General features: G+C 37.7%; 1 long non-coding RNA gene across 1 annotated transcript; it reads right to left on the bottom strand.

Moving 5' to 3' along the window:
* Nucleotides 1-43282: 43282 nt before the first annotated feature.
* Nucleotides 43283-135464, bottom strand: LOC109436854 (uncharacterized). Its single transcript, XR_012497409.1, has 6 exons — nucleotides 129309-135464; nucleotides 127185-127389; nucleotides 92772-92905; nucleotides 88380-92638; nucleotides 82436-82561; nucleotides 43283-44269 (listed from the first exon to the last, which is right to left on the bottom strand). It is a non-coding gene; the product is annotated as an uncharacterized LOC109436854 (long non-coding RNA).
* Between the last annotated feature and the right edge of the window lie 8715 nt (nucleotides 135465-144179).

Genomic DNA, 144179 nt, shown 5'->3' with positions numbered 1-144179 from the left:
CTCTGGATAACAAAATATCAAGCTGGAAAACATATTGCCAGGCCATTTCTTTAATTATAAATCAGTCATTTCACAAGAAACTCATATAAATCAATAATGGAAAGAATGGCCCAGTACAAAATTGATTAAATTCATAAACAGAGTCACAAAGATACAAATATAAAAACTTATCAGCATAAGAAAAAACACAATCCCACTCACAATTCAAGTAAATTAATTGCAAAAGACATTAAGAAATCATTTTCTATTTAGCAATTAGGCAAGAATTGTAAAATGTAATGATATCCAATATTCAGGACAGGTCAGGAAAACAGGCACTTTCATAAATTTGGACGGAGTGGTTTTAAGTTGGTGAAATCATTCTTGAATCATTATTTCCCGATCTCCTCCTCCCCTCTCTTATGCTATTTCTTATTCCTGCTATGCATAAACAAGGGTGAAAAGACTTCTAATTTTCCTTTTGTGTTGACCTTCAAATGTAATTTAGCCATCTAATCTATACGATCTGCCTCAAACTATAATTCTTCTTCTCAATTCCAGTTGCTACCCTTTACTACGCTTGGCTAAAAAATAATATCATGCAAACAATCCTCAAGAAAACATTCCTAATTTAGAGTGGAGCTTTCTCAAGGCAAAAATTCAGAAATGCAGTTAAATATGTTGCTCATTACCTTTTGAATTGTGATAACAATACCCTAAAGCTCCACCCATTTATCAAAGCTATTACACACACATGCACACAAATGTGGTCTGTGTGTGTGCACTCACACACTGAATGCCTACAAGAGTGTAATTCCTGAAACTCCAGGATGTCTGAACATCTCAAGGAGATAGGCATATTGCTTCACAAATTTTTGAGACAATAGTCTGAGTTGGATGAACCTCAATTCAAACCACACTCAAACAGTAACTATAGAATCATTTAGCCTTCTGCCCTCAGTTTCTAATCTTTCTAAATGAGGCCCGTGTTATCTAACTTGTGGAGTTTTGTGGGGATTAAGTGGAAATCAAATAGCAACTAGCACAGTATCTGGAATATAGTAAATGTTCAATAAATGTTAACCTCTTTCATACTTTATCTCCATACCCAAGTCTCCACAAGAGACCAGCAACATTTCCACAGGCCACATCAACCTAACCTGGTGCTTTGGGGGGTGGGGGTGGGAGAGGGCTATAAAGGAAGAGGAGCTGGAGGGGGAAAGGAGGAACCATCGTAAGGACTTTAATTTTCCCTGTGGAACTGCGTTGCTTTCTTTCTACCACTGCCTGCTTACCCTCCACGCTGACTCAGGAGATCCTTTTCTTAGTAGGTACAACTTCCAGGTGTCCTGACAAGCCAGATAAATGCAGGCACATTTTTACGTTTTAACTTGACGCTAAGGTATAAATTATACTTTCACTTTTTTAAATACGAAGTATTACATGTCAAAGAAACTCCTCCCTCATCCTGAGGAGGTCTGAGTGATTTCCCTGGGAATCTGGGGTGGGGTAAAAATCAAAGATGTTCTATCAACAGTGGTGTTTGGGTCAAAGGTGGGTTGAGGGTCTGGATGGAATGAGAGTGCCAGGGTCCATTGGTGCTGCCTGATGACACCACAAGCTAGAACCTGAAGGTATTTTTAAGGTCATGAAATCTCCATGCTATCAAATCAGACATATCCAAGGTCCTATTTCAGCAGCAACCATCAAGACAATAGATGCTGATCTTGCTGCAGCCCCCAAGCTCACCATCACCATTGCTAGAGACCTCTCCACCTAACTGCTTTGACCACAGATCTCAGACAGAAGAAGAGGAATTGTCCCTTGTACAAGGCTTCCAAAGGGTAGCCTGACCCTTTAATTTTACAGCACTTTAGATTAGGCTGAAGTCACTACCACTTACAGGACACAGCACCAAGTCTCATTCAAGTCGAGGGTTCCAAGAGGAAGTTGAGGAGCTACGACTCTCAAGTTTACCGGTTGGTATCAGCATTGACCTTTCTTCCCTCACAACACTTATTTTAGAAACCTCAGCCCCAGTGTTTTAGAGTTCCTCCATCAGTCATATTTGTATATCGACATGTAGATCAGACTCTCAACATCTCCCTTATTTTCCCAGCACTCTTGAGGCAGCAACGCAGACTAAGATTCACCTTATTACCCAAAATAATCAGCTTCAAACTAAAAATTCCACAAAGGATTTAATGCCCAACTTGGAAACCTGTCAAACGTATTTGCAACTCCTTCTAATTTTTTTGGTGCAAAATATGAATGTTATTAGTAACCAGTATTTGAAGTTTCTCTTTGTCTATGTAAAACTCTAGCTCAAAATATTTTAGTATCTGTTCTTTCCTTCAGCGATGTTAAATGAAGCATCACAAATTCAGCCTTACATACAACACTTCTTTAAAAATAAATCCTAGAAGGACATAATTATTTAAATTCAATTCCATAAAGATTGTAACTGCTTGGAAAAAAGGAAAATAATTTAAAAAACTGTCACTGATATTTTGGCTAATAAAATGCAACAAAATAGAACACATTAAATCCTGCATGCAAATAAATTATTTGCTATAAAGATTATGCATATCCAGGACCCCTCCTTAGTGACAATAAATTAGAAATAAAAAAGGTCAAATGAAGTGTAGGTAGTAGTTCATTTTATCTTAGAAATGGCAGAGCTGTGTCAGATCACATGAACAGATGGTAGTAGGTTGGTTTCCTTTCATTCTTGGCTACATTGATGCATTTTTCCAGTGCTTCATTGTATCTCTCTTGAAGTATACCCTTCCCTTCTCAGAGGCTTCTTGGGTGCCCTGTAAAACATGTAAGCTAAAATCTGCACACATCTTTGAAGTTATACATCTGAAACAATCACCTCCGTGTTCATCCTCCTCACCTGAAGTTTCAAACCAACACCTGAACACCTGAAGGAGGAATACTGAAGTGGAAAGAGTTCTGGCTTTGGAGCAAGGCAGAACTGAACTTTAATTCTCTCTACAGCTTTTTCTACCTATCATTCCTTGAACAACGTAGTTACATGTTTGAATTAATTTCCACATCTTTAAAATAATGACAATAATAGTTATTTCGCAATCGTTATTCCTGTGAAAATTTAATAAGCTAATATATAGAGCATCCCTCGTATGGGGCTACCATCTCTAAACTTGAGAGAGAGTTGCAGTCCCTAGTTTGCCTGCTGGGACCTTGGTCTTGGATAACACTTAGGGTAGTGTCAGTTAAATACTCTTTACTTTGGTCACTAGACCAAGATGCTGTAAGTTTAGTGATCATGATAGCTGTACTGAAATGTGAGGTGACAGTCACATTGACCAAGTGAATTACCTCTCTGTTGGGCGAGTTATCATCAAAGAGCAAGGCTCCTGAAGTTTTACTAACAGAAGACCACTTAGCATATACCTTTCTTCACCTCATGATGTGTAAAAAGGACTTGTGTTTTTGATAGTCTGTATTTTTGTCTATTGTTATGTAAAAACTAACCCCAAAATTTAGCAGCTTAAAATAGCAACCACAACAACAAAAGCCCTTTGAGTTAGGATTCCAGGAATAGTTTAGTTGGGGGCATCTGTCCCAAAGTCTCTCACGAGGTTGCATTCAAGCCATAAACTGGGGCCATGTCCCATCCAAAAACGTGATGGGAAGAGGATTGAGGGGGATCCACTTCCAATCCTATTCACATGGTTGTTGAGAAGACTTGTCCTCTCACCATTAGGGTCTTTCCACAGGACCAGCGATTTGACAGAGAAAGAAAAACAGTACCCAAGATAGAAGTGCAGTCCTTGTATAATCTAATCTCAGAGACATCCCATTACTTCTGCCATATTCTGTTCATTAGAAGTAAGTCACTCAGTCCAGCCCACACTGTGGGGAGCCATGGTTGCAGTTAACTTTAAAGCCTTAACAGAATGGCTCAGTTTATACTTAACCTATTTCCTCCCACTGAAGCAATTGTCTCTGCCTGCATCTGGAGAGTGCTTGCATGCTGCTCAGGAATGTGGTGGGAGTGGCCAGTTCCCAGAACAGAAGGCTGATGCCTATCAGGGCTATTGATAAGATAATTACATTTGGGAGTTTCAGTAAATTTTGTGTCTCCTGTGTTAAAGTTAAAGATTCACTGTTAACTAGGTAATGCATTTTTGTACTTGTTAAACTGCACGTCCACAGAAGGTATAAATTCTGGGGACAGAATAAACTCAGCGTCTCCAGGAACACTGGGGTCCGCGATCACCATCATCAAAGTGTGAGTGCCTTCTTTCATTCCCACTCCCCTTGTCAGGAACCGTTCGACTCGTGGCGGCTGGCCCGCTACACCACACTCCTTGGGAGGGATGGACACAAGGATATGAATACCAGCAGATGAGGGTCACTGGTGGGGGGGAGGGGGCACCCATTGGAGTCATTGACACAATTATTTCTGCCTGAAAGCAAGGCTAGATGACTGCTCTGTGATAGTGGCCACTTTGGTGAGTTCCTAGATTGACAGTATATGCTGCTCTCTCCTCCACTTTTTCTCCGAGTTGAGAGAAACTGGAAATCCATCACCTTTTAGTAGAGTTCATATGTAGTAAGCATATCACAGTGCTTCAGACCATGTTTATAAGCCAATCCATTCTTAGTGCAATTTCAGGATGTGCCTTCAGGAAAAAGGAAGTGGAGAGCATGATCGAAAAGATCCATTGTCACTGGTATATCTGTACAAATTCTACCCTCGTCTAAGCTACTGCAGGGCATTTAGAGCCCCAGGCACTCCCTGGATTGTCCTGATATTTACAAGTCTTCCAACCTAAGCAGGAATATTTCCATAAACATTAGTTTTCAGTCCTTTGGAAGCCTTTCAGGCCACAATAGAATAGACTAATGTTATTAAATATAGAGATGTTACCCTTGGAGATTGTTAAATGTTTCTCTTGTGACCGGAAGGAATTAGTGTGACATAGATGGCTTAATTTGTAATGAAGGTGGCATTTGAGCACTGAAGGTAATAAAGCTCTTTATATTGGCATCCTACTGAGATCTTAGTATGTTTTTGAAAACAATGCATAAGCATATAATGACTTTTATTTTGTGCCTGGAGAACTAGAAATAATATTTAAATACCACAACTCAAAGATTACCAACAAGAGAGGAACACTGCTAATTTGAAAGCTAAGTATCTATACTTCAAATGCCAGAAAAGATATGTAGCTATTACTCATGAAAGACCAACCAATTCTGGCCACAAAAGACAATCTAGAAAAATCATAATTTTCAAACTATGGTTAATAGAATCCTGGGACTCCTAAGAGATGCCACCAAGGACCCAGAGGGAAGGAAAAGGGAAAACCAACCAGACAGGGCTCGGTGCCCTCCCCAGCTGGGCTCTCATTTCATTCAAGGCAGTTCAGCCTTGATCTGTTTTATACCTTGAGCTTAGCTTAAAATGTCATCTAAAATTGATAAAATCGAGGATTGGCAAGTTTTTGAAACGCATTTTGTACAGTGTAGATAAGAACACAAATTACGTCTTAAGGCTGTGACCAGTGATTGAAGTTCTCCATAGGCTGCAATAGTTATTTAATACGGCTATGTTTTCCTGAGGAGATATAAGATCAATGAATGGTGACATGGGAGAGTAAATAAATGTCTCCCCAGTTTAGAAAAAAAGAAGAATGCAAAGTATTACAACAGTTTTGGAGGGCAATTTGACATCACCTATCCAAATTTAACTCAGAATATTTTTTATTCCAATATTCTATATCTGAGGAACCACAGTGGGCTCATAGTTGAGTCTGGTGCAGCATAAACTTGCACAAAGTGATACAATTACCAGGAGAGTGAACATACTTTGACTTCGGAATAATATAGCCCCTGATTGATTTTGTGAATTAAACTCTTATTTTCCTGTTTTGAAAAAGTATAACATCAAGCATTTACAAAATTTGGAGAAAAGACCACATGCAGAACACTGTTTATCATTCACTGGACAGTAATTTTTTTAAAGGACCATAGTTTGCATTTTTATATCCAGTAGCAAGACCATAGCTTGACACATAGTACCTAAAATATATTTGTTGAATAGATAAATTAATAAATGTTGAGTGATATGTAAATATTGGTAAAGTATCAACTATGTATACTTTCATAAAGAAAAAGTGATAATGACTGTCTATTTGATAATGTAGCTGGAAATACTTCTTTAGGAAAACCAAATAGCCAGTGGCCTGTTATATACTTTGTCACTCATTTTTGACTTAGATGAGAGAGAGAGAGAGAGAGAGAGAGAGAGAGAGAGAGAGAAAGGGGTCATGGATAACAATAAACTAAGCAGATTGCTCCAAGACCATGAAAAGAATTATAAGATATATACCTATGACAGTAGAAAGTTCAAAAGTATTTTCGCTGTCATGAGGGCAAGAACTATTTCTTTAATATATCCAGGAAATGAAAAATATGTACAGTTAGTTTTATATTGTCAGTGAGGTATCAAGTCACCAAAGTTATAATTATACGCAATATTTAAAGTGATAGCCCAAAGGGAAAGTTTATTTGACCTGAAACATAATTTTCCTTGACACACTCTATGTCACTCTGTAAATATATTCATACTTAGTGGATAAGATACAGAAATATGGCTTTCAATCACATGCCCAGAGAAACAAAATCTATACTACAATGCCATCTACATTGCACTTCTACCAAGAAGTGAAATATAGTTTTAATACCCCATGTATTATCTGAAGAAGTTCAGGCACTATATCTATTTATATTTTATAATCAGTAGCTAGTGTGGTATTTTACACATAGCAGATACCCACAAATAGTTGTTGTTGTATGATGCCCCCAACAATCACTACACACACTCTATTCAGTATCATTTGTCTTTTCTGCTCCACTCCCACCAAATAGCTTTATTCAGGTATAATTTACATACCATAAAATTCATTCAGGTGGTAGAATTTATATCCTAACTGGCCAATCTCTGACATACCTATTATTTGCAAAGCTCCATCTAATGGGCTCTGGCCTAGAATCTCCTTCTTCTTTTTTTTTTTTAAATTAAATTTATTGAGGTGACAATTGTTAGTAAAATTACATAGATTTCAGGTGTACAATTCTGTATTACATCATCTATAAATCCCATTGTGTGTTCATCACCCAGATTCAGTTCTCCTTCTATCACCATATAGTCGATCCCCCTTACCCTCATCTCCCACCCCCCACCCCCCACCCCCCTTTCTTAACTACTTTCACGTAAGTCACCATGTTACTGCCACATCACTCCTCAAACTAGCTATTGGCTGATTCAATAAGAAATGGACTCCAGATCCAAAGGCAGACAGTTCACAAATATCCCTTAGCCCATGATATGAGATAATAGGAAAGTTCTGTCCAGTAGGGATGATGGTGACCACCTGCATATATCTTTCTCTGAGAGAGTTTTAATTTGAGACATAGAAAATTGAAGATCTAGATGCTAAACTTTAATACCCAGAATATAGCAGAGACAAAGTGCAAAGCTATCATCACAATAAAGGGGATAATACAGAATCATTGCTGTGAGGGATGGATCAGAGTGTCTGCTTCGTAGAACTGAAAAACTATTCCAACCCAACTTCATGGAATAGTGAGGAAGCCCTAACTAGTAACTAAGGTACAAGGTTTACCAGGGTTCACTGTTCAGCTGGTGCTGCAACTAGTCTCCCAAACCACCTTAACTATAGATGATCTTGATTCTAAAGTTCGGCAAATTTGTACGTAGTCCTTGGCCACAAAACTCCTTTGACCACACCTTGCAAGGACCAGAGACTTGTCTTATTGCCTTGAGCTGCTAGCCAGACTAGGGGTTCAGGGATTTATTTTCCCCCAAGTCATTGTCAAAACAATTTTGCTTCTGATGAAAATGATAGTAGCAGTACCTTACATTTGCTGAGCATTTATTCTTTGCCCAGTCCATCTTTTCCAGATTAGAATTTTTTTAGAATCAAATGAAGTAAGACTGGCCATTATTCCTATTTTACAAGTGGACTAAGTCTTGGAAAATATTAAGTAATTTACCCAAAGGCACATAGCCAGTTAGGTAAAGTCAAGATTCAAGCCAAGGCTGCCAGATATTAGATCCAGAGCACTTAGCCACTAAGCATAGGGACTTGAATAATTCAAAGGGTATACATATGACCCCTGGACATCCCAAGGAAAGTTATATATTCAAAGGGTATGCTCATGACCCCTGGACCTTCTAAGGAGAGTTATATATTTAAAGGGTATGCTTATGACCCCTGGACCTCCAAAGGAGAGTTAGTATCAAGAGATAACCTAGAAAAATATGTATAGGAGTCCCTGGTGCTCTGCAGGAGTATGGAAAAGAGGATGTGACTTAACAGAAACTGAACTGCCTTGCAGTTCCCTTCAGATCTGGCTTTGTGCGGTATCAGCTAAATTAGCCTGGAAAGGCTAATTTTCTGATAGGAATTACCGTCTTCTTTATTTCTGTTTATGACCTCACAATAAACTCCTACTTACTTAAGGTAGCATGAGTATGTCTCAGCTCCTTGAAACCTAAAAACAAAACAAACAAACCAAAAAAAAATCTAACTAAAACATATGTTGTTGCTAGGGTAAGACATTCATCCTTGGTTTCCTTCAAATAAAGAATGGATAATAGCGTGAGGAAGACAGCAATATGGTGAGCATAGCGATTATATCAGTCAGGGTCCCAGCAAGAAACAGCTGCACACACAAACTGGAGAATTTGAGGAGAGTTTAACACAGGGGTTATTTACAAAGGTTTAAGTAGGCATCATGGAAATCACATGTAATAATGATTCCATTCACCCTTAGGCCTGAAACGTTGAGGAAATGGAGAGGTAACTAGAACATGGAGACAAAGAAAATTATGTGGAGAGGGCCATGTAGGGGTAACTTCTGCCTTTCATCCTTTTAGGAGGAAGCAACAAGCCCAAGGCGACCCCGAAGAGTGGAAACCAGGGAAATAAATACCCTGACTCACTCTCTTCCTCCCTCCGACTCCTGTGATTCACTCTGTTAGCCAAATTCAACTTAAAACCAGAGGAACAGGGAGTCTGTTGCTGTGGGTCAGCATCCTGGGACAAAGACAGGGCAGAGAGCGGGTATGGAAGGGAAAATTGAAAGATACCCACACAGAGTAGTAAAAAGAAAAGTTTCGTAAGGATCAGATTTAAGAAAAAAGAAGAGACATTGTGACAATATGGAGTAGGCAGTTACACAAATCTGCCAGATTAGTGACTAGATACTCACAACACCCCTTTGCACCATCCTCCTTTGGCTCTCTTCCTCCTTTCACCTTGGGACCAATACTCCCACATGGCCTCTACAAGGTCCAAGGACATTCAGTAGTACAGACCCCATTATAAGATTGATTCGAATGATTCAGTTATTCCAACTTTATTTTCATTGCTAAAAAATTTTGTTCCTAACATTGAAAAAATTAACACCAATTCTTCTCAAACTCTTTCAAAAAATTCAGCAGGAGGGAACACTCTCAAACTCATTTTATGAGGCCAGCATTACTCTGATACCGAAGGTATACCAAAGGTAGATAAGGACAGTACAGAAGAGAAAAACTACAGGCCAGTATTCCTGATGAATACAGATGTAAAAATTATCAACAAAATATTAGCAAACCAAATTCAATAACACATCAAAAAGATCATACACAACGATCAAGTGGGATTTATCCCTGGCAGGCCAGAATGGTTCAAACACATACAAATCAACATATGTGATTTATCATATTAATAGAAAGAAAGATAAAAAATCATATGATCATCTCAATAAACGCAGAAAAAGCAACTGACAAAACACAACACCCTTTCATGTTAAGAAAAAAAAAAGCTCAACAAATTGGGTATAGAAGAAACATACCTCAATACAAAAAAGTACATATGACAAACCCATAGCTAACATCATACTTGATGTGAAAGGTTGAAAGCTTTTCCCCTAAGATCAGGAAAAGTCCTGTATTTAGATTGCACAATATCATAAGTGTAACTATCACCACATAGTTTGCATTTTCAAGGATGTTATATAATGCAACGATATGGCAAAGCATAGACTATTTTGTTTGTTTGTTTTTGGTCTGCCTTCTTTCACTTAGCACAATTATTTTGAGATTCATCTGTTATTGCACACATGAATCATTTATCCATTTTATCACTGAGATATACCCTATTGTATGGAGCTCACTGCCATGAACACAGCTCAAAGCTCACTGCAGCCCCAGGAGAGGGGGATTCAGGCTGCAGATGCACTTTCTGTGGCCCCAAGCATTCTTGTCTGAGTGATCAGCATACAATACAGCTGAATCCAGTGATTGGGGCAGAGACCCAGAACAGAAGTGTGATGGCTGTGGTCTAGGAGCCCTCACTGCCAGGCAGAAAACAAAGCCACAGAGCCTGGTCACCTTCACCCACCCTCCCAGAGCTCACCTCGTCCGCACTCTCCCAGGGCTAGAAGTGGATCCCAGAAGAAATTGTAGCAGTGTCAGGTTAAAGAGCTAAATATCTACAGCCTTAAAAACTGGAGAGACAGTTCCTAAACAGTGGCGCTCACGGCAGTTAATCCCAGTGACAAGGGAGGATTCACCCACCTCCCCAGGGACTCTTCCACCCTGAGAAGCTAGAACAGGGTAAGAGAAGATAAAGAGTCCTGGTGCTACCTACTAGGAAAAAAAAAAAATGCCCTCTTTGTATCAACCTGCAGCAAAATTCATTGCCATAGATACTTAGGAAGAGAAGTAATCCATCAATTACCCTGAACAACCAAGGTAACAAGGCAAATCAGAAAGAAAATAAAAAATCTCCAGAAAATAAACTTAAAGACATGGAAATATGTAACTTAAATGACAAAGAATTCAAGAGTGCATTTCTGAAAAACTCAACAAGATGCAAGAAAACTCAGAAAGGCAGTTTAATGAACTCAGAAATAAAATCAATGAAAAAACTGAATACTTTACCAAAGTAATTGAAATTTTTAAAAAGAACCAAATAGAAATTCTAGAGATGAAGAACTCAGTAAAAGAAATGAGGAATGAAAGAGCAAGCTTAGGAAACAGCTGACTAGATGGAGGAAACTGTTAGTTATATCAAAGATAGAAGTCTGGAAATGATGCAGAGAGAAGAAGAGAGAAACGAGAGTAAAAAGAATGAAAGAACTCTACAAGAACTTTCTGACTCCATCAGGAAGCACAGTATAAGAATAATGGGTATACCAGAAGAAGAAGAGAGGTAGAAGGGCACATAGAGCCTATTCAAACAAATAGTTGACAAGAACATCCCAAACTTGTGGGAAGAACTGGATCCTCAAATCAAAGAAGCAAACAGAACACCTAATTATCTCAATCCAAAAAGGCTTTCTTTAAGGCACATTATATTGAAACTGTCAAAAATTAACAACAAAGAAAGAATCCTCAAGGCAACCAGAGAAATGAAAACGGTAACCTACAAAGGAAAGCTCATTAGATCATCATCGGATTTTTCAGCAGAAACTCTACAAGACAGAGGGTGTGGAATCAATTATTTAAACTATTGAAAGAGAAAAATTACCAGCTAAGAATAATATATCCAGCAAAGTTATCCTTTAGATATAAAGGAGGAATAAAGACCTTTCCAGATATACAGAAGTTGAGGGAATTTTCCACCACATGGCCTGCATTACCGGTAATACTGAAGTGGGTTATTATTCTACCTGAAGCAAAAAGACAGAAAGATACAGAGCCATGAGTAAGATGACTAACTGACAGAAGAAGGATGCGGCAATCCCCACTCAGAATAGGGCACTATACACTTAAATATGACATGAAAGGTAAAGGAGATAAAAACATAAAAAAGAAAAAGAGAAGACAATTTTCTATAGCAACTCAGAAATGAACTCACTGCATAAATAGGGATAATTTGTGACAGCAAAAACGTAAAATGGGAGGGAGTAAAGGTCTGAGTTTGCAAAGGGGAATGGAGATAAAATGCATGCTGAAGAAAAAGGACTACTTTATATATGGAACTTTCTTTTACATAATGGTAATTACTCAAAAAAATATCTAGGGGACTTCCGGAAAAATGGCGGCGTGAGGTGAGCCTCTGTAAAGCTCCCCTGGAATTTATAAATAATCGAACAACAAAAACTCCACAAAGGACTCCCTGCACAGCAGACAGGCAAGACGAAGAGGCCCACTACCGACTGAAATCACGTACAGGTGGGAGATTTGCGCGAGTGGAGGGAGGAGGAAAGGGAGAAGTGCGCGGAGACGGAGCCACGCGGGCGCAGGACGCAGACCTCGCTCAGTGCGCCGAGCTCGCTGCTTCCCGGAACTACCGCAGCTGCGGGAGAGGGAAGAACTTGGACTGCTAGGGCTCCGCCAGGGCTCCACAGGGCTGAGGGGACAGCATATAACACGGCTGAACCCAACGCTCACGGCAGAGACCTCGGAGAAAAGACTGAGGGAAAAAGGCTGAAAACGGTGGTTTAAGCCCGCACTGCCGAGCAGAGAACGGAGCCTTAGGCACTGAGACTAGCCGCCCCCTCCCTCCCCTCCCAGAGCTCGCCCCGCCCCCACCTGCCCGGTGCTAGAAGCAAAACAGTAGCAGTGTCGGATCAAAACAACAGAAAATTTGCTGTTTTGAGAACTGTGGACTGCAAACACAAATTCACAGCCCAACTAGTTCCAGCAAAGGGGAGAGAGCTGTGGAAGCAGGACCAGCTGTGGTGGTGGTCGCCGCCATTGCTCTGGGCCACCTCTCACAACTCACCCCGCCCCTGACCCCACCTATCTGGGCGGATCCCTGCAGGAGTAAACAGAACTGCTGAAATATACGGGCTCTGAATCAGGAGCTGGAAGAGCTTTGGAACATCAAAAGCTCTCCGCATACACACCGGGACACTGCGCCCTGTGACCTAGATGAACTATTAACAGAGGAGAAGCCCGTCTCCCAGGGAATCCCCCCAGTGTGTGAGAAGCTGGAATAGTGCAGAGAAAACATAGCACTACTGTGTGGGAGAAGGAAAATAAGATGCAGTTGGAGAAATAATAAAACATTCTACCAACAAGTACTGGCAAACAAAAGAAAGACCGCTTTCTATCAACCTGTTGCAGAAGTCACTCCTGTAGATGTCTAGGAAGAGAAATAGTAAACCAGTAATCGCCATGAATAACCAAGGCAACAAGATAGCTCAGAAAGAAAGTGAAAAATCTCCAGAGAAGGCACTTAAAGATACAGAAATATGTGACTTAAATGACAGAGAATTCAAGATTGCAGTTCTGAAAAAACTCAACGAGATACAAGAAAACACAGATAGGCAGTTAAAGGAACTCAGAAACTCAATCAAAGAACAGCATGAGCATTTTACGAAAGAGATTGAAATCTTAAAAAAGAACCAAATAGAATTTCTGGAGATTAAGAACTCAATAGAAGAAATTAAGAATGAAATAACCAGCTTAGGTAGTAGAGTTGACCAGATGGAGCAAAGAATCAGTGACATCGAAGATAGAAACCTGGAAATGACACAGATAGAAGAAGAAAGAGACTTGAGACTTAAAAGAAATGAAAGAACTCTACAAGAACTTTCTGACTCCATCAGAAAGAGCAATATAAGAATAATGGGCATACCAGAAGGAGAAGAAAGAGACAAGGGAACAGAGAATATATTCAAACAAATTGTCGATGAGAACTTCCCAAATTTGTGGACAGAACTGGACCCTCGAATCCAAGAAGCAAATAGAACACCTAGTTACCTCAATCCCAACAGACCTTCTCCAAGGCACATTGTATTGAAGCTGTCTAAAATCAACGACAAAGAAAGAATCCTCAAGGCAGCCAGGGAAAAGAAGATGGTAACTTACAAAGGAAAGCCCATTAGATTATCATCAGATTTTTCAGCAGAAACTCTACAAGCCAGGAAGGAGTGGAACCAAATATTCAAACTATTGAAAGAGAGAAATCATGAGCCAAGAATAATATATCCAGCAAAGATATCCTTTAGATATGAAGGAGGAATAAAGACCTTTCCAGACATACAGAAGCTGAGGAATTTTCTAATACACGACCTGCACTACAAGAAATACTAAAGGAGGCTATTCGACCACCATCAACAGGGACAATTTGTGGCAACCACAACTCAAAAAGGGGGAGAGTAAAGGCCTGAACCGGAATATGGGAATGGAGAAAGTAAGCGTGCTGAAGAAAATGGAATACTCTAAATATCAAACTTTCTTTTACATAAACTTAAGGGTAACCACTCAAAATAAATCCAGAACTGAAATATATACTGAAATAAAAGAAGAAACAGGGAAACATCATAGAATACCACCACACAGAAATAATAGACAACAACAAAAAGGCAAAGAAACAATGGAGACACAGCCTTACCAGAAAACTAAAGATAGAATGTCAGGAAATCCTCACATATCAATAATCACCCTAAATGTAAATGGACTGAACTCACCAATAAAAAGGCACAGAGTAGCAGATTGGATCAAAAACTAAACCCAACCTTATGCTGTCTCCAAGAGACACATCTCAGCTACAAGGACAAGCATAGACTCAAAGTGAAAGGGTGGAAATTGACACTCCAAGCAAATGGTACCCAGAGAAAATCAGGTGTAGCCATAATGATATCAGATGAAACAGATTTCAAGGTGAAAAAGATAACAAGAGACAAAGATGGACATTTCATAATGGTGAAGGGGACTGTACAACAAGAAGACATAACAGTCATCAATATTTATGCCCCCAATCAGGGAGCACCGAAATATACCAAGCAACTACTAACAGAACTAAAGGGAGAAATTGACCAAAACACAATTATACTAGGGGACCTAAATACATCATTGACAGCTATGGATAGATCATCCAAACAGAGAATAAATAACAAAATAGCAGCCCTAAATGACACATTAGATGAAATGGACATAATTGACATTTATAGAGCACTTCATCCTAAAACATCAGACTATAAATTTTTTTCTAGTGTACATGGAACATTCTCAAGGATAGACCATAAAACTAACCTCAGCAAATTTAAGAAGATTGAAATCATACCAAGCATATTCTCTGATCACAAGGCTTTGAAATTGGATATCAACTGCAAGAAGAAAGCAGGAAAAAACACAAATACATGGAGATTAAACAACATACTTTTAAAGAACGACCGGGTCAAAGAAGAAATTAGAGGAGAGATCAAAAAACACATAGAAACAAATGAGAATGAAAATACATCCTACCAAAATTTTTGGGATGCAGCAAAAGCAGTTTTAAGAGGGAAATTTATATCATTACAGGCCTCTCTCAAGAAACAAGAAAACTCCCAAATAAATAACCTCATGTTACACCTTAAAGAACTAGAAAAAGAAGAACAAATGAAACCCAAGGTCAGCAGAAGAAAGGAAATAATAAAAATCAATACAATACTAAATGAAACAGAGAACATAAAGACGATAGAAAAAATTAATGTGACAAAGAGCTGGTTCTTTGAAAAGATTAACAAAATTGACAAACCCTTGGCTAGACTCACTAAGATAAAAAGAGATAAGACACCAATAAAATCAGAAATGAAAAAGGGGAAGTTATCACTGATGCCACAGAAATTCAAAGGATCATCCAAGAATACTATGAAGGACTATATGCCACCAAATTCAACAACCTAGAAGAAATGGACAAGTTCTTAGAAACATATAGCCTTCCAAGGCTGAACCATGAAGAACTGGAAAATCTAAACAGACCGATCACCAGTAACGAAATTGAATCAGTCATCCAAAACCTTCCCAAAAGCAAAAGTCCGGGACCAGATGGCTTCACTAGTGAATTCTACCAAACCTTCAAAGAGGATCTAATACCAATCCTGCTCAAACTCTTCCAAAAAATTGAAGAAGAGACAGTACTCCCTAACTCATTTTATGAGGCCAACATTACCCTGATACCAAAACCTGGTAAGGACAGCACAAAAAAAGAAAACTACAGACCAATATCTCTGATGAATACAGATGCAAAAATCCTAAACAAAATTCTAGCAAATCGAATGCAACAATGCATTAAAAAGATTATTCATCACGACCAAGTGGGGTTCATCCCAGGGACACAAGGATGGTTCAATACACGCAAATCCATCAATGTGACACATAACATAAACAAAATAAAGGACAAAAATCATATGATTATATCAATTGATGGAGAAAAAGCATTTGACAAGATACAACACCCATTTATGATTAAAACCCTTAATAAAATAGGTATAGAAGGAAAATACCTTCACTTAGTAAAGGCCATATATGACAAGCCCTCTGCTAATCTCATAATTAATGGTGAAAAACTGAAGCCCTTTGCTCTACATTCAGGAACACGACAGGGCTGCCCCTATCGCCCCTGCTCTTCAACATAGTGTTGGAAGTCCTCGCCAGAGCAATCAGGCAAGACAAAGAAATAAAAGGCATCCAAATTGGGAATGAAGAAGTCAAATTGTCACTCTTTGCATCTGACCTGATGCTGTATATAGAAAACCCTAAAGACTCCACCAAAAAGCTATTCGAAACAATCAACAAATACAGTAATGTGGCCAGCTACAAAATCAACATACAGAAGTCCATTGCATTCCTATATATTAACAATGAAATCTCAGAAAAAGAAATTTAAAAAAATTACTTTTCAATTGCAACAAAAAGAATAAAATACCTAGGAATAAACTTAACCAAGGCTATGAAAGACCTATATGCTGAAAACTACAAGACATTTGTATAAGAAATCAAAGAAGACACAAAGAAATGGAAAAACATTCCGTGCTCATGGATTGGAAGAATCTACATGGTTAAAATGGCCATATTACCCAAAGCAATATACAGATTTAATGCAATCCCCATCAAAATCCCAATGGCATTTTTTTAAAGAAATAGAACAAAGAATCATCAGATTTGTTTGGAACCACAAAAGACCCCGAATAGCCAAAGCAATCTTAAGAAAAAAGAACAATGCTAGAGGTATCACACTCCCTGACTTTAGCTTGTACTAAAGGGCAGCAATAATCAAAACAGCATGGTATTGGCAGAAAAACAGACACATAGACCAATGGAATAGAATTGAGAACCCAGAAATAAAACCACATAAATATGGACAGATAATTTTTGACAAAGAAGCAAAAAACATACAATGGAGCAAAGACAGCCTCTTCAATAAATGGTGCTGGGAGAATTGGATAGCCACGTGCAAAAGAATGAAACTGGACTGCTATTTGTCACCATGTACCAAAGTTAATTCAAAATGGATCAAAGACTTAAGCATAAGACCTGACACAATAAACTGCATAGAAGAAAACATAGGTACTAAACTTATGGACCTTGGGTTCAAAGAGCATTTTATGAATTTGACTCCAAAGGCAATGGAAGTAAAAGCTAAAATAAATGAATGGGACTATATGAAACTTAAAAGCTTCTGCACAGCAAAAGAAACCATTGACAAAATAAAGAGGCAACTAACTGAATGGGAGAAGAGTTTTGCAAACAGTGTCTCCGATAAGGGCGTAATATCCAGAATATACAAGGAACTCATACAACTCAACAACAAAAAACAAACAACCCAATTGAAAAATGGGCAGAGGACCTGAAGAGACATTTCTCTAAAGAGAACATACAAATAGTAAATAGACATTTGAAAAAATGCTCCACATCACTAATCATCAGAGAAATGCAAATAAAAACCACAATAAGATATCACCTCATCCCAGTCAGAATGGCTATCATCATCAAGACAAATAGTAACAAGTATTGGAGAGGCTGTGGAGAAAAAGGAACCCTCATACACTGTTGGTGGGAATGCAGACTGGTGCAGCTGCTATGGAAGGCGGTGTGGAGGTTCCTCAAAAAATTACGAATAGAACTGCCATATGACCCAGCAATCCCTCTCCTGGGTATCTACCCAAAAAATCTGAAAACATTTAGAGATAAAGACACGTGTGCTCCAATGTTCATTGCAGCTTTGTTTACGGTGGCCAAGACATGGAAACAACCAAAATGTCCTTCAATAGATGAATGGATAAAGAAGTTGTGGTATATATACACAATGGAATACTATTAGGCGGTAAGAAAAGATGAAATAGGACCAGTTGTGACAACATGGATGGATCTTGAGATTATAATGTTAAACGAAATAAGTCAGACAGAAAAAGCAGAGAACCATATGATTTCACTGATATGTGGTATATAAACCAAAAGCAACAAAAGAACAAGACAAACAAATGAGAAACAAAAACTTATAGACACAGACAATAGTTTATGGTTACCAGAGGGTAAGGGGGGAGTGGGGTGGTAGATGAGGGGAAAGGGGATCAAATATATGGTGATGGAAGGAGAACTGACTCTGGGTGGTGAACACACAATGTGATTTATAGATGATGTAATACAGAATTGTACATCTGAAATATGTAAGTTCACTAACGATTGTCACTCCAATAAAGTTTAATTTTAAAAAAAGAAAAGAAATTCTCAATCATTGAGAATCATTAAAATCAATGATTTTAACTTTCACCTTATTAAGAAGCTAGATAAAGAAAAGCAAATACAGCCTAAGTTAAGCAAAAGAAAGAAAATAATAAAGATCAAAATGGAAATCAATAATGTTGTAAACGTAAACCAAATAGAGAAAAATTAATAAAAGTAAATGTTGTTTGTATGAGAAGATAATAAAATTGATAAACCTCTAGTCAAAGTAATAAGAAAATAAAGATGACATAATCATTAATATAAGAAATGAAAAAGATGACATAGTTATAGATTCTATAGATATTAAGAGACATTAAGGGAATATAATGAAAAACATGAGAATAAATAAATCTTTATGTAAAAAAATCTATGTCAACAACTTAAATGGACAAATTTCCTGAAAACACAAACTTTCAAAGTTCACAAAAGTAAAATACAGGTAATCAAAATAGCCTATTATCTAATGAATAAATTAAATTTTGATTAAAACCTTTAGTTAAAAACCTTTCCATAGACAGGTTGGAAGTCATCATTCCCATCGTCACAACAAGAAAAAGCTGGACAAACTGAAAATCAATGACCTTTCTTGGACCTATTAGCAAACTGAAGTCTCAGGGCAAACTGCTACCCCAAAGTCTGGAGAGAAAGACAAATCCAGAGAGATACAGAAACCAAAGTCTGCTTACTTGTAACAAAAACCACTGGAGCCCTAAATTCTGGTCCGACCAGTTAAATGGTAACTGTGATGAATTGCTAGAGGCTGCATGTGGACTTGCATGAGTAAAAATTTCCTGGGGCTATAGCTTTAAGGGTCCCCCACACTTATACTTAATCATTAAGGAAATGTAAATTAAGCCACAATGAGATACCACTATATCGTTTTTTAGAATGGCTAACATTAAAAAGACTGTACTTATCAAGTATTGAGTATGTGGATGAGTTGCAACTCTCAGACACTGTAATTAGGAATGTAAAACTGTACAACCACTTTGGAAAACAGTTTGGAAATGCTAAAAAGTGTAAATATATACCTTCTATATTACCCCAACATTCCATTCCTAGGTATTTTCTCAAGAGAAATGAAAGCATATGTCTATATAAAGACTTGTACAAGAATGTTCATAGCAGTTTTATTTATAATAGCCCCAAACTGGAAACAACTAAAGTGTCTACAGCAGGTAATTGAATTGATAAACTGTAGTACATTCGTACAGTGTCCTACTACTCAGAAATAAAAAGAAACCAATTATTGATTTTAAAAATATACATTAAAAGTACACGTGAATCTTAAAATAATTATAGTTCAATGAAAGAGTCAACAAAGAGTAGCGCGCATAATCAATGGTTCCATTTATATAAGTATCTAGAAAATGCAAGTTATAGTGGCAGAAAGCAGATCAATGGTTGCCTGGGGAAGAGGGCATGGCTGTGGGTCAGGAGGATAGGATTACACAAGAAACTCTTCTGGGTAATGAATATGTTAATTATTTTTATTACAGTAGTAATTTCATGGGTGCATACATTTTTCAAAATTTATCAAATTGTACGCTTTAATTATGTGAATTTTATTTTTATGTCAATTATACCTTAATAAAGCTATTCAAAAATTACTGGTTCAGAACTGGTGAAACCTTTGGAGCTCTTGCAGTAGAAAAGCAGAACTTTGTAGAAGAGACACTACTACAACCAGAGTACAAAAAAAACACCAAAAAACATGGAAACTGTGGAGCAGCAAAGTAAGGATTTCAATGTCATAAAACTCTGCTTACTTAATTCACTGAATTTAAACACATAAAAGAAGAAAATTATTAAATTTCTACTTAATAGTTTTGGACCTTGGTTGACCACAGATAACTGAAATCATGGAAAGTGAAATCGCAGGTGAGAGGGGACCACCGTAGTTCAGCTAAATTCTCAACATTCACCCTTTTCCATTCCCATTACTTAAGGGTGACTGGTCCTTGAAATTAAACAGAGTCTATTTAATACAGAATAACTCTGATGATTAAAACAGTTTTCTTAAAATCATCATTTTGTGATGAAGCATGCCATATTTGCAATCTTTATTTTCTTTCCAATTTTTCTTTCCTCATTCAGTTCAGAATTTTGCTTTTATCTAGTAGACCACTAAGTAAATCAGTTGTCATTCTAGTGAGTTAAGGAAGTACTAAATTTAAAGATTAGAGTTTAAATTGAGGCTAATGAACCTGAATCCAAAGGAGTTTTTGTGTATAACAAGTGCTATGAATTTGACAGTGTTAAATTAACTGCACTCATGTATAAAATGGCCAAAGGCAGAAGGTCAACCTTAAAACATCATGAGATAATAAAACATCACCATTTATAAGAATAAATGAACGTATTATGTTCAGTTAGATATGGAAGGACTTTTAGAGCAAGGTGCAATTATCAAAACTGATCTTTCTTTGATCAGGCAGGACGTGAAAGCTAAAAGCAATTATTAAAAACTACACATTGCCATCTTTTCCCTTTGTGAACTGAGATTAGAGATAACCTACAAGCACACTACAGTGTAAACAGTATATGAAAGATCCCATTCCGAGGTAATTTGAGTTTCAGAGGAGAAATGTTTTCTTTTTCCCAAACTTGATTGCCAGAAATACTTTAAGCACAACAAAGCGACCCACTAACCTTTGATGCTCTCCACAGATTGGGTTGTTTTGGAAAGAAGTCAAATGCTGTCTTCCCACGGAAGCCAGAAGTCACCATTTCTTACACATTTTCACCCAGTCACCTCCTGGACTTTTCAAAAGAAAAAAGCTCTTAGGGAAATCCCCAGCCTTGACAAGAAGAGCAGAGACAGAAGGATCAGTGCACAGAAACATCTCTGGATAACATGGAGTGTTTGCCAGAAAGGTCTTATTTCATATGAAATATAAAAAGAGTGAAATCATCAAGCAAAGCTTGTGTTTACAAAAGACACAGGAAAATATGTGGTAGGTTCATGAGAATTTAAGACACATCTCTAGATAGGGGAAAAGGGAGCTCACATTTATCAGCTACGTATCAGCTACATGCTACTATATATCAGGCACTTTACATATCCTATCACATTTAACATATAGATTGCCTGTTTTCCATGTGAAGAGAGGTGACAACTTTGGCTTAGCTGCCCTAATGAAACCTGTCTTCACAAAGCTTTCAAGACCTGCTGCTAACCAGCAGTAATTGTCCTTCTACTTGCTTGCGTCTCCTCTGCTGCAGTGATAGTTCTTTTTACATCAGGACTGTGACCTATTTTCACTGTGGTATTCCAGAGTTTTGTAGGCTGACATCGAGTATTAACTTAGTAAATGTGTGCTGAATGATTGAACACACAGCAAAGCAGCCGGCTGCTTCGGTACTGGGCTACCCCATGTAGTTATGGTATATTATCCACCTATGGGGTTATACATACAGTGATTCCTCTTCCAGGACGTATATATAGGTCTACTGTTAGAGAAAGCTGGATACTCTAATAAATAAACCTCAGTACTACAACATCCTATGAGATGGTCATTGTAATCCCTCTTTTGTAGACAATGAAAGTGAAGCACAGAAGAGTAAAGAAATTTTCCCAAGGTATCTCAATCAGTTACTAGTATTGAGCTGGGGATTCCATACCCAGATCTGTCTGACGCCAACATTTTCTCATACTCTTTTTCTATACTAAATTCCCAGGTAGGCTTCCATTTTATTCTCTGGCCTCTTGAGATGTCAGCTCATAGAACCTCCCAAGGAACTGTTTCCCAAATTGGGGGTGAGGTGTGGGGGACTAAGCAGGGTTGTTTCTGTTCTGTGAGGGATAAGCTCCACCAAGAGTTTTGGGAACTTGACTGTCCTCAGGAAATCCAACTCCTCTCTCAGCTACTTAGTTAATATCAGCCTTTGATCCAGATACAAGTTCTTTCTGGCATTTCCTGCAGAGTTCTCATTTATAAACTAGGTTACTTTAGAAATCACATTTTTGGATTTAGAAAATCCTACCTTCACTTTGAGTTAGGCATTTCCAAATTGAACTCTCCTTTTTCACAGCTGACTTCAAATACGGGCAGGCATTCCTTTAGCAATCTCCTACCCACCTCTGCCATCTCAGGGTGTAAGAAACACATAGAATTGTGTTCTAAATTCTAACAATTTCAGATGCTTGTTTTTATTTCCCCAATTTTATAGGAGTTATTTCCTAAATTTGCTACTTTCGTGATATCTTTGTGTCTTCTTTTTACCAGTTCTTCAGTGCCTACTTAATTCTGCATTTAAAATTCTCTCTGTTGAAATTACTAGCGTGGATTTTTCCTCATGACTAATTACTGACTGATACAGGGATTCAGCAGCAAGAGATGATAAACTTTTCTCTGTTTATTCAGAGCAGAGCCTACACAGTTACTCAGAGCAATGAAACTTTCACTCTGGCCCTGTTTTATCTTTTCAAATGTTCAGGACAGATTGATTGGTATGTGTCAGTGGTCTATTCTTGGATCGATCAATCAGTTTTGGTAGATGGGAAAGGGCCAGGTAGTTAAGACATGTTTCCCTGGGAGCTGGCCCCAGTGAAGGAGGAATTAGAAAAATGGCATCTACGATGTACATATTTTGCCATGTATAATGTGCTCCCGTGTATAACGCACACCCATGTATTTGGCCCAAACTTCAGGGAAAAAAATCTTTCGTTTTAATTTTTTAATTCAAATTTTTATTTCTTTACATTTAGGTATTTGTTTTTTGTATTATAAAGGAATTTTAGCATTTATTTTTTAACATATTATGGTACAAGAAATTTTATGTACCGATAACAAATTTATGATATTTATGCATCATAGAAGGTCAAGAACTCATTGTTGCAAGTTTGTCATAAGTTCAACAAAACCGATTATCATATTCCAGGGTATTATTTTGCATATGGATATTGTCGTTGCTTTCTAGAGTTACACTTTTAACTCATAAGCATAAATAAAGGAATTAAAAACATTTATATAGTTATGGAATTAGTACTACCCATGTATAATGTACACCCTTATTTTACCCAAACAAATTTGGGCAAAAAAGTTTGCATTATACATGGCAAAATATGTAATTAGGACTTTGGGTAATGAAACTATCCTAAATAACTCTGAATCCTTCTGAATCACAAAAGAATGATAACAGTATTCCATGCAGAATTTGTATTAATTTTATTATACCATGTTCTATTTTTGGGTGGGGGAATATTGGGGAACAGTGCATTTTTCCAGGACCCATCAGTGGCATGTCAAGTCATTGTTTTTCAATCTAGTTGTCGGGGGTGCAGCTCAGCTCCAAGTCAAGTCATTGTTTTCAATCTAGTTGTGGAGGGTGCAGCTCACTGGTCCATGTGGGACTTGAACCGGCAACCTTCTTGTTGTGAGCACTGCACTCTAACCACTAAGCCAACCAGCTGCCCACCAGCGGCTCAGCTCCAAGCTCAAGCCGTTGCTTCTCACTGGTCCATGTGGAAATCGAACCAGTGACTTTAGTGTTATGAGCACTGCGCTCTAACCACTGAGCACAGCCCGTGGCCCCATGTTCTATTTTCTTAACTCATCATATATGTAAGAACATAATTTGACTCACCATATTATGGGGGATTTGGTAAATAAGAATTTTCCACTTTTGCCAGAAATCATAGCATTTAAAATACCTAGTTTCTGAAGAAGTGTTTATTCTGGGGCATTTAAATATACACTTTTCATTCTTCACCCTAAATGTGTATTTTATGCTAGATCCAGAACACTGTTTGATCGTATCCTTATTTTAGCACTTACCTTGGGCATGGTAGTTTTCCATATGTGTGTGCACCCTACTTCCTGATTAGAACCTGGTCTCCTATGAGCAAAGATTATTTCTTTATTATCTTTATATTCCTGGGACTTCACATATGTCTAGTAAATCTACGTGCTTAATAATTATTAAATGAATCAAATAATTTTTTCTCTTTCAAGAACAGAATTCTTTATAGGTTAAGATAGTCAATATGAAAAGACAGGATAGTCACTGAAAATTTTTGACACTGATCTTTTTTTTATGGTAGATAAATGTCCTTCATGGTACTAAATAACTAATAGTAATTTATAATAGTGGGTAGTTCCACACATACAATTTATTATTTTGCTCAAATTTGAAAAACGTACCTAAATTCCCAAACACCTAGAATGATGTATGTATCTTGTCTCTCTAATATTATAAATTTCCTATATGCAGGCATATATATGCCAAAGTATATAGTGGTGTTACACACATGTTGTTGGGTGAATGAATAAATGAGGTATATTATATTTTCATTCTCCTTGATGATGGTAATAACAACATTCAATCAAAATACTGAAACAGTATCTTTTCTCTATTTATTTCTGCTCCATCAGGCAAAACTTGGGTAACTGCTGCAGTTGAGTTCAGTAGAATAGAATTTAAAGCTAACTTCATGAAGATATATTATTAGCTATGTCTACACTAAGCTTGCTACTATAAAATAGGAACTCTCAGGGAGCTGAGGCGTGGGAAAATCAGACTGCTTGAGGCCTTTCTTAGATCTGGTCTTTAAGAAAGTGATTAACAGAAATTCATTTTCAGATTCATGGTGTAGAAAAAAAAAAGAGTCAAACTTTAATAAGCCTGCTGTTCTGATGGTAGATATCACTGCAAAGTAGCAATTCAAATAGTTAAAATAAGTGCTGTGAGGGAAAAATGAAGCAAAAATAAAAAAGGATGATACAATCTCAACTTGGTAGTTTGTATATTTCAAGGGATTTGTCCATTTCATCTTTTACTATTCTTTGACTAAATCGTTGGTCTGTACTTCTCTCATTCCTGAGGGAATTTTTCAGTGGAAAACATTGTATTCAGTATGTCTAGCTTTCAGAAGTTTTTCTGACATTTGTAAATAAAATGGTGGTGTAGCCCATTGTGAAGTCAAAATGTTGCAAAAGGAGACTGAGGGGAGGAGAGGCAACCCTTGCTGCTTTGGAATGCAAAGGAATTATGTTTCTATTTTTGTGGCGGCCCTTTAGTTTTGGATGTTCTTTAAGTTTTGAGCAGAATTCAGAAGTCAAATGGAGAAAATGATATAGGGAAATTAAGAATGCTACTGCTGCAATATGAAATACTAATAGACTTACAATAATACTTTCTGTCAGTGTTGTTTACATTCTGCTATTATTTATTTCTTTTTTTTAAGCTGTTTTCGCTCTAACATTCTGATTGATGATTACATATCTAAATATGCAAAATACTTATGAGGACAGAATAAAATATAAAGCTTTTCATATCCAGATTAAACATTTTTTGCTACAGGAGTTTGTGTGTGTGTATTTTACTCAACTAAATATAAATATATATTATTTGATCTTCTAGTAACTTTAGTATGATATATCATTCCCTAAAAATGATTTCTTATATACTTGAAATGATCATTTATATGATTTCTTTTTCTTTTTTTTTAATTAAAGTTTATTGGGGTGACAATTGTTAGTAAAGTTACATAGATTTCAGGTATACAATTCTGTATTACATCATCTATAAGTTCCATTGTGTGTTGACCACCCAGAGTCAGTTCTCCTTCCATCACCATATATTTGATCCCTTTTACCCTCATCTACCACCCCCGTCCCCCCGTACCCTCTGGTAACCATAAACTATTGTCTGTGTCTATGAGTTTTTGTTTCTCATTTGTTTGTCTTGTTCTTTTGTTGTTTTTGGTTTATATCCCACATATCAGTGAAATCATATGGTTCTCTGCTTTCTCTGTCTGACTTATTTCGTTTAACATTATAATCTCAAGATCCATCCATGTTGTCACAAATGGTCCTATTTCATCTTTTCTTACCACCGAATAGTATTCCATTGTGTATATATACCACAACTTCTTTATCCATTCATCTATTGAAGGACATTTTGGTTGTTTCCATGTCTTGGCCACCGTAAACAAAGCTGCAATGAACATTGGAGCACACGTGTCTTTGTCTCTAAATGTTTTCAGATTTTTTGGGTAGATACCCAGAAGAGGGATTGCTGGGTCATATGGCAATTCTATTCGTAATTCTTTGAGAAACCTCCACACTGCCTTCCATAACAGCTGTACCAGTCTGCATTCCCACCAGCAGTGTATGAGGATTCCTTTTTCTCCACAGCCTCTCCAACATTTGTTACTATTTGTCTTGTTGATGATAGCCATTCTGACTGGGGTGAGGTGATATCTCATTGTGGTTTTGATTTGCATTTCTCTGATGATTAGTGATGTTGAGCATTCTTTCATATGTCTATTTGCCATTTGTATGTCCTCTTTGGAGAAATGTCTCTTCAAGTCCTCTGCCCATTTTTCAATTGGGTTGTTTGTTATTTTGTTGTTGAGTTGCATGAGTTCCTTGTATATTCTGGATACTAGCCCCTTATCGGAGGCACTGTTTGCAAAAATCTTCTCCCATTCAGTTGGTGGCCTCTTTATTTTGTCAATGGTTTCTTTTGCTGTGCAGAAGCTTTTAAGTTTCATATAGTCCCATTCGTTTATTTTAGCTTTTACTTCCATTGCCTTTGGAGTCAAGTTCATAAAATGCTCTTTGAACCCAAGGTCCATAAGTTTAGTACCTATGTTTTCTTCTATGCAGTTTATTGTGTCAGGTCTTATGCTTAAGTCTTTGATCCATTTTGAATTAACTTTGGTACATGGTGACAAATAGCAGTCCAGTTTCATTCTTTTGCACGTGGCTATCCAATTCTCCCAGCACCATTTATTGAAGAGGCTGTCTTTGCTCCATTGTATGTTTTTAGCTTCTTTGTCAAAAATTATCTGTCCATATTTATGTGGTTTTATTTCTGGGTTCTCAATTCTATTCCATTGGTCTATGTGTCTGTTTTTCTGCCAATACCATGCTGTTTTGATTATTGTAGCCCTGTAGTACAAGCCAAAGTCAGGAAGTGTGATACCTCCATTATTGTTCTTTTTTCTTAAGATTGCTTTGGCTATTCAGGGTCTTTTGTGGTTCCAAACAAATCTGATGATTTTTGTTCTATTTCTTTAAAATATGCCATTGGGATTTTGATGGGGATTGCATTGAATCTGTATATTGCTTTGGGTAATATGGCCATTTTAACTATGTTGATTCTTCCAATCCATGAGCACGGAATGTCTTTCCATTTCTTTGTGTCTTCTTCAATTTCTTTCAAAAATGTCTTATAGTTTTCAGCATATAGGTCTTTCACATCCTTGGTTAAGTTTATTCCTAGGTATTTTATTCTTTTTGCTGCAATTGCAAAAGGAATTGTTTTTTGTATTTCTTTTTCTGAGATTTCATTGTTAGTATATAGGAAGGCAATGGACTTTTGTGCGTTGATTTTGTAGCTGGCAACTTTACTGTATTCGTTGATTGTTTCTAATAGCTTTTTGGTGGAGTCTTTAGGGTTTTCTATATATAGCATCATGTCATCTGCAAAGAGTGATAATTTAACTTCTTCATTCCCAATTTGGATGCCTTTTATTTCTTTCTCTTGCCTGATTGCTCTGGCAAGGACTTCCAACACTATGTTGAAAAGCAGAGGTGATAGGGGACATCCCTGTCGTGTTCCTGAACGTAGAGCAAAGGGCTTCAGTTTTTCTCCATTAATTATGAGATTAGCAGAGTGCTTGTCATATATGGCCTTTATTATGTTAAGGTATTTTCCTTCTATACCCATTTTATTAAGTGTTTTAATCATAAATGGATGTTGTATCATTTTCTGCATCAATTGATATAATCATATGATTTTTGTCCTTTATTTTGTTTATGTGATGTATCACATTGATGGATTCGTATGTTGAACCATCCTTGTGCCCCGGGGATGAACCCCACTTGGTCGTGATGAATAATCTTTTTAATGCATTGTTGTATTCGATTTGCTAGAATTTTATTTAGGATTTTTGCATCGGTATTCATTAGAGATATTGGTCTGTAGTTTTCTTTTTTTGTGCTGTCCTTACCAGGTTTTGGTATCAGGGTAATGTTGACCTCATAAAATGAGTTAGGGAGTACTGTCTCTTCTTCAATTTTTTGGAAGAGTTTGTGCAGAATTGGTATTAGATCCTCTTTGAAGGTTTGGCAGAATTCACTAGTGAAGCCATCTTTTGCTTTTGGGAAGGTTTTGGATGACTGATTCAATTTCGTTACTGGTGATCGGTCTGTTTAGATTTTCCAGTTCTTCATGGTTCAGCCTTGGAAGGCTATATGTTTCTAAGAACTTGTCCATTTCTTCTAGGTTGTTGAATTTGGTGGCATATAGTCCTTCATTGTATTCTTGGATGATCCTTTGTATTTCTGTGGTGTCCGTGATAACTTCCCCTTTTACATTTCTGATTTTGTTAATCAGTGTCTTCTCTCTTTTTATCTTAGTAAGTCTAGCCAAGGGTTTGTCAATTTTGTTAATCTTTTCAAAGAACCAGCTCTTTGTCATATTAATTTTTCTATTGTCTTTTTGTTCTCTATTTCATTTAGTTCTGCTCTAATTTTTGTTATTTCCTTTCTTCTGCTGACCTTGGATTTTACTTGTTCTTCTTTTTCTAGTTCTTTAAGGTGTAACATGAGGTTATTTATTTGGGAGTTTTCTTGTTTCTTGAGATAGGCCTGTAATTAGATAAATTTCCCTCTTAAAACTGCTTTCGCTGCATCCCAAAAATTTTGGTAGGATGTATTTTCATTGTCATTTGTTTCAATGTATCTTTTGATCTCTCCTCTAATTTCTTCTTTGACCCAGTCCTTCTTTAAAAGTATGTTATTTAATCTCCATGTATTTGTGTTTTTCCGCTTTCTTTTTACAGTTGATATCCAATTTCAAAGCCTTGTGATCAGAGAATATGCATGGTATGATTTCAATCTTCTTAAATTTGTTGAGACTGATTTTATGTCCCAATATATGGTCTATCCTTGAGAATGTTCCATGTACACTAGAAAAGAATGTATAGTCTGATGTTTTAGGATGAAGTGCTCTATAAATGTCAATTATGTCCATTTCATCTAATGTGTCATTGAGGGCTACTATTTCGTTATTTATTTTCTGTTTGGATGATCTATCCATAGCTGTCAATGATGTATTTAAGTCCCCTAGTATAATTGTGTTTTGGTCAATTTCTCCCTTTAGTTCTGTTAGTAGTTGCTTGGTGTATTTCGGTGCTCCCTGATTGGGGGCATAAATATTGATGACTGTTATGTCTTCTTGTTGTATAGTCCCCTTTACCATTAAGAAATGTCCATCTTTGTCTCTTGTTATGTTTTTCACCTTGAAGTCTGTTTCATCTGATATCATATGGCTACACCTGATTTTCTCTGGGTACCATTTGCTTGGAGTGTCAATTTCCACCCTCTCACTTTGAGTCTATGCTTGTCCTTGTAGCTGAGATGTGTCTCTTGGAGACAGCATATGGTTGGGTTTAGTTTTTTGATCCAATCTGCTACTCTGTGCCTTTTTATTGGTGAGTTCAGTCCATTTACATGTAGGGTGATTATTGATATGTGAGGATTTCCTGTCATTCTATCTTTAGTTTTCTGGTAAGGCTGTGTCTCCATTGTTTCTTTGCCTTTTTGTTGTTGTCTATTATTTCTGTGTGGTGGTATTCTATGATGTTTCCCTCTGTTTCTTCTTTTATTTCAGTATATATTTCAATTCTGGATTTATTTTGAGTGGTTACCCTTAAGTTTATGTAAAAGAAAGTTTGATATTTAGAGTATTCCATTTTCTTCAGCACGCTTACTTTCTCCATTCCCATATTCGGTTCAGGCCTTTACTCTCCCCTTTTTGAGTTTTGTTTGCCACAAATTGTCCCTGTTGATGGTGGTCGAATAGCCTCCTTTAGTATTTCTTGTAGTGCAGGTCGTGTATTAGAAAATTCCCTCAGCTTCTGTATGTCTGGAAAGGTCTTTATTCCTCCTTCATATCTAAAGGATATCTTTGCTGGATATATTATTCTTGGGTCATGGTTTCTCTCTTTCAATAGTTTGAATATTTGGTTCCACTCCCTCCTGGCTTGTAGAGTTTCTGCTGAAAAATCTGATGATAATCTAATGGGCTTTCCTTTGTAAGTTACCGTCTTCTTTTCCCTGGCTGCCTTGAGGATTCTTTCTTTGTCGTTGATTTTAGACAGCTTCAATACAATGTGCCTTGGAGAAGGTCTGTTGGGATTGAGGTAACTAGGTGTTCTATTTGCTTCTTGGATTCGAGGGTCCCGTTCTGTCCACAAATTTGGGAAGTTCTTATCGACAATTTGTGTGAATATATTCTCTGTTCCCTTCTCTCTTTCTTCTCCTTTGGTATGCCCATTATTCTTATATTGCTCTTTCTGATGGAGTCAGAAAGTTCTTGTAGAGTTCTTTCATTTCTTTTAAGTCTCAAGTCTCTTTCTTCTTCAATTTGTGTCATTTCCAGGTTTCTATCTTCGATGTCACTGATTCTTTGCTCCATCTGGTCAACTCTACTACCTAAGCTGGTTATTTCATTCTTAATTTCTTCTATTGAGTTCTTAATCTCCAGAAATTCTATTTGGTTCTTTTTAAGATTTCAATCTCTTTCGTAAAATGCTCATGCTGTTCTTTGATTGAGTTTCTGAGTTCCTTTAACTGCCTATCTGTGTTTTCTTGTATCTCGTTGAGTTTTTCAGAACTGCAATCTTGAATTCTCTGTCATTTAAGTCACATATTTCTGTATCTTTAAGTGCCTTCTCTGGAGATTTTTCACTTTCTTTCTGAGCTATCTTGTTGCCTTGGTTATTCATGGCGATTACTGGTTTACTATTTCTCTTCCTAGACATCTACAGGAGTGACTTCTGCAACAGGTTGATAGAAAGCGGTCTTTCTTTTGTTTGCCAGTACTTGTTGGTAGAATGTTTTATTATTTCTCCAACTGCAACTTATTATTCTTCTCCCACACAGTAGTGCTATGTTTTCTCTGCACTATTCCAACTTCTCACGCAATGGGGGGATTCCCTGGGAGACGGGCTTCTCCTCTGTTAATAGTTCGTCTAGGTCACAGGGCGCAGTGTCCCGGTGGGTATGCGGAGAGCTTTTGATGTTCCAAAGCTCTTCCAGCTGCTGATTCAGAGCCCGTATATTTCAGCAGTTCTGTTTACTCCTGCAGGGATCCGCCCAGATAGGTGGGGTCAGGGGCGGGGTGAGTTGTGAGAGGTGGCCCAGAGCAATGGCGGCGACCACCACCACAGCCGGTCCTGCTTCCACTGCTCTCTCCCCTTTGCTGGAACTAGTTGGGCTGTGAATTTGTGTTTGCGGTCCACCGATCTCAAAACAGCAAATTTTCTGTTGTTTTGATCTGACACTGCTACTGTTTCGCTTCTAGCACCGGGCAGGTGGGGGTGGGGCGAGCTCTGGGAGGGGAGGGAGGGGGCGGCTAGTCTCAGTGCCTAAGGCTCCGTTCTCTGCTCGGCAGTGAGGGCTTAAACCACCGTTTTCAGCCTTTTTCCCTCAGTCTTTTCTCCGAGGTCTCTGCCGTGAGCGTTGGGTTCAGCTGTGGTTTATGCTGTCCCCTGAGCCCTGTGGAGTCCTGGCGGAGCCCTAGCAGTCCGAGTTCTTCCCTCTCCCGCAGCTGCGGTAGTTCCGGGAAGCAGCGATCTCGGCACACTGAGCTAGGTCTGCGTCCTGCGCCCGCGCAGTTCCGTCTCCGCGCGCTTCTCCCTTTCCTCCTCCCTCCACTCGCGCGAATCTCCCACCTGTAGGTGATTTCAGTCGGTAGTGGGCCTCTTCGTGTTGCTTGTCTGCTGTGCAGGGAGTCCTTTGTGGAGTTTTTGTTGTTCGATTCTTTGTAAATTCCAGGGGAGCTTTACAGAGGCTCACCTCACGCCGCCATTTTTCCGGAAGTCTAGGGGGTCACTTCTTTAGGTATGTAAATGTTGAATAACTATGGTATACACCTGAAACTAATGTAATATTGTATGCTAACCATATTTTTTAAAAAAATCTTTTAAAATATGGAATAGTTTATTTCTTTGAAAATATAGTCAATCTTACATTAAAATGTATAATGTACTTGTGTGAAGTTATTCCACCTAAAATTGCCAAGAGCCTATTGAGTACTCTATAGCCTTACAGGGATTCTGAGTGGTACATTAGCTACATTTTAACAAATGTTGCCTTAGAAAATTCAATAAAACTATAGACCTTTTAATAAAAATTTGCACAAATATTTTTGAAATCCATTTGCAGACCTCAGGCTAGGAATCCCTCTTATAGATGTTTACATTGATTAGGGCACAGATCCTCTAATGAATGTGTTAATGCCAAGTTAACAGGGCCATTTACCCCAAAGCCTGACAATTTCTGAAAAAGGAACTACCTGGTGTGATTGTTTTGAAACAACTGCAATTCCATGGATTGGTTGTTCAGTATGAAAACCAAAATGAAAAAAAATCTGGCACAGTCATTGTGGCAGTTAAATGTCATTCACAGGCAATTGATTATTATTTATATGTAATAAGTTTTAGAGCCATTGCTTAAGCTGTTTAACATTACTAGACTAGAAATTACTAGAAAGGCTGAACAGTATTTAGAATACGAGTGTTTAGAATACTAGAAAGGGCAGAAATACATCTTCTTAAATGAGGCAAGGATGTTTTAACAAAACAGAAACACAATACCTAATATGAGTGTTAGTGTTTTGGCTTTGGCAACTAGTGCAGTTGCTCTTGGAAACTTGTCTTCTTTAGATAAGACTAGAAAGAACACATCTAGCCAAACTACATCCACCATTCAGGTCTTACAGGTTTTAAAGTCATTAGTTACTATCCCTATCTATACTCCTTTTTTAAAAGCAAAAAGATAATATTCTTTTTAAATGACATTGCAATCTCATAACTGATTGAAGAGAAGAAACCCAACACTTCTTTTAAGGTTAAAATTCATTTGAGCATAAAATAACCAAAAAAGCCAAGAATTTTACATAGAAATGATTCAAGTTTTATTTAACTAAATAGGTTAGAATTTGGTTTAAGATATTTGCTTAAGCTCCTCAGCCCTATGTTCCCTAGTAATCCTGCAGTTTGAGGCCTGCCCTATGTACTGACCTCAAATTAGCTGACTTTCATGAAATGTTAAGATCCCTTATTAGTATCTCCAAATGCAGGTGGACATCTTTCAGATAATGTTGAAAAACTTCAAGAAAATAATTTTCTTCCCTACCAGACACAACGCAGTACTTCTGATAGTTCATGAAATTTCTGACATTCCAGATAGTAAAGCAGCCCACTCTTTTTCAAAGTAGAGTGAAAATTGAAGCAAGATCAATTAAACTCAGCACTGCAATATTTACAACACAGACTATTAACTTCGAGAGCCTCTAACTCAGTGTCTCACAGCTGAATAACTACCATATCCTGGTTATAGTGGGAACTTTCCAAATCTCTATTGGTGGATGACTTTTTAGAACAGTATCAATACAACATTTATAAATAACCACAGCCATTTTCGGTGGCTTCATTCAGAGTCTGAAACTGCCTTGGTATGAGTAAAAAAGACTGAAAAGTTTCACATATTCACGAACAGCGAGCATATTATTCCAGAACCTGGGAACATAATAAACAAAAACTGAACTATTCTATTTTGACTAATTCAAGAAATTGTCTGAGGAATTCATATAGGATATGCAAGACTTAAAAATACAGTAATGTAACCAAGGAAGTGTGACTGGAGCTGCTGGGTTGAGAGAGGAACCATGTTTCCCCAAAAATAAGACCTAGCCCGACAACCAGCTCTCACGCGCCTTTTGGAGCAAAAATCAATATAAGACCCGGTACTATACTATATTATATTACATTACATTACATTATGTTATATTATATTAAAGACCGGGTTTTATATTATAATAAAATAAGACCCGTTCTTATATTAATTTTTGCTCCAAAAGACGCCATTAGAGCTGATGGCCCAGCTAGGTCTTATTTTCGGGGACACATGGAAGAAAGGACTGGTTAATCAGTTTAGTCAGGTTGCAGCCTTTAGAAAGCACTTGGATTTAAGTCAGATCTGCATCCTACCTCAGCTCTACAGTTATCATCTATATGACCTGAGGCAAGTGACTTATATTTTCTGATTTAGTTCCAGAAGAAATAATATAACCTTCCTAGGACAGTTATTGGTGATGATATTTTTTTTAAATAAAATCAAGGCACCTGGAGTCTAAGAAGATGGATTTAAGTCTTGGCTCTGAAATGTCTGAATTAATGTCTTTGAATATGCCACTTAGCCTCTCTGAACTTCAGTTTCTTCTCACTGTACATAAAAATTGCTGGTGCTCAGGCAGGCTACTGGAAGGCAAACAGGCACCAGATCCACACCAGGGGATCAGGACTTGAAGAACAAGAGCCAGAAATGGTCTAGACCAAATGGACAGTGGACACTGGCATATATCTGCAATAAGAAAAGTTCCTAGAAACTGGTAAATCAATTGTAACTTTGTGAATTTATCGATTCTGGGAATTTGTAGTCCTTTTTATCTCAGCTGGTTTAGAGATAAGCAGTTTGATAAATCTATTCGATAAGGCAGAGTGGTGAACTTTGCAGGGCATCAATGGGATGATCCATATTGAGAAAGTCACTAACAAACAGAATTGGGGGGCCTGGTCTGTAAAACAGAGATTCCTGCAGAGTTCTTTATAGTAAAGTGCTTTCCCCCATGTTTTTGCTCTCCTATCTCTCCTCCGCCAAACACTAGGCATGAATAGAGAAAAATGGTTTCAACATCTTAAAGGTAACAAAGGTGGGATAACAAAGGTTTTGTTTAGTTAGTGGTTTTTGTCCTTTTCCAATGTCCTTTCTAAAATCAAAACTAATGAAAAGAATGAGAAGCAAAACAAACAAATAAAACAATAAAAAGAACGTACCCCATCTCTTATAAAACTAGAAAATAATTCCAAGTCACAGTCTATGAAGGACAGTTCAAATACAGTAAAATTTGGACCAAATCCAGGAAAGACGTTGAGAATAGATGTATGTCTCTGTAGAATTCTGGCAGTGCCCCAAACCCACCTAAAGTGGGTGCAAAATTGATGTAACAAACCAGTGATCCACTGCTTGAACTAGCAAGATGTAGGAGCCTGGGCAAAAGGAAGTTCACTGAGCTATGTGTTAGAAGAAACAAGGCATAAGGAGGATTGACTCAGACTAACCATCTTTCAAAGAAGTCAGCTGTTAGTGAGGCAGGATAGAAGAGGAATCAGTTCTGCAATGTACAGAAAAGTCAATACTATAATAGAATGTTATATCAAGTCCTAGTGAGATGCATAGGTTGCTATTAGCCAGTCACATCACCAGGTCACCCAGAGCAGCGATGTAACTGAGAGACACCATGAACTATATGGACAATAATTAAAATTTCTTACTGTTCCAGTCTGTTCCCTTACATTATTTTCCCTTAAATACCAAGCATAGAAAATCAGCCCCTGTTTAAAGATCAGAGATGCCTGAAACATGATCATGAGTCGGGAGACTCAACGTGGTTATGAAATTGATCTATAAATGCTGAATGATGATCCCAACAGTCATTTGTGTAGAAATTGGAAGCTGATTCTCTAGTTTACATGAAAATGCAAAGGAAATATAATAGCCAAAACAACTTTGAAAAGGGGGAACAAATTTGAAGAATTTACCCTCCTGACTTTTAAGATTATCATAAAGCAACACTAATCAAAATTCTATGGTATCAATGTAAAGATAAACAAGATAAACAAATCGATCAATGGAACAGATTGAAGAGTCCACAAATGGACCCACACATATATAGTCAATTGATTTTTGACAAAGTTGGCAAGGTGTTTTAATGGCTAAATAAATAAATAAGTAAATAAATAAAGTTTTGACTAATTGTGCAAAAATTGTAATTAGTATGGACTCTTCCCTCACACCTTCACACAAAATTGAAATAAAAATGTATCATAGATCTAAATATAAGAGCTAAAGCTAAAGTTTCTAGAACACGGGAGAAAAATCTTTGTTACTTTCACTTTGATAACGATTTCTTAAATATGACACAAAACCACAAACTATAAAATAAAAATTCAATAAATTAGATTTCAGCAAAATAAAAAAATTTGTATTTCAAAAGACATTCAAGAAAATGAAAAGAAAAGCCACAGACTGGGAGAAAATATTTGTACAACATGTATCAGACAAAAGATCTGTCTGTAGAAAATATAAAGAATTCTTTCAGCTCAGTGAGAAGACAAAAGGCCCAAAACCAAAAATAAATAAATAAGTAAATAAAAAAATGAAAAAAATGATTAAGAAAAAGAAGATAAAAGGCCTAATAAAAAATACAGGCAAAAGATTTAAACAGATGCTTCAACAAAGACAACATACACATGGCAAATAAGCGCATAAGAAAAGGCTTAGCATCATTAGTCATTAGGATATGCAAATTAAAATCACAATGAGATACCACTCATTAGAATGGCTAAAATTTAAAAACCTGATTATACTAAATGTTGACACTATGGGGAACAACTGGAATGCTCATATATTGCTTGTTAGAATGTAAAATTGTACAACCTCTTTGAAAAACAGTTTTGCAGTTTCTTAAACATACACCACCTACTTTATGCCGCAGACATTATACTCCTAGGTTTTTATCTAAGAGAAGTATAAGCAAATGTCCACATAAAGACTTGTACACAAATGTTCATAGCAGTTTTATTTGTAGTAGCCAAAGACTAGAAACAGGCCATCAATAGGTAAATGGATAAATAAATTGTGGTATAGTAGTCCCCGTTATTTTGAGGATATGTTCCAAGACCCTCAGTGAATGGCTGAAATCCCAGATAGTACTGAACCCTACATGCACTATGTTTTTTCCTATGCGTAAATATGTATGATAGTTTATAAATTAGGTACAGTAAAAGATTAACAACATTAGCAAATAAAATAAGACAAGTATAACAATAATACTGCAATAAAAGTTATGTGAATGGCTTTGGGGCCATTATTAAGTAAAACAAAGGTTACTTGAACACAAGTACTGTGCTACCACAACAGTCAGTCTGATAACCTAGAGAGCTACTAAGTGACCAATAAGCAGGTTGCATATACAGCGTGGATATGCTGGAAAAAAAGGATTATTTATGTCCCAGGAAGGACAGAGCAGGACAGAGGTGTGACATTTCATCATACCATTCAGAATGACACACAACTCAAAACATCTGAATTGTTCACTTTTGGTATTTTCCATATAATATTTTGAAACAACAGTTGACCACAGGTAACTGAAACCATGGAAAACAAAACCATGAATGAGGCGGGGGGTGGGGAGGAATTACTGTATATCCACAGAAAGGAATACTACTCAGCAAGAAAAATGAAGTATTGATACACGGAATAACATAAATAAATCTCAAAATAATTATGTGCTGAGTGACAGAAAAGGGACATAAGAGAGTCTAATGCATGATTTCATTTATTTAAAATTATAGAAAATGTGAAATAATTTATAAAGTCAAGAAGCAGATAACTGATTGACTTCAGAGGCTGGGGGCAGAGGCACAGAGGGGAAAACTTACAAAGTGGTATGAGAAATTGTTAAGGACAATGGATATATTCATTAACTTAACTGTGGTTATGGTTTCAGGCTTATATCGTATCTCAAAATTTATCAAATTGTATACTTTAAATAAATGCAGTTTATTATATATCACCTACCTCTATAAGGCTGATAAAGAAATGGTATTCTGAGTATATGGCTCTCAAAGTTTGTGAAACATGTTTTAGATAATTTTAAAAACTTAGCTAATCTACAGTAATTTGATAACTCATGTCTATTATTGATTATTTCAAATGCAAGAGAATGTATTGCAATTTTTCTTTCCTTTCCTCTCTTCTTTTTCACCTCGGATTAGCCTTATTTGACATACAAATAAAAATTCTGGATTACTTCTGGTGGTTGAAATAGGTTTTATTATTAGTGATCCCTGCTGCAGCTGCTTATGACAAGCTTGATTGAAATAGAAGTGCTTCAGACAATTTCTAAATCTAAAGCCAACACAAAGTCTCATTTTTCCTAAATACAACAGCCCAAGATCATACATCATAATAAAAATGAGAAAAACTGAACTATTTAAAGGAAAACACTATTAGACTGAGAAAAAACAGACACCAATATTTTCTGTCCATAAGAAATGCATTTACAGCAATCACTTAGAAAGACTGAAAGTTAAAAAATAAAAAAGGGGGGGGGACAGAATCATACTAGAAAAATACACACACACACACATACACATACACACACACACATATACACACACACATATATATGCACACAAGAAAACAGGAAGTTAGATATTAATATGAGACAGGGTTTAAAAAGAAAAAATAAGGAAAGGTCACTTAACAATAATAAAGTGTAACTTTTAAATAAATTTTGCTGCATCATACAATATAGTATCATCATTCAAAATGCCAATAAAACAACAACAGAATGTAGAATAATATTAAGGTATTTTGAATTTACCTCTTTCAGCTCAACTTGCAGCAAACCTTACTAGATCTCTTATAAAATAAAGTATATGCCAAGACCCTACACTAGCCTATAGCATCAGATATTCTGGGAGTGGTTCTGAGAAATCTGCATTTTAGGAAGCACTTTATATGATTCTTATGCACTATTATAGAGGGTATAAATGATATACTTAATTAGGTAGTACTAATATATTTATATGTAAATATACACTAAACAGAATATATAATCAAATGACCATAGAATGTTTGCAAAAATTTACTAGGAAATGTCATTAAATAAAATTGAAAAAAGAAATTATAGAGATCACATTCTTTCCAATTGTTAAAAAAACACAAAAGCTATAAGTTAATGTTTTTAGAAAAGAAGGAAGCACCTTGGCCAGCTGAAAATGAAAAACTCTCTCATAAACAATTTGGACCAAAGAGAAAAATCAAAATCAAATTGTAGAAAGTTTAGAAAATAAAATGATAGAGATGTATACATCAGAACCTATGGAATATAACAGGGCTTGAGAGATAGTCATTGACCTAAAGACTGAATTACTAAGCAAGAAAGATAATAGTAAATAAAGTCATAGTTCACCTCAATAAATTAGGAGTATAACAACAAAATAAATCCAAGCAAAAGAGAAGAACTTAGTAAAGATAAAAGATTAGTGGACTGAAAATGATTCATACTATACCTAACATATAATAAACACTAAATCTGTTTCTTTAAAAAAAATAAAAAGGCACAATAAATATCTGACACAATCAAGAACCAAAGATGACATATTGTCTGATTCTATTTATATAAAATTTTTAGAAAAGGTAAAACTAGAGACAGCATATTAATCACTCCCTGGGGCTGGAGGTAGGAACACAGATTGACTACAAATGGGCATGAGGGAACTTTTGGGGTTAATGATTACACAAACTGTAAATTACTAAAAATCATTAAACTATATACTTACAATGGATAAGTTTTATGTTTTATATTATAGCTGTACTTCAATAAAACTGTTAAAAATATGTTGATAAAATATCCCACTTACTGTAGCAATAGAAAGGATGGAATACTTAAAAACATGAGGGTGGATTTTATGAGTGACATTGGCTAAGACTCAGATGGATAGGAGGAGACCCAAGATAGTGGAGTAAGTAAACACTGTGCCTGCTTCCTTCCATGAACACATTAAAATTATACCTAAATTATAGAACAGTCAACCTGGAGAACCATCTGAAGTCTGGCTGAACAGAAGTTTCATAACTAAGGATACAAGGAAGAAGCCACATCAAGACTGGTAGGAGGGGCGGAGATGCTGAATGGGCTGGTCCCAAAACTCTGTGTGGTGGATGAAAATTACTTTGGCTGTGGAGGTTCCCCCCAGAGGAGCGAAGGACCCCATCCCCACCCCAGATTCCCGAGTCCGGAGTACTGATGACAGGAAGAGGAGTCCCCACAACATCTGGATGTGAAAAACAGTGGGGATTCCAACCATACAGGTTGGACAGAAGACTGTTTGTAAACCTAGACATCCTCTTAAAGGCCAGCGCACAGACTCACTTGCTCTCAGGCACCTACCTTGGGCTCTGGCAGAAGAATGGTGACTCAGGGAGTGTCAGAGGCATACAGGGTGGAAGAATGGACTTGAGGCCAGGGCTGGAGGCCAGTTCCATTTTTCCTGTGAAAGGTCCTTTTCTTGTGCAGCCGGCAGGTGGCCACCATCTTTAACGTGTTGAGCCCTGCCCATACACTTATGGTCAAGTCTGAATCTTATTGGTGCGGTGAGCTCTGGGGCTCCACCAGACTCACTGGGACCCTGCCTCACCCAACTCCCTCAACACCAGAGGCACTTTATGTGAGAGCAGCCAGCCCTGCCAGCATTGTACTCTTTCTTGGAGAACTATCAGAGTCCACAGGCCAGAGTCCACAGGTGGGCGATGACTGGCCTTGGTGTTTTCTGAGACTTTTGCTGAGTAGCTCCAGGCTCAGCACTGGCACCAAACCAGAATCTACATTAGCCTGGTGACCACCATGCTTCCTACTGTAGTGACTCCCTGAGATCCTGCTTTATCCAACTTGCACATCCCATAAGGATATGCAGCTGAACTTTAAGGTTGCTAGCAGGTGGCAGCAAGACTTAGGGTTTCCTGGCTTTTTGTGGAGCTACCCAAGACCCACTACTTGTGGCAGCCATCCTCAGTTCACATGCCTCCAGGTACAGCACAGGCAGCAACCAACTGTGGATTGCTTTGTAGATCCTACCAGGTAGTCCACAGGCAGTAGCTGACTTGGGCCTGCATCAGAGCCCCTCCCAAGGGCTCCAGAACCAACATACTTAGTGGTTGGCTTCAGACCACAGCAGAGCAGAGCCCAATTAGCCCCACAAGTGGCATAAACAAAGGGCAGTTTCAGCAGGAACCAGAGACTGCTGGAGTGAATTCCACTCAGTGGGGTAAACCTCCCACACAGCAGCTCCTAAGCTGTGGATGTGGCCAAACCCCACAGCCAGTTAGCTTGAGGGTCAATCCCACCTACTGACATGATAATAGCACTCAAGTTTCAACTATAATAGAGAGGCACACACAATCCACACAAGGGACACTCCTGGAGTACCCAGAGCAGGTGACTAGGGAGACTGTGCCACTGGGCCTCACAGGACACTTGCTACATAAGGCCACCCAGACAAAACTGAGAGACATAGCAGCTCTACCTAACACATAGAAATAAACACAGAGAGGCAGCTAAAATGAGGAAACAAATAAATGTGTCCCCAATGAAAGAAGAGGATAAAACCCCATGAAAAGAACTAAACAAAATGGAGGCAACAAACTATCAGAGACAGAGTTCAAAATAATGGTTATAAGGATGCTCAAGGAACTTAATGAGAACTTCAACAAAGAGATAGCAAGCATGAAAAAGGACATAGAAACCATACAAAAAGTCAGAAGAAAATAATACAATAACTGAGAGGAAGAATGCACTGGAAGGAATCACAAGCAGACTAGATGAAGCAGAGGATTGAATCAGTGATTTTGAAGACAAGGTAGCAGAAAACATAGCTAACATGCAATATTATATGAGATTCAGGGGTACACCATAGTTGTTCAACATTTATATACCTAAAGAAGTGATCACCATGATAAGTCCAGCAACCATCCAACACAATACTATACTATCACAATATTATTTCCCATGCTGTACATTATTTGTTTTATATCTGGAAATTTGAACCACTATTCTCTTCACCTTTCTCCTCCCCTTTATAATTTTTAAATTACAGTTGACATTCATTATTATTTTATACTAATTTCACAGGTACAGCATAGTGGTTAGACGTGTAATTTAAGAAGTGATCCCCCTGACTAGTTTAGTACTCACCTGGGACAATACATAGTTATTACTGCATTATTAACTATATTCCCTATGTTGTACTTTACATCCCCATGGTTACTTTGTAACAATTTGTGTTTCTTAATCCTTTCCCCTTTTCAACCACACTTCCAACCCCCATCCCACCTGGAAACCATCAAAATGCTCTTTATATCTATGAGTTTGTTTCTGATTTGTTTGTTTATTTTGTTCTTTATATTTCACACATAAGCGAAATCTCATTGCATTTGTCTTTCTCTGTCTGACATAATCCACTCAGCACAGTACCCTCCAGGTCTATCCATGACTGCAGATGGGAATAATCCATTCCTTACCATGGCCAAGCAATATGTCACTGTATATATGTCCCACCTCTCCTTTATCCATTCTTCTATCTACAGACACGTAGGCTAAAAGATTAATACAATTTTTTTAAAAAGACTTAGATGGATAGATATGATTTTTTCTTGGATAACACGAAGGATATAAAATATTCCTAAATTTATCTATAGATTTAATGCAATCTCAACAAAAAACAAAATAAAATTTTAATTAAGTACTCACATTTAATTGGGCAAAATACAATCGTTTAGTGGATGGTTGGGATGACCACTTAAGGACAGATAAAATTAAGTCTCTACTTCACACCCAACACCATTATAAATCCCAGATGGCAAAAAGGATAATATTTTGTGTGATTTGAAATAGTGAGGGTATATTTTATAGGAAGCACATATAACCCAGAAATCACAAAGGAGGAAATGGATCAAATAAACATGAAAATTAAAAATACATTAGCAAAAAAAAAAACACACACAAAAAAACACACCGAAATATATGTACTGGGGGTGCCAAAAAAATGTATACATATGACTTGTATTCATCTTTTGTTATTGGTATATATTGAGTATTACAATTTTAACACAGTTTTTTCCTTTCTTAAAATGTGTATATATTTTTTGTCTCTCTCACTCTTTCTCTCTCTCTCTCTCTCCCTGTATGACTATATATATATGACTAAGAACATCCAACACATTTGACAAAGATTTAATATTATTTTTATTATTATAGAAATAACTCAATTTCCATATCCAATGTATCAAAAAACCATGTTGGCTGTACTTCCAACATATATTTAGCATCACCTTCACATTGCTACTCTGGTCCTTGTATCTGGAAACTATATTCTGGTCAAATTCAGTCTATGCCCTGAATAGAATGTATTCTACGGTCTGAATTTTTTTTATTTCAATAACTATATTTTTCATACACATTGTTCTTACTTCCTTTGTATCTTGTTTCAAGCCTTGTTTTTTTGTTTGTTTGGTTGTTTGTTTTAATAAAGTCATGCCTTCATTGAGGACTTTGAACATCTTCAAAACATTCTGAATTTTTGTTGGGCTGTGTTATAATATTAATTTCATATGGATTAATTTCAACTACTGATTATTGATTGTCTTTTTGAATTTGGGGACTTTGATTGTCTTTTTGAATTTCATTTTTAGCCTTAATTTTGAGTGGGAAGTATAATTGTTTGTTTGCTTAACACATGTTCTTTCTTTCCTCCCCCTCTTCCTCCCTTTCATCCACTAAGCTAGTTTTATCATTTTCTCTATCTGGGCTTCACTGAACCAGAACAAGGGCATAAGTGAATCTTGCAGGGTAACTACCCCATGATGATATTGAGAGTATCGTAGACCAAGTCATAGAGCAAATGCCTTTGTTCAGATTCTTACAGAGAAATTGTGTCCATATCCTCCTGCCTCCTGGGACTTTCAGCTCTTCAGCTTGCAGCTACGACAGCACTGGGCATCAGTTCGGAGTAGTGTCTCTTGGCTTCTTGTTATGAGTTGATGACTGCAAAGAGTCCCTCTCCAGTGCCTGGTTTCAAGCAGTGGGCATGAGCCCTCTATCTCAAGTGAAGTCCCTTTGGTTCCTCTTATCTCAGGAGCTCAAGTCCTAACCAATTAAAAAAAATAGCCTAGTTAAAGAAATAACAAACAAAGCTGCCATCATCCATGTTTATAACCCCTCCTGAAGATAGAGTGGTTAAAAATTAGTCTGTGTTCATTGAAAACACAATTTCATGCCTTCCAAGTAATCCTCACAAGGTATGTGAAGGATAGCCCTTTGTGGAACACACACCTGCTGTGAGGGGCTCTTCAAAACTTCTAAATCAACAGTGCTCTTATCCTGTAAACAGTGCAATGCCACATGCAGTGCCCTTAACAATTTATATGAGCATATCATCTGTAGATGAGAATTTTTTCAAGCATACAAAAGAGAAAGTACATTTTACCTTCCCCAGTTTTGGCAAGTCTTACATTATTGTTTTAAAATGTGTTTACAGGATCCATCACAGTGCTTCATAGTTGTCACACTTTCATGCATAAATGCATAGATTTCTTCATTCCATCACCTGCTTGTGCTCATTCATGTGTCCACCCATTTTCATCTTTGAATTTATCTTCCCATAAAGGATGAATAATAATATTTTAGATAGCATTACAAAAGTGTGAGGTCCAGTGAATATTAGAATGGGTTCTTATATGTAAAGAAAGTGTGTGTGTGTGTGTGTGTGTGTGTGTGTGTGTGTGTGGTTTAAATTTAAATCATGTCATTTTCAATAATGGTTTCCATTAAATACTTGAAGTCTTGAAAAGTGAGCCTAATAAAATTCCTCAGAATGCCCTGATGCCAAAGATCCAGCCATGGGGAGGAATAATAATTCATGATTGCTCCCAGGCAATATGGTAGTTATCTATGGAATCTAGGTCAACAGTGAGGTCAGACATAGACACCTTACGCCTGTCCCCTGGAATAGGGCTAAGGTCTCTATGTCTGACCTCACTGCTGACCTATATCTCATGGACAACGCTCACACTGCCATATTGCATGCTTCCACCTGCCCATCCTTCTGAGACCAGTTTCTGTGGCACTTCCTGCCTAAGCATTTCTCTGATCCTCACTCAGACAAAATCAGTTGTCCTTTCATATGAGCTTCTATAGCACCTTATATTTTAGGTACATTAAATTCACTATTTAAATATACAATTACCCCTTAAACTAAACATATATCTCAATGGTTAACTCCTTTAAGAATCAGCAACAGAACTGCTTGCTATGAGAAGTTCCTGGACTCTCCCAGGGATACAGACTCTCTTTCCTCCATGTTTCCACTACTCTTGATTATAATTTTGATTATAGCAATTATTACATTATAATAATTGGTTTGCATGCCTTTCTCCTCACTAACTCACTTCCTCTTGATGAAAGAGAATATGATTTTTTTCAATCAACAGCATTTAATCAATAGTCAGCCATATATTAGGTCTTCAAAAATTTATTTTATATAAGAATTAAATACACATATACATATGCATATCACAAAGACAAGGAACTATTTTTATTTTATTTTTGTATGTCCTGTGTTTGTGATAGTGATTGATATATAACAGTGATAAATAATAGGTGTTTAATAAATGTGAGTAGGGTTGAAGTAAAGAGAATTCACTCTTCCATCCATGAGGTTGCTATTGGTAGAGGAGTCTACTTAAAAGGTACATTATATGGGTTCCAGATAGTGCCCATATTGAATGTTAACCTTGTATGCTGAAACTATATGCCCTTAATTTAATACTGAAGGGTGATTTAGACCATGCCTCTTATTTTTCAATTTATATAGTAGACAAAATCTTCCTAACCATGGCAGTGAAAACATAACAGCATTCTCAGCAGTGAAATTGCAGGAACTCAATGGATTTGGTTACCCATAAGTTCCTATCTAGCTCTAGTACTGTGTAATTGAAAATTCTTAAAAAATAGAACTTAAATGTTCACACACACACACACACACACCACACACACACACGAGAGAGAGAGAGAGAGAGAGAGAGAGAGAGAGAGAGAGAGAGAGAGAGAGAAGTAGATATGTGAAGTGATGGATATCTTAATAGACCATGCCTTTCTACTTAACAAAGCTCAAAGTACACAGATTTGAAAAAGAATTAACTGACACCTATTGGAATAGACATATCCAAATGTCAATTGGATACCTTAGAAGCTGCTGACAAAAAACAGTTCAAGAAGAACTTAGTGACAGTTTGAACTTGATCCTCCATTTTACATAATCCAGCACATCTGCAGGTCTCTATAAAACAAGGTTGGCTCAAAGTCCTAGCTGCAAGCAGCTCCAGGAGGAGATGGTTTTTCTTGAGCAAAGGTATTGTGTTCAGAGGTAGAAAGGCAAGCTTGGAGAATCTTTTTATAATGGCTGCAACTGCAGACAAACATGTACAACATGTAGACATAAACAGGAAGAAAAGACTTGCTGTCATATATTGCTGGGTTTTCAGTCATCCACACACTGTGCTGAACTATTTTAAAAGTCATATTAGCTATTTTCCCAGGTGTAAAGGAACATATCATGCTTCTTATAAAATTACCATCATTATCATCATTACTATTATTGTTAATTAGAGGTTTCAAGTGGAATAAGAAGTGGAAACTGGCAAAAGAATTCTGGTCTTCAAAGTCTCACAGACGCACACACACACACACACACACACACACACACACACACCACATATACCTGAGTCCCTGTGAGTTCTACTTGCTGACCTACCATCAGAGGAATTTTCCCAATATGCTGAGCATAAATAACATAACTCAAATGACAGGAATAAACTTTAGTTGTATAATCAAGGATTACAAAGGATGAGATTTATTTATGAAGATATGATAACATTGCTATTTCACTAGTTTTATAAGGTCCAAATAGGATGTCATTCAAGGAAGTTTAATTATGAAAGTTAAAAATAATTATTGTCATATGCTGTCTGTGTTGGTTAAGGTTCTTAGACTGCAAGAAACAGAAACCAACTGTAGCCAGAGCAAAAGAAAACAAAAACAAAAAACAGAAAATTTATTAAAAGGATGAGAAAGTACCATGACAAAGTGGGATTTATCCCAAGCTGTTTCAACATTCAAAAGTCAACTGATTTAATCCATCATATCAATAAATTAAAAAAAGAAAAATGACATGATCATATGAATAGGCGCAGAAAACACTTCAACAAAATCCAATACTCATTCATGATCAAAATTCTCAGTAAGCTAGGAATAGAGAGGGACTTCAACTTTATAAAGAATATCTCCAAAAATTTTATAGGAGCCATCATACTTAATGGTGAGAACCTTGAAGAGTTCCCTTTAAGATCAGATACAAAACAAAGATATTCCCTCTCACCGTTCTTCCAACATTGTATTGGAAGTCCTAGCTAATTCAATAAGATAGGAAAATGAAATGAAAGGTGTATATATTGAGAAGGGAGAAATACAACTGTCCTTGTTTGCAGATGACATGATAGTCTATGTAGGAAATCTGAATAACAAAAGAACTGAAACTAATAAGTAATTATAGCAAGTTTGCAGAAAAGGTTAACATACAAAAGTCAACTGCTCTCTTATATATCAGCAACAAACAAGTGGAATTTGAGATTAAAAACACAATGGCAATTACTTTAGCACCCTAAAATATGAACAAGTTTGGCTCACATTAAAATAAATTTAATAAAATATGTACAAGATCTATATGAGGGGAACTACAAAACTCTGATAAGCAAAATCAAAGAAGACCTTAATAAATGGAGAGATATTTCATGTTCATGGATAGGAAGACTCAATATTGTCAAGATGCTAGTTCTTTCCAGCTTTATCAATAGATTCAATACAATCTCAACCAAAATTCCAGCAAGCTTTTTGTGGATATTGAAAAACTAATCCTAAAGTTTATATGAAGAGGCAAGAAACTCAAAATAGCCAACACAATATTAAACCTAAGTTTAAAACTTACTTTAAAGCAATAGTAATGAAGACAATATGGTATTGGTGAAATAATAGAAAAATTGATTAATGGAACAGAATAGAGATCCCAGGAATAGATCCACATAAATATAGTCAACCAATCCTTGAAAAGGAGCAAGGGCAATACAATGAAGAAAAAATAGTCTTTTCAACAAATGTTGCTGGAACATCTAGATGTACATGTGCAAAAATTAATCTACACACAGACCTTACATCTTTCACAAAAATTAACTGAAAATGGATTACAGATCTAAGTGTAAAATGGAAAACTGTGAAACTCCTAAAAGATAACATAGATGCAAACCTTGGGTATAGCAATGATTTTTTAGATACAACACCAAATGTACAATTCATGAAAGAAATAATTGATAACCTGGACTTCATTAAAATTAAAAACTTGTACTCCACAAAATGTCAAAAGAATCAGAAGAGAAGCCAGAAACAGAGAAAATATTTTCAAAAGATACATCTGATAAAGGATTATCCAAAATATACAAATAATTCTTCTTTAAATTTTTTTTATTTATTTTTAATTAAAGTTTATTGGAGTGACACAAAACTCATAGACACAGACAATAGTTTTGTGGTTACAAAGAATTCTTAAAACTCAACAGTAAGAGCATAAAAACCTGATTAAAAAATGGGCCAAAGACCTTCACAAACATCTCACCAAGGAAGATATAGAGATGGCAAATAAGCACATGAAAAGATGCCCAATGTCATATATCATCAGGGAAATGCAAATTTAAAATATCAATGAGCTTCCACACACCTATTAGAATGGCTTAAATCCAGAATACTGACAACAACAAACTCTGGCAAGAATGTAGAAAAACAAGAACTCTCATGCATTGCTGATGGGAATGCAAAATGGTACAGCCACTGTGGAAGACAGTCTGTTGGTTTCTTACACAACTAAACATACTCATTCCATATGATCCAGCATTCATACACCTTGGAATTTCCCCAAAGGAATTGAAAATATATTCACAAAAACCTTCACATGGATACTTTATTCATAATCGCCAAGACTTGAAAGCAACTAAGACGTCCTTCAGCATGTGAATAGATAAACAAACTGTGGTACATTCAGACAGTGGAATTTATTCAGTAAAAGAATTTAGCTGATTGAAAAAAGAAATGAGCTATAAAGTCATGACAAGACATAGAGGAATCTTAAATGCATATCACTAAGTGGAAGATGCCAATCTGAATAGGCTATATACTCATAATTCCAACTGTATGACATTGTGGAAAAACCAAAACTATGGAGATCAGTGGTTGCCAGGGGTAGGAACGGGAGGAGGGAATGACTAGGTGGAACACAGAGGATTTTTAGTGCAATGAAAATACTCTGTATGATACTATTAATGTAATGATAGATACAAACCGATAGAATGTACTCCAGGAGTGAACCCTAATGCAAACTATGGACTGTGGGTGACAATGATGTGTCAGTGTGGGTTCATTGATTGTAGCAAATGTACTCCTCTCGTGGGGGATGCTGACAACAAGGGAGGCTGTGCGTGTGGAGGGATATGGAGCACATGGGAAATCTCTGTGCCTTCTCCTGAATTTGGCTGTGAACCTAAAACTGCTCTAAAATAATAAAGTCTTAATCTAAAAAAAAAAAAATTCAGAGAGGAAGCATCAAATTATCTAACATCTGTCAATGCCTGGCCTTTGACGAGGAAGGTCAATGAACATATTTAACATTTCAATCAAATTACACCCAGTGAGGATGAGGTTATCTCCCAAAAGTAAACTAGGATACATTTAGATAAGGGACACGGATATTAAGCAACCCACCCCCAAAAAATGAGCAATTGGATCCAAAGAGAACATAATAAAATTTCTGTTTATATGTCTTTTCACTTACAGTTCCATTGCTGAATCAAAATGGTGATATGAAATTTTATTTAACGTTCATTTAACAGATTTCGGACATTCTGAATTTTTCTAGTCATGGATCTACTGTCTAATTAACAGCTAGTAATAATTAATGATGTTGACATTTACACCCCTCATTTATGTCACCAGTTCCTACATCATACTAATTGGCACTTAGAGCCACAGGAAACATGTTTTTGAACTAAACAATGACACCATCATACTGTTGCAATTTTTTTGAACCCAAAACCCTATTGTACTGTTGACATATTAGTATCATTTTCTAATTGCATTTGCTTAGAGAAATTACTCTGTAATCATTAGAATTTTGAATATGCAAATGTTATGTCTACTTTTACAGTTAGAAGAAAAGTTGTAAATGTGAGCTCATTCCCTAGTGTACTTTGTAATATCTTTGTAAACTTAATATATAGCAAGTATAACCACACAGGCATTTACGTTTAGTAGCTACAGACTATTGTCAATATTCCTAAATTTAAGAGAAAAAAAAATTACCTGTTGAAAGATGCATAGCTAAGAATGTTGGGCTTTTGAGCCAAAACTTGCAGACTGTACCTCTTTACTTTGCATAATTGTAAAATAAACGAATTTTGTACTGTTTGACATGTTGAGTTTATTAGAGAGTATTTGAGTTTATGAAAAGAAAGAGGAAAGAGGTTTGAGGAGAGGCGAGAAAAGAGAAGATGAATAGATTTTAGGAACATGATTACACAATGACATAAAAGCACCATTATGAAGAAAAGGGATGTACCCCTTGAAAGGGGTTCCTAAAATAAGTACACCTCCCTCAATATTTTCTCATTTATCCATAATCTTCCCCCCAATATCCTCTCCTCCTCCACTGAGAGAACATGTGGAAGGAAAGGTAAGCCCTGGGCCTAGCCCCATGCACCAGGGAACCATTAGGGAAACATAATTCACACAAAACCAGCATTTTGTTTTATAGCACAGATGACAAAACACCCTTAACAGTCACTGAATGAATCATTAGGTGTCTTTCACCTTTCCCTGGATGCAAAATTAATTTTTCTAAATCCTTAATCATTCCTCCTGGTAATATTCTAGAGGAGAGCCTTCCCCAGCTGTACTTAGTCTAATTAACTACCCTGGGTTTTATCTAGTTAAGCATTCAAAATACAGCAGTCCTGCTTATTCATAGTTTTGCTTCCCATGGTTTCAGTTACCAACAGTCAACTGTGGTCTGAAATATTAAATGGAAAATTTCAGAAATAAAAAATTCATAAGTTTTAAATTGTATGCCATTCTGAATAGTGTGATGAAATCTCGCAGCATCCCATTCTGTCTTGCCTGGGATGTGACTCATCCCTTCGTCCAGCATATCCATGCTGCATACACACTCCCTGTTGCTAGTCACTCAGTAGCTGTCTAGGTTATTAGATTGGTTCTGAGAGAGAGAGAGAGAGAGAGACCACATTCACATAACTTTTATTATAGTACATTGTTATAATTGTTCTATTTTATTATTAGTTATTGTTGTTAATCTCTTACTGTGCCTAATTTATAAATTAAACTTTATTATAGGCATGTATGTATACAGAAAAACATAGCATATATAGGGTTTGGTACTGTCTGTTGTTTCAGGAACACATTGGGGGTCTTGGCATGTATCCCCTGCAGATAAGGTGGAACTACTATACTACAATTTATTTATTCATTTACCTGTTTATGGGCTGTTTCCAGTATTTGGCTATTATAAATAAAACAGCTATGAACATTTGTGTACAAGTCTTTGCATGGACATTGGCTTATACTTCTCTTGGATACTGTGCTCCTTTAGTAACAGATACTTTGCTTCTCAACATTTAATTCTTCAGATCTAAAGTTAAAACTGAATTGGACCATTAATCCCTAATGCTTTGATACCAAAGAAGGTATAATTCAATTCTAAAAAATTTAAAAATGTATTTTCACAAAAGATTCGGGATTCTTTTCCTTTTTTGTGTTCCTCCAACCCTCATCAAAAAAAAGAAGAAAAAAAAAGAATTTAGATGAAAAATATTTGTCTCATATTCTTTTAATAAGAAAATGCCTTCAGCCAATCTATCTTAATTCTGAGCCAAACAGAACTCTATCCACAACTTTGACTGTGGAACAATTGCTCATGGTAAAGTGGAACCCAAGAAGCATGTAACTCATTACACACAGCTCTCGTCTCCTCAAATCCACATCTTTACTTTGATTCCCAACTGTGTGCTCTCACACACATCTAATTAATCCCCATCCTGTTAATTTTAACTCCTAAAGATTTCTCCAGACTACTAACCACCTTTGCCTTCATTAAAGCTTTTATTTACCATCCCTTCTTGAGCTAATGACAACCATTCCTAACTAGCCCCTTAATCTAATTTCCTTCTGTTCAGTACCATTTTAACCAAATGACCTAACCTCAAATGTCCTGTAGCTTTCCTGCTTAAACTCCTTAATGGCTCCCCACCGTCTACAGGATAAGTCCAAACTTGCTAGTAAAGCACATAAAGTCCTCCAAGACCTGGTTATGCCTCACTCTGCATCCTTATCTCCTGTCTCCTGCATCTCACCACATTCGAATTCCCTGAACACATCATGCAATTTCATACCTCATATGTTTGTTCATACTGTCGTTTTGTCTGGACACTCTTCTCATCCCCCATGCCCCCTTCTTTGCCTACTTCCTTTCGTCCTTTAAGACTCAATTCAGGCTTCACCTCATCCCCAAATCCTACCCTCACTCCAGCACCAGCACCCCAGGAGTCCCTCCTCTCACTCCTCCAACCCGTGAGCATTCCTCTGCCCTTGCACTTAACCAGGACTGCAATGATCTCAAATTAGCTGGAAAAGGCCATTTCACTTAATGGCAGAAATTATGACTCCATCTTCTTTATGGGCTCATGGCCCAAGTTGTGTGCTCATGCCTGCACAAGTTGTTGTTAACTAAGCATAGGAACAGTTGCTATATACTAGGTTGGTGCAAAATTGCGGGGTTTGCAATTATTTTTAACCTTTTGAACAGCAATTACTTTTGCACCAATCTAATAGCGCCTTCCCTGATGCTGCTGACCCACCGTGGTACCACTGTCCATCAGGTGGTTCAAATTTAAAATAATTAAATGAAATGGATGTGATTCCACAACTGAGCATTTTTCACTTCCAGTAGGGCCAATACAAAGAAAATGTTTCTATCTAAATATAGCGTTAATCTTAAAATAGAGTGGTGTATTGTGAGTGTGATCCCTGTTTCTAGTAAGGGAGAAAAAAAACGTAATCACCATGAAGTCATAACTCAGGGGACGGAAGTCATTTTGTCTAAGTCCCAGCCACCAGAAAAAGAATGAAGCCATCTCAGCTTGCCCAGACAGCCCTCTCTTTATGTTCTTGTCACCTTGCTATAGAGGTAGATGGAGGTACGGCTCTAATTTAGGTAGCTCAGCTCCGTACACCAGGGGCTTGTTTCTGTACGAGCATCTTTATTCTTCTTCCTTCCATGAGAGAGCTGGTAGCACAGGTAGCACAGCCAGTCGGCCCGCCCCAGAAGCAAAAGCAGCAGAAGTCCAAGTCCCCACCCGAAGAAGGACTTGAATTACTCTCAATGTTTGCTCCATGAGTGTTCCTACTTTAATGATCTGTGCGTCCACAGGTATCGCCTAGCACGAGCTTGCTGGATACAGTGAGACAATCAGGACTTGGGTAAAGGGAAGAAGGTAGAAGAGGAAAATCACAGAAAGGCTTTAGGAAGTTTAAGTGAGGTGAGTCATTTGGGGGAAAAGTTAAAAAGAAAGAAAGGAAAATGCCTCCTGTGAATTTGTGGCCAGTATGGTACAGAGGAGGAAGACAGCCCTTCTGCCAAAGTGAGGGGAGGCCTCCTGGGCAAGGAGACTGAACTCACCTTCAGGATTTCTCTATTCTTCTAGCTTGGCCTGGGTTTTGCACCTCTTTGGCTTCCATATTTTAGATATGGCGGCTTTAACTTCAAGGGTGCAGGTACAGCAATGCAGACAGGTTTGGGTTTGTTTTCTTTTTAAATTATTATAAGTGCTATATATGTACTGTAGAAAAGCATTTACTGCAAGTTAATAAGAGGAAAAAACTAAAATCTTCCATAATTATATGACTCAGAAATCAATGCATAGGTAGGATAAAAATAGAATTATAGTACTTAGGAAACTTGCTTTTCAAAGTTAACAATAGGTTGTGAATGGTTGCCCGTGTTGTTCTTTTATAACGTTATTTTTAGTGGCTGAATAATATTTCATTTTACAGATGTACCATAATTTATTTAACCAATTACATATTGATGGACATTTAGATTATTTCCAATTTTTCCTATTATTAGCACTTCTATGATGAGCATCCTATTAGATAAAATTTTGACAATATATAATAATTGCCTTAGGAGAAGTTATTGTGCATGGAATTGCTAGGTCAAAACTATGAATGTGCTGAAGCCAATTACATGTAATCTATATATAAATTGCCCTGCAGAGGTTGAGCTAATTTCTACTCCCACCAGCAGGGGATTAAAGCGCCCATTTCCTAATTCCCTGCAGAGAGTTTTCGAAAGCAGAATAATTGAAAATATTTTACAAAGCTCCTATTTAGAAACCAGTCCATTGACCATAGTTTATTCATCCACTTGGATTCAATTCTACAATTATAGAGAATCTTTCCTGTGTGAAGCAGCATAGATTGATAGAACCAACACATTTAATTAGTTTAATAATGCTTTAATCAATTTGGCCAAAATAGTCACACTGCTGATACAGAAACACTATTAAAAATCCTTTTATGGTTAAACTTCCGTATTGATATTCATCTTCTATAGTTTCTGATGCTCATTCAGCCTCCACCCCTCAGAGAGTTTCTGCTGGACCAACCAGTACCTAAGGTCAGAGTCTTTACTCAGGGACAAGATCTTTATCATATTAAATCCAAAATTTATCTTTGTAAATTCCACATATTAGTCCTATTATCATGTAGGAAAGAGTCCATTTCCTCTTCAAATATGTTTCCTGTTCTCCAGACAAATAGCCAATACCTTCCACATTTCCTTGTATAACATTTCCAAGATCCTGTTTCAGCCACCTGGAAGGCCTACAATTATTTTTCCTTCTCTTTCCTACATCCTTGTGAATTCCTATGTTAAGGGAACCTCCTTCAAGGCCCAGCTCAAGTATCACCTTCCCTGACCCTTCACCTCCCTGCCCTTAAACCTGTTCACAATTAATTACTTCCCTTTCTGTATTCCCATAGCAGCTTGTACATATGTACATATCTTGTGTATAAGCCTTCATTACTTATGTTTTAATTACTTGTTTGCATGACTGTCTTCATGGCTCATCTGTGACCTCTTTGAGGATAAAGATTACGTCCAAAGCACCTGAAATAGTACCTCTTAGACATGATAAGTAATAAAAAACACATACCTACTTTAAATGAAACAGAAGTTCACAATTTAGTAGGATAAATGAGATGTGTTTATAAATAACTATAATATAAGACAGAACATACAGAAGGTGGTAAACATCAGAGGATAGTTATAATTAGGTTCTGTGGAAATGCAAAGATAAGGCAGAAAGGTGAATGGCTTTGAAAGCCAAGCTGAGGCTTCTCACCATAGACATTATGGACACATTTTGAACAAAGTGTGCAGAAGAGCTCAGAGGGAGAAGCAAAAAAGAGGTCCACGAACAAGCCAATAAGGAGTCTAAACCAGGATCAACAAGAACAGGATGAAAAGGGCAGGTGAGGGAACCACTGAAAGGAAAGAAGCCTCACTTTTGGTCATGAATGACATGGTAAGGAAGAAAACTAATGACGGAATAGAAAAGGAAGAAGAGAGATCACTCCAAGGTGTCCAGCCTGGGTAATTAGGGTACAGCTGTTACCCAAAGAGTGCAAACGTATAGCTCTTGGGAAGATGGAGAAGATGGATTTATGGCTTGTACACTGAATTAACTTTTCTATTTGAAGGCCTTTAGAGGTGGTGTGTTGCCTTCACTACAGCACAATTGCCACTAGTTTTTGTCTTAGACTCAGGGAATTTCACTCATTTACATTTCCTGCCTGGCCCCTGTAGACATTTGAGTTAGTGACTCCTAGTAAAAATAACTGAAATTAAAAAGTCAAATGTAGAAGGAACTAGTTCAGGACAAAATTGGGTAACTCGGTAGATTCCACATATTCTTCCAGCACCACAATTCTTCAGAAAAATGAAATCTTACTTGGAAGTCCCAAATATAAAACAGCAAAACAAAGGTGGTCCAGTTAGTTGAATTGGAGGACTGGGAGGCTTATTCTCACAACCACTAACCCCATTCCCAGTTAGCATCTAAGCCATTTTCATGAACCGTAGGGATCTGGAAACCATGATTTGAAAACCCTGGAGAAGAATGATAAGTTGAGTTTTAGGGATACTGTTTTTGAGGTAACAACAGAGCCACAGGTGAAAAGGTTCAGCAAGCAACTGAATAGAGAGAATAGGAGATTGGGAGAGAGTTAGGATCTGGATAAAAATTTTGGAGCTATTGGTAAGAAGGTGATATTTGGAGCCATGGTAATGGGCGAGATGAGCGAGAGAATGAGTGGGCAGGAAGATGACAGAATACAGGTAGGAATAGGACTTTTGGAAATGCCTGCATTTCTAAGGTGAGTGAAGTCGGAAAAATCAGCCTGATAAGTAGACGAATAATCTGACAAGTGGCAGGAGAATCTGAATAGTATAAAGTATTAGAAGTCAAGGAGGCAGTTGCCGAAAGAGAAGGATGAGGCAAAGTGTGGCTACACCAGGAAAGACTGAGGAAAGGTAATTTGTTAGACCACTGTGAGACGACTGAGAATATGGCCCTCCTAGGAGCAACTTCCTAATTGTGGAGACAAGAAGCAGAGTGGAAATGAGATAAGGAGTGACTAGGCAGAATGTCTATTCTCTTGAGAACTTTGGAGGTCAGAGAAAAGGTATAAATAGTGTGATAAATGTGTTTCCCCGAAAATAAGACCTAGCCGGACAATCAGCTCTAATGCGTCTTTTGGAGCAAAAATTAATATGACCCAGTATTATGTTGTTATATTATACCAGGTCTTATATTATTATATATTACATTATATTATATTTTATATTATATATTATACATTTTATATTATATTATATTATATTATATTATATTATATTATATTATATTATATTATATATTAAAGACCCGGTCTTATAATAAGACCAGGTCTTATATTAATTTTTGTTCCAAAAGACGCAATAGAGCTGATGGTCCAGTTAGGTCTTATTTTGGGGAAAACATGAAATGTGAGGGCCTACCTAGGAATATGGAGAGATTGCTAAGAAATGTTGTGTTACGTAAAAGTCAAAAAACATTTTTATGGCAAGTGAATACTTATATTTCTTTAGTCCAACCCAGCTGAAGACATAAAAATGTGCCCAAGCTGTCCACAAGTGGTTCTCAAATTATTATAGGGGTAGCTAGGATGGAAGGACTAGTAAGGTATTCTTGAGCCTTGAATGTCTGTGCTTATGTATCAGGTAAAACCTTAAGCAGCTTAGCTTTAACCTCTGTTCAACAGAGATTATACATCACTAAGTGGAAGTGAGCTTGTTTTGCTGATGGTGGGACAGAGGAAAAGGAACCACCCCAAGATGATGAAGGCAAGTGAACCACCTGCAGGCTCCGAGCCATTCTTCTAGGATGTGCCGACACCTGCTATAATAATTTAGTTCTGCTCAAAGGGTTGTGAGGTCAGGGTCAAGGTTTCATTCCCTGTGTAATAATAACCATTTCTTTATTTGAGCTGTGTAATCTTATAAATGTTAATTGCTGAACTTAAATAAAATCAGGGGGAAGAGAGAGAGAGGGAGGGAGAGAGAGAGAGAGAGAGAGAAAGAATACATATCTGAACAAATTTGCCTATCGTGGAAAATAATTCAAAGTGATGCTGTAGTGATGGTGGGTCAGAAAAGACATTTTCCTTTGTGAAGAGCAGTACTTCTTATCGAAGCAAAGCCCCAAATGAGAGAAGTTGGAATATACCACATGGATTTCAAAATCGTGGAATTATAATCACAGAGAACATAACACCAAAATTTTGATGATGAGAATGATAACCACTATTATTTATGATCCCCTATTATTCTCCAGACTCTATATACATTGTCTCATTTAATACATATAGAAATCAATTAAAGTAGGCATATCAAAACAGATCCACAGCGGTAAAGTAAGTGCCCAAGGTAACTTGGTTAATAAGGGACAGGGCAGGACTGTGATTCAGATCTCTCTTATTTATATGTCAGTGGTTCCCCACTAGTCTACACTGGCTGGTATTAGTGTTAGATAAAACCCTCCACTTCCCATGTGCAGGTTGACTGAGGTAGCTTCACATCACTCTTTGAAGGACAGCCTTCCCCGAAGAGACCAAATATTATTTGGCAGCGTTCTGCCTCTGCAGGACTATCTGCATCACTGGACCAGACCACACTTTGTGTGTCCCAGAAAGGTAGACTATGTCATTGAAATAAAGATACAAAACAGTTTCTGTCTTAGAGCAGCACCAGAGAAGAAAGCAAAAACGGCAGGGAATCCCTGATACCCTGGGGAGGTTCCAGATCAGCAGGGAAATCTTACCCAAAGGGTGATACTTAAAAGGCAAGACCATTCTTATAAGAAGTAGATATGTATGAGGAGTGTCCAAATGACATGCAATAGATTCTACTTCTTCATACAAGCTATTTTTTTCTAACAACGTCATGGAAAGGAGGGAAGGTAAGGGATCCACTCCACCCTGTGCTGGCAAGTGTCAGGGTGTGCTGAGGAGACTTCCGTTCAGCACAGTATGTGGCATATACTTACATAATTAATTGCAGCATGGGTAGGTGGGTAAGAGTTCACTCTTGCTGCCAAGGCTTACTAAGTGGTTTCTTCCATGATGGGCTTGTGTGACTCTTATGTAGTTACCATTTTAATTTCAAAATCTACACAAATCACAGTAACATTTGCAGCCCCAGTGTCTTTGGCTCCTCTTGCCAAAATGGGTGCCACACAACACAACAGGTACTTAAGGGAAAACAAAAATACCACATCCTTCTTATAGCTTCAGGGCATTAAGATTATCTAGTCTTTCCCTCTTTTCCTTAAAAGGAAAGAGTGTGGCTTGCTAGTCCTCAGTATGCTGCAAAGATGAGAGTACCCTGGTTGGGACTGTGTGCCCTGAGATGCACAAGGTCTGACAATTAAGTCCTTGACTTGCACCATGTGCTTACATTGGCAGCACTGTACAAACAGCTCAGTAAGGTTTCATAACCTTGGTATATATCAGTGTTTCACAGCGGTGTTTGTGTCGATGTGTGGCGGTATCTTGCTGAGTGGCATTCATTATTGTTGTTGCATGTTTTTGCGTGCCGTCGCGAGAATGTCTGAGCTTGAATTAGAGCAATGAACAAACATTAAATTTCTTGTTAAACTTGGCAAGAGTGGAAGTGAAATCAGAGACATGTTAGTCCAAGTTTATGGGGATAATGCCATGAAGAAAACAGCAGTGTACAAATGGAGTAAATGTTTTTCTGAGGGGAGAGGATGTGTCACTGATGAAGAGAGGTCAGGGTGGCCAGTAATGACCAGAACTGACAAAAACATTGTAAAAATTCATCGAATTGTGTGTCAAAGTCATCAACTGACTATAAGAAGCATACCGTGTTTCCTCAAAAGTAAGACCTACCCAGACAATCAGCTCTAATGCGTCTTTTGGAGCAAAAATTAATATAAGACCTGGTATTATATTATATTATATTATATTATATTATATTATATTATATTATATTATATTATATTATATTATATTATATTATATTATATTATATTATATTATATTATATTATACCTGGTCTTATAGTAAAATAAGACCGGGTCCTATATTAATTTTTACTCCAAAAGACGCATTAGAGCTGATTATCCAGCTAGGTCTTATTTTCAAGGAAACATGGTAGCAGACCAACTAAACAGCAATAGAGAAACAGTTAGGAAAATCTTAACTGAAAATCTTGGCATGAGAAAGGTATGTGCAAAAATGGTCCCGAAGGAGCTCACTGATAAACAAAAGCAATGGAGAGTCGGAGTTTGCCAAGACTTTTTGGAGAGGCAAGACAATGTTTTGGGCTACGTTATCACTGGTGATGAAACCTGGTGTACCAATATGACCCTGAAACAAAGCGTCAAGGTACACAATGGAAGTCAGCCAATTCTCCATGACCAAAAAAGTTCTGTCAAAATAAGAGTCAAATCAAGAGTCAAAATGATGTTGCTAACACTTTTTGATATCAGAGGGATTATTCATTATAAATTTGTACCAACTGGACAAACAGTTCACCAAGTTTACTGATTGGAAGTGCTAAAAAGGCTGCGCAAAAAAGTTAGACGACCTGAACTTTTCGCCAACAGTTCATGGCTCTTGCATCACGACATTGCACCAGTTCGCACGGCACTGTCTGTGAGGGAGTTTTTAGCCAGTAAACAAATAACTGTATTGGAACACCCTCCCTACTCACCTGATCTGGCCCCCAATGACTTCTTTCTTTACCCAGAGATAAAGGCAATATTGAAAGGAAGACATTTTTAAGACATTCAAGACATGAAGGGTAATACAAGGACAGCTCTGATGGCCATTCCAGAAAAGGAGTTCCAAATGGCTTTGAAGGGTGAACTAGGCACTTGCGTCGATGTATAGCTTCCCAAGGGGAGTACTTTGAAGGTGACTGTAGTGATATTCAGCAATGAGGTCTGTAGCAGTTTTTGTAGGGTGAGTTCTCAAACTTATTCGTTAGACCTCGTATACCTGACCAGTACTCTGCAAAACTAAAACTGTCAATCATGAAAACCAAGGAATGAAACACTGTTAACAGGAGTCCACATAGCCAACAGAAGCCTACAGAGACATGACAACTGAGGGAGGTATGGTATCTTGGATGGGATCCTGAAATAGACAAAAAAATAAGTAAAGGCTGAAAAGATCTGATTATATACATTAGTTAATAATAATGCATCAATATTTGTTCATTAATCATACTAATAGAAAATGTTAATAATGGGGAGAATGGGTAAGAGGTATATGGAAACTCTCTATACAATATTTAAAATTTTTCTATATATCTAAAACTGTTCTAAAAAGTAAAGTTTATTTTAAATAGGAATTAATAAATGAATAAATCATTTTTAAAAATGCCACTTTCTTTTTAAGAGCCAAAGGCAGAGAACTGTAATAATAAAATGATCAGTAATGTATTCCCTTACTAGTTCTAAATAATAAAATGATCAGTTATGTATTCCCTTAATAGTTCTATGTCAACTAGGCTGCCTAAGCTTTCTGGATCCTCATTTCCATGTCTGTAAAAGACAGTGTGGTGTAATGGGTAAGAAACAAAGGCTTTGGGATCAGATAGTTTGCATTCTAGCTCTGCTCCTTACAGGTTCTATGACCTTGAGCCTTAGTTTCTGAGGCTCATTATCTGAGGATAATATTGCTTTCCCAATAGAATTAATGTGAGGATTAAATGAGAGAGAGTGTTTGGAAGCATTTAGATAAATAGCAGTATAAAAAAAGAAAGCCCTGTGATCGCTTGCACATGAATGGACAAAGTATGTCAGGTTTTGTCAGCAAGATAACTTGTTCTTAAAGTCAAGTAGCAAAAAGGGCAGAGACTATAGGGCTAAACCCGTACTTTTACAGACAGCTGGAGAGGGCAGGACTCTTTCTCTCATCTCCTTCAAGCATCAGGTCTGATCATCTCCTCTCCTCGGAAGGACTAGGAGCTAAGGAGATAAAACAGAACTGCTTGTCTGGACTTTAGATGAAGAGAAAGAGGCCAGCAGCCTGTCTTAGACATTTTATAAAGAAATCAACTGACAATTTTTATTTATTTCAGCTGTTTAGTAGAATACATTTTGTCAGTGGATGTTGAAATCTTCACTCCTCTCAGAAGAATGACTGCTGCACCTTCCTCTTTGGGACCACTCACCTCACATTGAAAAAACAGCTTTGGAGCAGAATGAAATGTTTTCCAGAGCACATAGGAGTTGGAGCTTTGGCAGTACGCTTCCCCATATAGCTTCAGAACTCAAGTAAAAAAATATACTTCAAGTAGAACGTTGGCTCTGCCCCCTTATTCCATGGCAAACATCCAGGGGCACTGAACCAATGCTACCCTGAGTCCCTACTGCCAAAGATGCAAAATTCAGGCCTTGCCCAGTCTTTGCATCCTTCGACGCTTATATAACGCTTTATAAAATGTATCCTCATCCTTTTCAGCATTAGAGTACTCAGTTTTTGACAATCTTTGTCTAAGACCACATTGGAGTCATGAAAAGACCTCAGCAGTTACGACTCCTTCAATATCAAAAATGACAAGAGTCAGAGAATGGCTTTGGAGTCAGAAAAGCTGGGTTAAAGCCCAGCGATGCCACTTGTTAGCTGGGTAAACCTTCATGCAGGTCGCTTAACTTCTCTGAGTCTTAGTTTCCTGATCTCTAGAAGGGTGATAAATTCTTTAAAAACTCAAATTAGATGATGACTACAAAACACCTAGCACAACACTTGGACACGGTCAGCATTCAAAAAACAATACGTTTATCATAAAAGGGGCTTCAAATGAAGTAGAGATGGTCTCTGAAGTGTTTGGAAATTTGTCTAATATGGGAGGCAGAACAAGATACAGAAATGGAGCCTAATATAAGCTGAAATGAGTTGCTTGAGAAAAAACTAACTTTCAATAAGATTATGAATCATTCCTGTTGGTTGGTTGGATTTCTTCCAAGTTTGGTCATCATGGTTTTAATTTACAAAATGAGATGTGAGCTGCTTCTGAGAACTAAGAGGGCAACACAAGGGTAATCTGATCAACCTCTACCAACCTCTACCACCCCCAACCCACCTGGCCAACACCAACCAGCATCTCTCTACCTTACTTGGAGCCTCTCATTCAGCATCTTGTCTCCAGAAACAAAATTTCTTCATATATGTTGTCACAACAGAGGATCACATCTGTTCTTGCCACACGTGACACATGTCCCAGCCATGCTCTTCAAAGCAGAGGCAGTTCTCAGTACTCTCAATCCCCTCTGGCTAGTTCAAAATATGAGTGAAGCCTAAAGATTTCAGGAGTGATTGATAACAATTTCAATCCCTTGAGGCTTACTTGTTCCTTTTTTAAACAATTTGTTCTGCTTACCAGCTGCTTCTGCTCATAAAAGGCCAGGGAAACATTAGCACAATATGTCTTCTAGTTATCTGGGTGTCTAACGAAAAACGTATTTAAAGGATTCATCAAATCCTAATAGACAGGCTAGAAAGGAAATCAGCCTATACCAAGAACTGAAGTTCTGGTTTCCTGCAAACGCTTCAAGGTTTCCGTTCCTTTCCTTGAGTGAAGCCATCGCTGTGTGGCCACAAATCCTCCCAGCCTGTTTTCTCTTCCTCTTCAGTTTGCTTCTGGTGCCTGGCATGGAAGTTTGCACCTAGTATGTTACACTTAAGGGAACCATGAATATAAGGGAAGAGTTGTCCTGAGTTATACTATTAATAAAAATACAGAAGTTTGATATAAATTTTAAGTTAGAGTTCCTCTGTTAAATTCTGGAGATGTAGTTGCTTGCTTCTGATGAGTGATACATACTTGTATAAATGGCTATATATTGAGAAGGGTTTAAATGTAATCAATGATTTTTTTTTTTTTTTTTTTTTTTTGGATGTATGTCCTTGATGCCTTGCTTCCAATTGCTAAATTGGAGATGACTATTCTTATTTATCACTGCCTGTGGATGACCATAAACTCCACTTCTCCTACCAAAAGACTCTAAAACTAACTGGCTATCTGAAGATACAGAAATTACCTCCCTTGATTTAAAACCAATAGTTAACGATCTCAAGGGCATACTAGAGAAAAAGATGCTGGAGACTCTCTCGGCACATTGTTCATATCTTTGGCACCTCATAGAATTGCAGTTAATTGGTCTCGTGCTCATGAAACCTTTAGTGAAGAGACTGCACTTCTGTATGTATCCCCAGCACTGAGCACAGTGTGTGGTACATGTGGCAGGTGACACAGATCAAGGAAAAACCTGAGACATGACGCAAGTTGGTGATTATTGTCCTCGTCAAGGCAAGTGGTAAAGCACTACCCTGCAGAGAGCAGTGGATGTCACAAGAATGACAAAACTGGAGGCCTGGTCAACAGCTCTCTCCACATGAACATAGCACCCTGTTCTTTATTGCCTGACATCCCACTGTGTCACTTTCTAGGCTGGGCACCAAAACTAGAAACAATAGCTCTGAAAGTCCACTGCTAAAGCATGCAATCAAGGGATATCTAACCCTTTAGCATCTTGCATTCTACACTCTGCATAGAACCAGCTGCAGGACCTTCTCTGCGTGCAGGTAACAATGAGCAATCTAAGTCCTGAGTACATCCCTCTCCCAACACATTACCTTAATGAAATAGAAATATGAGGCCAACACCACTTCCGCCAGATCACAATATCACAGACAATCTCACCTCTTCTCTTTCCAATTTCCACTAGCTTGTTGGCCAGCCAGCCCCACTGTGGTGTGTTATAAATTCAGCTCTCACCACAGACACACAGATTAGGGAAAGGGGGCACAAGCAGCAGAGATCTGCCCTGAGTTAAATGCCTCTCCAGTGCTTCTGACAGTGTGACATGTCATCTGATGTGTGTTCATTCCAGCTGCACACAGTCCCCTGGGACGAGGAACGTGTCCCTGCTTCTCAGCCAACCTATTATCTCTGAATCACTGACAGTCAAGCTTCCGTGTGCCTGACTTGTTCCAGCTACAGCAGGGAAATGAGCGGTTTAGTGCAACCACACAAATGATATATCTGGAAATCCATGTGCTTCCTTTAGCAGCTGTGTTTTCTAATAGCAATAGCAGGGGTCATAGGTTTGTTGGTTTGATTGCTTTTATTTTTAAATGATTTGCAGTATACAAAATACTATAAATGATATACTATAGAGTTATGCAATGCCTGACCTAGAGGTTTCCAAGATTACAAGGTGAGTGGATGGTACAGGAAGATTAGCGGGGGGTGGGGAGGTACCTCTTGGAAAGCAGGGCAGTTTTCATGGTCAGTTCCCTTCCGTTAAGGGAGAAAGAAAGCTTGGAAAAATGCTAGTTTCCATTTATTCTGATTGAATAAGTTTTAGATATTCAGGAACAGTTTTATCTACATAAACAACAAAGAAGCAATTCCACTTTTAAGATCAAGGCTAAAAGAATTTTGCTCTTCAAAATTAGAGACAGGTAAGGATGAACAGTGACTGAGAAGAATGAATAATTCTCGTCTACAGGACTTAAACTGACAGGAAAATGGATTCCAAAAATAATTAAATGGCAGTTAGTTAGCTTTAAATAAGAGACTCCTTTAGGGCATTAGATCCTCCTCTTCCTTCTCTTCCTCTTTCCCCATCCTCTAATCTCTCCTTTTTTCCAATGTCTTCCCCTTTCCTCCTCCTCCCCTTTCATTTAAGGTACCTGGAAGACCACAGCAAAGTCAAAGAATGAGCTCTCTGCTGAGACAGTAAAAACTTTAAAATGGAGAAACACTAAATCTGTAGCATTTGAAAGGTATTGGAGCAGGAGTAAGAGAAAATCCCCTAACTGGGTAAATGTGACCTTTAGAAAGTCACCCACTCAATTTTTCCTGATTGTTGTCTCACACTCTCCCCTTCCTCCCCTAGCCAACCTACAAGTGGAGGTGCTATTAGTGAAAAGGGCTACGAGCATGTTGAAGCTGCATAGGTCAGCCTCCCCCAAGTAGATTCTTTCCCCAACATCTAGTTCTGGGTTGTCCCCCTGGAAGTTTCCTCCCTGCATCCCAAGTTCCTCTACCCCTACTCCCATCCTCAATCATCCACTTCATGACTGGTCACAATCTGGAACTCCAGGGCCACAAGTCTACTCCAAGGCTTGCTCTCCTGTCCTGGCATTCTTTGAAAGAATAAGTCTTTCATCAGGTCTCCAATGCATGACTTTCAACCCCATGAAGAAAAACCCCAGTGACGGGGTCTTCAAAAACCACAATCTCATTTGGGAGCTGCTCTTGTTCTAGGAGTTAATCTTCAGCAGTTAATTCTTCCAGAAGTCTAAGCTATTAAGGCTGACTCCATAGAAAACCTGCAGCAAGAGGGCCTAGGGTTGGCTTTGACCCTCCAAGTCAGTGTGGGTGCTGAATGAGAGCTCTGCCTGGTGTTCTAGGGAGTAAACATTAAATCCAATGCAATAGAAACATAGCAGCACACATGCACACACCCCCACACACACTACACCTCCACAACACAAGCATTTGTTCTTAGAATCAATTTGATACTGACCCATACTAAAGAAAGAATATCTCAATAATCATAATCTCCCTGCCACTGGATTTTCATTCTTATTTAAACATCCACCATATTGTTTGATCACACCTCATACCTGTTATGTTTGGGTAATATGACTTAAAACAAAATATCAGACCTGAAAAGGACCTCGGTACTCATCTTTTTTAAAATAACAGCTTTATTGAGACATAATTTACATTACATAAAATGCAATTTTTTTCATATGTACAAGTCAGTTGTTTTTAGTATATTCACAGAGTTGTGCAGTCATCATCACAATCTAATTCAATAAAATGTTCATCGACCCCAAAGGAAACTCTATACCTATTAGCAGTCATTCTCTATTCTCCTCTCTTTTCAGTCCATGGCAACTACTAATGTACTTTCTAAGAATCTACACTTCTGGACATTTTACATAAATGGAATTAAACAATATTATACAGTATGATACGCCTTTTGTGACTGGCTTATTTCACTAAGCATAATGCTTTTCATTAAGCATAACTTTTTCAAGTTATTATATGAGGAATTACCCTGGAGTATTAAATTAAAATCTTAGCTTAAAACCTTCTAGTTCAGATAAGAACAACTTAATTTCCATAGTATACAAAAACTTTGCTGCAATATAGTTTTGATCCCACCTGCTTTGTGCTATTATTGTCATACAAATCAAATCTTTATGTATTTAAACCCACCAACTCAACACAATTTTATAACTATTAGATATAATTCGAGAAGAAAGAAAAAATTACAAGAATTTATTTATACTGTATTTTATATTTATCTGTGTGGTTACTTTTACTAGTATTCTTTATATCTTTTTGTCGATTCACATTAACACCTATTGTCTTTCCTTTTGGCCTGATGTACTCCCTTTATTATTCCTTATAGAGCAGATTTGCTAGCAACAAATTCTCTGTTTTTGTTTATCTGGAAAGGTTTTAATTTTTTCTTCATTTTTGAATCCTAGTTTTCCCGGATATTGAAATTTTGGTTGGCAGTTTTTTTCTTTCAGCACTTTGAATATGTCATTTCATTCTTTTCTGGTTTCTGATGAGAAAAGTCAGATGTTAATGTTATTGAGAATCCCTTGTACATGATGAGTCACTTTTCTTACCGCTTTCAAGATTCTCTCTTTGTTCTTGTCTTTCAACAGTTTGACTCTAATGTGTCTAGGCACGGATCTCTTCGGTTTTTTGGTGTGTGTTAAATTTCTCTGATGTGTAGGTTAAGGTTTTCATCAAATTTGGGAAGTTTTCAATAATTGATTCTTTAACATTCTTTCTGCTCCCTTTTCTCTTTCTTTGTAGGGTTCCCATTATATGTATGTTGGTGTATTCAGTGGTGTCACACAGACCTCTGAAGCTCTGTTCATTTTTCTTCATTCTTTTTTACTTTCTCTTCCTCAAACTGTATAATCTCTATCAACATATCTTAAAGTTCTCTGATATATTCTTCTTCTTGCTAAAATATGCCATTGATCCCCTCTAGTGAATTTAACATTTCAGTTATTGTACTTTTTAACTCTAGAATTTCTATTTTTTCCCTTTTGATAATTTATATCTCTATATTGATATTCACACTACTTGGCAAAACACTATTTGCATACTTTCCTTCAGTTTTTTAGACATGGTTTACTTTAGCTCTTTGAACATATTTAAAATAGCTGATTTAAAACCTTTGTGTAGGAAGTCCAATGTCTGATTGCATTTTTTCCTGTGTATGGGCCATACTGTGTTATTTCTTCACATGTCTCTTAATTTTCATTAGAAACTAGATATTTTAACTAATATAATCATTTTTAATTATTATTTTATTATATAAAAATCTCATCCCACCTTCTCCAGGTTTGTTGTTGTTTGTTTAGTGACTTTTCTGAAGTAATACTGTAAAGTCTGTATTATGTGTTGTGTGTGGCTACTGAAGTCTCTACTTGATTAACTTAATGGTCAGCTAATGATCGGACAGAGATTTCCTTAAAAACGTTGAACCAATAAGCATCCTAGTCTTTATGAGGGGCTTTGTGAATGTATTGAGACATGCCTTCAATGCTATGGAAGGCAATTTACAACTCTTCCTTAGCCTTTATTTCCTGTTTTCACAGCCTTAGGGTCAATACAATCTAAGGAGAGGGAGATGGAAGACAGCAACTTAAACACTACAAAGCTCAATGTTCTGACCATGATTCAGCTGATTTTCTTGAACAGATGTTTTTCAAATGTTGCAACCCTTTCATTTCCAGAGTTCTGAAATTTTTAATTTTGACAATTTTTGTCAGTTTTCTTGCTGCTTTCCTGGAAAGAGGAGCAGATTTTTGAAAGTCCTTACTCTACCATTCTAGAAGTGCTTCTCTGTCTGACTCTTATATCCTACTCTGCATTTTTAACAGCCATCCAAATATCTCTTTATTCTACACTCATAATTTCACATATATTTAAATAAATGGCACTTACGTAAAACATGCTATTATGGAAAGGCATTTCTCACTTATTAATTAATATGCTATAGATCTTTCTGTATCAGTAACTTTATCATTATTTTTAGTGGCTTGATTCCACTTAAGGCATATTCCCACATTTCAAAAAAGATTATATTGTATTTGATACCTAAACCATATATTTCAGTTATGAAGCATAACTAAAAAAAGTACACCCACAAACTGAACATCCAATTTAAAAATATTAAACCTGGTTTAAAAAACCATCAAATAAGGTTAAATAATAAATTAGATATAGTCTGTGTTTATAGATAGAAAAACTCAATATTCTGAAGATGTAATTTCTATTCAAATTAATCTATAGAATAATGCAATATCAATCAAATCTCAGTGTACTTTGTTGAGAAATTTGTCACATTGATTCTAAAATTAACATTAAAAAGCCAAGCCCCAAGAATAGTTGAAAAGAATAATATAGGAGACTTGATCTACTAGCTATCAAGATTTATTATAAAGCTATAATAATTAAAGTCATTTATAGGTTAAGACCCAAAAAGGCACTAAGCATAAAAGATTGATAAAACCGATTGCTTTAAAATCAAGAATAATGAAGAGAATACCATAAAGAAAGTTACAAACACCAGGACCAGATAGCTTCATTAATGAATTCTACCAAACATTCAAAGAGCATCTAATACCTGTACTCCTCAAACTCTTCCCAAAAATTTAAGAAGAGGCAATATTTCCTACCTCATTTTATTAGACCAACATCACCCTGATACCAAAACCTGGGGATAACACACACATAAAAAAGAAAATTACAGACAGTATCTCTGATGAAAACAGATTCAAAAATCCTAAACAAAATTCTAGCAAACTGAATACAAGAATGCATTAAAAAGATTATACATCACGGTCAAGTGAGGTTCATCCCAGAGGCACAAGCATGGTTCAACATACATAAATCACTCAATGTGATACACCACATAAACAAAATAAAAGATAAAAATCATATGATTATATCAATAAATGCAGAAAAAGCAAAAAAGCATTCCACAAGATACAACCTCCATGTATGACTAAAACACTTAGTAAAATGGGTACAGAAGGAAACTACCTTAACATAATAAAGGCAATATATGACAAACCCTCAGCTAATATCAGAATTAATGGTGAAAAACTAAAGCCTTTTGCTCTACATTCAGGAACAAAAGAGGGTTGTCCCCTATCACCTCTGTTATTCAAAATAGTATTGGAAGTCCTAACCAGATCAATCAGTCAAGACAAAGAAATAAAAGGCATCCAAATTGGGAATGAAGAGATTAAATTGTCACTTTTTGCAGATGACATGATTCTTTATATAGAAAACTGTAAATACTCCACCAAAAAAGCTATTAGAAACAATAAATGAGTATAGTAAAGTTGCTGGCTACATATACAATGTACAAAAATCCATAGCTTTCCTATATACTAACAATGAAATTTCAGAAAAAGAATGTGAAAAACAATTCCTTTTGCAATTGCAACAAAAAGAATAAAATACCCAGGAATAAACTTAACAAAGGATGTGAAGAATCTATACACTAAAAACTATAAGACATTTCTAAAAAAAACTGAAGAAAACACAAATAAATGGAAAGAACTTTCATGTTCATGGATTAGAAAAATTAACATAGTTAAAATGTCCATATTATCTAAAGCAATATACAGATTTAATGCATTCCCCATCAAAATCCCAATGGCATTTTTTAAAGACATAGAAAAACAACAACAAAATCATATTTCTATGGAATCACAAAAGACCCTAAATAGCCAAAGCAATCCTAAGAAAAAAGAATAAGTTTGGAGATATCACACTCCCTGACTTCAGCTTATACTACAGAGCAACAATAATCAAAACAGCATGGTATTGCAGAAAAACAGACACACAGACGAATGGAATACAATTGAAAACCAAGAAATAAACCCACATATATATGGGCAGATAATTTTCGACAAAGGAGCCAAAAACATACAGTGAATGGTGCTGGGAGAATTGGAAAGCCACATGCAAAAAAAAAAAAAAAAAAGAAACTAGACTACTATCTGTCACCATGTACCAAAATTAGCTCAAAATGGATCAAAGACCTAATAAACATAAGACCTGAAACAATAAACTGCATAGAAGAAAGCATAAGTACTAAACTTATGAACCTTGGATTCAAAGAGGATTTTATGAATTTGATCTCAAAGGCAAAGGAAGCAGAAGCTAAAATAAATGAATGGGACTGTATCAAACTAAAAAATTTCTGCACTGCAAAGGAAACCATCGCAAAACAAAGAGGCAACCAACCAAATGGGAGAAAACATTTGCAAGCAACACCTCTGACAAGGGGCTAATATCCAAAATATATAAGGAACTTATACAACTCAACAGCAAGAAGAAAAACAATCCAATTAAAAAATGGGCAGAGGATATAAACAGAAACTTCTCCCAACAAGACACACAAATGGCTAACAGATAGAAGGATATATAAAAAAATGTTCAACTTGACTAGCTATTAGGGAAATGCAAATCAAAACCACAATGAGATATGATCTCACCCCAGTCAGAATGGCTATCATCAACAAGACAAATAATAGCAAGTGCTGGAGAGGCTGTGGGGGAAAAGGGACCCTCATACACTGTTGGTGGGAAAGTAGATTGGTGCAGTCACTATGGAAGGCAGTGTGGAGTTTCCTCAAAAACTTATGAATAGAATTATCATATGACCCAGCAATCCCTCTCCTGGGTAGCTACCAAAAACATCTGAAAACATTTATATGTAAAGATATATATTCACTGCAGCTTTATTTATTGTGGCCAAGATATGGAAACAACTAAAGTGTCCTTCAATAGATGATTGGATAAAAAAGTTGTGGTACACATACACAATGAAATACTACTCTGCCATAAGAAAAGATGAATCACTGCTATTTGGGACAACATGGATGGATTTTGAGATTATTATGCTAAGTGAAATAAGTTAGACAGAAAAAGTTGAGAAACATATGACTTCACTTACATGTGAGATATAAAACTGAAAGCAACAAATGAACAAGCAACAAATGAACAAGACAAACAAAGAAACAAAAATGCATAGGCGCAGACAGCAGTTTAGTGGTTACAGAGAGTAGGGGGCGAGGGGGAATGGTAGAAGAGGGTAAAGGGGATGAAATATATGGTGACGGAAGGAGAACTGACTCTGAGTGGTGAGCACACAATATGATATATAGATGATATGTAATAGAAATGCACACTTGAAACCTATGTAATTTTACTAACCATTGTCACCCTCACTAAATTTAATTAAAACAAATACATACATAAATACAAAAAAAAATACACGCAAAAAAAGAAAGTGACAAACAACAGGAATTTATGCGATAGTGAAATAGGAAAAAAGGAGATCAAGTTTTTAAGGGACGAATGACATTTCAAATTCATGCTTGTAACTGTTTGTTCACTTGGTATTTATTTTCTTCTTTATTCTCCAAACAGTGTAACAGCTGGTAAAATTAAATTCCTATTTCTAAATTTATTCATCACAGAATGGCAATACAGAAGACTACAGAAGTGAAAGTCATATTCAAGAAGAAAAGAAAGGAATGAACATTTCCTACATGCCTATCACATGCCAGGCACTTTCATTTACATTCTCACTTACTCATTGTTCTCATTTATTCCTCATTATTCTTTGAGTTTAGGCATTATGTCTTCTTTCCTAAAGTTAAAGAAATGATCACTTTGAGGTTATTTGCTGGAAATAAAATTAAAACTAATGTATTGTTTTATTCCAACAGATGTATTCTTTCCACTTTATCCTGCTGCTTTGATATAAATTCCTTATAATTCATTGTCCTTGGGAAGATAAGAAAAATCCATATGAAGTTAAAGAAAAACAAAGCAAAAAGAAAACTGGAAGATTATATTGATAGGATTTCACTTCTACAGATCAATTTGGGGAGAATTTACATCTTTACAATATTAAGACATTTTCCATGAATATGGTAAATCCACATACTTAGGCATATAGAATAATTTTCAGGGAAGTTTTTATATTTTTATAGTTTTCTCCATACATGTCTAGCACATATTTTTAATTGTTCTTGTATACAGAAATCATATTCATTTTTTATATTGGTCTTATACCCAGTCACCACAGCAGTCACTTTTGTGACTGCACCACATTTTTTCAACCTGCTTCCAATTTTAGCACAATGGCAGTGGGCAGTTTGATACATATGCCAGTGTCCTACTTCAAGTATAAAATGTGATGTCTCTCCACCAACTTCCCATCGTTTGGAGGGACAGCTCTGAGTCACATTTTATAGATCTTCAGAAAGTCACCAGTGAGATTAAACTCCAGTTGCCCATAGCAGCAGCTGACTCAACAACACACCATGGATTGGAGCTTTTTTATTCCTTATCGCATTCTTCTAGCTGCTTCTCTGAGTTACCTCCCAAATAAATGACATACATCCTAGCTCCTTTCTCACTCTACTTTCAGATAAAACTAAAAACAGTCACCTTCCTAAATACTTGTTTTATTTCTAGTAATTTGACTGTAGATTCTTTTTGTGTTTCTATGTATTCAATCATAGCACCTTTGTATGTTGATAGATTTGTTAGATCCAAATCTTATATATTTTGTCCAATATCTTTTCTTTCTATCTTAGCCTAGCTAGACCTTCCAGAAAAAGTGATAATGGGTGTTGTTATCTTAGTCCTAATTTTAAAAGAAATGCTTCAAACAATTTTCCATTAAGAAGGATGTTTACATTCAGTTTTTGTTAGATACCCTTTATTAGGTTAAGGAAGTTTCATTATATTCATATTTCACTAAGAGTGTTTCTCATGAAAGGGTGCTGATTTTAAAAATAAGTTTTCTGCATCTTTTGAAATGATTATATATTATTTTTCTAATTTCATTTGTTAATGACATAAATGACCTTTGTAGATTTTCTGATAACAAACCACTCTTGCATTTCTGTATTAGACCAAACTTGTTTATGATGTATTGTTCTTTTATATATTGTCAGATTGATTTGCTAATTTGTTTTTTAGAATTGAATGCATTTATATTCACAACAGATATTTGCCAGTAATTTTCTTGCTCATGCTGTCCTTCTCTGGTTTTGCTATCAATGTTCAATCTAGTTGCACAAAATGTTTTGGGAAACATTCACTTTTTTTCTAGGCTCTGAAAGTTTGTATAAGTTTGGAATAACCTTTTCACTGAAAGTTTCATAGAAACTATATTTTCCTTATTTTAAAAAGCCTTCTGATTTCATTTACTTAATGATTGCCATGGACTGAATTATTTCTCCTCCAAATTCATATGTTGAAGACATAACCTCTACCGTGGCTGTATTTGGAGTAAGGATATAATTAAGGTTAAATGAGGTCATAAAGATGGAGCTCTGATCCTATAAGATTAGTGCCCTTATAAGAAGAGCAGCCATGTGAAAACAATGAGAAAGTGGTCATCTGCAAACCAGAAAGAATTCTCACCAGGAAACTTTTGATCTTGCACTTTCCAGGCTCCTGAACTTTGGGGGAAAAAAAATTATATTGTTTAAGCCACTCAGTCTATGATATTTTATTATAACAGCCTGAGCCCACTAATCAATAGTTATTAAAGTAGTTATTCAGCCTTTCTATTTCTCTTCAAGTTTTTTTAGGGATTTATTCAATCAAATTTATTGGCATATGCTACCTGTCCTTCCATAGGTGACCAGATTGAAGCAGACAGAAGTTAACTGACCTATTTAGGGGCACAAAGTTAGTTAGCTGCTTGACTGAAAATTAAGTTTCTTCAAATTGAATTTTTGGTTAATAACCCTTGCAAATATACCTGCACAAAGAAAGATTTAATTAAAAATTCTGATGCTCTAAACACCATGGACTAGAATTCTAACTTTTAATTAAATATTATTTGAGATTGTATATTCAACTAGTACAACCTTCGGCAAAAAGTTTGATAATCACATTGTGCATTACCCAGCTCATTTTCTCTCGCATACTCTCAATGCCTAATCCCCAAAGAAGAGAGCTGCCACATGAGCATTCGCCAATTATCCTTTCATAACATATTTCAGAGCTATGTGTGAATCTATCAAAAATCAGTTTTTCGGATGAGGCTGAGGCCACTGAATGACATAATCAGTATCTGTGGGTAGCTTGTAACATGGCTGTGTGTCACAGGCTTAGCAAAATGTAAAGAAAGCTGGAAAAATAGCCAAATCCATGCAGTAAGGATCCGTTGGACATTAAAAGACCAAGTCCAGATGTGAAGACCAAGGATTCACTTTGATTTTACAGTAGGGAGTAGAAGCCTGAGGAAGATGCATCCACAAGAACATGGAGGGAGTGTAGTTTCAGAAGTGTTGAGAGAGATTAGGTGAAAAAAAAATCAGTTTCCTGAATAAATCCTTCCCTCAATTTTGTGCCTTAAAGTTAAATACAAAGAACCCTGAAATCCTCAGTCAGATAGATGGAGATGGAGCCGCATTCCACCTGCAAACCCCTTGTGAAGTGTTTGTATTCTGGGGGTCACAGGGAAAATTCTGGAGAGAAAGAAGTAAGATCAGCATGCTAGCCACTACGGATAGACTGTCAATTCTAGCCCTGAGGATTTATGTAGATCATTGCATTAAACCCTCTCAACCACCATAAGAAACAACTGAAGCTCTAAGAGCCAACATCTCACAGTTTACAAAAGATCAGACAGATATTACCACCATTGGACAGAAAATGGACTTGGATATTTGCAGTCCCACTGCAGAGTGAAGGTTCTTGATACATTTACGTGCTACCTTCTTATTGCATCAGAGATGGAGCAGAGGTATCTATTGATAACTGAGCACTCATTCTGACTTCTGGAGTGGAACTAGAGCAAGCCAAATATAAAAGGTCTCCATATTTGGCACAAAAAAACCCCAGCGTTTAGGTATTTATTGTGTATAACAAATCACTGGAAGACTTAGTGGCTTAAGACAATAATGATTCATTATTTCTCAAAATTCTTCAGTCTAGGTAGGCGTCAGCTGGCATTTCTACTGTTGGGGCTGGGTTATCCAAAATGACTTCTCTCACATGTGTCCCATTTGTTAGGATGGCTGGAACCACAGGGCCTGCTCCAGTTGTTCTAGCATCTCTCTCATGCTCCACATGGTCTGTCCAATAGAGTAGCCAGACTTCTTAGTGGCTCAAGACTCCAAGATTGAACAGTCCAAGAGCATAATACCACACTATGCAAATGATTTTCAAGCCTCTGCTTACGTTTTGTTTGCTGATGTCCCATTGACCAAAGCTCAGAGTCAATAGCAGAGGAAACTGCGTAAAAAGTGAATTATCAAAAGGCCTGGCATGCATGCTGTAAAATCTGAGTTAGAAATGAGGGTTCTTTTGTTTTTTGGTTTTTTTTCTGTCTCAGGGAAAGCCATAAAGTTCAGGAAGACAGATCAGGCAGAAGAGGACTGAGAGAGCCTGGAATCAGTCCACCTGCTACAGGATGTCTGGAAGAGGATCGAGTACTTCAACTGCACTGCAAACTTCTCGAGTCCCCTCCAGCCAGGTCAAATATCAGTAATAAGTATTAGTCCAGGACACAACCAGTCTCACAGAGGCTAACATGAGAAAAATGGGATTTTACAATAAACCTACTGTGGACTTTACAAAGCAATATGAAATCCAGAAGCAAATTAGGTTCAGGAATAAAAAAGGCAGAAAAAATTGATCTCAAAGGACTAGACCCAACCATAGGATTCTAATTCCTGGTAATTTCAAGTCAAGGGGAACTAGGAATAGTGAAGATATGATGATGGCACATTAGTCTCCTGTGGAAATGGAGACAAAACAGTGTTAAGACACTCAGGGCCAAAGTACTGGGCAACAACTTCATCTCAGGAACTAGACAGACTCCTATTTTATGAAAATTAAAGCAGCATCAGAGCTATACTGGCCCAAATATGGCTTGATTCTGAATCCCTGAATACTGGTTTGGAGGTGCTCCAATACCCCCAAATCATAACCATGACTAGCCCAACCTATATGGAGCAGACATATGGCCTTTTCATATTAATGCATCCTTTCCTTTAAAGAACCACCTCTAACGCATCGTGCATGAGTTTATGGGGCTGTACCTGCCACTTCTCTACCCCACAGTGCCCACAATGGGCAGGTGGTCAGGCCTTGTCAGTAATAAGTACCCTCCCAACAAGAGAGATTGATCCTAAGTTGTGAACCTGTGTTCTAGGCAGAGACAATCTGAGGTCTCCTCTGGGATTCATTTTCAGGCATGGGGAACATCCTTTCTGTTGGGATTTTTGGAGTAGGAGAATATAAATCTGAATTTGAGTAGTTTTCTTCTGCCACGAGGAAAGTCTTTCTATAGGATAAAGTGAAGCGGCTGCAAGCACATACAAAAGACAGACAGAGAGCAAGTCTTGGTGGCTTTCCCTGATGCTGGACTTATAACAGCTCTTCCTTTAACATTGTGAGTTATGCCATTACCTTTCTACCACATGAATGACTGTATGAGGCTGCTCAGGCTGCTATAACAAAATACCACAGACTGGGTGGCTTCAACAACAGAAATGTATTTCTCATAGTTCTGGAGGGTGGGAAGTCTAAGATCAAGGTGCTGGCCAATTTGGTTTCTAGTGGGATGTCTCTACCTGGCTTGCAGTTGGCCACCCGCTTTCTGTGTCTTTACATGGACTTTCCTCCATGCATGTGGAGAGAGAGAGAGCTCTAATATTTCTTCTCTTTTTATAAGGACATTAAATGCTATTACATCAGGGCCCTACCCTTATGGCTTCATTACATCCACAAAGGCTCTATCTCCAAATACTGAGCTTAGGGCTTTAACATAAGAATTGAGGGTATGGGGTACAAACATTCAGCCCAAAGCAGTAATAAATCTACCTTTTTGCCTACGGTGAATGTTTTTGTGCCCCTTACAACCCAAATAATCCTGACTTAACAGAGAGAAGGGCTATTGTAGGCATGGAGAAGTTGCCAGAGAGACCTTCATAGGTCCCATTTCTGAATTATCAAATAACTTCAATGGGCAGGTTTTGGTGCATTTCCATCCCTAGTTCCATTCTTTGAAGATGATTATGTACTGTTTCATTTACTCAATGGCATTTTTTTTTCAGCACCAATTATGTCTCAAGCGCTGGGAAACAGAAATTCAAGAAAGACCTGGCTGCCTTCTTTGGAGAACTCCCTTCCTCTCCTTTATATCTTTCCATGCACATTCACATATACTGTTGGAGGCATTTCAATTTTCAAATCCAGTTCTATTCATTACTAAACACTTGGCAAAACTAAACAGTGGTGTAGACTGTCAAGGAAAAAAAATGGATTACTCACATATAGCAACTAAAATAAACAGTCATAAATCATACCTAACAAACCCAAGCCCTGCCTGGGTAGGGAGTTGTCTTCTTTACTTTCTGCACAGGCACAGAATCTAAAATAAAGAACACCTTTTAAGAATTCAGAATCACATCCTCACTGATCCTCACATTCACGGAAGACGAAAACCTTGCTAATGGGGATGGAGCCTTTCTCCTGTGGCATATTAATCTTCAAGGAGACTAACCAATTTCTCACCAGGAAATTCCAAATTTTGTCATAGGACTGCATTATCTCTATTATTCAACCAAATTAGACTGAAGTAAGAGGATGGGATTTAAACAGATGAAAGGAAAAAAACCAAAAAACACTTTCCCTTCTTTAATATTGGATCTGAAAGAAAAATTTTATTGCTCCAAATGATCTTCTCTTGCAACAAAAGCAACTTTATACTGAAAAAGAAATTCTCCTATTTGAAGCTTGTCAGACACATACAACGAAAGGGAACAGTGTATAGTAAAGCCAAATTTTTTTCACCTGATGAGGAGAGCAAAGATGTTCCTGCCACTTCAGCAAACTACTTTTTTATTCTAAATGTTTCCTACATATAGATTAGGAAGGAAAAATTAAAACTGTCTTTGTTAACAGGTGACATGATTGACTACTTATCCTCCTCCCCTTGTTTAGCTGTCATTTAGCTGTAAATGGTGGATACATGACATTGTGTACTTGTCAAATCCACAGTACTTTAGAGCATAAAGAGCTTGAACCTTAGGGTATGCAGATTTAAAAAAGTCATTTAGGAGGTCAGAGGGTCATAGAAAGGAATGCAGACTCCTACAAGAGGACCTAACTGTATAACAAATGCATGAATCAACCTCACTGAAGGGGTGGGGGGGAATGATGCTGACCTAGTAGGTAAACTTTGGAAATTAGTGGATTCTGAAAGACTAAATGAGTGGATTCTGAAAGGTAAAAGTAATGACACATAAGCACTGTATTCTAGTTAACAAAGTTACTTTTCACAGGAACATGGTTTAACAATTCTGATGCTGTTATAATTGTACGAGTATACTAGAATTGAACAATTAAGTAAATGGATGGTGGATGATGGGAGTTAATTTTCTCATCGTTGGATTGGGAATTTATAGATAGCAGTGAAAGGAGGTTAGAGTAATGGATTAGAGCTTGAGACCTCAGAACAAACACATGTTTATCTTAATATAGATGCAAATAATCGCATATGGAAATATTTATAGACATGTGTACATACATGTGTTAGTATACATCCTTGTATTTCCTGGTTAGGTCACCTGAAAGCCTAAAAGAACAATGTCTCAGTCACAATGAACCCAATTAGTGCCCACATCCTGCATTAATACCATTCTCCAATGTAAAGAGCCAGGGTCCTTGAGAAATGGCTGATTCTAAGACTGGACTGGAACAGAAAATATTCAGGATGAGCCTGGAACATCTTGTCGTGTCAAATGTAAAGAAATGTTAAAAAAAAAAAAAAAATCCACCATTTATGGTAGTAAGTATATCAAAGGGGCACAGGAGACAACTGAAAGAGCTCTCAATAGCCAAAGCTGGAACAACCTGAGCAAAAATAATAATAATAACATTACAGTAGTATTGGATTATAAACCAAAGTATAAAATCAATATTCATTAGTCTATATTGATATAAATAGTGAATAAACTAATAAATAGGGTGAACAAGTCTCCCATGCAGAAGAATTCCACATAATTTACGTAGACATTCTGTTTTTAAGAAAATGAAGTGTAACTCCCCACTCCAGTGTGGGCTGTGTGTGGGGACAGAGTCCCAGAAAGCAGTGTCCAGGCTCTCGACCTCACATGGAAAGGTGCTGGCTCGGGTAGTAGATGGCCATCAGCTGTGGCTAGTTGGCCATCAGCTGTAACCAGTTAGCCAATTAGCCACTGATATAACTGTGACGGCTGTGTTGGTTGGAGAGTCAGTCGGTTGGTTGGCAGGCAGAGAAGCGGACAGCAGGTTGCAGGTCATGTGGATCCTGCCTCCAGTGAGACTATAGTGGTATGACTCCCCTATCTGTGGCTCCGTGGGTGTTCCTTTTTGGCCTCACAATATCCTGCATTCTTATGTGGGGAGCGGGACTAGAGGCCCCACAGGCCGCCCTGAACGACACTGTGCATAGTGATTTCCTTCCAAAGTATACAGTATAGAAATGGAGAAAAGAGTAATTTTACAGTCGAGCACCCTGACAAACACTGCCTCAAGCAAATGATGATCAAGAGCAATATCAGCAGCAATAAGTTATACTGATAGTATGTATCCTTGCTATGATGTGATGAAGGTGGCATTTTATCTCTGTGATATTTTCCCCCCAAACTGATAACTTGATTATAATTATGAGCAACCCATCAGACAAATTTCAATAGAGGTGAATCTATAATATGCCTAACCAATACTACTCAAAACGGTCAAAGTCATCAAAAACAAGCAAAGTCTGAAAAACTATCACAGCCAAGAAGGAAGAACATAAGGAGACATGACCACTAAATTTAAGATGGATGAGATCCTAGAACCAAAAAAAAAGGAACACTAAGTAAACTAAGAAAATCTGAATAATCTATATACTTTAGTTAATAACAATATGATATTAATTCATTAATTGTAACAAATAGACCATGCCAACATAAGATATTAATTATAGGAAAACTGGGTGAGAGGTATACGAGAATTCCGTACTATGTTTGCAGTTTTACTGTGTATCTAAAACTGTTCTCAAAAATAAATCTATAAAAACAAATGTATGCACCAGCTGTCTACATCAGTCTTCATTAGTTTCACTTGACCTCCCAGTTCAACTGTTCATTGGACACTAACCGAAAAACCTGTGTCCTAATTCTCAGCAGAAAGAATTTGATTGCCCAATTTGGGTCAAATGTCTGCTCTGCCTGAGTCTAATTAACAGTGTCAGGGAGTGTCTAGCCACATAGCTCCTATTCGTAATGTTTGGACCATGAGATCAGCTTCTTTGATGTAAAGTAACTAACATTTCCACTAACTCACCTTCATTCCCCAAATTAGAAGAGAACAGACCCTCGGGGAGGGGTGAGGAAGGCTGGGTAATTTTGGAGCGGGAAGTGGTGCCTTTAGCATGAAGAGAAAACCAAGTTACAAAATGGTAACTATTCTCATTCTATCATTTCTTCTTCATTTATTAGTTGTGATACCTTCCTTTGTCAAGTACTTAGTTATCCTATGGTACAATTATATAGGAAAGACAAGTTTTGCCTTTCCTTCTATTTATCAATTTTCAAAACAAAGAGTTGATTTGCTAGCATCCTCTACAATTTCAATGAGGTGTTTTTTTAAATTTTAGTGTTAATAAATATATTTGCTGTGTTTCAACCCACTGCAGTTATTGTACTTATTGATGTTCAAAATTATCCCATTTTCAGTCAGTGTGACCTATCCACTTTTATTTTCACGCCCTTTGGGTACACCATATGTCGTGCGGGGGACCCTGCTCGCTACACCATTTGTCACGTGGGGCGGCAGGCAGGGTCTCTGGGCACAGCCAGTCTTTCTCACATATTCTCAATGGTGTCTGGTCAAGACACAAAAGCAAACATCCGCCAGTTCCACTACATGGTGGTACGTTCCCAAGCAAACAGTCAAGTGGTCCATTAAATTAGGGATGGAGCCCATTCCCCATAGTGCAGTCATTCTCCAGGGCTTGCATTAGCTCCACAATGTGGGCCCTTTCCCCAGGGTGCAGGGCGAGGGCTCCAAGTCCAGCCCAACCTGGGGGTGAGGGCCTCAGCAAGCACTTCTCAGCCCACAGGGCCACAACAACCTTCACTTTCTCCGGCCTATGCTGGTTGGGGAACCGTCCACATCTTCCCACCCTTCCACGGGGGTCCAGCTCTCTGGCAGCTGCCCCTCCTGGTCTTCCTGAGACTGAGTGTTCATACCCACAAACTTCTCCACCACCCTCCGGACAGCTTTGGCCAGCACCGTACCCTGCTCGCTGCGCCATTTGTCGTGAAGGGTGTCATGCGGGACCAGAGGCCCCTCATGACACTCTGCAAGACCCAATATTAGTCTTTAATAGCTTTCTTGCTTTCAGATATAACATAATGTTCTAGACTCACCATACATGTTTCCTTCCCCAGCCCGGAAATCAGTTGTTTTTCCAAGAAGTTCAGTTTCTTCTCAGGGAAAATGACGTTTAGAGAACATAATTCAGGTGCTGGTGAGCTTGTTGCTACTGGACAGACCTAGAAAGTACATATTTTTAAGATAAAATATATTATAATATAAAAGTGACATTTCCATTTCAAATTCATTACAGAACGACAAGATTTTTACTTAATCCTATCAACATTAAATTTGCATGTCCTTTCAACAATACCAAAAATCTTGGTTCTCCAAAATGCCAACATAATTGTTCATTAGCTTTATCACACAAGCCACCCACAACCAATGCTATCAATATAACTATTGAAAACAATTTAAGACATTTTTAGTTCTTTTTATACCGAAGTACATCCCAATAAGAATGTACAGATTACTGAGTTCTAAACACACTCAAAATAGTTCTTTCTGTTTAGTTATGCCACCAATGCAATGCAATGTTAAGTTCACTTATTTCACTTTGTTTTTAATTATTAAAATGTGCTTTTTAAATTTAATTTTGCTCTATAGCTGTAGAAAACATTTACATGGTTTCAAATAAGATCTAAAAAACTGTCCTTATCAAAGAAATTTAGGTGCCATACCCCATTACCTTCCCTCTCCCATTCCTAACCATTCATTAAAATTGTACTGTTTGTCTTTCCATTTTTTTAATTTAAGCAAATGTGTGTGTATCTGCCACACTTCTTAAATCTCACAACACACGATTTTCAACCTTTGTTTTATTTAAAAGGTCCCAAATATTATTTTGTAATAGTAAGAAAATTTCTCTTTCTTTTTTTTCAGCTGCACAGTATTATTCCATTGTATGAATGTTTCATAGTTCATGATACCCTTTTAACAAGCATTTTGGTTATGTCCAGACTTCAGCTATTACAAATAGTGCTTGCAATGAATAGCCTTGTTTATATGTCTTCCTACTATATAACTTTGTGTGTGACCTTGGAAGAGAATCCTAAAGTAGAATTGTGGCTTCAAAGATAAAGTCATATGGGAGTCTGAGAATTAAGTTTGTGAACTTGTTGAAATGATGTTGCTAAACTTTTTTTATATCAAAGGGATTATTCATTATGAATTTGTACTAACGGGACAAACAGTTAACCAAGTTTACTATTTGGAGGTGCTGAAAAGGCTGCATGAAAAAGTTCGATGACCTGAACTTTTCGCCAACAATTCATGGCTCTTGCATCACGACAATGCACCAGCTCACACAGCACTGTCTGTGAGGGAGTTTTTAGCCAGTAGACACATAACTGTATTGGAACATCCTCCCTACTCACCTGATCTGGCCCCCAATGACTTCTTTCTTTACCCAAAGATAAAGGAAATGCTGAAAGGAAGACATTTTGATGACATTCAGGACATCAAGGGTAATAAGATGACAGCTCTGATGGCCATGCCAGAAAAAGAGTTCCAAAATTTCTTTGAAGGGTGGACTAGGCACTGGTGTCTGTGCATAGCTTCCCAAGGGGAGTACTTCAAAGGTGACTGTAGTGATATTCAGCAATGAGGTATGTAGCACTTTTTCTAGGATGAGTTCGCGAACTTAATCGTCAGACCTCATTCACGTACTATCAACTTTGTTCCAAAGTGGTTCCACTGTTTTGCATTCCCACAGCAATTTATGAAATTACCTACAGCCCCAAAGCCTCACTAACAGAATAAATTGTCAAACTTCCGAATTTTTTCAATCTGATAGCTGAGATGTACAATAACTGAGCACCTTTAAGTTGCATTTTTATTATGAGCAAATTGGTCATATTTTCATATGAGTGAGAACCATTTGCATTTCGATGAACTGTTCTTTTTTCAGGCTCAATTTTCCATATGACTGGTCACCAGTTTCTTCTCTATCTGCTGAAGTTCTTTATATATTATGAATATTAATCTTTACTTTTTATGTATTTTCAAATATATCCTCCAGTTTATTGTTTTCAATTTTGCTTATGGTGCTTTTTGCCATGCATGATTTTTAAAAATTACTTTTATGTTTTGAAGTTTATCAATTCTTTCACATACTGCATCTGAATTTTGTCTTAGGAATGTTTTCCCTGCTTCTAGCTAATGGAGGAATTCAAGTGTGATTCTTGTACTTATATGGTTTCATGTTTTACATTTAAATCCCCGATCCACTGAGAGTTTATTCTGGTTATAATTTGAGGAATAGATCTAATTTTATCTTTCACTTTTTTTTAATTTTATCTTTCTCTATGTCATAATTCAGTTATTATATCACCACTTACTACAATGTCCATCTTTTCCTATTGTTTGAAGTGCCGGCTTTATCATATGGTTAATTTTTATGTGTAATTGAGTCTATTTCTGGATATTATATTCTGTTCTATTAATCTGTGTGTCTGCTAATGCACCTATACCACACTGGTTTCATTTATGAACACATTAATAACTAGTAGGGCTGTGTCCATGAATTGCTCTTCTTTTTTCATTAATTTCCTGATTATTCTTGCTTGCTTGTTCTTCCAAATGAGTATGTATGTTGTGAGTTAGATTTGTACTGTGGGCTTTAGTTTGCCCAACCCTGGTTTGTGGAATCTGACTCAGCATCGGCTGATTTTCTGCTCTCTTCTTGAACACATCCACAAATGTATCCTGTAAAGCCCCAGACAAAATTTTACATGCTCGACTCAGATTGGCCTTCTGAACTTTCCACTGAGTAGCTATTAGTGTTTATGCAGAGGTTTCTCATTGTCACTTTAATTTGCATTTGTCTGATAATTAATGCTGTCGAGCACCTCTTCTTTTGCTTATTTTCCATTCATATATCTTCTTTGATAAAGTGTCTGTTCAATTATTTTGCCATTAAGAAAACATCAGGTTGTCTTCTTATTGCAGAATTATTAAATTCTAAGTATTCTTTCTATATTCTGGTCTTCTATTTTTTGATTTTTTAAATTAGGTTTTCTAAACCTCAAATTATGAAATATAGTATGAGGTAAAAATCAGTATTTATTGCCTAGCACCACTTTTTGAATAATTTCTCATCTCCTCATTTATTTATGAAGACTGCTTTGTCATAGGTTTTATTAATCTATTCAATATCAGGAATTGAATCTCAGCTATTAATCAGTCTATTTTCATTCCAGTGTACCCTATTAATAATTTTTATTTCAGTATTATTTTGGATATTTTTGTTCATTTTTTAAAATGAACTTTAGTAAACTGGGGGAGGCCGGATGGCTCAGTTGGTTAGAGCACAAGCTCTCAATAACAAGGTTGCCAGTTCCCACATGGGATGCTGGGCTGCGCTCCCTGCAACTAAGATTGAAAACGGTGACTGGACTTGGAGCTGAGCTGCACTCTCCACAATCAGATTGAAGGACAATGACTTGGAGCTGATGGGCCCTGGAGAAATGCACTGTTCCCCAATAATCCCTCCCTACAAAAAAATTTTTTTTTAAATGAACTTAAAAAAAAATGAACTTTAGAAAACTTAGAAAGTTAAAAAAATCCTATTGCACTAAACCCTTAGATTACTTTGGATGACTATTCAGTGTTCAAATCTAATTTGGATTCTTTTGTGCCAGAATAAAATTTTGTTTTTCTTCATTTATATCATACAAATTTTTCTTATATTATTCCATTTTTGTTACATTATTTTCGCATATTGTCTTAACTTTTTCTGATATAAGAAAATTGAGGGATTTTTAAATATTTATTTTATATACAACTACCTTAATAAACCTTTTCAGTTTAATAATTTCTTGGTTCATTCTTTTGGATTTCCGAATAATATGCAAAAATATCATATGGAAATTATAATAATTTTGTTTTAATTTTTCATATGCATATTTATAATATTGTTTCAGGTTATCTTAAATTGGCGAGAAATTCAGAAAATGTTTAGCATATATTGAAACATTTAACATTTTTAGTTTGCTTCTGATTTACACAGCAGTGTCTATAATATTTCATGACTAAACATATTATTGGTTTTAAGTTAAATATCTTTCTGAGATATATATTCCCAATTTCTAAGATTTTTAAAATCAGAAATGGTTATTAAATTTAATGAAAACTTTTTGACATAGAGATAAAGTCATGTTGTTTAGGAAACTTCAGGGATGCAATCCTTTGAAAACAGTTTCAATTTATGCAATGGTGATTCTGCTATTCTGCTTCTCAGTCAATTTTAGCCTTTTATATTTTAGCAGAAAATGATCAATTCCTTCAATATTATGAAAAGTATAGCTGTAATGTTACACAACTTGATATTTTACCATTTTAGAGTTTCTAATATTATTTTTAAACTTCATTTTTACCTGTTTGTAAAAGGGTCTGATAAAATTTGCCAAGAAAAAAAAGATAGAGAGTTAATCCTCATTATTCATGGATTCTGAATTTGCAAATGTACATACTCACAAAAATTTATTTGTAACAATACTCATAGTGTCTTCACTGTCATTTGCAGCTGTGTGCAGAGCAACAAAAAATTTGAATTGCCTAAGAAGCACATCCCCAGCTACGGTTGAACAAAGAGATGCTGTGTTCTCGTTTTAGTTCTCATACTGTGAAAAAGTGTCTTTATTGTGGTCTATTTAGTGCCACTTTTCTTTTTTTTTTGCACTGTTTTTGGTGATTTCACTATTTAAATGGCCTCCATGCATAATGATGAACTGTCAAGTGTTACTAAGCACAAGAATCCTGTGGTGTGCCTTTTGGAGGAAATCCACGTGTTAGATAAGCTTCGTTGAGGCACAAGGTACAGTGCTGTTGTCTCTAGAGTTCAACAGTAACGAATCAAATATATATAAATGTATATATATATATATATATATATATATATATATATATATATTTGAAGAGACAACTATATATATGTATATAGTTTATATACATATATACATATATGTGTGTGTGTAGATAGATATAGTTTTTAAAGAGAAGCACATATAAAACAAGGCTATACATTGGTTGATGAAAATATTGTGACCAGAAACTCACAGGTACCTTATCATGTACGTGCAATGACTCAGTCTCAGATTTTTGGCTAATTCAATGTTTGTGGTGACTTTATGGAGCATAATTACCATGAATAATGAGAATCAATAATACAAATACAAATATATAAATTTTTGTAAGGGTTTTTGCATCTATAAAGGACACTGGTTCTATAATTTCATGTCTTGTCAGATTATTGAAGCAATATTGTGTTGGTCCCATAAAATGAATCAGGAAGCATTCACTTACTTTCTTTTCTATGAAAGATTTTGCGTAAGATTGTTGTTATATCTTTATAAAATGTTTGGTAGAATTCACCAGTAATCTGGGATTAGAACAGGATTCTAAATTAGAAGTCCAATTTTCTTAAGAGGCCCGTAAGTGTTCATATTTTGTATTTGTTTTGTCAGTTTTGGAAAATTGTGTCTTTTAAAGAATTTGTCCAATTCCTAAGGTGTTGAAATTATTGGCTTAAAAGCTGTTTATAGTATTCCATTTGTATCTTTATAATGGCTGTAGGTATTATAAGTGGGTGTATAATCTTTATAATGGCTGTCCTCATTTCCATTACTGATTTGTATTTCCTCTCTCTTTTAATTTTATAAATCTTTTCAAAGAATGGGCTTTAAAAATTTTCCCTATTGTTTTGATTTCTGCCCCTTCTTTTGCTTCCTTCTTCTTTATTTGTATTTAATTTGCTATTTTTTCCTAGCTTCTTGAAGTGAAAACTTACATCACTGATTTTAAACCTTTCTTTCCTTTTTAATATGTGCATTTAAAGCTATAAATTTCCCTTTAAGTAATGATTTAGCTACATCCCACAAATGTAGAAATGTTGTACCCACATTATTGTTTAGAATCAAAATATTTTCTAATTTCCAGGAGTTATTTAGAAGTACATACGTTATTAAATTTCCAAATATTTGGAGATTTTCTAGTTACCTTTTAAAATATGAATTTCCAGAAAATTCCATTGTCAGTATAATTCCATCCTTTGACGTTTGTTAAGATTTATTTATACCCCAGCATATGAACCATATTTTGGTGAGTATTCCCCATGCCTGCAAAAGAAAGTATAATCAATGAGTATTGAGTATATACTGTTCCATAACTGTCAATTACATCAAGCTAGTCCATCGTGTTCAAATTGATGTTTTTGTCTGCTTGTTCAAATCATTACTGAGAAATGAATTTTAAAATTTCCAATATTTTTGTTTATCTCTTCTTCCAGTTCTGTCATTTTTCCCTTCATGCATTTTGAAGCTATGTTGTGTTTTTTTTTTACTGTAATGCTTAGCCCCTCTAGTGATTTGCAGTATGAATTCTTTTTTTTAACTTTTTTTTTCAGTTACAGTTGATATTAAAGTCAGAGGTTTGAAACTTTTCAGATGAAATGATATATTAACATTACAAAGAATCCCTCTTTAAATCTGGTAATACTTTTTTGTGTTAAAATCTATTTCATCTAAAATTAATAAAGCCAGATTATCCTTCTTAAGATTAGTATTTGTATGATATATATTTTTTCCATTTTTTTCTTGTTCACCTTTTATTTAAGATGATATCTCTTATAAACAGAATATAGTTGGGTTTTGTTTTTTTTCATATAGAGTCTGACAATATCTGTCTTTTAATTAGAGTGTTGGCTCATTTACATTTAATGTAATTACTGATATAGGTAACTTAATTGAGTATGTTAGTATTCTACTTTGACTTTTTTATTGGCCTTTAATCTATATCGCTTTGTGTTCTTTCTGATAATTGCTCTACAGATTACAATGTGAATTGTTAGCCTATCACAATCACAGTCTGTATTGAATTAATATCATTCCACGTCATATAAAATATAAGAAACTACCACAGTAAAATTTCTTTTAACTTCCCTTACCCTTCGTGTTACTTTTGTCACACATATTTATTTACCTCCAACACAGTATAAATTCTACCGTATATTTTCATTATGTCTACTTTAAACAATCAATCTTTTAAGGATATTTTAATGGGCTTTTGTTAAGACATGTATTAATTACTTCTAGTGCTCTGCTTTCATCTGGGATCACTTCTCTCTAGCCTAAAGAACTTCCTTTTCTATTTCTTATGGTTTGTTTTTGATATCAACAAATTATCCCAGTTTTGTTTGTTTATCGGAAAATTTTTTATTTCTTCATTTTTAAGGGACATTTTTACTTGATGTAAAATTTCAATATATAGTGTTCATTTATAATATTGTTTATTTCTATATTCTTTTTAAAGAATTTTTAAACATTTCGATGTTATTTTGTTATCTATCTAAATATTTTTTATTCAGACCTCTATATTTATACTGTTTCTAATCTTACCTAATGGCTTTTCAATTTTTTTTTAATTTTGGGTTTTGAATAATTCAGCTCTCAATCAAAAGAATCTCTCAACCAAACAACACCTTTGAGTAATTATTTTTCATGCAGCTTTACATAAATGGCCTATTTTAAAGCTTTGACTGCCTTAAAAATCTGTCTGTTGCCCAAATATATGATCATGAATGGCAGCTGTACTGGGTAATTTCTCTTTATGTTGCTTTATTTTTTATGGCACGTAGTGTTTTAAAAATATAAAATCAGCCTGCTTCATGTTCTTTGAACAAAAACTGGACTTTATTTTCTATTTTGGTCATGGGTTTCTTTTCATTGCTGTTGAAATTTTAAACGTCTTCTATAAGTCCTAGTTATAGATGTATTACTACTCTAATATTACCTAGAAAACAGTGACCCCTTATAATTTATAGACTTAAATGGAAATTCTATATCTATTTTAGTGTATATTAATGCTTGCAATCTATATATCTTGATCTTATTTAGGAACACTTAAAATTTGTAGACTCTCCATTTATCAACTTTCACTATTGTTGTTTTCACTCTATCACTTTATATTTCCTTTTTCCACTTCAGTCTATGAAACTTTGAAACTTTTTCTTCATCTTTGTGATTACATTTTCTAGAGTGTCAATTCTGCTTCCTACAAATAATTTGGTTCTGTTCGTATATATTTAAATTCCTTGCATTCTTTTCTTCATAACAACTACCTTCCATTTTATATTGCCCTTTACCCCAGACCATCTTCTCTTTATTATTAGTTACACATGCTTCCTAAAAGTCATACTTTCAAACATTTCACTAGGGTTACTAACAGACATGGTAAATTGTGCATCCTCAAGCATATCCTCAGTGGCATTCGTGGCATTAGATAGCTTATTTCCAATCTAACCTTAAAACATGAGTGTACTTCTAACCCAATTTATGGTATGTAGCAAGCACTTATCACTTGAGCCTCTGCTGAAATATTATCCTTTGCTGTTAGATTCTCCATGTTAAGGAATAAAATACAAATCCCAGGGAGGCAAGGAAGCAATGCACATTTTCTTCTCTCCTGGTGGTGTGTCCTGGAAGCTGCAGAACAAAACTGATATAGAAAGAGATAATTGACTTGCTTGGGTTAAAGTGAGAGGTGGAATACTGGGACAATCGTAGAAGACTTTTGAATGCTTCAGAAAATATTTCCTGTGCAGTATGATGGTGACCTGCCTGATTAGTGCGCCCCTTTTTGTTCCTGAGCTACAGGAAGACAGAGAAAACGAGTCAAAACTGCTCATCAAAGGGTCCACATGTACAACGTAGAGAGAAATGTTTCTCAATTGAATCCAATCCATTTTTCAATTAGGAGAAACTCACCTCAAATGCTAACTTACACTACATTTTTATCACTCATTTCCAATGCTGTTAAAAATTTGTGTATATTCAAGGATTTTTTAAAAGGAAAATCTAGAAAAGACAGCATCCTACCACACTGCGTCCCTCAGAGTTTCCAGTGATCACTTGTAATAGAATTGGTATGTACTTGCACATCCTTTACTTCCTCCTACTGACAGTCAGTAAACACAAATTTCCCACCTGGTTTGCCTTTAAGTTTAGATATGTAATGCCAGGAGTTTGGGAAGATTCATGAGAACCATATGTGTGGAATTGACATCCTGATTCTCACTGATGGAGAACAACCTCTGGGAAATAATAAATGTCACAGCCCATGAAGAAATTAGGCCCTTTGCCCAGAACCCTCTGCCCATCTGCAGATTTGTCAGCAACAAGGAACAAAGAAGTACATGATTATAGATTTTTTTAAAGTTGAAAATCAAATGTCTTTTAAGAAACATTGAATTTGCCTTTTTTTAATGTTTCAAGGACCAACTCGAAGTCATCTGTCTTCTCTAAGAAATGTCCCCTTCTGAACTCACGTACTTAGTACCAAGGCCACAGTGTTTAGCTCTAACAAACAAAACTGACTAAAGTGCTTGGTGATAACATGTTATTATGCTGCATTTGGAATACAATGAGACATTTTATCCTATATTTTTTACAAAATTCTAAAATATAATTTTATTATTTTTTTCACTTAAAATGATTAAAATAAATTGATTTTGTTCTTCGGAAAACTCTGAAGTCACACCTATAACATGGGGATAATAATAGTATCTGCTTCAGAGTGTTATTTTGAGGACTAAATAAAACAAGTATGTAATTGCACTTAAAAATAAACAAAATAAATTAATAAAATCATTGACAAGAAATGCTCACTGTAATCATTATTATCACAAAATTAGTTTTGCATAATTAAGTGACTTTTTAAAAAGCAAAACAATGAACATACAGTTTTTTTGACTTACTCACTTTTTTTTAACATGGAGGCTCTGTTCTTTTATTTCTTTCTCTAGCCCACAAACTACCAAGCATGATTTTCAACCCAAAGCAAAACTGTTTTTTTTCCATTATAGACAACATATGACGATAAGTTCCTATCTGTCTCCCTAGACTATAAATTCTTAGAAAGAAGAGATTACACTTAGTCATTTCTCCATATGTCTAAGCCAAGGACCATACATACGGGCAACTCGCTGAGCCAGTTCCTGAGGGGACACTTTACCTGTACAGTCACATCACTGGAAGAAATTCTTCTATCCTTTGGGTGTATTTTCAGCTTCTACTTATGAGTCAGTGGAACTTTGCAACTTGTGGAACTGGTGTGTCCAGCATGCCCAGCTAGTTAAATACTCACCTAGTTTTAATTGAGCACTCTCTCTATGAGTCAGGCAATATAACAATTGCCAGGGAGACAATCACAAGATGTAGCCCCTATCTTCAGGGATCTTACAGTCTAGGAGAGGGAACAGACTGTAAAAAGAAAAATAAATCATAATTTAATGTGACAAGTGCTTCAGATACTAAGAATAAAATTGGGAACCTCCTAGCTGAATTGATGGAGTCACGGTTAGCCTGAAGAGTAAGTAGGAATAGGGTACTGCACCTGCAACCACCAACACACTGCAGAGGGGTTGACATCTGGACACTCGGTGACATACTGCCTGGGTTTGGATCCCAGCTCTGCCAGGTGTTAGCTGAGTGAGCTTTGGCAAATCATTTGTCTCCTTGGGGTTTTACCTATAAAATGAGAATTATAATAATTTCTAATTAATGGAGTTGTGGGGACTGTTGCCTTACAGCTGGCAAACCGTTTGTTCCCCCCGCACTCTTCCCAGGATTCCATGAGGGAGTGCCTCAGCAAACTGAGGCCCGATGGAGAGATATAGGAAAAGCTCCTTTGAGGGGAAGTCTCAGCAAACTGAGACCTGATGGAATTATATCGGTCCCTCCCCTTCAATGGATTCCTTGGAGTTGTACATGTGTGTGAAGGCAAATTTCAGGCTGGAACACAATGGGAATTTTCGGAAAAACAGCCAGCAGGCTACTAGCACACAGATCATGAGATTAACAATCTTTTACCTCTTTAGAAGTTTACCAATAAAAACTATGCGTTGGCCTGATTCGGGGTTCAGTCCCTGAGGCTGTTCCCCTTGGCTCTGCGGTTTGCATTCTATTCATGGCTACTGTCTTTTCTTAAACCTGCCCCGCTCTTCTCCCTCCCCACAACCCTCATCATGCTGGATGCCACAGGGGACCAACTCGGTTAAATAAAGCTTTTAGCAGGCCCTGGTACACAGCAAGACCTAGTCCATTGTTAACTTTTATTATCATCATTATTGGGTTTCTTTCCCTTGGTGTCCTTCCTTGAAGTTCCCAGTCAAGTAATAATCTTCTGTGTACGAACATACATCTCAGGTACATTCAGGGCAGCCCTATGCTGCAGGCATTCAGTGAAGGTTCTGGTCAGAGCTCATGAGAATTCACTTAAACCTTATCTGAAAAATGGGCCAGCTAATGAGCAGCCTAAGGTTGAAAAAGGAAGGAGCTTATTTCTTCAAAATGCCTCTGGATGATTAGAGGCAAACTATCCTGATGGGTAGAACGTGAGTGTTTTGGGGGGAGAGTGTTTGTTTCAGTTGACATTAAAGCTGAAGGTTTGTGTATGACTCTTTTATTACAAGAGATCCATGCAACCCCAGAAGTGTAAACAATCACCAATTTATAAAAATCACTATCAGTTGTAATCCCACTGCCCAGAAAAAAAGCACTGTGGCATTTTGGTGCAAATGCTTCCAGTCTTTCTTCTACACACACGTTCTGGTAAAGATATATCTACCATTCTGGTCATCTTACTACTAATTCCGTTTATATCTCGACTTAAACACCGCTGGGAGGGACAGTTTGTCATTTGATTAGCCAAAGTTCAGAATAGCCACATTTAACCAGTGAACCAAGTTATTATACCTTAAAGACCCACAGCTCTCCCCCTTAGCTCACTTTTTTCTGTGACTCTGATAAGAAAATCAAGGACTGCACAGGTTTTGTGTGTGTGTGTGAGAAAGAGAGAGAAAGAGACAAATATCTGCTCTGTATTCATAACTAAACAAGTAAGTTAAGCCAGGACAGGCTCTGCAGACCCAGCCATCTTTGATTCAGGAGGCCTTACTTAAAGATCTCTGGATTGAAGCATCTTCCCCTTGTTCTCCTCTTGATCAGAGAGCTCCCAGGGTGAACTAGGTGCTTATCCAGTTACCAGTAAACTACATCATCTGCTATTGTTCCTTGAGTATCACTTGCTTGGTTGGCAACAGTTAAAAAAGACACATGATCAGCATGGCTGAAACCTGGCATTCTGCATCTCTGACCATAATACTGTGAAACATTTACCAAAACCTCATCTCTTACCTCTAACAATTTACACAAATAAACCCATTTATTTGTGTAAGGTGACATGTACTATATATGTCACCTTATTAACTGTAACATAAATAGTTGAATGGTCAATAACTCAATCATGTTTTTATATTGATGTATATTTAAACTGTGTCTATTTCTTCATTTAAAAATTTTTACTTAATTATTTTAATGATTTTGTTGGGTGAATACAACTATAATTTACTGTGCCAATCCTCTATCATTGGTAATTTAAATTGTTTCCAATCTTTGGCTGTTAAAAATAATGTGTCAGTGAAAAACCCTGTATGTGTATCTTTGAGATTGTGTCCAATTATATCCAATTAATATATTCTTCCATTTACCATGACAAATATACATGGTATCTGGCCATCCTTTCTACAAAAGCTTGATTTTCCCTGGTCTGTATCCAGGCAGCTAGAAGAAGCTCAGAACCACTCCGCTGTAGACGAAACTGCATGCAAATGTCCTGAGCTGCTTGGAGCTCCAAATTGAATTAATTGGTCCCTCAGGTAACTAATCTTGAATTTCTAATGTGCCCTCTGGAATAGGAAGCCTCAGAGCTGAATTTAGTTATCAAAGTTAGGTCTGACAATATGACACACAATCAAAAAACAGAGGTAGAAACCTAATTGGGGCTAATTTAACATACCTGCTGAAGCTCCCACTATCCAAGCTGCTGGATTTGGGGCTGGTGTGAGGGATAATAATTACTGGACCTCAGAGCCCCACTGGGCCTAGCTGGAAGGACTTAGTGGCTATTTTAGAAAGCTTTTCAGGATGTGGCTAAAGCCACATACCAAAGGTATTCTCCTTTTCAAATCTTTAATATCTCCCTTATAAGTACAGATGACTCAAGAAATAATTTTATACAATTAAATCTCCTTTAATGGATACAATGGAACCACATCTTCCCAATTAAAAAACAAAACAAAAAACATTGCCATAGATATTGTGTTTGAGATAAAAAAAAACCTTAAATTTACAAGTAATAATACTCATTAACATCTGTCATGCAGGGATTCTGGTCCCACTCCCCGCACGAGAACGCAGGATATGGTGAGGCCAAAAAGGAACACCCACGGTGCCATGGATAAGGGGTTCATACCACTATTTCTCGCTGGCAGCTGGGTTGGAGACACAGGGAGCAGGAGCCACACGATCCACAATCCGCCATCCACTTTTCTGCCAACCAACCGACCAACCCCCTGGCGTAGCCACGGCAGTTATATTAGTGGCTAATGGCTAACCGGTAACAGGTGATGGCCACCCAGCTACAGCGGATGGCCATCTGATGACAACGGATGGCCATCTAATAACCGAGCCAGCAGTGAGGCTGTGAGCCTGGAAACTGCTCTCTGGGACTCCGTCTCCACAACATCATATTTCAAAATAATTATCTTTCAAAACTCATCATGTGGGAGAAAAAAATTCAAAGCCAAACAGGGCTGGGTGACCGCCACAAAGCAAAGTAAGGAATGCGTGCGTATAGTGAGCACTTGAGCAGAATTTCCAGGGATTGGAGCCACTGTTGTGTCCTCTACAACCCTCAGAATGACTCAGAGTTTTAAAAAGCCTTACGAGTTACACCTGTAGTTCCTCCCTATGCATTCTTACCTCTTCCCTCTTTTCATTCCTTTTCACTTAAGAAACCTCCTAGTCCTGCCCTGATAGGATCAATCACCCTGCCTCCCATAAAGGAAGGTAAGACCCAGACTATCCAGTCAAAGCACTCAGACCCCTGCAGAGAGTGATTAGCCCAGAGGCAGGTTTGTGACCAAGAACAGCCAATGCTGATCCTTTATTAAACGTTGATACGGAGCTGAGAGAGAACTTCTCTCCTTCAGAGATCATAGCCTATGGACCACGTAAAGCACACAGCTGATACAGGGCATCTTAGTTATTTCACGGAAAAAAACAAATCAAAAACAAAAAAACCTTTCAAGATACCCAGGTTCTCTCTCTTTTTAAATTAAGAGACTGGGGGGAAATTTTCTGTTTCTTTCAATTAAAATAATTCTCATCCAAAAACCCTAGGGTCATTTGATTTCTGCAACAAGTCATCTGCCTTTAAAGACAAATGTGGAATTGGAAAATACCATCATAATTCACTTATAAGTAGGAAGTAACATGGAAACTTGGTTCTGGTTTGATCTATGAGTTCCAGGATTACTTGTCTTGAGGAATATATTTGACCTCATATTCACATTTCTTTCTGGGGAAAGCACTGACCAAATTCAGAATAATCAATACATCCTTTATTATGCATTCATTCATTCATTCAAATTACTACCTGACAACTTTTACCATCATCTCCAAATTCACATCATATGTTTTTAAATAGAAATTCCAAGTGTTGCTTGTCCTAAAACGTTTTAAAAATAATTGTAATGAGGCGGAAATAGAGAGTTGTAGTTTAATGGGTTTAGAGTTTCCATTCTTTAAGATGAAAAGTTCTAAAGATCTGTTTCACAATGACGGGAATATACTCAATACTACTGGACTATATATACCCTTAAGAATTGTAAAGAAGGTACATTTTGTTATATGTTTTTTACCACAATAAAACATTATAATTGCACAAAACACTAAAATGTCTTTTAATACTTTGTAGTGCTACAGGCTTAATTCACCTGAGGAAGAAAGGTATATATATTGTTGGAAAAACTTTCTGAAAAGCACTTGGGAGCGAAGCTGAACCCCCAGGACCTTAGTGTTGGCACCAGCGCTTCCCAAAATAAGGAAAATTATTTTGTATAATAGAAGGCAAAGGAGTTGAAGCTCCTGGAAGAAATCCAGGACAGAAATGAAAAACAGTAAAATGGTTGAATACTGATTAGGGTATGATTTGACCCTTCCCTAGGACCACATGAAAGGCTAGCACTGGAAAATTCTTTAGGGAGGAATTCGCAAAGACATTTCATCACATGTTATTACACGTCTGGGCCAATGCTATAAGGTTGAAAAGGCCCCAACTGATGTCTGGATGAAAATGGCTTACAAGGCACTTTCCTTTCATAATCTGATTAGTCTCCAGTAACTTATAAAAATGGTATTAACACCAGTTCTATTTTACAGGCAGGGAAACTAAGGCCCAGAGAAGCTAGTCATGTTATCCAACGTCACACAGTCAATAGGGATGAGTACAGTCCCCTTCTTGAAGATCCACACTCTTCCCACACACGTTTCCACGTTGTCCTCCACCAATACTGTGCAAGTCCATAAACATACTCTCTTCAAAGCCCACACCTGCCTCCTAGTGGCAGCTCAAACCATGCTTGTACACCTAATCTCCAGTGTGCAAATTTTGGAGATAATACCTGTCTCAGGAATTATCTGAGACAGAACTCTTTTGAGTGCAAGGACCATGATTCCATTCATTTTTAAATCCCTAGTGCTAGTCTCTTTGTAGATATTTTTTATATGCTTGTTGAATATATGCCATTTCAGTTTTACACATTTATGCGACCTCCCATTCTGACCTTGTAGGACATGAAATCATTCATTTCTTGATGACATTCAATAAATCCCAATTTATTGGATTGAGTTTAAAATTGCTTCCCTAACTGTATTAGGGTTTTAGAACCTAGGGCCTTATTTCACACACTGCATCTTCCTTTAAAAGTATGGTCTATCCTCAGTCTCTTACAAGAGTGACACCAGGGAGAACCAATTGATGTGAAGTATAATCATCAGAGTAAGCCCACTGAAAAACTGAGGTGCTTCACTCACCTTCCTTATTTTTTCCTACAGTTTAAGCTTTAAAATCCTTGAACTGCATTATGTCATTTAAAAGAAAAAAATTTAAATATTCATTTTTTTTTCTTTTCATAGAATCATAGAAATGAAAGACTTTTAAAAGTTGGTCTCTTTTGAAAACTTTTGCATTGGTAATTCACTGCCTCCGAACAATTCAAAGTACTCAGCTTCTGACACATGCCTGGTTGCATTTCTTTCTCTTACTTGAGATAAGAGACAGGTAACTTTTGTTCTCCAGTATGGCAATGGTGAGAAATAGTCGGAAGAATCTAGACAAGGAAAAGGAGATGAGGTGACCATGTATCGCCTTGAGGCAGAAAGGCAGAGTGGAAAGAATCAGGTTCTTGAGTTTGTATTTATGATCTTGGACCAATAACTTCATTTCTCTCAGCCCCATTTACTTCACAATAAAAAAAATAAAGGGTAAGATGGTGTCTTGAAGCCATCTAAGGTTCTGAGAAGGTGCCTCAAGAGATGAAGAGGGTGAGCTAAGCCAGAGACTTACGGGAAAGATTTAATTTGACAAAAAAAAAAGGATTCCATGACTAAAAAACAATTTGAAAATCACTGATCTAGCATCCCTTTATAAGTTAATATTCCTTGCCTCTAATGTCACTAAAAACTACTAAATTTTCCCACTATTCTATTCCTAACCATAAGGAACATGCCTGCCACTGCAAGTTCATTATGCTTGTGTGGCTGTTCCCACCTAGGACATTTAATAGTATCCAATAGAATACGGTTTAAGCACTTTGCCAGATGCTTTCACATTCATGATCTCATTTAATTGACATGTATGCTGCCTTTATCAATTTGACACCACTGAGCCAGCTGATATAGGAAGTGCAAAAAGAATGTAAGGAGGTCATATGGTATAGGTAATTCTCCATCTATTTAAAGCAAAATAATGTAGTTAGTAGGAAGAGCTCAAGCTATGGTATAAGAGATGTGTGTTTGCCAATGCTGATGCTATCTCTGATTAATGTAAATTTGGGCAATTTCCTTAACCTGTCAACTTCAGGTTTTTCACCTGTGAGATAGAGGGAATGTCTACCTAATAGGGTGGTTCTTTAGGTTAATCGTAGTGAACATATATCAAGCGCTTAAAATGTGTTACCTGTACTCAAGTCTTTTACATGTAATAAATATCTAATTTAATCCTCAGGACAACCCAATGAGGTTATTATTAGCTCCACTTTACATGTAAAAGAATAACTGAAGCACAGAGAAGCTTGTCCAAGTCTGCACAGCTGGTGAGCAATGCAGCTGGTCTTGAAACTAGAATCCACAAACATAACCTCTGTACCATGAGATAACAAGCAGACAGCATCTAACCCCCGGCCTAGAGCTGAATATGTGCTCACTGATGACAAATTCCTTTCTCTCCGAAACAAATTCTCCTCTCTTTCTTGTGTGGGTGGAGATGTTGAGTAACAAATAACTGCACGATATCCTAGAAACCACGATAAGAGCTCAAGCAAACATACATACTATCCGTTCTATAACAAAATCAAAATGAAGAAAACAAAGTTGTCTATCAGCGGGATAAATTCATTAAAGAAGTGGATTTCTAGCGGGCCCTGCAGAAAGGGGTGGGTGTGGAAAGGCGGCAGATGCGCATTTCGCGTTTCCGAAAAGCAGAATCATAAGCAAAAGCGCTGAGCGTAGACAAACGCGTAAACTCGAGGAAGGGAAGAAAGTTGCAGATACACGTGATCGCTCTGATGTATCTTTAAACATATGCCGGGCAAATTTAACATACAGGTAACCCCATATCACACGGTTGTTAGGTTCCTTAAAATGCCGTATTATGCGAGTCCGTGTTATATGAAACAAAGATCTAGTACAAAAGAAGGGGTTAAGTTCCAAAAATGAAAAAAAAAAAATTATTATATTTTTATAATTAAAAGAAATATCTTTATTAAAGGAATTTTCACCAAAAGTATAACATATTAATATGTATTAATGTTTTCTTCGTCATCACTACTAAGCTTTTATTATGTTCCGTGTTTTTCAGCGATTTCCCTAATTTTAAATGAGGTATTTGCTCTTAAAAGCTCTTATTACGCTCGGTGTTGTTTGGGGATTTCTCTAATTCTTAGACCGTGTTAGAGTGAAACCGTGTTCTAGGATGCCGTGTTGTACGAGGGTTTCCCCAATTATCCAACCGTGTTAGGGCAAAACCGTGTTATAGAAGTGCTGTGTTAGATGGGGGTTGCCTGTATAAAAAAAGATCTGCATTTTCAAGAAAAAAATTAGTGATTATCATTAAGCTTACAAACGTACTGTGCATCTCAGAAGAATAAACTAAAGAGGTTGCCTTGAAATAATGAGCTCCCTTCTAGAATTTAAAAGTGTTTGATTTTCAGAAAACAAGTTAACTTACACGCTATTTTTAAATATAGGTTCATTCCTAAAGTAGTGAGATGCGTGCTTGTTTTAAGAGCAGAAACCCTTCCTTCAAACCAAATAATTTATAACATCTCAACACATAAAATAAACCAGAGAGCGAGAGAGCGAGAGAGCGAGAGAGCGAGAGAGAGAGAGAGAGAGAGAGAGAGGCTCCAGCTGTAGTTGCAAATATTAAAAAGCAAGATATTGCCTCCCGTGTAACCCTGTGGAGCCTAGATCAACAAGCAGGAGCCCTTCAAGAATGAATAACACTTCTCTAAGCTCAAGTGACTGTGCCAATTCTCTCTTTTCAAAAAATTATAATATCTGACCAGCCTCTCTGGCTAATGTTGGTTGTGTAATGTTACCACTGGCCAGGGTTTGAACTCAAACAGCAGTAACAGATGGCAGAAGGGTAACTGATGGGCTGCCAACCTGAAGCTAAGTAAAGTTAATGTAAGTCCATGCAGTATGTATTTTGTTGAGTAGTATTTTACTTGCCTTTTCTATTTCCATGTTTTTTATGTGTGACATGTTACTTTCCCACACCGTTTCTTACATGTTAACAAAATAAGTGACACCCAGAAAGAGCTGGGACAATGCCAGGTTTCTTCATGAATGTGGAACAAAGCCAACCACAGTTTTCTCTGTGTTTTTTCATTGATAAACGTGACTTTCTGTTCTCTTTTGATAAGCGTGCCCGACCTCAGTTCTCTTGTTGACTCTCTTTTTGTGTAGAACTATTCACCACATCAAAAGAACAGAAGATTAGCACTTCTGTAATATAAAACAAAATCGATCACTTGAGAAATTCAGGTCTACCAGTGGCTACATTATTAAAAACTGGTAACAGAAGAGAAGTAATTTCCTTTCCTAAAAGCAGGTCCCATTGGTCCCTATTGAATTGCTTCACTAACTAATAATTAGAACCATCTAGTCCTACTGAGATGCCTGTACAAAATAAAATTAAATGTGTCTTATCTACCTCCAAAAGAAGCCCATCCAGCCAGGAGTCCTTAATTTATTTGCACACTATTTTTAAGTATGGTAGAAATTGTTAAGGAAATCAGCCTCTCCCGCTTCTCCACAGAATATTTCTGTTTTGCTCTTCCATTACAAAAGGGCCATTACATTTTTACAAATAAGAGGTCATCTCAGGTACACAGACTATGATTGTAACCTCTATCCAGTGACATAAGGGGGGTGGGGGGACGATAAAGTAGAGGAAGAACGAAATACAGAATTGCTCTAACACTGAGGAAAGGAGTTTTGTTTCTAAATCCCCAAGGATGTGGGCTGTAACTGCCTGGGAGGCATGAGTAGAAAAATTCCTTTTCCTCTTGGCCTAATGAAGCAAGGCAACTTGAGATTTTTCAATAGGAACGCTAACAAGAAAGTGGAAAGCAAAGAAGATGCAAGAGGATACAGATAGATGGGTTTACCGAGCATACTTCTTAATCCAAATATAACATGTGTTTTCCGAGTCTTTATCAACCTGAGCATGAAAATGGCATCCTCATCCTGGGCTTGGGGCAGCACACCCATAAAGAAGCACTTAAATATGAATCTCAGCATCTCTCAGCAATCTTACAGGGTGAAATTGACACGGCTAGCCTCAGTTTCTAGTTACTCAGAGAATTGTTAGTGATTTTCCACGTAGCCTACCAATATGGTTAGGCCAGACCTGGAACTAGAACTCTTAACAGATTTTTGCTTTTCTGCTCATCAGCTGTCAATAGATTCTCTGGCTCTTAAGCTTTTTATGTGCCAGGAGATCCAAAGTCATCTGATGAGCTAGTGGCCTACAGAAAAGATTGAGGGGCCTTTTAGGAAAGTGTCTATAGAGGGCAAATGTTCTATTCAAGTACAACACATGTACTCTCTATGGTACAAACTTTCCCAGGGAAACAAACTGTGAGACAAAATGTGAAAGGATGCTTCTCACCTATTTGGATATGAAGGGTTTAAATGAAAACTGATCCATGGAAGCCTATGAGACACACAGTGGCAGAGGTGCCTGGAAATCATTGTGGCTTCTGCGTCTCCAATTCAAGGAGGACTCCGTTTTCAGCTCAGTCTCAGAGCTGAAGTCTCCTGAGGGATTTCATATCGCCCTTTCTGTGCCATTGTAATCTAGGACAAAGAGGAAGAACCAGCCTGTGAAAAGAGAGCTCAGAACACAGGTTGTTCTGCAGCTGCAGAACCCACCTGCAGATTGGAGCTGCAGGACCCACTCTCTCAGAGAAGCCATTTCCAAGGTTACAAGCTACATGGAGAACCAGCATTCTGCAGACTTCATTTAAGAAGAAAAGCAACACCTTGTGAGGATGCCATTAACTATGGCTTTTTAAGCTCTTTATTTCTCTTTTGTCATGCGCTACAATTTAATAAAGTGAGGGTGGACATGCAACCTCACTCAGCCACTCTAACAGAGCTCTTAGAAAGGCTCTGTCCACACCCTGCAGAGGGTGTCAAAGAGAGGCATTATCCCCTTTGAGGTAAGAGTGTTGGCAACAATAATCCAAACAAGGAAACTGCTAGAGAAAGTAAAATCAAGACAGGGGCTTAGGCAATCCACCATAAAATTGTCTTCCCAAAGCAAAATTTGGAGATTTCTGAGTTGCATTTCTTAAGGAAGAAAGGTTTTGTTTGTTTGTTTGTTTGTTTGTTTGTTTTTATCCTAGTTCCAAACTTGACACTTTTAGCAAGATTGAATAATTTGGGATGAAATAATCTCAAAATATTTGAGACTGTTTGACACAAAGCAGGCTCTATATTATCTGTACAGAGCTCGGTACATTAATCACAGAGAGTGCATGTCTCTGGTTCTGACACAAGAACTCACGGAAGAAGAGGGCCGGATGGGAGGTAGGATGACATCACAGAGGCACACAGGCAGGGAGCTGCTAGAGTAGGCCTGGGGTGAGGTCACAGTATGTGGGTGCGCAGTAGGGAAAAGAGCAGTGATGCCAACATCACACAGAGTCCTACAGCTGATCAAGCAGAGGGTTGGAAGCACAAAGCACGTCTTAGTCTGTGCAAGTCCTAGAAAGCTCCAGAGGTTGCAGGACAGGTCCATCTTAGAGGAAGCTGAGGGAAAAGGAAAGAAACTAATCTGTGATGTCATTTTACTACACCCTGTGCACTGTGCTAGGCAGTGTACACACTGGAGAAATTCATCACTGAGTCCTTCACTACCCCTTTGTTACCTTCCAAGTCCCCTTGCCCCCGAATAGTCTGGGTCCTCAAGTAATTTCCTCGTGAGTCCCACACGCCCTCCTCAGCAAAGTTACCTATGGACCTTTCCTGATCTCTTCCCCCTTCCCTCTTCCAATTCCCTTTCCCCAAGGTCTTGCTAGGGGACCACTAAATCTAATCAAGGCTTTGGCCTGCCAGAGATTTCAAAGCCTTTACTTTTGAGAGAATTTTTGGTCCAATGATAAATCAGGAGATAGAAAAATGTGACTGTTCAAATCAGTCCCAGTTGTCTCAGTTTAAAACCTTGAGGTATTGGGAGACCTTGAGTTTTGTTTTGTTTTGTTTTTAACATGATAGACAAGGTCATTAGGAATGTGAATGTCACTTAAACTAGATTCCCAACCCACCTCGGGAACCCTCTGCCATCCTCTGCCCTGTGACTTTTTTTTCATTCCCCATCATGCTCTTATCTCCACAGTGGTGATATTGTTTATGTTTGCCTTTGTGTTTGCAAAAACAAAACAAACACCATCAGGAAAATTCAGAGGAGCATGTTTGCTTTACAAAGTTTACTTTCTTGTAAACATGAGAGGACAAAAGAGTCAACCAAACATAAAGAAATCAGAATCTGTTCTTGTTCAGGTAGAAGTGTAGCTTAGGATTGTAATTACCGATGCAAGCAGGGGTACGCCCAGTCTCCTTATTACAGCATTCTAATGTACACCAAGCTTACTGAAACCATTACATAAAATGAGGAGTAAATTAGAATGTAGCTAGTTATCAACCCAGATGTTTCTCCAAGCAAAAGGTACAAGGTGCCTCCTGGGAAATGTAGAGGCAGAGGCGCGATACGTTGAAGTTTAGACTGACTTTTTCAGAATGAGAATGATTTCTAAAATACTCTAATATGATAATAATTAAGGTCCTGAAATCACTAGCTATAGAATTTTATATTCACACTGCACCAAGGATTCAGGCTCTAAAGAAGAGTTAGCCTAGAAAGTAAAGAAACAAGCTTACATTTGCTGCCCCAGGGCAAACTGAGAAAGTAAGGTGATAAAGCCATGACTGGGAGCTGTCCCAGATCCATCACATGTTCATCTTTCTGACTCACATAATCTCAGGTACTGACTCCTCTCCTCTGAGATTTCAGGAAAGGTGATGAAAAGAGGCCTAAGAATCAGGAAGCATGATCAGAAAGGGAAAAAAAAAAAAAAGATCTGTAAGTATGAGGAAATATGGCAAATGTTACTTATTTTTACTTGTCTCTAGAATGAGTGACCCAGTCTGGGAGAAGTAATTTTTCTTATCTGAAATTATCCAATATCCTGCTGCCAGTTTTATCTTCATCAAGAAAAGATCTGATCATCTCAGACATAGAGCAGAAACCTTCAAGGCTACACAATCTGCATCCTTCTCATTGCATTTAGAAAAATTCACCCTCCCCAAAAGCTGTCACATTTCCTATTCACTGGGGGGAAAAGGAGCGGGTAACAATGGACATGGGAAAGCGGAGACCTGAAATATGTTAGACTCTAAATATCTCAAGCATTGATTCAAGAATTCTCTCTGGATTTTAACCAAATGTCTCACCTACTAAATTTCACCTGGAATTCAGTTTCTAAGAAAAATAAAGTCCAGAACACTTTTCTTCTGGAAATGTATGGTCTGGTTCTTTGAGACCCAGTGCGCTTCCTTTAAAACCAATATTCCCCAAGGCCCCTGAACTCTCCAGACATAAAAATTCAGATAATCTATCTCTATATATCATTCAAAGGTAAATAAAAGAGAAGTCATTTATAATAAAACAACACTTTTTTAATATTTAAAAACCACATGGGCCATGGGACAAACAAACCCCAGTTGTGCTCACTCCCTCAGTGTGGGCGGCCTAGCATCCTGGCTCAGATCTCTGCAATGCCAAGAGCACTCCCGATCATATGAGGACAAAATCCTTCTATGAATTTCCTAAAGGCCCCTCCCAGCTCTGTGGAGAACCCTTGACCTAGTTGATCCATCAAACACTGCCTGTAAAAACAGCCGAGACTGAGAGGTTAACGCTGCCATTCCACTAGGAAAGGCACTCAACATCATCCAACAGCTGGGGCTTTTGCTCTAACTTCCACATTGATTTTGTCACTTAGTTAGCCCTGAATAAATGTTTTTAAAGTAGTGTTAATAGTGACTGAAAATCTCAGGATGAGAAGTAAAACTATCCAGTAAAAACTGGGGTTGTTAGGACACCAAACATCGGAGCGTTTCCAAATATAAACAGGCCTTTCATCAAATATCTAGATAATGGACATCCACATAACCTGAGTGTTATTTCGTCTAGACTTTTTTCAAGTTTTAGAGACCAGAATGAAAATGTATGCCTGGTGCTGGTCAGTACACATTTGATCCAGGAACAGAGATGCCTCCTACACATGGAAACGGATTGCTTTTGTAGAAGTTTGCATTTTCATTACGCTTTCTGAATACCTACCCCCACCACAGTCTTACCCTCTGTTGATACATGTTACATTTCCAAGATAGCTTTCATCCACGCATTCACTTACCCATTCATTCATTTCCTACAATTTACTGGATGGATACCTCTTACAAATCAGTCACTCTTCCAGTCACATAAAAATTTACGACATGGCCTTGGCCCTCAAGGTCAGACTCATATATAGGAGTCAGACATGAAAAATAATTACAACACATACAGTGCTTCAATGGTACACTGAAGAGTAACAAGAGGTAACTTAGGGAGTTAGGCTGCCACATCCAAACCAGGTTCTTCTATTTACTTACTTTGTAATCTTAGGCATTTTACTATGCCTCATTTTCCTCAGCTGGAAAATTAGAATAACAATACAACCAATAATTTTACCTACTTCACAGGATCATTGAAAACATTTATTTAATTAAAAAAATTTTTAAAGATATCTATGGAACGTATTTAGACTATACACATTAAGTGTCTATTATTCTTACTGTTATAATGAATTCAGACAGAAAATATTTTATTTTAATATTCTGAAGGGTAACAAAGGCATTTCTGGAGATTTTGCTCAATACCCTATATATTGAAAGAGTTTTCCAAAATAATTCTAACCTCCTCCCAATTCCTTTGCCAAGTGTTCTGGACAAGAACAATCTATTTACAGATATTGAAACAATCTGATTAGCCATTGATAAGAGAATAGCTAAATAAGTTAGAGATATTTTATTCTTGTTCACCACTGTGTCTCAGCATGGGAACTCAGTAATTATTTGTTAAATGAATGACTAGATCAATGAAATATTATGTAGCCCTTAAAAATATGTCCTTATTTATTGATATAAAAATCCATTTATTAAATGCAAAATAGTCACAAAACAGAAAAGTATGATCTCCATTTTCGTCTTTAAATAATTGATCTATTTAGATCAGAGGAACAGAATAGAGTGCCCAGAAATAAATCCATGCCTTTATGGTTATTTAATCTATGACAAAGAAGCAATAATTTATGTTAGGGTAAAAACAGTCTATTCAATAAACAGTGCTGAGAAAACTGGACAAATACGTGCAAAAAAAAAAAAAAGAAAAGAAAAGAAAGAAACTGGACCACTTTCTTACTCTATATACAAGAATAAACTCAAAATAGATTAAAGACTTAAATGACCCAAAACCACAAAACTCCTAGAAGAAAATACAGGAAGTAAACTCTCAGACATTATCTTAGCAATATTTTTACTGATATATCTCCTTGGACAAGGGAATCAAAAAAAATAAATAAATAAACAAGTGGGACTACATCAAACTAAAAAGTTTTTTCACAGCAAAAGAAACTATCCACAAAACGAAAAGACATCCTACTGAATGGGAGAAGATATTTGCCAATGATACATCTGATAATGCGCTAATATTTAAAATTTATAAAAAATTCATACAACTCAACATCAAAAAAACAAACAACCCAATTGAAAAATGGGCAGAGGACATTAAGAGACATTTCTCTAATGAGGACATACAGATGGCCAAAAGACATGAAAGATGCTAAAAGTCACTAATGCAAACAAAAATCATAATGAGCTACCACCTCACTCCTGTCAGAATGGCTGTCATCAGTAAATCAACAAAGTGTTGGCGAGAATGTGGAGAAAAGGCAACACTAGTGCACTGTTGGTGGGATTGCAAACTGGTATAGCCACTATGGAAAACAATATGGAGGTTCCTCAAAAAATTAAAAATAGAACTACTTTATGACCCAGTAATTCCACTCTTGGGTATCTATCCAAAGAAATCCAAAACACTAATTTGAAAAAATATATGTACCCCTATGTTTACTGTAGTGCAATTTACAATAGCCAAGACATGGAAGCAACCAAAATGCCCATGAATAGGCGATTGGATAAAGAAATTGTGGTACATTTATACAATGGACTATCACTCTGCCATAAAAAAGAAAAAAAATCTTACCACTTGCAACATCATGGATGGGCCTAGAGGATATTATACTAAGTGAAATAAGCCAGACTGAGAACGACAAATACCATCTGATCTCATTTATATGTGGAACCTAGAGAACAGAATAAATGAACAAATAAAACAGAAATAGACTCATAGATATAGAGAACAAACTGATGATTGCTAGATGGGAGGGGGTTGGGGGATAGGTGAGAAAGGTGAAGGGATTAGGAAGTACAAACTGGTAGTTACAAAATAGTCATGGGGATGTGAAATACAATATGGGCAATATAATCAATTATGTTGTAAAACTATGTGTGCTGTTAGATGGGTACCAGACTTATCGGGGGGATCACTTCATAAATTAGATAAATGCTTAACCACTGTGCTGTATTCATATACCTGAAACTAATATAAAATAATATTGAACGTAAACTATAATTAATATATTGAGAGGGTGCCAAAAAATGTATACACATTTTAAGAAAGGAAAAAATTGTATTAAAATTGTAATACTCAACATATACTGATAACAAAAGATGAAGACAAGTCACGTTTGACTTCTGCAATTACAAGAGGTGCTCAAAATTACCATCAGCATAATTTTAATGCAGTTTTTTCCTTTCTTAAAATGTTAATACATTTTTTTTGCACCCTCTGTATCTACAATATAGTCACGGGATGTAAAGTACAGCATAGGGAATATAGCCAATGGTACTGTAATAGCTATATACAGTGTCAGAAGGGTAGTAGACTCATTGGGGCTATCACTGTCAAGTGTGTAAATGTTTAATAATTATGTTGTTTTGTACACCTGAAACCAATAATAAAACATAATAAATAATGGATGTCCCTGAAATAAAAAATGGTGATCTCTTTATATGCACATATATGCATAAATTCTAAGAAAATACACACCAAAGTGGTAACAGTCTCTTAGTAATCAGATTATGATTGGCCTTTGTCTTCCCCTTTGTAATTTACTGAACTTCACTATATCTTTTTGCAATACACATGTATATTTTTATTATTTATTATTTTCAGGTCAGCATGTATTTCTTTTATAAATAGAAAAAAAGGAAATAAAACTCTTTTAATGGGACACTAATGAGAAGCTAAGTGGCCAAAGGTAAAGAGGAAAAAAAATAGTAATAAAGGGTAAAAATTATCCACAAACAGGTCACTGGCCTAGTCCAGAAGTGACTATTACACAAATAAACTTCTGAAAATTATACTAAGATTATGTATTGTTAACACTTCTTTTTCTAGTTAATTATCTCTCGCTACCTGCCTTATGTATCCACTTTGGTTACCATAAGAGCTGGTCTTACCACTATAATCATATTATTAAGAATTTATTATTGGTAGTCCATAGTAATTGACCATTTCCAATGGATTATCCATTCCATCTTGGTTTAAAAACAAAATGCTAAGCTTGAATGTTTTTTATCCCTTTAAGTTACTTCTCTATGTATTTCAGAGCTTCCCTATAGCATGGATCAATCAATATCTTTATCCTTATTTACAATAAAAGATTTATGACTTAACTGAGTCTGAGGGCTTTCTGAAAGTGTAATGTTTTAAATTCCCAATGGTTTGCTGCCTCTTTCCAGCAAATGAAAAATGAACTGCATAACCGAGCTTGTAGGTTGAGGACAAAGTGTAATTACTACAAAATGACAATTCAACTATGAAAAAAAACTGTAATAGGTGAATTTGCATCTGAAACACTCTTCTGAATTTTCGTGCAGTATATAAAAGAGTTCTGGATTAAACTCCTGGGATTATTGGCCTGTTGAATGCTGCAGTGAAAGAGTGAAATAGCACATTGAGGAAAATGCATTTTCTTTGTAAAAATCAGAATCTTAAGTGAAATTTCCAGTGCATCATGACACATGAGGACAGCTTGGTGGAACAATAAATGCTACTCTCCATTGCAGAAGCAATGTTTTGACAGTCCACGGCATATTTTGTAGGTCTACTGAGACCTCAGGATTGCATTAAAGGAAGGATTTAGTCTTGTTTCTATGGAAACCATAACTACTCTATAATCCTGTTAAAAAAAAAGAGTTTGCAACATGGTATCTTATTCATGATGAATAGTCTTTGCAATACATCATTGATAAATTTTTCAATCTGGATTTCAACATCTGCCTGAGAAAACTCTAAATCTATGATGACTTCACGAGAAGAAGATCAGCTGGCCACATCTGAATAAACTTTGCACTCAGGTTCATATGCTGGAAATCACAGTAGCCTCTACTTAAAGGAAAAGGGATTCTGTTCAGCACTCAGGAAAAACATTTTTACTTTAAATAACTGATGAGACACCAGTATTTTTCCCAACTAGATTTTATTTGCATTTCTTTGAATTTCTCGATTTTCTTCACCGCAAAGAGATTAATGCATTTATAATTAAGTTGCTTTAAGGATTAAGAAATGGAAAATATGTGTTGTCTATTCTACCTACTAGTTAGAAATATTTGTGCAAGTACACTAGACTATGTTTTTTACTGTTAGAGCACCAGTACCTATCATAATACCCAGCACTTAGGCGAAAAAGCAGTGATATTAATATGATAGCATTATCAGCCACCATTTTTATTGAGCAACAGCTATGTTCCAAATAGTGTGCTTAATGTTTTACATGAATTATCTCATTTAATTCTCACTGCAGCCCCATGAGTAGATACTTTGATTAGCCCCGAAGCACAGATAAGGAAATTGAGGTTTAGTAGGCCTAGGAAACTTGGCCAGCACCACACAACTATTAAAACAGCCAGAAGTGGAATTAAAAGTTTGGTCTGATTCCAAATGTGATCTGACACTGTGCTATTCTGCATATTGCTAAATGAATAAATAATTAATGATGTAACTCCTCTGAGCCTTTGTTGCCTCATCTCTAAAAAAATGAGGATGGTCTCTACCTCACAGAGGGCTTGTAATAACTCCATGGTTTATTTTATAAGCCATAAAAACCTATAAAATTTTTAGCAGTGATATTAATTATTATTGGCTCTCTGTATTTGCAAACAAGACACCATCTGGATACAATAAAAGAACAGAGCTTGAACTTATTTTTTTCTCCATGTGGGTGAATTGCTTTTAATAGAGCATCATGTGAGAGCATCACATAGACAGTGACCTGCAAAGAAATATGAGTATAAGTTGGACATTAACCCTAATGACAAAGTAGTTCTTTTATATATTCTTTTACCTTTTCTCTGTACCAAGTACCATAGATCTGGGGACTAGAAAAGTCTCTAGAAAACCGAGAGCATCCTTTAGCCAGAGCTGGTTACCACTGCAAAGCCCAAGGGAACCACACTGTTGCCGTATTCATTGTGGACGAGCTGGGTTTCTGCTGATTACAACTGGGTTTCTGTCTGATCAGGACAGAGAGCAGCGAAAAGTAGTGAGCAGCCAGGTAGGCGGGGATTTGCGGGGATGGGTGAAAAAGGTGACGGGATTAACGAATACAAATTGGCAGTTAAGAAATAGTCACAGGGATGTAAAGTACAGCGCAGGGAATACAGTCAATAAGATTGTAATAAATATGTATGGTGTCAAGGGGGTACTATACTTATCAGGGGATCACTTCATAAGTTATATAAATGTCTAATATAACATTGAATTTCAACTGTAATTGAAAATTAAAAAAAAATTTTTTTTTAAATAATGAGTAGCAAAGGAGCACCTAGTCAACATTTGTTAATCAATTGATGACATGGCTGATGATGACATGTATCATTGGACACACGGTGTTTGCGTACCAGTGACTGCCCTTTGTTTCTGGTGACGGTGGGCACTTGTAAGAGCTGTCACTCATTGCGGGCCACCGTCCTGTGAGGGTGAACATGCAGATGTCGCAGTGGAACCAGAGAACCAGAGAACCAGAGACCTCAAAAGTTCTACCTTGATCCTACTGAGCTGTGTGGGACAGTGACAGCAGGAATTTGGGGACAGAGCCATGCTGGTGACACAAGCAGGATAACAGATCCAGCTTTAACCTCTAGCTGCACCACTAACTAGTGTATGGTCTTGGATAAACTACTTAATCTTTATACATTTTGGTTCCCTAATTTATAAATAGAAATAACAATACCCATGTGGAAAATAAAAAGAAAAGGGCCCAGAATGAGATGGAGAAAGGGCTCATTGAATGCACGTTGCCATTATTTGGGGAATTACCATATTTAAAGTTCTAAAATGAGAACTTACTTTTTCAATTAGCTCTTTGATTTTGTAAACCAGATACCCTCTGAATTGGAGGGACTACCATGTATATATATTAATAAAAGATTTTTAGACATTCTTCAAAAGGTTTTTTAATGTATCTATGTCTTGCCTATCATGCATCCTCTGTATTTCTAGGAACTATGGAAATGACGATAAATAGGACTCTGTCTTCAAGAAATTCACAGCAATACCCGGAAAACAGTAGATGTTTAATTACTGCTTATTAAATTCGTACATGAAGGAAAAATGTCATTAAACTCAGTTTCTTGGATTCACTGGAATAAATACATACTTTGAAACTTAAAACTAAAATTTAAATATCAGGTCTTCTGATCTTTTGCTAGTGTCAAAATAAATTGCTCTCAGGGGAGAGGAGGCCCCTGGGTTCAATCTGTGAACTTATGGACAATATTTCTCATCCATGACTAGAAGAGGGAGCTGGACCCAAGGTCAGCAGGAATTACGTACAAAGCAACGCAGCATAGAGCATTTTGCGGCTAAGACCAGTTGACTCCAATTCCCTGATTGCAAATAATGAAAAAGCAATATATTATATTCATCACACCAAGAAGTTAAAGTTAATGCCATTAGTACATAGTCTTTGGAAAATTAATGCTGCAGAAATCATCGTCCCTGTATCTCAACATTATTAAATTGCAAAATTTTAGTGTTGAAGAGATCTTAAGGATCAAATTTTACCTAACATCTTCATTACAGATGTATAGTGTAAAGTCCAGAGAGCTTAAAAGGCTTTCTGTGATCACCGAGCTAGCCCAGTGACATAGCTAGGGCCAGAATCCAACAAACCAGTAATAAGAAAACTAGCATGTTCTGAGTGCTTACTACGTGCCAGGTGGTACTACCTGGGACAATTCTTTCTGCCACTAGAATCTTTAAAAAAAAAAAAAAGGAAGCATACAGGTAGATTTGTCAAAAAATTTTGCTTCCATTTGTAGAAAAAAAAATTTCTTTTTGATATGGCCAAACATGGATTTCCTATTATTGGTTCTTTGTCTATTAGGGATTTAAGGTCCTGATATATTTGAAAACCACTTTCCCTTTTAAGTATTTGCATGTCTCTTAGCAAACAAGAGAATCCAAATGATTCTTGTATAACAACACATGCTAATTTAAGGAGGGTGCAACTTTAACAAGGATTCTATTGTTTCTAAAGCGGGGAAGGACTACATGGAATGTGACCACACAACTACAGGAGAACAGGTAACTGACACAAGGCTGGGAAGTGAAAAGTCACTCCCTTTCGTTTCCTGTCCTTACATCCCTCTACCCTCCTGAGTCTTCTCCTAACCATATAAAAGGATGTGCCCAGAAAAAATATGCCTTCAAAAACTTTAAGATAAATGTGGCAAGTAAGGTTTACTCCAAACCAAGTCAGCTACTCTGTCTTGTTTGAGCTACTTTAGAAGATAGTAAATCAGCTCAGATGGTCTCGAAGCCTTTTTACAGGGCCCATCTCAGGGAAGCTGTTTCAGTATCCTGCTGCTGGCACTTTTGGGAACTGAACTCCCCTGAAAAGTACAGTCTAAAGCAGACCACGTTAGAGCAGATGCCTGAAATTGCTACTGTGTTGAATCGATTATACTGTAGCATCAATATTTTACAGTAGTAAGGAATAACAGAATTAGACATGCATTAAGCTTGGGAAGACTTTTCGTCATTTCAAATATGTTTTATCCTCTTGTCCATTTTCAAAAGTCCAGGACTGACGGTTACTTTTGCCTTCACTCCAGCCATCTAATTGTACTGCTTACTTTCCTATCCCTTCCAGATGTTCCCCTCCCTCCTATCACGCTGGTCTCTAAACATTTTCCAAATGAGCAGCTATCACGCTGGTCTCCAAGCCCTTGCTGGCAAAGTTTCCACTTCCTGAACACATCATCTGCATTCTTATTCTGTCAAAGTAGTAAGGCAGGTAAACTCACACAGTCCCAAAGGTCGTGATAGAAAAGAGACAGATACTTTAACTCTTAGCTGTTTAAACACTCTAATTACCTCCGCATTCCTAAATAATTTATGCACAGTATTACCTCTTGAATTTTAAACATTATCTACTGACTTGCTCTTATAGTAGAAGAGAATTAGTTCTCTTACTATATCCTCCATATTTTTAATCACGAATTTTAGTCACTATTTGACTGTGTTAAAATTGTTTATACTGAGCCAAGTAGCAAACTATGACTATGGTTCCTTCCTTGTACAAATGTTTTTCCCCTAGAGTTAATAAGTATCTCATTTTGTCATTAATTTAGTTTTTTAATTTCTTAATTTTCTTTCCACATCCTCTGAAAGCTCTACAAAATGCTGCTTAATACAATTTTCCTCTTGGTAAAACCTGTCAGATAACCTACTAAGTCCATTTCTCTCCTGGAGACATCCTTCCTGGAGCCCTCCCTTTTCCTGATACAGTCTGGACTGGTTGGCCCCAGCCCTGGTGTGAACTTGAACTCCTTGCCTCTCTCTTGTATTGAATTCTGTTTTCACACTCAATTGTCTTCCTCTTTCTTGCTTTAGCCTTCAATTTAATAGAGAACTTCTAGGATCTTCTTGAAATAGGGCACTTGGTAGACATATTTTTTAAATTGTGCATGCCTGGAATATTTTTATTTTACTTCATACCAGAATGATCATTTTGTTTGGTTTAGAATTCTATGTCAAAAATCATTTTCCTTCAGAATTTTGGAAACCTTTTCTAGTATCTTCTGACATCCAGCGTTGGTACTGAGCATTGTAATGCCATTCTGATTCCCAGTTCTTTGTAAGTGATCTTGTTTTCTTCTCTCTGGAAGTTTTCGAATCTCTTTTAACCCCAGTGTTGGGAAATTTCATGATGCTGTGCCTTCTGTTAATTATACTGGGTACTTGACAGGCATTTTCAATCAACAAATTCATATCTTTCATTTCCAGGGAAATTTTTGTATTATTGTGTTGACTCCTTTCTTCCCTCCTGCTTGTCTTCTGGAACCTTCATTTTGATGCTAGAGTTCCAGGCCTGATTCTGTAGCTTTTTTATCACCGCTTCTATTCTCTACTGCTTTTATTCCACTTTCTGGAAAATGTCTTATGTTTGCTATCCTCCTTACTATTACTCTTTTCTTCCTGTCTGCAGCGCCTATTAGTCCAACATTGAATTTATCCTCTAATTTTCTTAACTTTTTATTGTTCATTCTTTGAATCATTTAAAATCTAATTTCTGGGAGATTTGTTTAACCTTTACATGTTACTATTTTGTTATTTAAAAAAAAATTTTCCAAGAGTACTTTACTGTTTTCTGATCATCTTATAGCATCCTAAGTCTTATGAATACAAAAAAGTCTCACCTCTCCAGGCCACTCTATCATTTCTTCTACTCTCTGCATTTTTATTATTGCTTATTTTGTCTTTCATGTTCCAGAGCCATCTGGGGAAACAGGCTTCATCTTTCCATTTTTGCACTTTTACATAGTCCCTCAGTTTTATGTCTGATGCCACACCCTTGCCCCCTCTCTAGGTCTAAGAGCTCAGCTAAGGGGGGCCAGAGAGGCAGTCACCACGCAGAGTAAGGATTTTGCTTCTTATACAAACTTTCTAAGAACCCCAGCTTTTCAGCCTTCTAACTCATTCATCGACCTCCAGCCTCACACCTTCTGGGTACCTGGTACGTCCAATGACTGAAACTTTTTGTACATCGGTGGAATAAACTGGCTTATTTCTCATTGGTATCCTCTCTGTATGCACCCAAGTTTGACTTCCTCCCTGCCACCAACTTTCTTACCCTTCCTTCGTCTGCCTTTCATCCTCAGATGCTGGTTTAGAGTTACAGATGCACTTATTTCTTCTTCCCCTTGGTTTGTCTTAAATTTAGTGTTTGTTTTTTTCTAAGAGCAAAAGAGTGGAAATATCTTTATTCCCCTTTAAAACCATTATTCTCCTCTAAAATCTTTGACAGGATACTCTGGGTTATGTTTTTCTTTCCCTTTGCTCAAGTCTTAAAGTCAGAGTGTAAGTGACCACTGTGGTTTCCCAGGAGTTGCCCACCTTGTCTGTACCCTTTCACTGTGGTCTGGTCAAATTCCAACTGCTTTCATCTACTTCTCTCTGCTTGAGGGACCTTTCTGGAACTGCAGAAGCTGTCTACCTGTGTATACATGGCAGTCCAGAAAGAACGGGAAGTTATCACCCACTCAAAGCATCTCCCCATGGATAACACTTGGGAGCTGATGTAGAAATACCCAAAGTACCTTAGCCCTGTGGTGATAAAATAATGAAGTGTGTGTTCTTTTCTTTCTTTCTCTATCTTTCCTTCTTTCTTTCCTTCCTTCCTTCTTTCCTTCCTTCCTTCCTTTCTTTCTTTTATCCCTTCCCTCCCCTCCCCTCCCCTCCCCTCCCCTCCCCTCCTTTCTCATAGTTTTGGGATTAAGCTCCAGCTGCTTACAATGGTGGACAACTTAATGGTGGACCCACTTATGGGAGAACCAAATATAAAACAATTGGTAGCATAAGTGCTCCTAGAAGAAGAGCCTCAGGAATTGGATCACTCAAGGCCAAATGACAACCAGAACACTGCTGTTGACAGTGGGGTTTTGATGATGCCTAAGCATGCCAAAGCATCACAATCACTAAGACTGTCATCTGGGGTAAATGGAGATGGGATCCAGATGGAAGGGGACACACTAGCTTGTGCAATCTCTCCAGCATGGGGGATATATGGTAATTAGAAGCAATATTAAGTTGGTGGGTTGCTCTTATGTGCCACTGATCACTGAAGAAAGAAAATGACAAGCTCAAGTCACATCAGCTAAGGTGATAGTAGAAAATCAGAAATACATTCTAAAAGTGATGAAAGGGACCTTTAGCTTCTGCCCAGATTCTCAGCATCTTGTCCCCAAGCCAAAAATCAGATGGTCTGAGGGTAGAAGTGGCATGCAGCTTACTTTATCGCTGAAAGGCTTCAAACTCTGACTTCCTCAGCAATTCTCCAGTGCCTTCAAAGACATTTATTTCCTCTATTTTATCTTATTGTCATGCGGGAGACCCTGCTCGCTGCGCCATTTGTCGTGCGCGGAGGCCTTCTCGCCGCGCCATCTTTCAGGCGGGGCGGCCTGCGGGGTCTCTGCTCCCGCTCCCCACACAAGAACGCAGGATACAGTGAGGCCGAAAAGGAACACCCACGGAGCCATAGGTAGGGGAGCCATACCACCACGGTCTCACTGGAGGCTGGGCCCACCGGACGCGTGCCCTGCCGTCCCCTTTCCGCCAACCGCCCGACCGGCGACTCTTCTCCACTCTCTCCACTGTTCCTCTCTCTCGGCCCTCCTCTTCCACTCTCCTCGGCCCTCCTCTTCGGCTCTGCTCGGCTCTGCTCGGCTCCTCGGCAATCCTCCGCAATCCTTCGTAGCCGCAGCAGTTATACCAGCGGCCAATTGGCTAACCGGCCACAGCCGACGGCCAATCAGCCACAGCCCACGGCCATTTACCACCTGAGCCAGCACCCTTCCACGTGAGGCCGAGAGCCTGTAAACTACTTTCTGGGGCTCTGTCCCCACACTTATTTTTTCAGTTTTTCTCAGTAAAAGTATTTGCCTGCTACAAGATACTCCATCATAACAGTTTTTACTTAAATACTTTAATCTTCTCTTTCCATAAAAATCTATTATTTCACATTTCAAGTAATTTCACTAAAAATTGTTCATCATATGTACTAAAAATTCTACCAACAGTTACATTCAAAGTGAATTTAGTGTTGCAGAACATTTGAAATGCTTGATATAAGAAACAATTTTTACTGTGATAAATTGTAATGGAGTTATAGAATATGTATCATTTTTGCCATTTTCCCACTAAATGCCAATATATCCCAATCATTATGGCAACAAAAAAGATTTCACTACAAAATACCAAATTTCCCTGAAGTGAACAATGTCCTTTCTCTGGGAACTATTGGTCTCTGACAAACACTGTAATCCCTTGTGTGGGGACAGAGTCCCAGAGAGCAGTTTCCAGGCTCTCAGCCTCACGTGGAAAGGTGCTGCCTCGGGTAGTAGATGGCCGTCAGCTGTGGCTAATTGGCCATCAGGTGTATCCAGTTAGCCAATTAGCCACTGATGTAACTGCTGTGTCTGCGCTGGGGAGTCGAGAGTCGAGTTGGTTGGGTGGCAGGCAGAGAAGCGGACAGCAGGTTGCATGTCGTGTGACTCCAGCCTCCAGTGAGACTGTAGTGGTATAACTCCGCTATCTATGGCTCCGTGGGTGTCCCTTTTTGGCCTCACCACATCCTGCATTCTTATGTGTGGAGCGGGACTAGAGGCCCCGCAGGTCGCCTCGCATGACAAATGGCGGAGCGGGCAGGGTCTCCCGCACGACACCTTGTCAATGATTATTTCAGGAATCTAGACATAGGCAATCAACTCATGGCATTTCTCTAACATAAGTTAATGGTCCAGAGGGAGGCTCATGGTCTAAATTGGTGCAAAAGAATGACTGAAAATATAACCTGGGTTCTTGATGCCATGTGGTGCTGCTTAATCAACCAACCTTAAAGCCCATCCTACCTCTGGACTTCTAGCTGTGTGAGATAGTTACATTATTGTTTAAGATAGTTTGAGAAAGGCTTTCTCTAACTTGCAGTTTAAAATGTTTTAACCGATACAAGTGGAGAAAACTCACTCTCTCCTCTGTTATACCAAGTAATATAGGTGTGACCTCAACTTACATGGCCTATCAGCAAAACAAAATTCCTGCCTTCCATCCTTAGGAGACAGTTTATCAATCACCTGTGGCCAATTGAGCATTGTTTTAGGCTTTTCAAGGGAAATAGAAATATATACACACACATGTACATGCACACACACACACACACACACACTACATATATATGTATATGTATATATTTGGATTTATTATAAGAAATTGGCTCATGTGAATATGGAGGCAGGCAAGTCCCAAAATGTACAAGTGAGTTGGCAAGCTCAAGACCCAGGAAGAGTCAATTTGAGTCTAAAGGCAGGAAAAAAAGCCATTGTTCCACTTTGAAGACAGTTAGGAAATAATTCTTTCTTACTCAGGAAAGGGATAGTTTTTTGTTCTATTCAGGCTTTCAACTGATTGGGAGGGCAATCTGCTTTAGTCAGTGTTGGAGGAGGTCATCAAGAAGATGTGACCTGTGGCTGACTTGAGAGCTGGATTCGGGCAATCAGAGGCCCCTCACCCCTTCCCCTGTCCTTGGAATGTACATTCCACCCACCATTCCCACAGGAGGAGCTGTTCCGAGGACATAGCCTTGAGAGAGCAATGTGTTGTTGAGAACATCTGAACTGAATATGTGAGTAAACCCAGTTAAGACCTCTATAAACTTTTAAGATTCTGGAGGCTGGGTGCGGAGATCTATTATGCATCTTGTGGTCACCCAAGATAAGCCTTGTATGTTAAGTTCCCTTGCTCATTAAACCTGCCACTGACCAATCTTGAGGGCCTATCTCTTTTTTCAGTCTTTCCTTGTCTTTCATGTAACTGGGGGCCAGTTTGGGAACCAATAGTCAGTCTACTGACTTAAATGTTAATCTCATCCTAAAACACCCTCACGGAAACATCCAAAATAATGTTTGAACAAATATCTCAGCACCCTGTGGCCCTGTCAAGTTGACACATGAAATTAACAATCACAAACAAGCACATTTAGAAATCTTATTCTACCTCACCCAAGTAGTTTATCAAATAATTATTGCCAACTACACCTCATACTCACCTGAGAAAAGTTTTGAATAAACATTTATACTGTCCCTTATCTCCTTACACTTGTAGTGGTATTGTAGTATCCTTTACAAATTGATGGCCAGCCAATTGCCACCTTGACTTGCTCCTTATTTGACTTTGCTTAAAGTGCTTTAAATAAAACTAGTTATAATCACAACTATTTTTAACAAATGAACAAACAATCAAGGAATACACTATGACAAACTTTAGTTCTAGCTCTTAAAAGTCCATCTTGAAATAACTGAAAAGTGCTCTGAAGCTAATCAGACAGTTGAATTAATGAATAAGCTATTGTGTACAAATTAAACCAACCTAGTACATGGCAGAAGAGAGCAGATCGGAGGGGGAAATTATGTAAATTCTCTGCAAGTAGGTAAATACCTCCCTCTAATTGGAAAAAGAAAGAAATAGAGGTCCATAAGTAAGGGCAAGTTGTGTCTTGTTTGAGGTGGAGAGAACTGAAGAAGAGGAGAAAAGAACTGAATTAAAGCCATTCTTTCCCCAGTCTAGTCCTCTAATCATTCCATTTCTCTCCATCTCTCCTGCCATTCCACACCTCAGGCCACCAGCATCATACCCCAAATCACTGGGCCTCCTAACGGCTCTCTTGGCATCCTGGATTGCATCCATTCACTATACTACAGTCAAGTCATTCTTCCAAATGATAACCATGGTCTGGTTATTTCCCTGCTTCAAACTCTTCCGTAATATCTTCTATTCTCAGAATAACATCTTAATTCCTTATCAAGATGAACAAACCTTTCTCAATCTGGACCCTGCATATACCTACATCTGTAATCAATTGGGCACTGCTTGCACCTTATGCTCCAGCCATTCTCAAATATTTTCAATTCTAGGAAGGTACCATGCTCTCACTCACCTTCAGATTTTGTAAATGCTTCTCTTTTTTACCTATGATTCAGTTAGGATTAAGTTGTGCTGCAAGTGACAGTGACTTACACAAGATAGTTTATTTCTTGCTCACATATTCAAGTCACCACCAAGGGCTGTTGCGGAAACTCTGATGCAAGGCGTCAGGGCTGAGGACTAATTTGTTCTTATGCTCTGCCTGGCCTCCATGCCTAAGCTGACTCTAAGGTTTAACATAGTTACCCTAGCTTCAGTTATCACAACTGCATTGCCTTGAGAAGGAATGAAAAATGGAGATGAGAAATACATGTCTCTTTCCTTTAAGAATACAGCCTGCAAGGAGCTCCCACTGTTTGTGCTTATATCTCACTGGCCAGAATATCATTACATGCAAGTCCTAACTTCAAGGGAGGCTGAGAAATGTGTTTTATGTTTTGGGCAGCCACGTTCCTGGCTAACATTCTACAATTCTATGATTGAAATAAAGGAAAATGGATATTGAGAGACAACTAGCAGAGACTGATGTCACCTAACCTGCACTCTCTTTTCTGCCATGTAGCCTGGCTACTTCTTGGACATTGTAGGTCTCAGCCTCACTGTCACCTTTTACAGAAAGCCTTCCTGAACCCTTAGCTCAAGTCTAGGTTAAATGACCTTCTTTTATGCTCCCACAGTCCCCGTCCCTCCATCCCCAGTCAATCTACTAACCACCCCCTCCACATACCCTATTATGGACCGAATGTTTGTGTCCTCCCCAAGTTCATATATTAAAAACCTAATGCCCAATGTGATGATATGAGGATATGGAGGCTCTGGAAGGTGATTAGGGCATGAGGGTGCTGCCCTTATAAAAGAGACCCCAGAGAACTTTCTCTCCCCTTCTGCCACTTAAGAACATAGCAAGAAGACGGCTGCCTATGAAGGAGGCTGACTATGAACCTCACCGGATATTAACTCTGCTGATGCCTTGATCTTGACTTCCTGGCCTCCAGAACTGTGAGAAATACATTTCTGCTATTTGTAAGTCATCCAGTCTTCTGTTACAGCAGCCTGAATGGACTGAAACACAGGCTAAGTGATTTGCCCGGATCATAAAACAATAGGGGGTATAATTGGTATCTAGAGACAGATTGCCCTGAGCCACTTCCTTAAATTTACCTTGTAATATTTCCCCACTAATCTCTGTGGGGGCAGTAAATTGCCAATCTCAGTTACCATTGCTTTCCCATTACCTAGCCCAAAGCCTGACACTTAGTAAGGTCCAAAAACTATTGTTAAATCAATGAAAAGGCAAATAACAATGCCTCTCACTGAAATCTGCAGCTGGCCTGTATTATCTCCAGCCCCAGGCAAATTATACAAGATAAAGAGTAGCTATAGCTTGATTTGTAATGAGATCATTTATTCCAGTCCCTTATTTAACAACAAAGTAAAGAAGAAAGAAAAAATATCTCACTGTGCACCTGAAACTAATAAAAAATAATAAAAAAACAAAACAAAACAAACAAACAAACAAAAAGTGATGATAGCTAAAAAAAAGAAAAAGAAAAAGAAAATATCTCACACATAAAACAAAGATCTTGAACTTGTTTTTGATACACCTAGGGACTAAGTCTTCTGGGTCCTTGTCCAAGGTACCATACAGGCTCTCGGGTGAGAGGTACACCTCTGAAATTCTAAGATGATAATAAACCCGCAGGTAAGAACACCTGCTTTAAACATAGTTATTCACAGGAATGTAAAGGGACCAATCAGCCACCATGAACCCGATCTCCTACTGCCATTTATTGTTTAGTTAATCTGGATATAGAACTAGTTTCATGACAAGGTCAAGTAATAAAACATTTCTTAAATAAAGCTTTCCAGAATGCAGTTACGTGTTTCATAGCTTTTCTTTCTCTGCGTGTACTCATTTACTTTCAGCTGGAAAACCAGTGCCTTTATATTCATTGCTCTCTTACATACTACTAAGAAACCAGGATTGTACCCTATCCTTTGGGAATGAAGCTTCCAGTTGTCTCATTCTCGACCCAGCTGAGATTTTATTGCTTTTGGTCAAAGATCACTGTGAGAGTTACATCATTTATAGGATCATTTTTAAAACCCAAGCACATTTTCTCAGATATATAAATGTAGATTTATATTTGATGAGTGCCTACATTATTTACAGCAAAGAAGAAAAATCTAAGCATGATTTAATAATGGACTCAAAGACATCCAATCATTGTGCTGATATATGACCTAAGGGCTGGGCAAAATGGGAGAGGGGTAGGTAAATTGGATCAGGGGGAATTTTAACTAGTCAAAAAGAAACTCCTCTGTGTCACCATCACCTCTCAGCTTCCCTTTCTTTCCCCACTCCAGCTCCAATTCACACCTCTACTCACAAGCCTATGTTCATAGTGAGGTACAATCATCATCTTGGATTGTTTTTTCCAAGAGATTCCGTATTTAAACATTCCATTTTAGCATCCAAACTATCAGAGTACAAGTCTCAAAATGTTAAAAACATAATTTGCATACAAATAGAGCGTGAGCATTAATGCAAGTACTAAAAGAATAACAATGTTGATTCAAAGAGAACTTGAAAAATTAAGATTTTTATTGTGAATGGGAAAAAAGGAATGCTGAAATTAGACGGCTGCATTAAATACAAAACTGATTAATATCTTTCAGGGCAACAAAAACCAGAACATTATGTGCTATCTTTTCTACAGAAAAGGAAAAATATCATTTAAAATGATCGTATTAAGTTTATAGAACTGTTTACTCAATCATACCAAGTTTATTCTCCTGAAGAGTCAAAGGATCTTTTAAGACCCATTAGACAATGTTCTTTGTATGATATTAAAACTTCACATAAACAACTCTTTGCTTTAATCCTATCAATGCATTTCAGCCAAAGTCCACCAAGAACACACCTACAATTGAATAATTTGGGTGCATCAATTTTTGCAGCGAGGGAGAATGCTCACGTGGGGAACTGTGGGGTGTCTCAGTAAGGGGACATGAGACAGAACCTTCTACAGGATTTGGGTTTTGGTTGAGTATTTGGTGGAGGGGGTCTAAAAAAGCCAGGGTTTGACCTAGAATAGGTGCCGTCAGAAAGCAGGGGGCAATTCTATGATTGGGTGTCTCATTAAGTATATATATATATATATGCATGCACACACACACACACACACACACACACACACACACACACATATATATATATATATATATATATATATATATATATATATATACATACATATAATGTTATATACACATATACACACACATATCTCATTTCAGGTACTCCTTACACTGTGACATTGACAACCCACCATTGAGACACTGGATCCATACCCACCTCCCTCTTCCTCCATCTTGACTCTGTGCTGATCTTTGTAATTATCTTGAGCAATCAAACATGGCAAAAGTGACATTGCTTGACTTCTAAGGTTAGGTCATTAAAATCAATATGATTTCCACCTGTCTGTCTATCTGTCTCTCTCATACTTGCTTGCCCTTGGAACCCAGCTACCATGTTTTAAGGAAGCACAGGCCATATAGAATAGCCTCAGGTACATGTCCCTGTTAACACAGCTGACAGCTCTAGCTAGGACCCCTGTGAAGCAGAGGCAAGTCACCCCCATCTTATCCTATCTGAATTCCTGACCCACAGATACCATGAGAGGTAATGAATGATTGCTATTTTAAGTTATGAGGTTATAGGGTGATTTGTTATGCAGCAATAGCTAACACAGATAGATTTAGCAATCAACTCCTCTCAAAAACAGATATGGGATTCTTAAAACATATACTCTATCTCCTCTTTCCACTTCTTGTTCACACGTGAGAGAATATGCAGGAAGTTCCATCACTGTCTTCTTCAAGTTAACTATGGAAGTACTAAGTTTAAAGTTGAAAAACACCACTATATTTGGTACAACCAGACTCTCAGGAAATAAACCAACTCCCACATGATTAGTGTACAAGTGTTGTCTTAACCAATGCAGTTGTCATACCATGTTCTTGATTCATCCACTGTACAGTGAGAAATACTACAAATATAAAAATTTCAATCTCTGAAGTACAAAATAAAAAGTTTGATTTGAGATTTGATGAGGTAAACTGATCTCTTCCGTCTCTTAAAACATTTTTTTTTTTTTTTTTTTTGGTATCATTAACCTATTTTCCTCCCCACAGGAGCCTACTAAAGGGCAGGGCGGGCAGCCAGGCCTTGAGAGCATCCAAGGAACCCTCTACTCTGAATTAAGCAAGTGTCAGACAGTCTTCTTACAATGTTTCATTTAATACCACATGAACCCTGTGCAGTTAATTTAATTCCCATATTACACATGAGGAAACTCAAGCACAGAAAACTGGACGGAGGCTCTTCCTAAACACATCAACTCAAGTGAATTCAAATATACACATTCAGTCAAAATATAAGGCAAAATACTTGTTTTTAACAGTGCCTATGGCTCCAGACATTTCACTGAATGAGCATTTGCTTCAGAAGTCAAGTGGTATCTCAAAGAGAAAAGATTGGACCTTAAAGAGTATATGACCACACAGAAACCCTTGAGTTTGTACTGAAAGAAGGTGAAGACGTGTCAGAGGTAACTTTGACTATGCACACTGACTTGACAACCTGACCCTCATCACCAGTAAGCCCCCACATGGTAGTAATTTATCCAAAGTCACAAAACTAGAAGGTGGTGAAGCTAAGGTTCAAACTCGGGTCCACTGGACTCAAAATCCCATGCATAATTTACTCCACTGTGTCTATGCTTTCTCTACTGATCCATTATGTTTACTTTACAGATTTGCATGCCTGCCTGCTTGGGGATAACACATCTGTAATCATCAATATCAGGACCATAACAACAGAAAGCATTGGAGAGTGGGTCAGAGTAGATCATTGGTTGAGAGCAAGGGATATAGACCCAAGCTGCCTGGGTTTCAATCCCAGCTCTGCCATTTACCTGCTGTGTGAGTGTTCTGGTTATCTATTTTGTATAATAAGCCACCCTAAAACTTTGTGATTTAAAGCAATAATGAATTATTAGCTTTCATGGTTTAGTGGGCTGACTGGGTTTAGCTGGGTAATTCTTGCTCCGAGTGTCTTACACAGTTGCAATCAGGTGTTGACTGGGGCTACAATCGGTCATCTGAAAGCTCAACTGGGTTAGACATGGAAAGGGGATTTTATGGCTGGTAGATCATCTGGGGCTGTCAACCAGAGCACATCGACATGGGCCTCCCATTGAATTCCTCAGCTTTGTACAGGTGACTGGGTTCAGAGAGGGAGATCCCAAGGGAAAGTATTCCAAGAAAACAGGGAAGAATCTATAAGGCTACCTATGCATTAGCCCTGGAAGTCATGTGACATTACATGTGCCATATTTTGTTGTTCAAACATGAGTCACAGAGGCCAGAAGAGATTCAAGGTATCAGGAGGCACAGTTCATTAGAAGCCTCATCTTTGGAGACGAGCTACCACAGTGTCCTTGGGTAATTCATTTCAGTGCTCTGCGCTTCATTTTCTCCATTCATAGAATGGAGGTGATAAAGGTGAGTACTTTGTAGGACTGTTGTGAGGAGTCAATGAAGTAAGACATGTAACATGGTGAGAAGAGCACCTGGCACATAACAGGTACTCAGTGAAAGTTATATTGCTATTATTATTCTATCTTAGGAACACCATGTTAGATATTGGGACCGAGTGCCTCAATCGCACACTATATTGCTTTTGGAGGCTATCACCAGGACCATGATCATTCTCGGACAGAGAGCTTCACAAGGGCATCCTGGGAACTCTGTTAGGCTTCACGAGGCTCATTCCATTCCCACCATCTACAAATGCAGAAATTCTATCATTTGTTGTCAACATGGAATCTCGATGAGGATAGTTCAAAGCCAGCCACACTCAACAGGCTCTCATCCAGGCAGCTGAAGGAGCATACTCACCAGCTGTCTTCACAATTTTAAACATGGCTTCGAGTGACCCATTTAGCAGTAAACTGCCTCCCATCCACTCCTGGAACAAAGCTGAGATCTTCTGTTCTTTTAGAGGTCAGCTTCAAAGACTGGAGGGCAAACAGGGACCTTGTGGTTCCCAGGAACCTTGGCCCCAAGCTGGAGAACTTTCTATACAACCAGCCAGCTGAGGTTCCTTTTGAAAAAAGGAGAAGAAAAAAAATATCACCCCAGGCTCCACATAGCTGAAAAACTGCACAGTTCTGAAGAAATCCCTGGCATAACTGGCCGATGGTCACATCCTTTATCCCAGTGCAAAGATTTTTCCCAGGCTTCTGTCACATGGACTTGTGGCATCGAAGTTTAAACATAGCTGGTAGGGAGATTAGACCCACAGTGCAAAATATGGAAGCTCCACTTAATGCAGGCTTAACGTCTTTCTTTCTAGATTCCTTCAGAACTCTCAGGAAGCAGCTGGGTATTTTGGTCTGTTCTAAAGAGGGTCACCAGTTCATCTGCCTCTAAGTGCTCAGAGCCAGCCATTTTGGTGAATGGCACAGATTAGCACCGGCATAAGGGAAGTTGAGAGGCATCAGGGTGGACCCTCTGTTCCGAACTGCTTCCCTTCCAATTGCCATACTGCCTGATACGCCACCAAATGTGCTGTATTAATTTTAGTGCTATGTCCTCTTGAAAAATAAAAATGTTCTAGATTGAGTTAATTCATTATGAAATGACAGTTTTCAGAACTCTGAATAATATTTAAGAAAAAAATGAGGAAAACAGGGAAGGAGAGGAGTAAATATTTCTTGATTGATATGAGTAAATTTCAGGAAAGTCAAGGGTAGAGCTAGGCCTAAGAGAACACTGGAAGCAGACGCTTGACATCTGTAGGGCTCGAACTCTCAAGTGTGTCAGCTTTTTATCTTAAACAAAGTCTCTACAATTGAAAACGTGGACACTAGCAATTACAGGCTTCTATTCTTTCACCCTCAATATCAGACAGGAAAGAGACTATTATCTTCCTGACAGGTTAAAAAAAAGTTGTACAGAGAACTCTGATTGGCCAGTTTAGATTATGTTTTTATCCCTGAACCAATCACTGTGGTTAGGGAGAAGGAATCATTAGAAGATTAAAAACTCTCATCTATATATAACTGTGAAGGTGAGGTAAAAAAGTGATTCACTAAGAGGAAGAAAGTGAGAGTCTCACAAAAAGAAAGAGGTTCTGGACACATACACACATTACAAATACCCACAGTAGGTGTTATCAGCCAATAACATTTTAAAGCATATTATTTTATCAACTCAATTTTAGGTGAGACAAGTGGACTGAAGGAAAAGGGATGTTACTGAGGGAAAGGAGATAAGAGGTCATTTTGAATATGAATTTATATATATTTGCAACTATTAATTATAATTTGTATGATTTTTTATATAAATACATTGGCAAATCTTTTGTCAAACTATGTGACATAAATTTTTTTTTGTCTAGAACATAGAATTATTTTAGTCATGGTACCTAAGAAGGCAAAAAGTAGATAAGGGAACATCGATTGTCATTATAAGGATACCAGGGGTGGAGTAAGGGTGGGATGGAGGGGGTAGGACCATCACCAAAAAAGGCAAAGTGAAAAACTCCCCAAAATAAACTTCAATGACATCAGTTTTGCCTTTGGTTTAGATTTTTGGATCTATCTGCTCCTGCATGCTTTTCCCATTCCGTAGCTTCCGTTTTTATCCAGGAAAAACATCTAGGCAAATTTTGCCATATCTCAGATGGAATCACAACATCCATTATGGGGCTGGATTTGCAGATCCGCTGCTACATGCTTCCATTTCTAGTCTGCATACAGAGCACAACTCCAAAGGTTTTCCAGTGCGAATCTAAGCACCTATAAGCATTGCATGCCTAATAAGCTACGGAGTGCAGCCTCTGAATTTTCCTCTTCAGTTTTTTTCTGAGAAGTTTCATTGAATGATAAGAATTAGGGCTGGAAAGATTTACATTTCGCTGGCTACATTTTGCCAAATGAGATTTCAAACTTTCTTTAAAATATCTTTCAACTCTTAACCTCCCACCTGAGGTAATACCATGTAAACCTCAATGCTTACCTCAAGAACGAAGAGTTAAAGTCATTTTATTTGCTCCGTGTTTGCCTGTACAATAGCGGTGTCAAAGCAGAAGCTCCGATTTCCCTCCCCTCGTCTGTAAATGGCAGTAACGACTGTCATGTGGTAATAGGAGCAGGTGCAGCGGTCCAGTGCCTGGCACACAGGAGTAAGAGCAGTTACCCTCCTGTCAAGGAATGAGTCTCATACCTGGGGAGTTCTCAAAAGGTCGTCCATCTTTGTAAAAATCACTGTGTCTAATTGTCCAGGTCAAGATCTACTCCCTTAACTGGTTTCCTCATCTCAAAGGAAAATTTGCCCCTTTCCCTACTTGAAGGTGATACGTTTATCTGCACTCTGGATACCACTCTTTCCATTCCCTCAACATTCCTTTCCCCACTCCTTCACCTCCTTCAGGTCTCATCCCACCTGCATCCTCCTTTCTTCTCCCTTCAGTCTCTCCCTTCTTCAGCCTTTCTTCTCACTTCGAAAACACACCGAGGCCTCTAACAGCTCCCTTTGAAGAAGAAGCTGTGTTTCCCTGGGCAGAGACCAGTGCCTTTTCCTTAGAAGAGCCAACATTTAGGGATGGAGGGAGAGTGGGGTGGAGGAGAGGGAGAAGAGTGAGCGAGCACAGCAGCTGTTGTCTTTTGCTTGGGGTAGAATGATATTTTACTGATGCCTTAGAACTCTAATTTAGCACAAATCGCATCCTGCTCAGAACAGTGCTTGCAGAGAAAATAATGTAAGACATGGGATGAGAACCATACAGGTGAAGACACAGGAGGTGAAACCTAAGACATTGACAAGCTCCAGGCTGCAGAAATATTACTGAAATTCAGTGAAAAACAAACAAACAAACAAACAAACAAACAAAAACCTTTGCAATAACAGATATGACCTCTGTATAACTACATACTTTCCAGGTTGATACTAACACAGGTACAGGTACCAAGTGATAGTTATGTGGCAAGTTGGGGAGATGGTGCCAGATTCCTGGGCTATTATAGCAGAGAGATTTCCCTATATTTTTGGATGAAATCTCAAAACAAGAAATATGTGCCATTACTGTAAGGTCACCTTCCTGCCACTCTCCCACAGATGAATTTAAATTTTAACTTTGTAAATTGAATTACATTTTCTCAATGAATGGCAATTACCAAGAGGCTCTTTTTCATTTATGACTGATCTTCAATTGAGTATTTGTCTTTAGTACTTTAGCTTTTACTTTGTCTTCTCCCACTCTCTCTTGTCAAGTGGCTAATGATCCATAAACAAGCATTTGAAAGAAAAGACGGCTTTTATACTGCGAATAATTATTTTCTAATTTGAATAATGAACCCTATTCCTTCTTTGTTCCTATCACAACCTCATTTGTGTGTGTGTGTGTGTGTGTGTGTGTGTGTGTGTGTGTGTGTAATAGGTCTCTTTTAAAGACAGGTAAATACAACAAAGATATCTGGGGAAAATTTTTTCCTACATCATGTTCTAAACGCATAAAATGTGTTTTTTCTCTCTGTCATGCAGGGTCTCTGGTCCCCCTCCCCGCATAAGAACACAGGATATGGTGAGGCCCAAAAGGAATACCAACGGGAGCCATGGACAGAGGGTTCATAACACTATATTCTCGCTGGCGGCTGTCAAGACACAAAAGCAAACATCCGCCAGCACCCCTACAGGGGGCCTTCCCACACCCCTGTCTTGCTGGCAGCCGGGGGAGATACAGGAAGTAGGATCAACATGATCCACGATCCGCAATCCACAATCCACTTGCTAACCATACTCACTAACCGTGATCCTCCATCTGCTTCTCTGCCAACCAACCAATGCCCTAGCATAGCCACGGCAGTTATATTAGTGGTAACAGCAGATGGCCATCTAATGACTGAGCCAGCACCTTTCCACGTGAGTCCGAGAGCCTGCAAACTGCTCTCTGGGACTCTCCCCACACTCTCTCTTCCTAAAGCCTCAGGATAAAGAAAAGCCAAATTCTGCCTTAATCTTGGCATTTCCTTTGAACAAGCAGCCTGACCTAGTTTTCTCACTTAGTGTCACAAAGTCCTCTGAGCACCTGCAGAAAAACAGACAAGAACAAAACCTATTTACTGGATACCCAACATCAGATATGTATAAATATGCATTTTTTTAAAAGATTTTATTGGGGAAGGGGAACAGGACTTTATTGGGGAACAGTGTGTACTTCCAGGACTTTTTCCAAGTCAAGTTGTTGTCCTTTCACTCTTAGTTGTGGAGGGCGCAGCTCAGCTCCAGGTCCAGTTGCCGTTTCTAGTTGCACGGGGCACAGCCCACCATCCCTTGCAGGAGTCGAACCAGCAACCTCGTGGTTAGAGGACGCACTCCAACCGACTGAGCCATCCGGGAGCTCAGCGGCAGCTCAGCTCAAGGTGCCATGTTCAATCTTAGTTGCAGGGGGCAGAGCCCACCATCCCTTGTGGGACTCGAAGAATTGAACCGGCAATCTTGTGGTTGGGAGCCCACTGGCCCATGTGGGAATTGAACCGGTAACCTTCGGAGTTAGGAGCATGGAGCTCTAACCACCTGAACTACCGGGCCGGCCCTAAATATGCATATTTTAAAGAAAACACTTTACAGAGTATAAATTTTAACATAATCATGGAGTCAGATTTGCAAGAATATAACTTACTACTTTCCTTATAGTTGAACTTTGCTTAGTTTCCAAGTTTCTACTTTCACTAATAGCAGAAAACCAAATCTTGCAATTCAATATAAATTCAACGATTTCTGTTTTAAAACTGAAAATGGCTCTTTCTGGGTTTAAAATTTAGTTAACTTAAGATTCTCAAGCTCCTTCTTAATCTTACGTTCTCTTTCCCAGGGATGGAACTAAATGATGGGTGGGGGCCAAGGGCTTTGTATCATCCTGGCATCGTGGGAGAGTTGCCTGAGGCAAGGCCTCTGCTCAGATGGCCTTGGTTTTAAGCATCTCTTTAGAATTTTAAAATACATTTTTTTTTTTTTTTGGTAAAATCCAGATTGATTTCCCCCTTTAGCGTGTGATCACCAGATAAATCACCCATTTAAAGTTTCAGACTAACACATGCTTAACTCAGTTCTGCTCATAGCAGGCCATTCCACATCTGAAATAGTAGCTACGTTGAAAAGAGAGTAACTAAAGCTCCTCTGAAGAGCAAAGCAAATAGTATATGAAGTCAGTGAGTTATTGTTTCTAAAATATGCAAAGGTTAGGGATGTTACTAGGGTAGTTAGGGATCTCCTGTTGGTAATTGGAATTGAATTCTCATATCCTCATCAGAGTTCTAGCCATTAGAGAGCCCACACAAAAATTGATAGTCAAATGGAATTCACAGCACTTGACTACATTAATTGGTCTACCAAATGCTCAGGAACTTCACAGGATAGGAATGGGCTGGCCTGGAAAATGCAGATTGCATATGAGAACTTATTAGAGGTTTTCCTGGGAGATACTCTGGAGAGAGCTTGGTTTGCAAAGCAAATTTAACCTACATCCACATTCAGCCACACAATCTAGTTGCTAGCAGCATAAAGAGAAAAAACATCAAGAGATGGGCCCATGTTGTTTTTCAGTGCCTCTATCCCCTTCCCCCAATAAAAATGGTGTCCAGTGAATACCCCCCAAACTCTGCCCAGTTGTGCAAGCTACTCTTCCTAGCTTCATGACGTATAAATAAGTGATTAAAGTGGGAAAGGTTCAGTTCAATACAAACCTCTGATATGAAGGAGAATAAAGTTTCCCTCTCTACTGAATAATGAGAATGGAAAGCTGCAGATTTCCCCCTTAACACATCTCCAAAAATAAGGACGATTTTAGAAGAATCTGGTACAGTAGTCACCTGAATAAGAAATTTACTTCATATTTAATCTTGTATATAAGCACAACTTCATTAAAGTTTGGCCCAGAAAACAGAGAAGGGAAGCGTGTGCCATTCCCTCACCCTTCTACGCCAACAAAACTGAGGGTCTGTTCTTGGCACCCTGCTTTTCTCTCATCCCACATTCTCCACAAAACATCCCATACTCTTGTGTTTAAGCTGATGACTCCCAAATCCATATCTCTCATCCTCACCACTCCATGAACTTAGTAACTTCCCTCCCTATTCCCATTCCAAACTTTTCCTCCTCCTATGTTCCAATTATTGTTATTGGCACTATTACCATCTACCTAGGCATCAATCCAGAAAACTCAGAGTGACTCTAGGATACCCCCGTCCCTTACACATTCCATCAATTGCCAGGTTCTACTGATTTAACATTTTACAGGTCCTTGAATCTTAACTCCTAATACAGCCTCTGGTTTGGGTTCTCCTCAACTCTTACCTGAATGACAAAAGCAATCTTCTAGCAAGTCTCCCTGCCTTAACTTTTGTCCCTTAAATTCATTCTCAACAACGTCACCTATCTAAAGTGCACATCTGACCTGCCATGCACTAAACCCTTCGGCAATCCTCCACTACCTGCAGGGTAAAACACAAGCTACTTAGCATGGCACATAAGCCTTCCAATACCAAGTGCCCACCTACCTCTTAAACCTTATCTTTCTACCTCACTTTTTTTATGTTCTAGTCATCAAACCACTTGCTTCCTCCACACTCCCTGATCATCCAAATACCTGTGACTTTATAAATAGTCCTTTGCTCAGAATACCATTTCCACTTTCTTTCCTCCTAATTGTATTTATCCATTATGATTCAGCCAAAGTGTCATTTCTTTCTAGAAGCTTCTCCTAAACCTCCAGTTTTTGCCAAGTGCTCCTTCCCACCCTGTACTTCTATGACACCTGCATTTTTCTCTTTTACTAAATACACAATAGTGCACTAAAATGATCTGTGCACATTTCTTGGGCTTTTGGAAAGTTGGTCAATAACAACCCTCTTTCTCCCACCCAAGTTAGACAACAACTGAAAAATAAAAGAACCAGGTAGATGCAAACAAAAATATCACCTTTATTATGGATAAAGCTAACACTGGAGAATGTGGCAGAGTCTGTGAACCAAGTGGGTTGAGTTAGACTTACCTGGAACACTTTCTGGTGCTTCTGTGCAACCACAAGCCTCCCCCAACCCTCCCCCACATGAGGGGCTGCCTGCCCCTGAAAATCCACACGGAGGCATCAGGAAGAATGCATGCGTTCTTCAGGTAAGCATATCCTAAAGAAAAGAAGAGAGAGAAAGGCTGACCCACTCAAGTTCTGTTCTTTCTCAAAGAGAAGCCATCCTTCCTCACCCAGAATGAGGGAGAGGAGGGTTTGGGGCAAGAGGCCATGAGTGTCACTCTGGTGGGCCTCCCTCCACATGGAACATAAAGCTGAAAAAGTGAGGTTTACCTCCAAATAGCTCTCTCCCTCATTAGATGGTAAGCTCCTTGCAGGCAAGACAATATCTCATTCCTCTTTTTCATCCATAAAGCTGTCCTCAGTGAATCCTTATTGAATTCAAGTGTTTCCTCAGCCATAATCATTAATATCAATTTTGGGTAACAGTTATTGAAGATAGTTACAAAAGGAAGAGTCAAGGTAAAGGCAAAAAACGGAAAAGTATCTAGCCTAAATTGGTGATAATTTTTAAATGTCTGCGATGTAATAATAGAGCAGAAGGAAATGGGAAAATGTAATTGGAAATTAAAATTATTACATTGCCATTATAGAATTATTGGTGATGTTTTTAATAAATAATATTTTTAATATAATGTTTTTTGAGGGAAAATGTTTTAATATATAAGGCAGTTTAGTGGACATTTATTGTTTTATCTACTCAGAACAGCACCCTCCTTCTTCTGTGGAACTGTTCCTTCTCCTCTCCAACCAGGTGATTTTGATAGGAACTGCCAGACACAGTACCTTATCGTGGTCAGAGGGGTGGGCACCTGACACCCGAGTCCTGACTAACATGGGCAGGTGGCAGGAAGGGGGCTCCCATTAGAATCCCCTGCTGTAGAAAGGTTTGGTGTGCCTTGTAAATGGCAGGAAACTTACATATACTTTCTTTCTTTCTTTCTTTTTTTTTAAATTTTATTGGGGAAGGGGAACAGGACTTTATTGGGGAACAGTGTGTACTTCCAGGCCTTTTTCCCAAGTCAAGTTGTTGTCCTTTCAATCTTAGTTGTGGAGGGCGCCGTTCAGCTTCAAGTTGTTGTCCTTTCAGTCTTAGTTGTGGAGGGTGCAGCTCAGCTCCAGGTCTAGTTGTCATTTTCTAGTTGCAGGGGGCACAGGCCACCATCCCTTGTGGGAGTCGAGGAATCGAACTGGCAACCTTGTGGTTGAGAGCCCACTGGCACATGGGGTACTAGAACCGGCAGCCTTCGGAGTTAGGAGCATGGAGCTCTAACTGCCTGAGCCACCAGGCCGGTTTACATATACTTTCTGATGAGAATTTACTGTAGTTGAAGACAAATCTTTCCTCAGAAAAGCAGCACCTATCTCATTTTCCCCTTCTCTCTCATTACCATTTTTCTGCTAGTGCTTATGAGAATGGCTGCTCAGGCTCTGTAGATTTGGACATCTCCTTGTTAAACAGCCAGTAGGGAACTCTGCTAAACCACTACCTCCATACCCAGGGCCTTCTTTCCAATTAATTCTGGGAGTCCCAGCAGGTATCTTTCAGTGCTCAAGAAAAAGTCTAGCCAGGCAGAAAATGGCCTCTCTCACTTTCTCCCTCTCCCTCACAGGTCACCCTCTGGCTCAGTCCTAGCCAAGCAGAAAGGTCACTGTTCCTAATGGCTCTTTGAGTAGGGTGCAAGGGAGTGGGTGCCCCAGCTTAGAAGAATGACTCTATCAAAACTCCCTGAGGAATCTGAATAAGGCCACACACCTTCTTGGGCTGTGGAGAGCCCAGCCTTGTCCTTGCCTCACAGCTGGAGGGGCCAGCTTCTTTGGGTCATAGTCAAATGATGCTTTGTTTATGCCCAGTGAGAAATTTGAAAAGTTCTTTAGTTTAGTGAAGTGCTCATTTATACCTTACTAGCTAACGATACAGAAAGTGCATTAACGTTAATTGATTCCATTTGTTTCCTTTCATTTGTTTCTCTAAAAGTGGGGTAGAAATAAAATGAAAGTTAAACATGCTGATTGTACTGTTTAGGAAAACTGACTATTATCATTTTGGCCATGGAGCTCCTTTAATGAAGTATGTTCTGTGGTAAAGTGAAAGAGAATGCTTCTTCTGTTTTTACACAATTCTTAGTGACAATAACTTTTTCCTCACAGCCTCAGTTTTCCTAGGTCCCAACATAAATGTATGTGGAACTGTTTCAGGTACAAAAAATAGGTCATACACAACAGAAGGAACCCATGATTACCCACCCTCAGAAAAAAAAAGTTCTGTTGCTGCATGGCAGACTTGCCATTCTTGAGCCTGTCGTATGTCACTAGATGTGTCTGCTCCCTACTGTAGACACAATTAGATTCTCTGAAAACTCTATAAAATATCTCCTTGTGTTTGTGTCCAAAGTTCTCAAATACATTATACGAGCATATAATATTTCTGTATCAGTTCTATACAATAGAACTTCCTGTAATGATGGAAATGCTTAATATTTGCCCTGTCCAATATGGTAACCACTAGCCACACAGGGCAACTGCACACTTGCAATGTGGCTAGTGACACTGAAGATTGAATTTTCAATTTTATTTTATTTTAATTTAAACAGCCACATGTAATGAATGACTACCATTGGACAAGACACTTCTGTAGGGAAAAAACAATTTCTTGAAAGTGACCAAGGATTCCAAAACAGGTAACTAGAAATGGGTGAATAATATCAAATTAATTTTGCTCAAGCTTTTCCTTTAAGATGCTCCTAATAAAAAAGCAAAAATAAAATGAACTTGTAAGTCTGGGGCATTAGGGATATAAACTTTCTTGGAAGTATAGGTTTTTCTAATGTACGCATAGTTTCTAATCAAGTCAATACTATATTTTTTTTAATTAAAAATGATGTTTAACATTACTTTCCAAGTAAGACTAGTACTTGAGGAAGATGTTTCCCATACCCCCAGAACACCATCTTGTCCCCTCTAGTATATATCTTGGGAAATGTGGGACTAAATCATGGGCCAAAGGTAATAGCAAGACGGAGAATAGGGAAATGCAGTTTTTCTGGCCCCAACCATCACTCCTATCTTCTTAGTCTAGGCCTGCAAATCTCACTACCTTCCTTTTGCAGATTAAAGAGGCAACTTGAGTGCCCTTTCAAATTTGAGAAAATTCTCAAGATGTCTGCTATGGTGAGCTTTGTGTCCCTATTGTTAACAAGAGGTGAAAAGATAAACACAAGGGTAAAAGCCCAAGAAAGGCATTCCCAGACAGCTATGTGAAGTAGCTCTTGTGTTCTTTTGTAAGACAAAAGAGTCCTATCTGGACACATTCTGTCCTATTTTTTCAGTGGCTGTTTTCATCAAGGCACCCAGGGCTGCCATGTTACTGGCTATCTCTGATTGACCTGAATGAACTTAACTCATAATCTTTATTCACAATAATGTATAATTGCAAATTAGCTCTTCCTTAGAGTATGTACATATTTATAAAGAGATTTTCCTGTGGAGGCAGTAATTATATGTGCAACTATGCTACCAAACAGGAAATTCAGAGATCTCTGGCAGTATAAAACAGAGAATCCAACCTTGTCTAAAGGACTTCAGACAGCTCCTGTGTGACTGGCACACTGAACAGAAGCTCAAAGGTTAGCCAGGATTTGGCAAGGCAAAGATAGGAAAGAAAAACATTCCAGGGCAGAGTAATACAATACAATGAGAGAAGAATAAAATTTAACCAAGAGTATGTGTGGGTTGTTAAAATAAATTCTGTAGAGTAAGATTGTTAAAAGAAAGGAAGAATGGTGCAAGAGAATGCTGTATACGTAGGCAAGGAAATATCTGATTTGGAGAATGTTTTGATGTACAGCTACTCAGGCTATTCAGGCTGGCTCTGTACTCAATTCAATATGTTTGGGAGATTAGGTAAATCTTTGCTCTGGAAAAGGTTCCCCATTCATTCACTGGAACTATGATCCTCTTAGCAGATAACAAGTCTTTTCTCCAGCTATTTCATAAACAGTAATTCATTTTCAGAATGTCTCTTTCATATGTATCTGTACTTGTTGGTTTCTATGCTGTAAAAACATGGAACAATATCAAATTCAATTGCCTTTTGAAACCATGAAAGAGTCCCATTCAGAGGGAGTCAATTCAGGGTCAGAATTTGTGTCCTTCTGGATCAGATTGTTCCAGCAGAATTAAATAGGAGACATTGCTCACATTTTGCATACATACCAATAAGCACCACCCCCCCAAAAAAAGTGTTGCATCTGACTGTCTGAAAATTAATGCAATAAACCCCTGTCTATTATGTTCCCCTTGGACACCTATGAATAGGTTCTAATTGTATGAAAGGAAGTCTGTTCTGCACGGACTGGTGTAATAAAACACTTGGAAAATCTACTTAGGCCTCTAGACATATGAGGTGGCTAGAGGCCTGCTGTCCATAATTAGGTAGGAAGCTTACTGTTTCCTCCTGTGGAAGTCAGCACTCCCTATAACATGGACAGGTAGAGTGCTTCAGCCAAGGTTGTAAAAGTAACCCAGAGAGAGCTAGATAAACAACTCAGGTTTTCTACTTTGTGTGAACTACTCAAACCAGAAGGTCAACCACTATGCTGGTTGCTTACCATAGTGGGATTATGAGTAATTTTTTCAATACTTTTCAGGTATTGTAACAACTAATTATTAGTTCTATAGACTAGGAAAAAAACCCACACTTAAAAATATTGACTCTGTAAGACTCTACAGACCCCTGCTGGCTATTTTTGTACCCGAGGAAGGAGCTTATCCTATCACCACCCTCCTTTGATAACAATAAATTAGTTTCATTATGATTCTGTGACTTTCGGTCAAGATGATGAAGTAGGTAAATGCTGTGCTCACCTCCTCCCACAACCACATCAAAATTACAACGACATTATACAACCACTCTTGAGAACCACCTGAAGATTAACTGAACAGAACTCCTACAACTAAGGATATAAAGAAAAGGCCACATTGAAACTGGTAAGAGAAGCTGAGCTGTGAAACAGGCAGGTCCCATACCTATGTGTAACAGTTAAGAATCAGAAGGGATATCTCATCTGCAGAGGTCCCCTCTGAGGAGTGATGGGACCCAGTCTCATACTTGGTTGCCCAGCTTGAACAACCAGTGCCAAGGAGTCCTCAAAACAGCTGCCTGGGAAAATCATCAGGGACTCAGTCTAGATGAAACACAGGGCTGCTGGAGACCCAGGTATCCTCCTAAAGGGCCCAAGCACAGACTCATTTGTTGATGGACTCACTCGCTATGAGCTCCAGCACTGGGCCAGCAGCTCAGAAAGCACCAGGGACATATGGAGGAGGAACTGAATTATCTGGCTTCGGGGTGAAGGCTGGAGGGTCAGCTCTCTCCAGGACTAAAGTGACTACAGGGGTCATTTTATTCCTTTGTTGAGCTCCCCCCCACTCCACAGAGCCAGGAGGTGGGCACCACTATTCCTTTGCTGAGTCCTTCCCAAGCTAGCCTGCAGGCACAGGCAGGTACCAAATCTGAGATTCCATCAAACTTGTCCCACCCTGGTGATTCCCTGAGAACCAACCTGCAATTGGTGCACAGGCCAGAACCTCTTTCATCAGCTGTGACTCACAAGTGGCCAGCCATGGCCTGCACTGTGGCCTGCACTGTGACTCACAAGTGGCCAGCCATGGCCTGTACTCCCTAAAAGCCTCTGAAAGGTCCACAAATGCCAAGGAAGCAGTGGCTGGCCTCAACATGCCCTGTACCTCTTGCTAAGTCACCCCCAGCCTGGCACTAGTGGCAGCCAGCCTTGGTTTGCAGCATAGCCTCTCCCAGCCACCTCCAAGCCCAGAACAGGCAGCTACAAACCTCAGATCACTTTGTAGCTCCTACTAGGTGGTCCCAGGGCTAGACATAGGCAGCAGCTGGCCAGGCCTGCCCTAGAGACCCTTCAAAGAGGCCCCAGAATCAATACACCCTGTAACTGACTTCAGGCCACATCAGAGCACCACCCAATTAGCTCCAAAAATGACATATCCATAAGATGAACTCAGTAGGTACCAGGTCCTACAATGAATCCCACTCCATGGGGTCAGCCCCCACACAACAGCTTGTTTGCTCTAGTCACAGCCAGTCATCATAGCCAGTCAGTCTGAGGATCAATCCCAGCCATTGACATGCCAACAACAATCAAGACTCAACTACAAAAGAAGGGTGCACACAACTGACACAAGGGACACAGAGTGGCTCAGGTGACCGGGGGACTGTGCCACTGGGTCCCACAGAGCACTTACTACATAAGACCATCCTGCCGAGACTGGGAGATGTAGCAAATCTACTTAACATGTAGAAAGAAACATAGGGAGGCAGACAAAATGAGGAAACAAAGAAACATATCCCAAATGAAAGAACAGGACAAAAATCCTGAAAAAGAAGTAAATTAAATAGAGACAAGCAATCTACCAGATTCAGAGTTGAAACGACTGGTGATAGGATGCTCAATTAACTTAGGGGAAGAATAAATGAATTCAGGGGAACTTATACAAAGAGATCAGAAACATAAAAATGAACCAGTCAGAAATGAAGAAAAGAATAAATGAAATGAAAAATGCACTAGAAGGAATCACCAGCAGACTAGATGAAGGAGACGATCAAGTCAGCAATTTGGAAGACAAGGTAGTAGGAAACACCCAATCAGAACAGCAAAAAGAAAAAAGAATTTAAAAAAAAAGAGCATAGTTTAAGGGGTTTCTGGGACAACATCAAGCATACCAACATTCACATTATAGGGGTACCAGAAGGAGAAGAGAAACAGCAAGGAATTGAAAACCTATCTGAAGAAATAATGATGGAAAACTTCCCTAACTTAGTAAAGTATGTAAAGGTATAAGCCTAGGAAGCGCAGAGAGTTCCAAACAAGATGAACCCAAAAAGACCCACACCAAGACACATCATAATTAAAATAGCAAAGGTTAAAGAAGAGAGAATCTTAAAAGCAGCAAGAGAAAGGCAGTTAGGCAGTTAGTTACCTACAAGGGAGCTCCCATAAGACTGTCAGCTGATTTCTCAACAGAAACTTTACAGGGCAGAGGGACTGGCAGGAAATAGTCAAAGTGATGAAAAACAAGGACCTACAACAAAGATTAGTCTACCCAGCAAGGCTACCATTGAGAATCGAAGGACAGATAAAGAGCTTCCCAGACACACAAAAAACTAAAAGAGTTCATTACCACCAAACCAGTATTATAAGAAATATTAAAGGGACAAAGAAGGAGAAAAAGAAGGAGAAGGATGAGGATGAGGATGAGGAGGAGGAGGTGGAGGATGAGGAGGAGGTGAAGGAGGAGGAGGAAGAGGAAGAAGAAAAATATGAATAATAAATGGCAATAACTACATACCTATCAACAATTACTTTAAATGTAAATGGATTAAATGCTCCAATCAAATATATAATGTGGCTAAATGGATAAGAAAACAAAACCCTTACTTCTGCTGCCTACAAGAGACTCACTTCAGATTAAAAGACAGACACGGACTGAAAGTAAAGGGATGGAAAAACTTATTTCATGAAAAAAAAAAAAAAGCTGGGGTAGCAATACTTATATGAGACCAAACATATTTTAAAACAAAGATTACAATAAGAGACAAAGAAGGACATTTCATAATAATAAAGGGATCAATCCAATAAGACAATATAACTCCTGTAAACATTTCTGCACCCAATGTAGGAGCACCTAAATACATAAAGCAAATATTGATGTACATAAAAAGAAAGATTGATAGTAATACAATCATAGTAGGGGAGTTTAGCACTCCATTGCCATCAATGGATAGATCATCCAGACTGAAAATCAACATGGAAACAGCGGCCTTATATGTGGAATTTAAAAAACAAAATAAATAAACAAACAAAACAGAAACAGACTCATAGATATGGAGAACAAATTAATGGTTACCACATGGGAGGGTGGTTGGGGAGGGTATGAAAAATGTGAAGGGATTAAGAAGTACAAATTAGCAGTTACGAAATAGTCATGGGGATGTAAAGTACTGCACAGGGAAAATAGTTAATAATATTGTAATAACTGGTTATGGTGCCTGGTGGCTACTAGATTTATCAGAGCAATCACTTCATAAGCTATATAAATGTCTGACCACTATGCTGTACACCACAAACTAATATAATATTGATTGCCAACCATAATTGAAAAATTTTTTTAATTTTAAATAATAAAGTGCTCTAAAATGAAAGAAAAAATAAAATAGTTCTGTGCCAGAAAGAAAAAAAAAAGATTCTGTGGAATAGTTATTATTCTTATTTTACAGATGATGAAACTTAGGCTCATAGAGCATAAATAACTTGCCCAAGATCACATGTTAGAAGAACAGTAAGGAGTCAAACCCAGGCACTTCTGATTTCAAAGTCTGGACTTTTTCTATTAAGCAACAAGTTTATTAAGCTATTAAGTTTCGGACATGACATCTGCTTTAGGTGAGACTTGGTCATTGGGAGCAAGGGGAAGCTGTAGTCTTCTATGAAGGGCAGTCGACCACTTCTGTAGGCCCAGAAGCTTCAGAGAAACCTGAGGATTTACAGCTCTCAGGGGCAACTACCCAAAAGACCTTAACCTTAATACCAGGGTCTCCTTCCTACGAGAGCCCTGACTTTGGTGTGGATGATTTTGTGAGGCTGAAAAGTCTGATGTCTATGAAGTCCTGCCAATTTTACAATTAGGTCTTGGGCCTGGTCTTTCATAGAATCGGACTCTACAGCAGGAGATGAGGGAGATCATTAAAGGCTGTCAGGGAGGCCTCCAGCTTTCATAATGTCTTAAATCGATAATTAATTGACCTGAGCTTATTGTTTCCTCGCTTCAGTTTATAATGGTACTCAGCAACAACCAACCAATTCCACACAGTTTAATAAAATAGAAACATATATGTAAAATGTATCATGTGATAAAGGTGGAATTTCAAATAATGTGGACAATTCTGAATTATGCAATTAGTAGTGTTGGAACATCTGTGAAGCAATGACATAAGAGCCGTACCTCACACCGTATCAAAATAATTCCAGATGTAATTACATGTAAAAAAGCAAACTTCAACAGAACTAAGAAAAATAAGTATAGGTGAATAATTAAATAATCTTCATTAAATAAGTCTTTCTAAGTATTTCACAAAACAAAAAAACAATATAAGAAATATCCTAATTTTATTTGTCAGTTATATCTCAATAAATTTAAAAAAGAAAGATAGCTTTAAGGAATTTTTAAGTTTTTCAATAGTTTCTTTCAGAAAATATCCCATAAATAAAATAAAAACCAAAGTGCAAACTGAAATGTTTGTAATAGATATGATGTGCAACTATAATATATGTGTGTATGTTGGTATGTAATACTGATATACTTATTAGAGCATAAATTTCTTTAGATATCTATTAGAAAAAATAAATACATCAACATAAATACAGTAAAGGGGAAATCACAAAAACAAAAGTTTACATGACTAAAAAAACACAAGACAATCTATACAACCTTATGGTTTTAAATAAATTTAAAAAAATATGTTACTTGTTAAATTGGGAAAGGCTTTTTAATAATTATTTCCATTACTTACATGGAAATTTAAAACAACATAAATGTTTAATAATAAAATGTTTTCAAGATATATAGTTGTACATGTGTAAGAATGGAATACTCTTGTAGTCATTAAAACTTTTTAGGACTCAAAATAATAGGAAAGGTGTTCATACTATATCATGTGAAACAACAGGTTTCAAAATCATATGGATAATATCACCCAATGTTTTAAAAAGAAA

This window comes from Rhinolophus sinicus, linkage group LG06, assembly GCF_036562045.2.
Source record: "Rhinolophus sinicus isolate RSC01 linkage group LG06, ASM3656204v1, whole genome shotgun sequence".
NCBI classification, from domain to species: Eukaryota; Metazoa; Chordata; class Mammalia; order Chiroptera; family Rhinolophidae; genus Rhinolophus; species Rhinolophus sinicus.
The sequence above is the reverse complement of the archived record's forward strand: the minus strand, read 5'-3'. Positions and strand labels throughout refer to the sequence as shown.